This window comes from Amia ocellicauda, chromosome 2 (genome assembly GCF_036373705.1).
Source record: "Amia ocellicauda isolate fAmiCal2 chromosome 2, fAmiCal2.hap1, whole genome shotgun sequence".
Lineage (NCBI taxonomy): Eukaryota > Metazoa > Chordata > Actinopteri > Amiiformes > Amiidae > Amia > Amia ocellicauda.
Window position 1 is genome coordinate 21,515,508 of NC_089851.1, and position 106,545 is coordinate 21,622,052.

At 37.6% G+C, this 106,545-nt stretch overlaps 1 protein-coding gene across 3 annotated transcripts; it reads right to left on the minus strand.

Moving 5' to 3' along the window:
- Positions 1–907: 907 nt before the first annotated feature.
- stau2 (staufen double-stranded RNA binding protein 2) lies at positions 908–101,174 on the minus strand. Of its 3 annotated transcripts, none has more exons than XM_066721086.1 (16): positions 101,036–101,173; positions 96,327–96,534; positions 95,748–95,813; positions 95,175–95,305; positions 93,745–93,889; positions 92,362–92,497; positions 67,486–67,645; positions 62,497–62,604; positions 57,517–57,729; positions 57,113–57,250; positions 54,893–55,024; positions 52,024–52,084; positions 46,932–47,230; positions 33,335–33,448; positions 4,189–4,277; positions 908–2,014 (listed from the first exon to the last, which is right to left on the minus strand). In XM_066721086.1, exons 2-16 carry the CDS (start codon positions 96,523–96,525, stop codon positions 1,921–1,923), a joined length of 2,085 nt encoding a protein of 694 aa, XP_066577183.1. In that variant the 5' UTR covers positions 96,526–96,534; positions 101,036–101,173; the 3' UTR covers positions 908–1,920. The 3 variants fall into 3 exon arrangements, with proteins under 3 accessions (XP_066577183.1, XP_066577178.1, XP_066577188.1); XM_066721081.1 differs by having other exon boundaries at positions 93,745–93,904; XM_066721091.1 differs by lacking the exon at positions 33,335–33,448 and having other exon boundaries at positions 93,745–93,904; positions 101,036–101,174.
- Between the last annotated feature and the right edge of the window lie 5,371 nt (positions 101,175–106,545).

Sequence of the window (106,545 nt, forward strand, 5' to 3'; positions counted from 1 at the left end):
ACAAGTGTCTGCATCCACACAGTTATCTTCTTCGTGCTGACACAAGACAGCCCTCCTTAGTGTTGACTCACCAAGTGGGCAAATTTACGTCCGTCATCATCTTAGTCTTTGCAAAGGGTCTATCTTTCCACAGCATTCTCACATTAAGGTCAGGAAGGGGTGTGTTCGATGTCAATTTCACTCTTCCTACCTGCTGTCCAAGTATTTGTGAAGGAATCTGGTGCAGTTTAGTATAACTTAAATGATGTGCCCGATTCGCACCCTCAAAGTGGCAACCCACACATATATACAGAAGAAGAAGGCTCAATATATGAGATCACATCCTAACAAGAAGACAGACAGTATTTAATGGGTCTTCATAGTGGTGTGTGTCATCTACAGTGTATAAATTGAACACTTACAAGAGACAAGCATGACCCCTGATCTGGAACCAGCAAATTCTTCATGTACATTGTCCTGTACACCCCGTCTCTCACATTTGTTGAGGAATAAAATGAACTGCTGGTCACATTAAACACTGATAGTTGTAGAGTAGATAGTGTTGTGAAAACCAAAGACCAAAACCAGCTTTTAAAAACAGATCTGGCACAAGTAAAAATGATCACCACTTGAACATGTTTGATAAACACTTCTGGACATTTGGATATGCTATATTTTACATATCCTGTTGAACAACCAACTAGACGTTCTTAAATTTTAACGTAATTCAATGTCATCCATATGGAGTACTAGGTGTCAGTGATTTCTGCTTTACATATTTTCTATGAATAAAATATTTAAAAATATGAATTAAAAAAAATAGTGAAATGTATAGCCTACCTGTTAATACACATATTACATCCAGTCTTGGAGGAAGAATATTTTACATCCCTTCCTTCTCACATGAAAAAAAAACACAACACCAGAGTTACACATGAACTGACGTGGTTTTACTGCATTTGGCCATTCAGTGTAACAGACTGTTAGTTTTACATAGTTCACCCAGTCAGCAGATATCCTTTACCAGGTTTTCAGTGAAACTGCACACTCTTCTTTCTTCTCACTCTCCAGATGAATGAAGGCTGTTGTTCCTCTATGTGGTTTCTGCTGCTAGGTCTACAGGTCTCTTCCAGGTCAGAATGCAGTCATTAAAAACACTCAGTTGATGCAAACGGTGGGTCAATACAACACACAAAATGGGTGTAGATGTGTTTCACACAACAGGGAGGAGAAGGGGAGAATATGTTAAGCTGAGGTGGGGCATCTCATCAGTGAGTACAGCTTCATGAAACTCAAATCTCAGAACTGCTGCTCCTGGAGATATCACCTCTACTGATTATTTCTAACATCAGTTCATGTATTTTTTTTTATTTTGTCTTGTCAACATTTTTGCATATGGTATTTGTATTTGCAAGTCATACATATCCATATAGAATGATGAATGCTTAATGTCAGCATAAAATATAAGCTGGGTGACTATATATGAAGACAACAACTACAACTCTCACAGCACTGTCATTGGTTAACTTTTAAATACTCAAGCAATTTTTTCAGTAAAAAAAAAGGAAAAAAAAAGCTGAAATTAAGCTACGCTATTTTCTTGTTTTCCTTTAATTGATTTGTGATTTCCTTCAGTGGCAAGACTTATTTATTCCATGCCACTGGGCAACTAACTTTAAAATGTCTATTCATTCATAAAAAAGGGGAAATTCTATATAGTCTGATCAATTTCCCTTCATTTAAGAGTATCATGCATGAATTAATTAATGATTTTTGTCCCATTGTATTGTTTTGACTAAATTTAATGTGTTAGGATAGTGTTGTCTTCACATAGACTCAAATAATGGTTTTTAGTCATTCATTTTGTCCTACACATCCACCCTATTGCGTGTTGACAGGTTTATAAGGATGCAGTGGCAGCCGTGGGCGCTGGGGGGGCTCCTAGACGACAGCGTTTGAATCCTTGCAGTCCTGAGTGGTGGTGCCTGAGTTAGTCTGTTTATTGTCTGCCTTCTCAGCCAGATGTTTCGCTTGTCTGAAAGATGAATATATGGAGAACAGTGCTAAGTTCCAGGCCAGCACATCTAAAAAGACATGTTTATACGCAAATGCCACCTTGGGATCAAAGGTCATCACCAAAGGTGACTTTTTAAAATGAAACAATATTTACATTGAGATAACACAGGGATGAGATCATGTGGGGATACCCCCCCAAACACCCCTTGTTTTTTATTTTTTAAACCAAAAAATATTGATTAAAAGCACCGTATTTCATAAAAAATGTAATGGGTTTTTCCCCTGTAATGTTTACAAGTGGGATCAATCATAAACCCACGTCATGCAGTTTTTCCTTTCTTTGTTCCACTAAACTCTTCATTAGACTGAGGATGAAATCCATATAAGAAAACATTTCTGTAACCTTTTCCAGGCACACCTACTATGAAAATATTCTTGAATCATTTCAGCTACTTCCTTTTGTCTGCCCATGATTTCCATTCTCATACATCATCCCTCTGTGCCTTTCTCTTCAAGGAAGAGATAGTCAAAAGGTTGAAATGCTGGCATACCGCGGGATAAATTAATCTCTCCTACAGTAGCATTTGATTACGACTGATAGAACTCATGCAAAGCACTAAATCATGCAAACATTTAAATGGGATCCCCTATGTAAATGATGAACATTTAGGTTTCCACTGGAGGATGTACTCACAGATCTCTTGTGAGCAAAGCAGCAATAATGGTGACGGAGACACAGTCATTAAAGGCCGTTATGTACACGGTTAAGCGGCTTAAACACACCTCACGTGTTCTTGTGTAGACATTTGAACACCTTATGAGCAACTTCCATACACACATCTACAGATGCTTCTGATGTATCATTTTAAATGTAGCCAAGATTAGGTAAAGGTGGGATTACCAAAAGAAAAATAGAAAAAAATCCTTAAATGTCAATTTCAGGTTTATAGGTGTTTCTGAGTCACACCTGCTATAAATTGTGTGATTGTAGTCTCTATTGCTCATACAATAGAGAAAACTTCATATGAGTGGGTTAAAGCTGACCAAGCCTAAACAAGGACAAAATGACTGTTTAAGAAGTATGAATAGTATCATTACCTGTAACACTTCATCACTCAAAACAAGTACAAAAATAAGTTTGAATTTCTTATAATAACACATCATATTTGCAGACACTAAACTGTAGACAACTCTGTTAACAGTACTCTAGCACTAGTATTTGTACACTGGCATGAGTTTTTCGATTAGTTACAATTTGTATAATTCAGTTGCAGGCAATGGAAAATTGGTGAATTTACATGTTTTTATTGATCTCAATCCATTCAAGGGAGAGAAAAATAGATTCTTACAAAGCACAGAAGTACAAACATTTGTCTATACTATCTCCCTGTAGAGAAGTTCTGCTAGTCATAACTTTACCGTTTAGTGTCTACTATGTAGTAGTTTGTGCTTTGATATGTAATTCACATACATTTCAGATATTTGTGTTACCTATTTTATTACCTCATTAAGATATAAAAAAATATATAAATATAAAAAAAAAACATGACAAAAAGCTACACTTGACATGCACCTGATGCATGGCTAATTATGTATTTTACATCATTTATACACTTAAATGCAGAATGAAATTGATCTTAATTAATGTCAAATTACATAATCCAGGAACAAGTACAAACATACTGACAGTAGAAATCCCTACTAAACTAGAGATAAGCAAAAAGAGGAGATATCTTCACCCCCCTGAGTTGCCTTAATTAAGAGAGAGGAAAATGTCTGTGCTTGAGCACACAGGTGGAAAACCCGGTGCTGATAAGGAAACCAACTTTCCTATTTGTGATTCATGTTGGTATTCCACAGGTTTTGTGCCTAAGGCTTGAACGCAATGGGAGATTCAATGACTTTGCATTGCTCATTCTGAATACCCTGAGACTGGCACGACTTAAAAAGAATGAAATATGTCCATTCTGATTACAATTCTTAACCCTTACAGTGTCACTGATAAACACGCTAAGTTCAAAGTCTGTGTTTCATTGCAAAATACCTTGTGAAAACAGATACGGAGACCTTTGCATTTGGAATTACTGCACTGCACAAACACATAAACAAACAAACAAACAAATTCTAACTCAATTCCTTTTAAAAAAAAATGCCCTTTCTGCTCTGTATTTAAAATACGTTGAGAGTACCTACTTCTCACGTGATCCGTTTTCTAACTTGATTGCTCCTTCCACAGGATCCAGTCCTTGTTCTGACAGCTGTTTCAAGGCACTTAGAGCAGCCTGTAGAGCAAAACAGATGGCTTGGTAAATGCACTGTATCACCTGCTTTTCCCATAATGTTAACCATCAGAAACGCAATGCCAACTGGATACACTTTACCGTCCGTGTTTATTTTGGCTGTGTGCCTTTAAATATGTTTGTGCATCAGTATTGGGTAAACAGATCCATGATGTGATTTCCTCTATTGCAATGTTCTTCAGGCAACAACTACAGTCTACAGCATGGAGATGAGAGCCAAAGAGTTCAAACATCTCCACGGGGAAGGAAGGTTTCATAACAGTATTTTTACAAGTGATGGTAGTCCATCCTGCTGCAGACATGTACAATCAATCAAGCATGTAGTTAAAAAAAAAAAAAAAAAACTAACGTTTTCTAAAGATCACAGTTTTTTACTTTTCTTTTTTTTTCAGGAATTAACCGGTTTAATTGTTTTTGTAATGGTTAAGGAAATTACAAGGAAACCAATAAAAGTGTTCGTCTAGTGCACAAGAAAACCACTGGGATCGTAAATATCAAGAGAGGGTCAAGGTACAGGAGAATCTACAGTGTAGATCACTTCACAAGTTCTCAGAATGACAGAACCGTTATTAAAATGATGACTAGGTTTCCGGCAATTTAATCTCAGAAACCTCTACCTGCATTCAATGTAATCAATCAATCTCATTTGCTTTTAAAGAGGACTACCTTGTGGTTAGCACCATCTCAGTGCAATTGAAAATGAGTCATGTTTTAAAGGGCATGCACTGGACTTGCAAGCAAACATCTTGTAACATCTTCTCAAACTGAAATAGAGACACTTCATAAAGAAAGAAAACAGAATGCATTCTAACCCCTATTATACAGACATGGCCAAAAGTATTGGTACCATTCGCCCTGAAAAGTGTTGAAATTAAAAGATCTTCTGTTATCCATACATGCATGTCTTTGATACCTCAAGCAGACCAAATCTCTTTTAATTAGTATCACAGGTGTCTTCAATCTCATCATCACTCATTCAGCCAGTTTAAATGGAGAAAAATACTCACTCTGTTTTTTTGCGTCACTGTGTGTATCACACTGAACATGGAAAAGAGAAGTAAAACCAGAGAGTTGTCTGAGGAGGTTAGAAAGAAGGTAATAGCCATGGATGGTCCTACAAGACCATCTCTAAAGAGCTTGATGTTCCTGTGAGCACTGTTGCCAATATTATTAAGACGTTTAAGGCCCATGGGACTGTAGCCAACATCCCTGAACGTGGCCACAAGAGGTAAATTGACCCAAGAATGAAGAGCAGGATTGTTTGAATGATGGAGAAAGAACCAAGGAAAACCTCAAAACAGATCCAACGTTCAAGCTCAAGGTGCAACAGTTTCAAGTCGCACCATCCGTCGCTGTCTGAAAGAAAATGGGCTCCATGGTAGAAGACCTCTCTTTAAGAGAGAAACACAAAAAAGTCCAACTGGAGTTTGCCAAAATGCATGTGGACAAGCCACAGTCCTTCTGGGAGAATGTCCTTTGGACAGACAAAACAAAAGTAGAGCTTTTTGGTAAATCACAACAACTCCATGTTTACAGGGGAAAAAAATGAAGCTTTCAAAGAAAGGAATACCATCCCTACTGTGAAACACGGAGGAGGCTCTGTGATGTTTTGGGGTTGCTTTGCCACCTCTGGCACTGGGTGTCTTGAATCTGTGCAGGGCATGATGAAATCAAAACACTATCAAGGCATTTTGGAGTAAAACGTACAGCCCAGTGTCAGAAAGCCATGTCGCAGGTCATGGGTCCTCCAGCTGGATAATGACCCGAAACATAACTCAAAAAGCACCCAAGAATGGATGAGAAGAAAACATTGGACCAACAGTGGTCTTCTATGAGTCCTGATCTAAATCCCATTGAAAATCTGTGGAAAGAGCTGTAACTCGCAGTTGGGAAAAGGCACCCATCAAACCTGAGAAAACTGGAGTGGTTTGCTCAAGAAGAGTGGGACAAACTACCAGTTGAGAAGTGTAGAAATCTCATTCAGAGCTACAGACCACAATTGACTGCAGCTGTTGTCTCTAAAGGCTGTGCAACAAAATATTAGGTTAAGGGTCCCAATATTTTTATCTGTGCCATTTTAATTTGTTTTACTATTTAAAGTTAATATGTTATGTCATAAATCAAAAGCAAAGTTTCTGTTCTATTGAATGTGAAATACAGAATGGTGGATACCAAATACTTCATTTTCTAGTTAGATCAGAGAAAATTGTGAGTTTTTTATTAAAAGTGGAAGGGTACCAATACTTTCGGCAACGTCTGTAGATACTATACAGAAAGAATACACAGTGTCTTCACAGTCTCATCTCATACAGATGTGCTAAGAGTATTTAATGCATACTTGGCAATAATACTAATGTTTTGTTTTTAGCTGTATAATTATGTTCCCTAAACAGATCCCCAAATGAGGTGTGTATATATATATATATATATATATATATATATATATATATATTTACAAACATCTGTTGACACTACTTCACAGTACAGAATGATTAATAACAAGCAAACAATATGAATAAGAACAAACACAAAATCTGCAAATAGAACTGGGGGAAAATAAGCAAGGTATTATGAGTAAAATATGCCAATATCGTGAGTTTAAAACTTTGAATTCTGTCCCTACATTTTGAGATAACACCCTTAACTTAATAGTCTGATCAGTCTGAACTCCTGGGAAATCGCTTTGAGACTCAAGAATTATTGCAGTGTTGTAACTGTTTATTAGTTCTCATGCATACAGACTGTTTACAAATAGATTGCTTTACTATAACTTAAATCTACCGAGAATGAACACAGTGACTTTTTATATTTTTCAGCAATCAGAAATTATTATTAGGAACAGAAATATAAAGAGTTTAACGTACACTTTGGGCAAAACTTTACTATGATTACTACCAAGAATGATAATTGTTTAGGCTTATGGGTTAAGCTGATATATAAATGCCAAAACTTCACATCAAAATTATTTGTACTCCTCATGGCAGTCCGTCTTAGGTAGACTTACTGAGGGCGAGGACACCTGGTCCTTCACCAGCCATGTCATGGCTGATGGTCCCTGACACACACTCTATAACATCTTGGCAATTGACTCCAGATGTCTGAAGCCGATGGAGTGGTTCTCAGGATGGAAGGAGATGACATAAATCTTGCAGCTGACAGAGATCCCACTGAGCTCACTCTAGGCTGCTCACAGAGGACTTGTTTAGGGCCCGGAGAGCTGTTGGATACGAAGACAGATGTGTGCATTCCTCCCCTAAATTAATCAGGAATTAGCTGCTCCTCAATTACATTTCTGATGGTGTGAACCTCACAGCTGTTGTGAAAATTAGAGTACTTTCCCAGAGTCCACAGTTCCCCGATCTACAGTTACACCCTCATCACCGACAAATGCCCAGAACACCAACCTTATCTTTACACCCCCGCAACAAATACACAAAAATTATAAAAACTGAGACAGGCACTTACTGGGATTTTAATGAAATTACTTTTTTGTCTCAATGAAAAATACATGATCTCCAATTCCACACCTCTAGATTCACTTTTTTCCAGTGATAGTGGCAATGACAAAACATTTTGGCAGTGGAAATTTTAGCACCAGCAGGAGAATCGTTTTCTCATTTCCTCTTAATTTCCCATTGGCTGAAATCAGGAAGGAGGCACTGTAATTGGATAGTGGCTTCAAGCAAGTAAGAACACATGAAGAGCCAGCTGTAGTGTGTGGAGCATTTCCATATACACAAGAGTACAACTCTGTGCAACAATAAAACACCATAGGCTAATAAGTGTGACTTCTTTAAAAGATGTCTGTTTCCAGCCTTTGCACTGATACAACAATAAACAGCATGGGCTTGCAGGAACTGTAAGATACAAATGGAAATTTAATCAGCATCACAGTTACAAACTATTAATGATATTTACCATCGGCTGAAGCTTATTTTACTACAATGTATATAAATAATGATGGATTTAAAAACATATATGAATGTAAATTTGTTCTCATCCTTCCAATGCAGGAAGACACAGTTAGTGGATGTTAATACAGCCCCTAGTCCCTCTAGACTGGTGTCTGTAAATAACTGAAATGGTTGAGAGAAATTGGCATAAAAGGTACAGCAAATATTAACCAATTAGATCCACCATTATTCTAAGTTGAATTGGTTTAAAATTAAGAAAAATCTATATTAAATAGCTGGCATCAGCTTCTCTTGATTTTGATTGCCACTGTGCAAGACAAGTAAATCTAAACATCAAAGGACAAAATCTTCATCACAAAGTCAATTACCGGTTTAGTGTAAATTATATAATTTCTTACAGTCTCAAGAAACACAAATACATCTGCTGCCTACAGAGATAAACATTATAAATCAGTAAAGACAGGCTCTTGATAAAGCTCTGGCAACACATCACTACATGGGCAAGCCAAAGATAAATACATTTGTATCTATCCTAACATCAGGCAATTACATCATTATTTTTCTAATGAGATAAAGTGGTCATTGAAGTGGGATTGTCTAAGATATCAACACGGTGAAATATGTTTAGTCTATGCAACACAGACCTGGAAATCTTCCATCTCTGTCCCTGAAACAATAAAATCTTGTGGTGATGGACACTAGATCAATTATTAACTTGCCTTAATGAACTCAAAGATTAGTTTCTGCCACTACATTTCCAATTGAGAGTCTTAGGTAAAACAAGCCAGTACTCTCAAACAATAAACGTCTCACTTTAAATGTTAAAATGTACACCCTTTCATATTTTAATGAATGTCTTTCAACTCTAGTCAAAAACAGAAAAGACATGTTTTACTTTAAAATCTTTATGTTTTTCAAATGTATTCAAGTGAAAGGGGGGGGATCTGAGAAACACAAATGAAAAAAAACAACTTGTGAATCGTTATACCCGTGCTGGTTGTTTTTAATTTCCTTGACTGCGTTGGCAGAGCAATCGCATTTCCCCCTAGAAATGTGCTCTTCTCATGGTGCTAGTGCTGCTCACTGTTGGGGATGCTGGTGATTAGTTAAACTGCTCTATTGAATATCGTGGGGGCAGAAAGTGACATACTGAGAGTATTAGAAAGTGCTATTTATCACAGAGAGATATCCACAGAGGATATGAGAGATGTCACGAACATTAACACTGAATAATCCATCGTTTCCTCTGGACAGACAACTCCAGCTGACTCAAGTTGGATTCTCCTGGAACCTCAGCTGACAGACACCTCAAGTTGATTTAAAAAGAAACATATCCATGATACTATGAGCTACTTAAAGGAGAACAAGGGCAATTTCTAAAATTAGAGTTGTATGCATCTTTACATTATGCTGTTTATTTGATTTCATACTAATTTCAAAAATAAGGCAGCATTTTATCTATAGGTGATTTGTATACGTAGTGCTTATATATAGATATAACCATACTGTCCACAGAATATATTCATAGAACTATATAGAAATCAATGCAATTGCAGACTGGCATCTGGCACCTATCTTAACTCAGCTCATTCAGCTGGAAATGCAGTTGCAGTATTACAAAATTAATTAGAAACCTTTTACTTAAACTGTATCCACAACCAATCACTGAAATTTCCTGATTACTTTAGATCATCATGTCACTGTGATCTTGTTTCTTACAGGGAAAAGGCCTGGATAATTCACCTTAACTTTGTATTCTACTGTGTTTATACAGTGAAGATTATATGGCGTACTCTTGATCTTTGCAATGCCAAGAAATCAGCTGCTATTTTAAATACCATCAAGACCACTGAACTACTAAACACAAAAATGAAACAAAAAACATTTAGATAACATTTAAACACCAAATAATGTATCAACAGGATGAAAATACCAGAGATTCACAGTGAAGAGATGTGTGAAGATATAATCGACTGTGGTCACAGGAGCTGGATAAGTGGAAGTCCTTGATTTCAAATATGATTTGAGCACAGCTGGTCAACACTACTACAAATACTGACCTGTAAGAGAGGATTTGAAGCCAAATTGATATGTTGGGATAGGCTCCAAGTCTGCAGCAGTGAATGATCTTTACATTGTATTCTTGCATGCTCTCCTGGCATCTTGGCTACTAACAGAAACTTGCAGCCAGTCTAATATAGATATTTTTACTTCCCTCAGCTGCATTCATACCACAGTTTCACACCTGGCAAAGATCATTTTCTGTTGTTTTCATTTATTTTCTTTACAAGCATGTAGTTACTATGGAGATGCCAATGTAGACAGGAAATGCAATGGAGTAAGCACTCGTTCATTTACTTGAAAAACAATAACAGTGAAAAACAAGCACTGGGAAATGTGCTCTGTAGTGAAACCAGTGTTGAGCTAATGGAAAGCTTCTATGCAAACTGAAAAACATGAATCTTTCTTTTTCCATATTGCACATCTTGAACTTCTAGTACACTACATTTTATATTGTACTTCCTTCTGTGATGACAATACTTCAATAGCCTACTGTTTGTAATTACTGCTTGGCAATTTCCTTTTTTCTTCTCAAAAAAACATTAATTTGATTAAAAGTTAGCAGTGATTTATTTGGATCATGATTGTGGTTTTCTTATTTCAGACTTGAAAGCTCTGGCTTTGCTCCATTTAAATAAACTAACAGTAATTTTAATGCCCATTTGTTCAGCTGCATATACTTAGCTTTAATGCAGTCACATTAGTAGGTGGTTAACACAGCTTTATGGTGATCATATTGATAAACTACGCTGACAATACCATTATTCGAGTTTTAAAAATTGTCATGAGTAGTAAATCAAAAAGTACTTAGTATGTTTACTTTATTTATTTATTTACTTTGAAATACAATTCTCAGGCCACACAAATACACACAAATCCCACTATCCAAAAAGCATAACAAAACTAAAAATTCAAATTAATTTGTTTTCTATTTTCTAACTTCAATCTGAACCCATCAGATACTGCTTCTCTAAACCTAAATCTCTGAACTGTCGGAAATATCTAAATATCTCAATATCTCTTATTCCAGTCCAGTCATGCTGCCATTTTTCTCACTACTGTAATAATAATTAAAAAAAGGCTCTAATTATTTTGCAAGAGAACCAGCCGATGTTACAACTAAATGGTTGGTTTTGACTTGACTGAGTTTACAGTTCTGTTCAGACTGAAAGGATGTCGGCTCTGGGTGAGGTTATTGTTTTGTGCGGGTCTGTTCCATTTTCCAAAGGACGTATAAAAAGGGGCCGTCGGAGCTCTCTCTTATATGGCAGTAATACGAGATTATAGTGGAAAGAGAATCCCATAAAGCCCACGATTCTTTCCAGATCAAAGCTCTGTAGAAGACTGATAATAACATTCCTCTGTCTCTGCCGGGACATTACAGCACCTTGCTGCGCATCGCTAACAGTAAACACTGTTCCTTATTTTTACCCATACTTTCCATCCACAAAGAATGATAATCAAGGAGGAAGAGCTGCTTAATTAGCATTAGAGATCCCGGTGATACTGCCAAAGAGCAGAAAAGAGGACATTCCACAGCTCTCGACTCAATGAGCTGTGAAATTGAGGAAAAGCAAGAACCCAACAGGAGGGAGATGTAGAGTTTCAGCACAGTGTCTGATCCAGTTCAGCCTTCTCCAGTGACTACTCCGTTTATATGTGCAGTCAGAAAAACACTCTGTGAATTTCCGGAATAACTGTTGCAATAAAGCAATGTAATTACTGAGCACTGTTTCACCTAGAGGAATAAAGTGGCTGCCAGACTACTCAAACACTTACATTTTCTGCAGTTGTGTTTATTACTTAAGAGACTCACCATATACAAAAGTCTGCAGTTTGTGTAAATGTATGGTGTAAATCCTATAGATTGCACCAATAAGAGGTCATTGTTAAGCTATGAGGTCACTTCAACTTCATAGACCTGCCAGTTCTCACAGGGTTTATCCAATCTGTCCAATTAAAGGATGAACCATTCCACTCACTACCATCATTTCCACTCTCTTCTTCCATATCTATCTTAAAAGTCCTGGTGACCCTACATTGCTTTATCCCTCAGAACACGGTATACATAAACTAAAAGACTAAATGTTATTTTGCATATTTTTACTGGCTTGAAATATGTGCCTTGGCATTAGAACTAAGTTTGTTAAAACAGATTATTTTAATGACCAGGTAGAAGAAATCTGGACATGTTAAATACACTTTTGAAGTGTTTAAATACATAGTTTTTCTCCAACAGCTACCTTGACAACTCCCAGCTGGTAACCAATTAATGTGCAGGAGATTCAGGTGAGAAATTGCTTTAATAATACTTGTGTGAAAAGACTGCTGGCAAACAGCTGTTCAATTAATATATCTCAACAATGGTTACAGCTGAAACCCGGGACTTGTTGCCAGGGCACCGATAATTTCTCAGGTCAAATGTAAAGCAAAGGTACGCATTTCTATTCTCTCTGCTCAAGTCACGCTAATTTTTCAAATTTCATCTTTTCTTCCAGCACATTCTTGCACCTCATTTTGCTAAGCCTAAGCTTGCACAAATGCAAAAACACAACAAGCTCCAGCAATCAGTCTTTGCATTTTAATCAACTTGAAAATGGAACTGCTTCTGGTAGTTTCTTGTAATGTAGTGGTCAAGAATAATAAGAGTATTAGGTTGTATAATATGTTTATATATACACACATATCTATAGTCATCTCAAATTATTGACACCCTTGATAAAGACGAGTAGAAAGGCTGTATAAAATAAGCAAAACAGGAAACGAGCTACATTATAATTTTCCAACATGTGAAATATATTGTACTTGTGTAACCTCTAAGTCGCCCAGCCCATTTTCAAATTTTCACTCTTTCTACGATGTTACATATCTTGGTTGGGTTCACGGATCCATTCATTTATTTTTCAATCTCTTGTTGTCATTCCAAGCAGAATATATATATATATATATATATATATATATATATATATATATATATATATATATATATATATATATATATATGAGAGAGAGAGAGAGAGAGAGAGAGAGTTTACAGTCCTTTTTCAAACTGTGACTTACATGTTTCTTATTCTTCAAATATTGAGCCTCAAAATGCAATATATTAAACAACCTTTATTAAATGTCAAAGTGACAGAGCCCAGGGTTGGGAATCACACCTCTCACCAAGGGACATCCTTTGAGAGTGGAGTGGAGAGCTTCATCTTGCTCGTAAGCTTAACTGGCGTCAGTTACAGAACTGAGTCTATGGTAAAAGCTTTGTTTTTCCATCTGAACATAGGAAGACATAAAGTCAATAAACCGATTAAACTGACACAGCATACATCATAGACACAATAGTAGGAAAATTGTCCTCTTTTCCTTTGCATATATATTGGTTGACACCTCTGGAGCTACAAATAGATATGACAAGGGACATTTGTTTACACCTGCACTCTTGACTGTCAGACTGACATTGCAGTTACTTGCAGGATAACGATAATATATATTTTAAAAATCAAGGGACTTTAAAAGAAATGTACATAATAGCATATAGGGTTACATTTACTTTGCAGGACAGGACGGAGGCACGCATTGAAGTTATTATTATTATTATTAGTTAAATGAAATGTGGAAAAGGAAATGGAAAATCCAATAGGAAAGAAATGTTGTTGATATGTACTAAGGCAGCAGTTCCCAAACCTGTCCTGGAGTACTCCCTGCCCAGCTGGCTTTCAGTTAAATTGAGCTCCTACTTACTTAATTGAACCGTATATTGAATTGTTAGTTCAATTAAGGATTCACTTAAGCAATGAAAAGCTCAGCTAAAACAAACACCAGCATGACAGGGGGTACTGGAGGACAGGTTTGCAACCTCCGTTCTAAGGTCTGCACAATAAAATTAAATGCTTACTGGAGGGGGATCTAGTTGGCGCCAGGAAGTGAATCCAAAAGTAATTTCCGACACCCCAAGCCTCACTCAACACTGCTTTACCAAAAGGTTTAGACCTGTGTTCCTTGGACCCACTTCCAAGGCCATGCACGCTATTCTACTCAAGATGATTTGTGAGGTAAAAGATGAGGTTTTCATTTACCTGAGTTTACAATTGAATACTAAGGCAGACTATACAAACCGCCTTTCGGCTAATCTTCAGTTTATTGTTACATTCCAAGGTTTTAGTGCAAGAGAAAAAAAATAATAGCATCAAAGCCAAGATATGTATGACATATTCAACAAAATATGCATCACTACTGCCTCAAGTGATATTCAGACTGGCAGCCGACAGCTGCTTAACCTTACCCAAAATTTGACTGACTGACTGACTGACATTCAATCTGATCACCCAGTAGGTATAACAGATAATCAAGGTATCTCTGTAGATTACCTCTAAAATGTCATATCCTTATACTGTCTGCACCTCAAACTGTGTGGGCAGTAAATGTATTATCACATAGAGTAATGCATTTGCAAGCTGAAAAGAAGATTCCCTTTCTCTATCTAAACACTGGCATTTATTAAAACCATATGAAAGTTTAAAAGGAAAAACCAACCAAAAAACATCTTGAGATCTACTGTAACACTATAGTTAAAATCAGACTGTATAGCCATACTTTCTTCTTTAGTAACTTCACTGTTATTGCCTTTTGACTAGTATCCTTTTTAATAAAATGCCTGTAAGTGTCTTTCATTACAGGGATTTATGATGTCTCTTGGCAGAGTAGGGCTTGTTGGACAAATCAGCGCCCACATATCAGAGGCTTCACTTCAGGTTTCATCAGAGGTAAAGACTGAGGAAGAGGAAAGCAATCTCCATCTCCTTCAGCTCCATCGTGCTGTGCAGCCCACTCCCTGTCATCACACTGAGATAACCAAATCAGGACGGAAAACGTCAGGAACTGAGTGTAAATTGATCATCCACAATAATCAGACCACTGACCTGCAAGAAGTTCTGCTTTCAGTTTAATGGTAGCGTGACTTTTCAACATTACACAACTGGTAAAACAAAAAGCCCCCCCCCCCACAAAAAATAACAAAACAAGAAAAATGTTTGGTACAGAAACGTTTTGCAATCAGAATATTAATAAATCTGAATTAACTGTGTTGTTATTTTTGAAAAAGGCAAAGACCTCTACGAACTTCATGAGAAAACAGAAGAATTTCAGTGTGCTGAACTATAAACAAAACCGTAAGAGCAAACCGAGGACCTTGACGACTATATGAAAGGAAAAATTATAGTATTTATCCTCAAAACACTGCATACATTTTATTCTTGGTTTTCCACTGTTATTGCCCAGCATATGACAGTTATTTTTGCTCATAAATGTATATCAGACGTAACCTTCACAGTCTTTGTTTTCTATAAATTGTGATTCCCTGACAGTACAACAGGGTTTCATGGACACATGATTTAGCAACATCCCAGAGAGACATATTCAAAATTAAAGTGTTTTAAAAATACAACAGTGAGAAAAACTATGTAAGAAAGCCTCAGAGTGAGAATACAACTCAAAACTACAGTCCACAAGAATTTCACACCTGAGCAGTAATATTGAAAACATTGCACATAAGAAATTGATCAGCATAATTCCTCTGCATACTAACATGAAAGAATTTTGTAAGAGTTGCAATCCAGCAGATGAGCAGAGGCCTGAATTATAAGAGCAATATATTCTTATACCTCCGCACCCTTCACAAGATTTAGTATCTTGAGATTTGAAATAATCTTAGATCTAGATTAAGGGAGACATGTAACCTGAAAAAAACAACAGGGAGAGAGAGAGAGGAGGAAGGGAGACTGTAAGAGGTTATATATGAAATAATAAATTACAATTAATGAAGAAAGGTTCACTGTCTAGACTAATGGGCTCTTTTTATGAAGAGTTAGCAGCTGTGGTAAGGGGAAAAAAGGAGAGCTTGGGAAAAAAAAAAGATTGGATTTCCACTGTAGCTGACCATTTAACAACCAGTGCTATTCATTTGGGACGAATAATGTGTATCCCTTAACAGCTAACAACGTTAATCCATGAGGGAAATGTTTAATGATCTGAGATAATGTTAGCTGTATAAAATATGCATTGGTAAAATTTAACATTTTAATTTGGCCCCACAATGCAGCTTGTTTATGTATAAAATGTCCAATACTATACTATATATTTTATTATTAGGAAAAAAGTCAAATTAAGCTTTAAAGATGTGTGTCTTTAAAGTGACATCCTATGAGAGTGTAGCGGAGAGCTTCATCTTGCTCCGAAGCTTAACTGGAGTCAGTCACAGAACTCAAACGGTCCAGCTGAACTCAAAATAGGAAGACATAAACTCAATACATTGATTAAAAGGAGACATTAATCATAGAGACCACAGTGGGTAAATTGTCCTCAATTCCTTTGAACATACTGGATGACACCTCTGGAGCTAAAAATTGATATCACAAGGGACATTTGTTTACTGCAATGTTGACTGCCAGACCAATAGTGTAGTTACTTGCACAATCTGAAATAATGTGCCCCGCGACCCTCGCCAGGATGAGCGGTTTTGAAAATGCATGGATGGATGGATGGAAATAATGTCCACTATTATAAGAAAACATAAAACTATTTGCTACCCCCAATATTCAACTACCTAATATCTGGAAAATGTATAGCTACTATGCGTTACATAATTCAAGAACACGCTTAACGAAACTGTTGATTGTAATGATTGTTTTACAGACATCGTAGATTAAACTATGGATATCTGACCAAATCAGAAGAGCTATTCATAATTGTTTCCTACAAGACATTCAATCAAGTATTTAATGGACTGCTGCTGCTGCTGAGGCCTTATTGAATGTATATAATGTCAGGCATTTAAAGGGAATAGACATGGAGGTGAAGATTCTCTTTAAGCTTGACAAGGCAAATAAGATGGACGTCAGTGAAGACATCTTCTGCGGTTAAGAAGGGCGATCCTGTAGTGTGTCTGAGCACCTGTATGTGCCTCATGGGAGAAGTTGCGAGATAAAATGTAGGCTATAAATGCCACCGGCTGAATATTTTTGTAAAACGTTGTTTTGTAAAAAAGTTTGCACAATCTTTCCGCCTCAATTGTCATAAAAGTTTTCAAAGATATCGAAGACATTTGGCTGAAACATAATATATGTCGTTGTAATCTAATCCATTTTCAGGAATTGGAGGAAGCAGACACCATTTTACAATGATTGGCTTAAGTAACCTTACAGCTTGAAGACAATAGAGATTTTAAACACTTCAGTTACACACTGGAATTGCCAATAAAATTGTAAAATGTACTATGTAATGTAGTGTTCCTGAATAATCTCAGTTGTGATGGTATGTATGAGTTGAATGATCAACTACGTGTTCATTCAGACATCAAACACATTTTAGTACACAGAGAGACAAAGACTGAAACACATGAACATGATTAGATTTTAAGTTAAAACAGTGTACATTAATTGTATGCCTTTAGTCAATAGTCTTAAATACTGCAAATCAATAAAGGCCATAGGTTATCCAAAATATGAAAACTGGACCACACAGTGAGTGAAAAAATGACAGACACGCAGCTCTAGGCACAGAATAAGCAAAATCTTTCCAAATCTGTGTCTCCTTACTTTTGTTAATGAGAAGCTTCTCAAAGTCTCTGCAAGTCTTTCCATAGGCCATTCAATTCAAAGTGTGATTCAGACTAAGCTAATAGCAAACAAGGGGGGAAAAAGTACACTTTTCCTGAAAACCCCCCAAAACCAACAGCAAATAGAAATGAGGGTGGCTTAAACACGTGAGAATGGTGGGTAATGAATTAAGCAGTTGTACGAGTACATCTTTTTATAGGTAAAATGGAGACGGCAGACTTCAGAAAACAGATCTAAGCCCTTCATGTACAGAGGCTGCCTGGACATTCAGAGGTCAGAGTACTAATGGAGGACCTTCTGCCCTCGCTCAGCTTTAAAAACATTCTCTCTCCTTGCCTTCTTATAAATCAATTTCGCTGTTTCAATGTGTAGAATTTCCCTGTGATGTCCACAGCACATCTCATTTCAAAGTCTTCTCCCGCTTTGCCTCGGACTGCTCACACGGTTACACATTTACATTCTGGCTACACTGTTACACTAAAAAAAATACAGACATGACTGATACAGGAACAAACAAACAGGACTGAAAAAACTTCAAATGGGTTTCCTTTAAGCCCCTTAATGGCAGTCTCATTTGCTGACTTCCAATTGAAGAAAAATAACAGAGGGAAAACGTTTAGCGGATTCTGTTATCGTTCAGAGAATTTAATCATCACTGAGAGTTTAAAGGACTAATCTTACATCTGTCTTGAGCACAGATTAAACAATATATCTTGTAAGGAAGTTCAAACATCCAGATTAATTTAAAAGTTTAAAAAAGCAATCAATTTTTCAATTATCTGCTTTTATATTACCTGTCAATAGGAACCTTTTAAGTACCAGTTTCCATTTCATCACAAAATATGAAAAGTAACCCTTGAATTATGCTCTTTCAAAGCTCTGTTATTATGCCTGTTATTAAACCTGATGACTGATTTAGATTTAATTGAATTTTCACAATAAATATTATGTCTCTCTGTAGTTACTAATTGATTGCAGCCAGATCCTGCAGTATCCCACTAAATTGTCAGAAGATTTTTTTTTTCTCCAAAATGACAGTATCAGTTTTCTTATATTTGAAATGAATTTCCTGTTTTTTTTTATAACCGTGCTGCATTTAACAATGATAAAAGCTTACGTCAGTATTCCCAGGGTGACTGGTTGTTCCAAGTTACATATGTTTAGTTCTTACATATCACTGTTAGTCATTGCATTAATTAGATTGTTTTTGGTTCATTACTATTATTGACTGCTCCCCAGCATTTTAATGTAACACATACCTTTATAATAAGTGTATTCAGCACTTTGAAAACAATGCAAAAAGTCCCAAGTTTGCAAACATGGGAACTGTCAGCATAGTACCCAAATATTTACATTTTGTTTTTATTGGCTAAGAGACAAAAGAAGCCGCCCCAATGAGCTATGTTCTGGTGGAGTCAGAAGAACATTACTACATCAATGACAATCCACTGTACTGTGCCTGTATTCAACACATGCTTAAGATGGTTTAAGGATGACCATTTCTTTCCAAGCAAAGCTACAGGTTGCGGGCTGCAGCCAGTTCAGCTGAGGCTAACAGTGACCCAGTCTTCATTGCAGGACTCCAATTCTCTGAAATAGGAGGAAGAGTGGTAATGCTCTGACAAAGATTTCTAACAGCATGTATTAAACGTGTTTTTGGATTCTCAAAGATAGGTTCACCCTTAAAGGGCCCACTGTTCTCCAGTTCAACACAGAAAATAAAACAATCGGGAAAGAATAAGAATGTCAATTGTAACTGAAAGGTTATACAAAAAAATAGTAAGCCTGCCAGAAAACACAATAATTATGGTTTCTTATTTTTCTGTAGTGGGTATTTGGCTGCAGTATACGGAAATACACACAGTGTTGTCACTACAGTTTAAAGAACACACATTTTTGAACATGCTACATCCAAAGTATTAAGCAGTTCCCACAACAAACCAGATGTGTTTTTGATCACTGCATACAGTGTGATTTGTGCTTAACTTAGTGTATTATTGTCTGCTTGGGAAAGTTTTCCTTTCTACTGGTACAGGTTGGACAGATCCAACTTTGAGTTTGACACGCTATGAAGTAAGAGGAATAATGAATAGTGGAGTGGTACAAATGTAAGAAACCGGAGCTGTGGTTTAATTAAATTGAATAAGAGAGAGAGGGCCATAGCATATTCTATTGTTGAGATGGTTGGTTTAGATTGTGAGTCACTGTTAAATGTCTTATGTTTGTTGCCATCTTAAGCAGTCCAGCAGTGACTCAAAAATAATTAAAAAGCTGATTTATTGATAATAAAATAAATGTCTTGTTTTCACAGACTATAACCACTTAACCTCCTCTAACTACTCAGAAATTACACACATGTACCCTACCCAATACATTTATATAATAAAGTTTAGAAGTTGCTGGCAGGTTAGGGTTTTGATTTGGTCTAGGTCTCAGACTCCTTTAGAATCACACCCAGAGTAAGCAAATTCATCTCTACAGTAAACACCTTTTCAGTGGCATCACGAAGTAATTGAACACAAAAGAGAGTAATCTCAGGTAACCTCCCAAAACCTCTTTTCTAGTCATTTATAACTTCAAACTCTGAATCATAAATGTAGCAGAATACTAAAAATAATTGACAAAGAACAACACAGATTAAAGAGTTACAACCCTTCCCTTTAGAAGTTAGTATCAATAGCAGAAAAACACTGTACAATCCCTGTTTGTCATGTATTCCCTTAATCATTCCCAATGTGGGGATTACCACATTGCAGTGTTTACCTCAGATCAACTATAAAACACTGATTGTCAGACTCTGGAAATTCAATCAACGTGTCCGGTTGAGATGTGATTGTCGAAGCAATGGTTGCGACTGTTCTTTGACTATCAACTTGAAGGAAATGTCAAACAATGGCATGTAATATTAGAGGAAAGCAAGTGTTTTAGTGATACAAATGGAATGGTACCTGATTTTCCAAAGGGATTCTCACCCTTCCACGTGGATTTATCTTTAATTTAGCAAGAACCTGCTGGGATACGGCATACATACTAAAGCAACCTCTGTTTGATTTAGCAGCAGGAGAAAGTAGCACGTTTGCTGTAATCCGCATTGAATCCAATGTAAACCCTTCAAAGCAGTCTGCTACATGATGTCTGGGACATTGACATGCAAACGCTTCAGATTACAGTAGGGGGAGAGGGTTTGTGATAGGATTACATTTAAAACAAAGCTAGGTCTCTCATTTCCATAAAATAACACAGAATTAAAGTGTTACCACCACGGCTTTTAATAGCCACTCAAGGATTTTACAACAAAGTGTCATTTTCATCTTTTGTTTTTCTTCCAGGGAGAGGAAAATTACACAAAATAAGACATTTGTAATGAACACGTCCTATCTAGTTTAAAGTAATTTGTCAATTGTTTTGTACTGCATGATTAGATTTTTGCTTCTATAAATTGAAATTGCTCTTTATAGCACAAGTCATGAATTAATTAGTGATCCTAGGGGAACAGAAAATCTTAATAAGCAACATCATCATCATTAAAAATCTGATTTCCAAGAAGGATTTTATATTCTCAAAGTATGAAACAGTATCTAAGATAAGTTAATTTCTATAAACAATAAGATTCATTGTCTTCTGTAGATTAAGTATTCTGGACTTCAACTTATGGTTTACTAGATAATTACGTGATGATTAATGTTTAAAAGTTTCAACCACAAGAAATTCAGACAGAAAGTCAGCATGCAAGGTATCAAGTTATGCACTAATTCAAAATCTAATTGTTTCTGTCAATGTTGCTGAAAACTAATATCGGGATTATGAAACACAGACAATAGGAGATGACTGATTTTAACAGCTCCCACTTGGCTTTTCTCACAACAGACCACAATGTCTTATGTTTGCATTTTAAAATCATACTGTATGCTTAGAGTACGATCTATGATTATTCCATATCTTCATTTCTGCAGCTAGGGTTTAGAAAATCTGTTCTTTAAAATTATTATAGTTAAACAAAACATTAATAAAGGGTTAGGATCAATACTTCCACCAAGAAAGAGCTGAAAATCTCACCAGCCTTAAGCAATGCTGTCATTAATGTCCTTAATGGACTTAATGGAAATTTCTCTGAGATAACCTGAACTTAAATTACTGTACCAAGATAAGCCTGTCTCTTAATGAAATTGGTGAATGAGAGGTCTTATCTTCGTAATAGAACTAATTAACCAAATTAACTAGGCAATTCTAACGTTTATTTGGAAATATACTGTAAATATATTAATATCCTCAACAATTAACTCCAATGGTGGCATTCTTTGTGCTTTTTCTTTGGTATTTCCCTTTGGCTCAGGCTATATCAGCTGATCACAAATTACATTTCAGACTCTCAGTGGTTAATTGAAAGCGGATGTTCCCTTCTACCTAAACCTGTCTTCGAGTAATGCGTTTTGTTTCCCATTCGTGATTAGCATTTGAGTTAATGTTTTGATTTGGTCCAGGACTTAATTTTTAAGATTCAGCTCCATCAAAGTCCAGCCTTGGCTGAAAGATCGTTTCACTGGCACATGATAAATGAGCTGAGGTGAATACGGCATGGCCAGTGTAGCACAATAAAGTAAATCAAATCTTAAACAACCTGTAAATTCAAACACCTCATTTAATTCCACTAATTAACATCTTCTAATTAAATGCCAAAACCCGTTAACAGATGGCAAATCATTTTACAGTGATTTGTGGACAGGTAATGGTGTTTGGGAATCGCTAAAAGACTTTAAGAGGTTTCTGAGCAGTAGTAATAGACATAATGGTGTAATCTACACTTTCTCAATATTTAATTTGTTGTTCGATATTTTATCACATGTGTTCTTTGTGATTCTCTATTGTAGTTTCTGTTAGATGTTAATTACTATTCTGTGTGCTGCTGCTGGGTAAAAAAAAGCTTCTGAACAGATTTATTGAAGCCACATGAGAGGGCGTGGTTTTTGGCACCATATTTGTTTGGCACACATTTGACTGCATAATGGGACTGTGTTTCAATTTAAATCCTGCTGCTTTTTTGTAACGCATTCCCTTGTCTTTCCCTTGACGTGAAGAAAAACCATTTGTTGAAAACATGCTTCTTTCAAAATGCATTTTGCATCAAAACAGTTCCAGTCTGACTGAAAGAGTTGAATCCAGCATGTCTTGGGAAGAGTCGCTCCATAAGCACTGCTTAATCCATAACTGTATAATTTGAATTTGTACTCATATTGAATATAGGAGTTAATGGGGGTACATACAAGGCATTTAAAACAGCTCGTGTGTACCCCAAATCATTTGGTCATATACCACTGTGGATGTATTATTATGCTACATGAAATGCAGGGTGTGGTTTGAAATTGTTTCATAATTTGGTTTGTATAATTATTAATTTTATTTCCTTGTGCACTGGAAACAATTCCAAAGAGCATTCAGAGCCTATTGTTTTTATGAATTATCTGAGTGAAGACAGATAATATAATAGGGTAAACAAGGAAAATTGAGATGGCGTGCACTATTTATTTAAATATCCCCATAGTTCAAACTACTCCTAGTACCATAATCTTATCACTACAACCCTTTCATGTCCTTGGGAATAGACATTTTGCACACATAGATAAAAAGTTGTATTCATGCTGGAACTGTGCAGTAAGTCAAAATGTTGTTAATATGCAATTTATTAATTGTTATTAATTTGTTAATTGTTATTAATAAAAAAATACTGCATTAAAAAAACTATGGCCGGCACAATGGAGTATAGTGTCTGTGTGATGGAATTGAGCATCAGAACTAATTAACACAAAGGAACAATTTGCAGAAATGAATGCAACATTGAAACTGCAATGATATGCAGCACTGTTAATAAAGTCAGATTTGTGTGCCACTGAGCCCATTTCATTCACGGAAGAAGGGGGGGGTTGGTGATTTAGAACAAAAGGTAACTGTGACAGGAATACAAATGGATATATTATCTAAAGACATTGGCTGCCATGGAAATTAATACACATTTGCAATTCCAAGGTTTTCTACAATCTAAATTTAGTTCTTGTACTTTTTCTATCTTCTACATGACCATGATGGCACAACGTACATTGTGGGATCAATGGTATTAGTACAGTAAATATATTAACTGATTTGTAAAACCTAAGCTTAGAAAATGTCTCTAAATTAAAATTGTACTTTTTGGTTTTTGTTGCCAATTTCAGAAATCATAGAACTGTCAGAGGTATGACTGGAATTCTGAACTGGCTTATTTAATAAACCCCTATGCCTCCCAGTAAACACAAGGCTTGTATAGGTTGATTTCACCAGTTTGGATTTCTGAGTTGTGACATTAGAATACAGAATCAGGCTTTGCATTTAAGTTCCAAGTCTATGAGGTAAACAGCCAGGAATGTAATGAACTATTAGTGTCTGTACATTTTAAAATGAGATAAGAAACTTATTTTGAAAATATAATAACTATAATGCATGAAGATGGTGTTCAGTTCCCCTTCTAATGATTGTGAGCCTGCAAAATATATTTGTACAAATTCTTATGAAATAATTTAGAGAAATGCACTGCCAAAAGAAATTCAAAAAGACTCTCAAATTAGTCTATCCATTACTTAATTAAGTGTAAAGAATACTCAGACAATATATTCTATGTGCCTCCTTATTCTGTGTGTAAAAAAAAACTATCAATGCAAAAATGTCAGTAGTTTCAGATCATTTCAAATTCAGGGCCACCACCTCATGAATTTTCAACGAAAGCATTGCGGCTTCTGCTTCATATCAATTTAAATGTTAATTTGCACACTTTGAGCAAACACTGAATCAAATCTATACATTTCACAATCACAACACTATTGGAAAAAAACTACTTTTAAGCAGCAGAGGAATTTTTCAAAAAAACATGCAGTTCTTTCTTAAGCACTTTGTAAATAAATAACACTATTATGTGAGACTAACTTATGTGTACAAAGCAAACACAGTTTGGAAGTGTTTTATTAAAACACAAAAGAAACACCAAATATTTACTCAAATGCTGAAACTTTCTAATCAAATTTAACCAACAATAATGAAATCAGACCATTCCCACACAAAACCTGGCAGTTAGGATTTACCAATTTGCTACATTGCTTAGATTAGTTTTGCTTTTAACATATCTCTAATCAGAGCAATAGTCATGTATGATTCTATGCATATATTTAACAACACTGCTCTATATGGGAATAATGTATTGTGTTTCAATACTGCATATGATACTATCAAAGCTTCACATTTACTTTTTGCTTTTTGTTTCTGTTGGGAAAAAAGGGGCTTTTGCAATCAACACGGTCAGTTAACCTTGTGTCATCTTTGTCTTTCAAAGACGGGCAAGTTGGTAATGTTTCCTTTTATCAACTGTTTTCCTTTCAAGAGCCCACTTAAACTATCAACAAGTTCCCTAATGTGCAAGTTCACGTTTGTATTACTATCCTGACAATCACTTCCTTTGGCTGCCCGTTTCAAAACAGCCCCCAAAGTCTGATGAGTACTGCCTCCTAGACATTTCAATGGTCCTTTTTAATTCTCTGGATTGTAATCTCCTGGATTGCAAGTCGTTTCCAAAGAAAAACAGATGACAGACATCTTGAGTGAGTGATTATGTTGTGGTATCACTTTGCTTTGCCATGAGGCCTGGAGTTGAGAAGACGGCTGTTAGTGTAAATGACAGTGAGGAGAGCCTTGCCTTGGCTATCAGTGCTGTTCAAAGACGTGCTAACATAACCACACTGCAAGCACAGCCGATTTGACAAATGGGTGCTGTGCAACCCTGTACCTCCTGCTGAAACAGGAGCCTCTGATTTATACAAGAGCCTCTGGAGAACTAAAGAACCTGGAATTCCAGTGTGAAATGGTTAAATAAAAAAGTGTAGTGCAGCTGCTGTTAAACAATTTGATCATCACTCCCATATACAGTATGGTGAATGCTGATAAGATATGAATAATTGCCCCATAAGGAACAGTGCCAGATACTGTATTGAACTAAAAATGGAACTCAGGGAAGAGGTCCAAAAACTGCCTCTAAGAACACATATGGGGGGAAAAATGTTTATTATACAATACTGGCAAAGTTGTATATATAGGACATAATTTGTTCCTTTCTTTAAGACACTTATGTTTATCACTATTTCAAACTGAAAAATGTACAATAAGCTGCGGCAGCAGTTTTGCTACATATTTCACAGCGATGGTTAAAGCTTGCTTGGGACTCTTCTGTACTCTCCTTGGTTTGCTTTGAAATATAAAAAAGAGGGAATGATGAGAGGACAAATCCACATTGAGCACACGTGGAATGCAATTCTTTAGCAAAAGACAATTCAATAACCTAATACAAAAAATGATAGCAAGTAAAACCATTCAGAAATCAAATCAAAAGGTTCACAAAACAGCTTGGTGTATATACTGTCCTGCATGTTCAGAATTAGATATTTTTCTCTGTATGGATGCAGCAGTTTTCTGAGGTCACAGAATGACAGACATACCAATAATAATGAGACTTTTGTTAGCAATGGCCAGTGGAGCAAATCAAAACACAGCCCTTTGAATTTGCATGTGTGAGCAGGTCTGCCTGTCTATGGGTGCCAGGATTTATGACTTTAATGAGAGTCTGGGGTATCAGCAAAAAATGTCCCACAAAAATGGTTCTAGCAGGGTTCAGCGTAATGAAAATAAAACTTGCCCTGAAACCATGTGAGCTTTTGGGATACAACACAACTGTAGGCATGCACACTGAAGACAGGGCTGCTCTTATCTGCATTTAGTACAGACATCAAATTGCTAATACTGAAGAGCAATTATATATATATATATACACTAAATAAACATGATATTTTATCACAATTCAGATCATAAATGGTTTACTAGGCAGTATGAATAGTGATCAGACAGAAATCTCTGGCGTTAAAACAACATTTTTAACAGCATATGGCTTGAATCTGAGCTGAAGATCATACAGCCTCATACACAAATCTACAAACAGAGCAGTCTTTTATGTTACCATCTCTGTTGGGAGACATGTTTTGTTGATAAATAAAACCACAATTCATCCCTGAGAATACAGTACTGCCCCTGGAGTACTAGAGTGATGCACCTCTGCTGGGTCTTAATAGAACGAGCGGACAAAGTATTACTTCCCTGCATTCCCTGCATTTTCATACTGGAAACAAATATTTTATGTTGTATTCTTTGTGCTATTTGTTTCATCCCAGCATTCTCACTGCAATTTAACTCTTAAAGTCACAGCCTAATAATAGGGGGGAAGAAAGCAAAATATCTCAGCTTCTGCATACACTTCCAGTTAAAGGTATTCACAACCTTCATTTGAAACAATGATAGTCTGGTTGGTTGTTCATTTGGTTTATTAATTACTGTTACGCAGTGGTTTTTTTTTTCTTTCTAACAATAACATCTTTAAGAGACTGTTGAACAGTGATTTAGTCGTAGGAAAACAGTTCATTTAACTTGGTGTCTAAACTTCGGACTGCTACTCCATAGAAATAAATGAGTGACAGATTATACTTTGAAAGTCACATTTGGTTATTAAGGGACAGGGCACACAGAAGAAATGCAATCGTATTTGTTCTCCATGTGTTGATTTATTTGTGTTGAAGAATAAGCACACCTGAATTGTCTTTATGAAATTAACTTTTAGTTAAGACTAAAAAACTACAAATTCACATAGAAAAAACAACTGCAGGCTTTCATCCAGCAGGGGATACAATAAGGCTTTGATAGACAAGGTGAACCAGGTAAGCCATGTGATTCTAGCCATAATACTTTGTCACCCGAATTCAAGCTTACAGAAATATCAGACAGATCTGCTTGCCTCTATAGATGACTGTCAGAAACAAGTATCAAAACTATTATCTTGAAGAGAAAGAACAGGCCTTTAAAAGGAATTGTGATTAAATGTACTGAACATGTGAAGTCAAATATTTATATGATTAATAAGACATAATCAGTGATTCAATAATTGTAATTGGTGTATATTGTTGCTAACTTATTTTTGTGGTTTGTCTTAACCCAGGATTATTTATTGCTTTATGTTCTTTAAGTCCATCTGAATGATGTCTTCTTCTAAGCATTCAATTTGTCAAGGTAGTTCCATGTGTTTCTTGAAATGCCATAGAGTGCTGTGCATAGGATTCTTTGTATTGGTCTATTACCCCGAAAAATGTAAAATGCCTGCTGTCACAGATTGCTGAGAGTCTTTTTTGAACGCTCTAAGACATCTACTTGTACACTCAAAATGTATTTAGGGAAATCTGGACTGCACATCTGGAATGCTTAATCCCTTTTGAAATTGCAACCTGGGAGGCCTTCTTAGAAGAGAAAAGCTATATCTGAGCTCTTTCTTCTTTGGATAATTCTCTTATTTCAAGCATTTTTATATAAATAAGCAATACATGTTTATCTAAAACAAATATATATACATCAACGATTCACAATTTATCAAGGGTAAAAATTGAAAATACAGCTTCATATACTCAGTTATTGGATATTATAGTCTTAGCAGTAAATAGTGTCCCACAAAATGTTATATATTTGAATGTAAAGAACCTTAGTAATGTATCCATATGCCACACTTCAGTGGTTTTCTAATTTGTACAGATTTTTTTTAATATATATTATAGCTTTAACTGTATCCCTTAGAAGGAAGAATGGGGAACTTTGGAGGACAAAAACTGAGGAAACAGGAAAATATACGTATTGCCTCTCAAGGGGGAAATATCTAGTATTGGAGCAGCTAGTTGACCTGCTATTGACAACTGACCTTTGGCCATTTTCCTTTCTTGACCAACAGCTGGGAAACATTTTCATTCAGCCATCATCCAGGCAGCCAGATATCTGTGCATATTCTGTAGGTCTTAAAGATTTACATAAAAACAACCAGATAATGTATTTGTGCCAAAACAAAAGCTGGATCACTACATTCTGAAATGAAGTAATATGCACAGACATGCTATACAAAAAGCAGCAACCAAATATCCCTGACATAACACCAAACATAAAATGGAGTCAAAACAATGAGCATCTCTACTTTGTGCATTACAATGAGCCTGATGGTGTTGCACACTAAGACCATGAAGACTTATTGGAAAACTGGAAACAGAAGACAGGATTTACCTTCAGTGTTTTATGTTGATAATTTAATGCTGCAATTCTATTCTATTAAGCATGATGGAAGCATGTATGTTTTTATTTAACAAACTATAAAAAGCATATATAATTAAAAAAAGTTTTCCTTTTTATATATAGGGAGCACTAGATCAAGTACAGCTCCTACAGCAATTCAATAAAATGTGTTTTGATGTTAGTGGACGACAGGCCATACAGGTACTGTAAAAATGAAGGAGTTATGGAAGCATTATGTGACACAATGAAAAGATTTCAACAGCTGCCGGTTAGGTAACACTAAGACCCCTGACAGTGGCAACCTGCTGAAGTAACGTCTTTAAATATGCTAAAGTGAAGACTTCAAACAGCCTGGGGTCTAAAGGGGGCTACCAGGCTCACTGCAGGGATCTTGTGAAGACCAGCAGAGCAGTCACTCAGTCATGAATCAGGACTGTCAATAGCTGCCCATTTTCTCAACAGGTGTCTTGATCATCAACACAATCAATTTCTCCCTCCATGTCATAATGAAAGGTTTTTCTTCCGACAGCAGGAATGCATGCACTAAAAACTGGTTTCCTAGCTGGCAGAAGTCTACAACAGAGGAAACCAAGGTCAAACAGCCAATTAATTTTCTGGAGCAAATTATATTTCAGTTCTTGGGAGTGCATATGTAATTTTATTTATGGGTGTATATCTGAGCAACCAGATACCCAGAGGCCTATCCAATTTCCAGCAGCATTTCCAGAGGCAGCATAAAAAAAGAGGAGCAAAAATAGATACTGATAAAGGGTCCAATTTAATTAAAATTTCATCTGAGTCGAAAAATGTTGACACGTTATTCAAGCAATAAAGCATAATTTGTAACTGAAAAGATGAAGGCTAAAGAGAGATGAAATAATGTTTACCTACAAGAGCTTTGACTTGGAACTGAACCTTATTTGTGCATTTTGTCTGCAAGTATAAAAATCTATTTTATTTCTTTAATAATTCACAGCTAATAAGGAAGGACTAGGAATGCTGTCCAGAACCATGACTGAGTCCACAAATATAAAATATGTAATGTGAAATAGAATACAATATAAAGATTAAGGCAAATCTGAAGCCCCACCCCACATAAAATATATATTATGAATGCAGTGAGTGGAATTGTAATCCTCAATCTGACAAGTAGATTTAATTATTTTAAGAGTCCTTCTTAAAAATGTGCCTGATGCAAAGTCTTTCTGTACCATTAATGTTTTTCTCGAGCAAACGTCAACCAGTCATTATCAGCTCTTTTTTTATCCCAGACAGCAGACATATTGAATACATTTGAACTTCCTTTTCATAAATGTATGGTTTCCGTCTTCAGGAAAATCTCCATGTTTCTGTTCTCTGTAAAGATGATCTTAAATTGCACATTAATGTCTGAGGTGTTTTGCCTGAGGAATTCATCATACTAAAGACAAATACAGTGATAAAACAATATTTTAAGTAATTACATTTCTACAGTGCTTGGTAAATTATATGAACAATATATTTAAATTAATTAAGGCTGTTTAAAAAGGGATGACATATTATTATAGGAAAAAAACATGAAAAGGATTGAATCACCTTTTACTAAGCCTCAGCTTGCACATTTTATACCAAACAATAGAGACAGAAGCCAGGCAGTTGTGAATCAGAAGTACTGGAGCTGTGTTTGCAGGCATGCCAAATTCTCCCCGTCACCTCCGATTTAAAAGCATACATGTTAGAAGTGCAACACCTTACTCTCCCATCTGCAGGCTCTGCCAGCAATGTGGTTAAACAGATTTACTGGTGCTTATGCTGCTGATAAAATGTAAAACTTTTTGTTTGAAAAAAGAAAAAGAGGATTTTCTAAAAATACTAAATCATTAAGACTTTGTAACCATCATGGCTTTCATTCAAAATATTTTCCAAGGAGAAAGAGTTCAGTAACACACGGTGTGACTATACCTAATTGACCCAGATGATAAAAATAATAAATTTGTTGTATGCATCAACAGGTATTCTTCTGGAGACTTGAATCATTTATAAAAATACATAGATCCTATGTGTTTGCACATGATCAGTACCACATACGTCTTCCACAAGACACAGTTGCACTTGGACACAGCTTGTACAATCCACTTATCAGAAAGATTTATGTAGCTTGTCCCAGGCATGGTAGGGGGCATAGAGGAATCATAAACCTTTGGGAGGATCGCCCTGTCCAAACTGAGCCATACTTGCATCGTTTCATGAGTGCTCCATCACTTTCACATGGGATCTTCAAAACTGAAAAAGGATTACAGTTTCTACACAGTAATCAGAAGACTAGATAAGTCTTTATTTGAGCACCTCAAACACCTTGATACAACCACAAATGTGAGGTGGGTTAGAGATCTTGTCAAGTGGAGTATCAATGACTGGACAGCAGTCCTGCCCAATTGACTAATTAATCCACATACTGAGCTTGATTAGACCAGGACAGCTCCCTCATCGATTCTGTGGACTAACAGAAGACCTTTCATCTGATACAGTGAAATCTCATGTCGATACAGTCTCCACATTTAGTAATGTCTGAAGCATGAAGCAATCGAGGACATGGACTGGTAAAGGGGACCACCTGCCCTGAACCCTTGTCAATGTGCCTAGGACTGTCTGATAGCAGTTCTTCCAGAGCATCCTGGGACTCTGCAGAAGCACCCTTCACAAAGTATTGGTTCATCTCCCATAACAATGTGTGTACAAAGTGTTCTGTAATGCAGTTATTTGACTTAATATTCCTATTATGAACAGAATAAATTAGTCTTACTTCATTTTCTGATTAAACTATAGAATTAAGACTATTAACAATTAACTATACAGTTAACACAATTAGGTATTATTGAAAGGAGTTACTACTTATTTTTTCATTAACAATATTTTATATATGTAACTGATAAGTAAAACACAGACATATATATGAGTGTTTGTGTGTGTAATTGAGTGTGTGTGTATATGTGAGTGGCGAATGTGTGTGAGTCATATTTGATTCATTGTCCATTTTGTTCTGCAAGACATTCTGTACTGTGCACAGGAATTCAAAAAAGAAAGAATCCTAACAGTTGGTTATGCACCACTGATCTTGGTAACAACAAGGCTGTGCCCTATATTGCATTAATTTCCATTTTGATGCACTGTCCTCACAACAGAATACCCTATTACCGGTTATAGAAAGCTTGATTAGAGAGCGAGCTTTGAAAACCAGAACAAAAGATCCTCCTATGTTTAGATTAGATAATGTAAACAACTTGTTTTATGCTTCGATAACAACACACAATGAGGAAACTCCTGAATAAATGCCTGGATAAAAACGATGAGATCTGCTGGATATTTCACTATAATTAATTCAGGATTAAAAAAAAAAATAATAATAATAATCAGCCTCCTTGGTCTAGGGCTCACTATTCCCTGATCATGGAAAAATGGCATGACACGTTTTGATTTCTTGGATGACATGCACTGTCCAATTTTAATTTTAACTGCTGATTTGCAAAAGATTGCAAGGTAAAGTATGATTTAAATTAACAATGATTCATTTAAATTGGGCAATTGACTCAACTGGTTTAATAGGTTAAAGATATATGTAGCATAAGAATCTGGGGTAACTGGTAAATAAACCAAGTACATCATAATAACAAAAAAGAAAGATGGAGCTCTTAGGCAAACTTTGCCAAACCAGTTTTCTTTGACAGTCCAACAGATTCTATAACATCCCTTGAGGAGATTATTTAAAAAATAATAATAATTTTAATACAGTGTTAATTGACAGTTTTGTGTGAAAAAGACTGAATCTTTCATCTTCCGGAAATGTGACTTGTTCCAAGATAATGTAGTTGAGCATATCACTACAAGATATAGGTTATGTCAGTAGAAATATTAAAATCAAATGTCATTCTGATCATAGAGATATTCCAGGACAATGAAAGAGAGTATTGGTTTTCCTTTCTTTCTTTTTCTTGTACATAATAGAAAAAAAACACTGGATGTCTTATGAAGAATTTACAGATTTACAGAAAGTTTGGCACTACATATGCATGAGGCAGCCTTCAAGATTACTAACAAATAGAGACATTTCCGTTATAGTTTTTGTAGTCTGTTCTGTCTGCTAGAACTTGCAATAATACCTACGGGTATAAACTCAAGTAAACATGTTATGTTAAGGCTTTTGCCAGAGGGACCGGGTTTTCCCTCCATATGTTTGCCAACTCAGAATGAAAACCACCAAAGGCAATGAACATGTTTAAAGCCCCCCAGTGAATCTGTTTAGTGGGCACTGTACCTGGTCATGGCTAGCTTCAATGCAGCTCCCAATACCATGGAATGTCATCTGCACAGGTGAAAGAGTTAGGTAGGTCATGCACTCTTTGCCATTTTGCCCATCATTATACTGCACCTGTATAAGAAAAATATTGGCAAGTCTAATATGCTAATTGGTAAACAATGCTCTCGTTTTATTAGAAGACATGGCAAAAAACAGCCTTCCATCAAGCAATAAATGTATAGGTAATAGATACTAAAACTCTACATCATTAGGTATATGATGAAATCTCCAAGGTCTTATACACTAGTTTCTAGGCTGCGTGAAAGTCGAACTCTTTCTGTAAGAAACTCATTATTTAATTTGAAGGGTTAAATCGAATATCCTGGAAAACAAATCCTGCAACATGTGCCTATTTTCTTCCAACGCACCGTTTGCAACACTTCTGCTTGTTCAGCTGTGTTCAAAGGATTCCACTGTAGGCTGCAGTGTGTTACAACATACTACATAAACAGAAATGTATTTTATATGAAAACTTAAAAAAAAGGATAAAATGCTCTTTAAATCTGACAATTTGAGGTTTATCTTGCACACATTATATATCAAAACAAAATAAGAGAAAGTGATTTAAGGCATAATCTCCCAGTGTTTATCGTCACTTGAAAACTAATGAAGATCCATATAATGTGTGACTGAAAGGAGGAAAAGAAAAGAGTGAAAGCCATGTGAATGATGTTCATATTTAAAGAAACAGCAGGGGACAGAGACAGCCAGACAGATGTAAACTGGGTAATAAAGTGGTAGTCAGACCAGTAGCACATAATACTGTGCAGCTTGGGAAAGACCCAAACTTGTTGACCCTATAAACAGCAACAATTTTAAATATACCATATGTAACCTGGGGAGACTATAACTATACTAACTCTCAAGTATTTTTTGTTTTGTATTTATACAACACAAATATAAACCAATGACGTTCCCTACTTTTCAAAAGATATATTCAACTTAATACAAATATATAGATATAGATATAAGACTGTATAGTGATGTTATATTTACTTTTTTATTTTTTTTACTTTGCAGCTTATCATTTACAAAAAAATCTGTATATATGTTTTTTTTTTCCTAGACAATAAGTGCTGTTGGGAAAACACAGTGAGAGCCTTGGAACACAACAAAAATCCTCTTACGACATGGAGCTTTCTGGAAAATTACAAAAATGAGAAGAAAAAACAATGAAGAATTATGAATTAAATATTTAACTTAAAATCTACATAAAACATTTTATACTCTGTATACACTGTTTCATATAACAGAAGAAAAAGAACAGAACAGAAAATAGTTATTCCTTAATTTTGATGTATTATCTAAAGTCACGGTAGTGTTTTCAGCCAAGTTAGAAGAAAGACAGGACTAACACTACTGTGAGTCTATATACAGGAACCGACTTTTTCCTTTTATGTTACTGAACAGTTCCGGACACTCACAAAATCAACTTATTGTATTACAGATTAACAGAAATAAAGAGTGAAAAACAATTGTTTCAACACTGTAAAATGTCTTCAAAAGTCTCTATTTGTTAATATACATACTTTTTTAATACTATATTGCTTCTCACAACCACTATATATATATAGTATATATCATAATACATTTTACAGCTACAACTGTGAGCAGTGGGTTTGCCCTATGAGAAATGTCACTGAGTACTGGCTCACACTTTGCTTTAGCTGCTTTTAAAATGAAATAGGAAACACCCAAAAAAGTATCATATCATGTTGTTATGGGGTATTTATGGATGAAAATAAACAAAGATATCAGTGAAAAAATTTGAGATAGTAAAACACAGCTAAGTCACTGACTACACTAGTCGCTTCTTAATTATTTGAAGTGGGGACAAAATTATTTGAATTTGATATGTTTTATATTTGTTATATAAGACTGACCTTTTAGCTTATTTACTATTTTATTTTATTATATTGGACCTTCTGTCTATGGTGTTTTGTAATTTCACTGTTTGCCGTCACAGAAAAAAAATGATTTGTTTAGATATATAATAAAACACAAAATTAATTAAAATACAGTGTTACATTTAATGTAATTTTAGATCAAATGTATCTATAGTATATTTTATGATCTAGAATGAGGCATTAAATATAATCGGTTTGAGAAATAACATAAAACAAAAGATTATCCTTAAAGGTTTTAAAAAGGTTCGCAGGAAGTTAATAATTGCAAGGAGGGACAGTAACACCCAGAGAAACGTGTACTCAGCGCTCTAGCGCCAAACCGTGCCCATACTCAGTCTCACTAACACATACATTCTCCAGAAAACGTCACTTTCAGCTATTTCCTGCAAAGTTGGAGTTCCTTGAACTGCGTGGGATTAAGAAACATCGTATTTTACTAATCTCAGCTGGAGGGAAACCACCTGCCTGTTTATCAGACGGGTCCAATGGCACCCCCCTGCTGTCAGGCTACAAGGAGAGCATGGAAATCACCCAGAATGTGAAAAGACTGCTTGCTAGGTCATTAAGGAAGGATAAAGGCCCATACATTTTCACGTGATGTATTGCACAACCATTGTGTCAAGAAAACATATGCTTGATTACTACGCCTCAGGTTCATTAATCGCTCTGTCTAACACCCAGCAGTAGGTAAAGTCTTTTTTCTAACTACTAAGTGTCAATGTAAACAGCTACCAACCAAGGGAATGGGACTTCCAGCCTGGGCAACATATCATGGGAAAAGAGAGGGGGTTGGGAGGGAACCTTGGACAAATCTTTAAAGTCTTATAAGGAAGGACACAGTCTGTTCTCTATGGTGAAGGTTAAGTAATGAAAGAAATTCAGATTAACCTATTCATGTCATAACTTATTAATGTATCCTTCAAGGCATAGATATACTTAAAACATATTAATTTTGCATTATAAAGAATCTTCAGATAAATACTTTCTCTCAGTATATTTTGTTTCAAAGACTGAAAGGTGGGAGGAGAATAGCATTTAAATTGTTTTAGATATTAAATAAGATAAGAAAAATGCACTTAAGACACAAAGGTGAAATTGACTGACTTCAACTTGTTGGCTGTCTGGCACTCCAACAATTGCAGCAAATCACAAATCACTGTTAATCGGTCATACCGAAATGTATTTTGAAAAGGAGTCTTTATTCAGGCCAGCAGTGCTAGTCCTCTTCTCACTTTGATTAAAAAGTAAGAAAAATCACACTATCCCTGTGGCTTCATTGATTCAATTCACAAATTCAGTGTGACTGCACAGACTACAACACTCCCAGACCTAGGGGTTAGGGTTACATTTCCCAGTTAGCTTTTGCTTACGTTACACTGGGTTGAGTTGTGGATTAGCTAAAGCTCCAAAGTTTGGTATTGTATGAACTTCTGGGTAGGGTTAATAATGGGTTGTTTATATTAACCCTCAAATCAAAGACAAACATACTGGATTCACATGACAAAATATGACACTAAAACAACCCCAAATTACTGCTAACAGAAATTCGATCTTTAATTGTCAACCCGATCAAACAACTGCAATCACTGATTCTAGCACCAACTATTAACATCACTCCTAAGCCAAACTGATATCATGCAAAGACCCCCCAGCTGAATTCTCACAATTGTCTTAAATGAGCAAGTGTTTACAAGAAACGTAGCTCTACAGCAGTCCTTTTCCTTATGTTCATTGAGAGGCTCAGATTAGTTCTCCTGTTTGGACTCAATTTAAGGTTTGGCAATGGTTGGGTTTAATGAGAGAAATAAGTTATGGTAGGAAGTTACATTCTTAAAGTGCTGATAGTGCATTGTTGATGTGCAGGGGAATTTATTTGTGATATGATTAAGTTATATATATATATATATATATATATATAAAATAATTGAAGATTTTCCTTTCATGATATGATATTACGTAGCTATCACATTAGTAGTGAGTATTTTTTTTTGTTTATCGGCATGTAAAGTAATGCAACAAGGCCTTGTTCAGAATGAGAAGAATGTTGGGTTGCGGATGCAACCTTAGTTATCTGAAAGAGAAAACTATTCACAAGAAAGGGATTATGTGTATTACCTTTCACCAGGAAGCGATTGAAACCTTATAACAAAGCTACTGATGTGCTGTGATCACTTGGCCTGTCCCCTGTTACAGTCCAGCTTCACTGGACACAGGCTGCACTTCCTCTATTTGCTTTTCACAGCACAGGAGAAACCTTACCTCTATGAGTATCCATGTGAGATGCACTGAGGTGATTATAGCATATTTTACTACATCCGTGATAAACCCCACTGCCCCTTTCAGGGTGCTTTTGTGTGGATATTTCTGCTTTTTCTCCGTTCTGGTCTTCTGCATGGAGAGAATCTGCTGATGCGGTGAGTTTTTCCAGGTCTGGACTCCCTGTTTTCTTCACCTCTTCCTTGCTTTCACTGGAATGGTGAGTGCCTCCTTGTGTATGCGCCTCCAACAATTTTCTTGCAGGGAAGCGAGAGGCGGGTTAGGCCTTCAGAAGTGTTGCCCAGGTGTCTTCCACCCAACAACACTCCAATTTCAGCCAGCGGTTGTGGTTCTTGAGTTTGAGTGGTTTGTTGTCGTAAGATTCTGGCAGGGCAACCAGTCTCCAGTTGGCCTCCACATCTCTGTTATTCGTTTAGCCTTGAGCGTGGTCTCCTGTAGGGTTCACAACTGCCCCAACTGTGGTTGATGCTCGTCCTTATATGTATTGCAGGTTAGGCCTTTGGAGTCACCAAGCTCGGTATCTTGTATAGCCATGGCCTGCGTGCCTAACACCTAACAACACTCCAACTGCAGTAGTCTGCCCTTCGGGGTGGGAATCGAGCCATACATGTGTTCTGTGGGGCAGGCATGCGTTGGAGTGTTGTCAGGTGGAAGACACGTTGGCCACAGCAACACAAAATCGTGCACGGCGCTTCCAAAGGCCTAACCTGAGTCTCGCTTCCCTGCAAGAAAACCAGCGGAGACACATACACAAGGAGGCACTCACCATTCTGGTGCAAGAAAGGAAGCAGTGAAGAAGATGGGCAGTCCAGAGTCCTGGAAAAACTCACCGCATCTGCAGATTCTCTCCATGCAGACCGGAGCCCTGGACTCTGGAACGAAGAGAGAAAAAGCAGAAATATCCACACAAAAGCACCTTGAAAGGGGCGGTCGCCAGCTTTCAGTCACAAGGACAGTGGAGTTTTATCACAGATGTAGTAAAATATGCTATAACCTCAGATGGGCCAAGTGGTCAGAGCACACAGGAGCCTATCGGTAGCTTTGCTAGAAGGTTCCAACTGCTTCCTGGTGAAAAGCAATACCAATGTTTTTTTTTTTTTTTTTCTGAATTGAAAGATTTTAGGTGGTGGCTACAATGTCCTGGCGTGTGCTGGCCAGTGGCGTAACTTTCGTTTCAGAAGGAGGGGGGCGGGACATTGAGTGTGAGTCCAATAGTGGGGGTGAGTCTGAGCTGTTGAGCAGGGGGTCAGGTTTTCTGTGGATTTGTTTAGTGGGGGAAGGTGCTACTGATTTGTTGAGTAGGGAGACGATATCACCAGTACACCTCAAAAATAACATCTACGGATGATCGTATATTTCTTAAACCGGGGGGATGCCTAAGATTGAGGGCGACAAATTCATACTCTCTCAATATTAGGGGAATATTAGTACCCCCCTCCTCCCCTAAACCTACGCCTATGGTGCAAACCAGATGTACTAGTAGTGTAGTACAAGAATCCACAGTTTGGAATGCTAAAAGGACAAACTTCAAATCATCAATGGAAATTGATATTTTGGAATGACTAAATGAGTTTTAAACACTACATAGACTGCTATGGCTGCAACACTGCTTTGCTTATTCAATTGGAATATAATTATTGGCATTCCTGTAAATCTTGAATTGTCAGCTTTCATGCCAAAACACACTGGTATTTCAGAATAGTTGGGATTTATTTCTCAACTTCAGTTTATGTACCTAATAAAATCTTGACTTATGAAGCATATATGTACATACGGGGGAGGGATATGCAGACCACTGTTATCTGTTTATTGCTGAAAGCCCTAATGTTAAATATCTAGGTTCATTATGTTAGCATTTAAAGAGCAGCCAACCCATCCAAATGCACTTAGCATTGTGGCAAATTTCCCCTCAAAACATATAAATCACAACATAAATCATAAATGTTTTAATGGTATGTTAGTGATTTGTCTTAAGCAAAGCATCCCCAAATTATTTGGTAAGGTTGATCGTCTGCTGTTTCAAAAGTAATATATTACTCCTTAAAATGTTATTTCTATGCAGGGAAGTAATTATTTCTCTCCTCAAAAGTAATGATGACTTGTGAAAGTCATCTCAGTGGACTTGGAAGGCCCAGTGTGGAAGAGTGAGAAAGCAGTTACGCAGAGCCCATTTGTTGAAAGTGCCCACAATGGTGCCAGAAGTTGCTGATTAATCAAAGGTAGTAGTACAGTACACAACAGGGAATTTATGGAACTGGCTCCCAACCATGTACTTAGAAGAATTTGTTTCCAAGGGTACTACAGCATATGATTAGTGTTGCCTTCTTAATAGACCATTGCATAAAACAGTATGAAAATGAATAAGGCCTTTAGAAATCGCATAAAGCAATTTTAACAAGGGTCCCATTGAGAGTGGAGGCTAACGCAATACTCAGCACCAACTTCAGATAAACAGGTTTTAACATCATTATACAGCACTGTTTCTACTACTCGGAAGTTTGTGAAACAATACAAGTTAGTCTGTGGGGAAGGAATAGAAAAGTGGAAACCAGACACCAGAAAAAGGGATTAACAAGAGTATGCATGAAAAGAGTAAAGGATTTTAAAAAACAATACACGGTGAAGGTGACCACATATTCAATTTGATACTTTAGCACGATACTTTAATAAAATGATTGTGCTGGTTTGTTTTATATTTGTTTATGTAATTTATTCTCAAATCCCACTTCCACCCTTGCCCCCACAAATATTAGTAAATTAGTAGAGGCCCCTTGCTCTCTTTGAGCCTTGCCTTGCTGTGTACATGCTGATCCAGCATAGCATTACACAAGACAAAAGAGCTTGATTCACAGGATGAAAACTCGGAATACACATGGCAGGATTCGGTGATCAGGGACTTGGCAATTTGAGCTGATTCTCTGGGTGTATTTAGAAAAATTATTTAACTGAACAGGTAGAGTCAGAGTAATCTGAGCCACCAACCAACCACCTGTTCACTGAACTCTGAACTGCCTGTTCATAAATGAATCACTTCTACTTTTGCTTTGACAATTCCCACCAGGTAACAAGTGGCCAGTGAGAGGGGACGTTAATTAATTCTTCTGTGACAGATGAATTCTGGCATATGGTCATAAAAGTAATATTACTCACATCTCATTTATATATTGACTCATGAGCAAAATACTAATTCTGTCATTTAAAACTATGAAAAATAAATACAAACTAAGAAATAAATGAAGAATACAGATCAAAAACAAAGTAACTGATTTATTTTATTACAAATGCATCTCTGAGATGAATCTCTATTTGAGAAAAGGACAAAAAGACCACAATATACCTTTTATATACTTCTAAATCTAAATCTTGCACATCTCCAGAATGCATTCAAATGGCTTAACAATGTTGTTCTAGTCTGTAAATGATTTAGATCACATGGCATACAAAACTCAATTAACAGATCGCTTAGAGGATGTATCCCGGTAAATGAAAATATCAAAAAATGTATCCAAAGCCTGTCATGTGCCGAACAAAGAGCTCTGGCAATCAGTATAATGATGCATTCATTCTGAAGACTGAGATCCACCAACGGTCCCCAATAGGTCTGGAAGAAGGGAAAGGTTGGGCGGATCAAAAACAAATTCTTACATAAACGCTACCTGGAAAAAGGTACTTGCCTGAGAGGAAGCACAAAGAGCTCTTTAGACGGGCCCTATGATATGCACCTGACATACTGATGAGTGTTCCCACAGATCTCCCCTCACTGCTCCACCTCTCTCCAGTGATCTAACCTTGGCAGGGCTCTCCAGCAGCATCAGGAGGCTGTCCACCATGACTGTTTCATAACCAATACATCAAGATGCACAGACTGTCTCACTTGATCCACACCAGGCGGGAGCCAGGAGGGGGGAAGGGGCCGGAGCACTCTGCAGTGAGAGAAAACAGTCTTCCTGACCGTATAGCAGCTACGTACGATATGACGGCCATGACACGGGCCTTCTGGATCATTACACCCGAAAGAGTGCAGATGTTGCCTATTATTCCACTTTATTCCCTGATTTCTGCCCTACTCCCATTAGATGTGGACAAACGCCAGTGCAGCACAGTAAAACTAATTGCAAACACACAAACTGGGTGAGCTTCCCGCCAACACTCATTTCCCAAAAGCATATGTACAGATGCCTGCTGGAACACACAGCCTCTGGCAGAAGATTTTAGACAGGTCTTTGCTCCACTCAAATATAAATAATTCAGGAAATAAATAAATAAATAAATAGGGTAAACAAATAAATCATAAATAAGTAAATCTCTGAAAACCTGCATACCTGCCCAATGAAAACGAATACTTTTAAATCAACGTGGCACAGTTACAATGCTGTCCCTTAGCCAAGGTTTTATGTTTGAAATATGCTGGGAACTAGCTTGACAAATGCATGGATTTGTGGGAGGCTTTTATAATGTCCAAATCCATAAACACTCCACTCAATTCTTATACAGTATTTCTAAACCTTCTTTGTCTTACCTGATACGGAAATGTAACTGACCGTGAGCACTTCCAGTCACAAAGTTTCGAACTGCACAACTGTACATAGAAACCAGTGGTAAATCACTGCGATATTCTGAACTGTACAGTGAGACTCCGACAGCTGTAGTATCACTTGAAACTGCATGTTTCACACTGTGCTTCAATACGACCAGGTGTTTCAGTTCTGGACAGACAATCACAGGGTGCGGTTTGTTGCATTTGATCGCTATGCAATTTTTTATAATGTTGCTGACTTTTCCTCCTCGCAGTGTTTTCCCATTCTATTATACCTATGTCAAAGGAGAAGTGCCAGGGATCTCACTTTGGATTTACAAAAATAAATAAAAAATGACAGTACACAGTACGACACAGGTATTTGCATAGGTTATTTATGTCAAATGATGGTTTCCAATTCATTGATACAGCTTATAATAACTGTGTATTATACAGTATTCCTTATTTAAGGGTTATAATAGTCTTGTAAAGGTCTTTGATGACCGTCTGTACATATTAGGGTGACCAGATATGACTGATATGAAATTCACACGTTTAGAGATTCTCAAGAGTTTCAAACAGCCCGACCGCCCAATTAGTTCCACTGATCGTGACCACCCTGTAAATATCATTTTAAAATGGTAACCATTCTAAATATAGTCTATAAATACCCTCAGGCAAGAGGAAAGTTCTCTAGTAGAACATGTATGAAGTCTATTCTATTAAAGAAAATAAAGATTCCACAAAGAAAGTGAAAAACTGTCACCAAATTCAGCAAGATAAAATTGTTGCTGTGATGTCTGCTATTGAACATGTTAAAGCTAATTCATGTTTTACAGCCCTCTTCTTAACCAAAGCCTCATGTGTCTTATGTTTATACTTGGCTGTCCTATATTGCTTCATCAGGTTTCAGAACACAGGAAGGCTCAGAGCAACAACAACAGATTTTCAAAGGAAACCTCAGTTGGTTAAAAGAGAAAATGTTTAACTGTAGATTATAAAAAGCATCTGGCACTAAATTAATAGATCCAACTAAGACGGGGTGACATATGCACTACATATTCCATATCTCTTGCATTGTTTTAACCATATAGTTTATTTGTACGAAATACCAATATTATAATTTAGTTTTCTTCTTTTAACACATATACCTTAAACATTTAGGCAATAATGTGTTTTAATTTAACACAATTAAAAAAGCAAAACTTGTCAGAAAACTGGTATAGGAAGCTTATTTAAACCCAAGATCAACAACTGGGGAGCTTCAGGACACTCTGGCATCACTGGGATACATTATCAAGATTACCATTCAATTTCAGCTGCATGAATCTGGTGAACAAGACAGAGCTCCACAGAAACAGCCCCTCCAGAAAGGGCAACACAACAATATGAATACTGAATGACACAAGTCAGTTGGGACCATAATCTATGTTTTGTGGCTGACAAATGAAGGTTATTGGACATGTTTACCATGATTGCTGCAGAAAATGTGAAGCTCACACTGAGCGTTTTTAGCTTACATCCTGCAGTCCTGATGTCTTAAAATTGAAGGATAGATGATTTCCAGAATACACCAGGATTGTTTCAACAAAAAACTTGGTGCCTTCTGTCAAGAAGTTCAAGTTTGGTGAGAACTTTCCAGAAGCACATATCCAAGTTTAAACAAAATGTGTAAGGGAGCTGAATTTACAATTGCATTTTCTTTGCTAAACTGACTTATAGTAACACCATGTCAAGGCCATGCATACATTTGGAGGGAAATGTATACATATAACTATCACGCAAGCACTAAATGTTTGCACATGTTTATATACTTGTATTCAGCTCAAGTCTGAAACAGAATGTCATAGCATAAACCATTCCTACATCAGCTACAGCTGTTTAAACATCATACCTGTCATTGTTACTTCCATAGTTAAGATCCTAATAACTTTTTACACTAAGATTACATATTTCTCGCCTTTTTTAAGATGTCTTGTTATGCACTGTGTTATCGGTATGGGGAAAGGGGGGTGGGTGGGTGGGTATGGTGTTTCGGTTTTGGTATTCGGTATTTTGGGTCACGATTGCTTTGTTACAAGTTCAAGGATGTGGGCAATAATAATAAACCAAAGCACTTGTTATAACTTCTGGAAGCGATCAAAGAAGGCACCATGAGAACAAACCAAGCATCACTACACCAAAGAAAATTGGAAACAGAATAAGATGGTAAGGTGGCGAGAATATTTAATATGGTCAAGTACCCCACTAATTTCTCTTCAAAGCAGAGTTCAGGGTTGTGTTGAATGTTTTGTATAGCTAAAAAAGAAAATATTTTTCACACACTATCTGGTAGCATTTGATGTCAAAACATAATATTTCAGCTTTCCATCTGCCTTAGTAAATTGCTTAATTTCCTTAAGTTCCCTACCTATATTTAAAGAATACTTTTGCTCCTGATATTTTGACTTAAAACTGCCCACTGAAGTTCAACCAGTTTAGGCCAGGAGATTGGTACAGCTATTTAAAATGGTTAATCTGGTTTCTTGGAAACAACTTCTTGAAATGTTTTGAGCTTCATGCAGAACAGGTGCCAGTCATAACACCCTGAAATCACCCTGAGCTGTATGCCTCTTTTGCTAATCTAATTTTGGCTTCGGTCTTAGGCAGGTCAGGCTAATGTTTTGCATTGCATGCTTTAAGTCCACCTTCATTTAGTCATCATCCTATTGTTTGAATTGCTTAGGCAGTGCCAGATGCTTCCTGCAGTCGACGAGTGGTCTACAGATGGATGTTTTCCCCAGCCTCTTGCAGAGAAGAGTTTAAAATGTTTATCTTGCGAGACTTGTTTTTTTTTTTCTTCAACCACAGCAATGACTGCGTGTCTGTTTAAATTACATGTTTTAAACATAACTGCTTTTGTCTGAGGAGCCTGTTTAGGACCACTGAATCTCCTACACCCCTCCCCGAGAGGAGAGAAGCTGTACATGAGATCTTTCCCATTTAGGTAACTCCTACATTTTGTATTTAAAACACATGGAAGTCATACAAAAAATGTAATTATTGTTTTTATATGTAATTACAGCATCCCTCGCAACATTCCCATCAATTGCTATGTCTAACAATAACCAGTATGACACATGCATGTACAGTACTGTGCAAAAGTTTTAGGCAGGTGTGAAAAGATACTGTAAAGTAAGAATGCTTTTCAAATTAAGATTATATCATATATATAATATTATATCAATTAACTAAATGCAAAGTGAGTGAACAGAAGAAAAATCTAAATCAAATCAATATTTGGTGTGACCACCCTTTGCCTTCAAAACAGCATCAATTCTTCTAGGTACACTTGCACACAGGTTTTGAAGGAACTCGGCAGGTAGGTTGGCCCAAACATCTTGGAGAACTAACCACAGTTCTATGGATTTAGGCAGCTTCAGTTGCTTCTCTCTCTTCATGTAATCCCAGACAAACGATGATGTTGAGATCAGGGCTCTGTGGGGGCCATACCATCACTTCCAGGACTCCTTGTTCTTCTTCACGCTGAAGATAGTTCTTGATGACTGTCGCTGTATGTTTGGGGTCGTTGTCATGCTGCAGAATAAATTTGGGGCCAATCAGATGCCTCCCTGATGGTATTACATGATGGATAAGTATCTGCCTGTACTTCTCAGCATTGAGGAGACCATTCATTCTGACCCAATCCCCAACTCCATTTGCAGAAATGCAGCCCCAAATTTGCAAGGAACCTCCACCATGCTTCACTGTTGCCTGCAGACACTCATTCGTGTACCGCTCTCCAGCCCTTCAGAGAACAAACTGCCTTCTGCTACAGCCAAATATTTCACATTTTGACTCATCAGTCCAGAGCACCTGCTGCCATTTTTCTGCACCCCAGTTCCTGTGTTTTCGTGCATAGTTGAGTCTCTTGGCCTTGTTTCCACATCAGAGGTATGGCTTTTTGTCCGCAAGTCTTCCGTGAAGCCACTTCTGACCAGACTTCTCCGGACAGTAGATGGGTGTACCAGGGTCCCACTGTTTTCTGCCAGTTTTGAGATGATGGCACTGCTGGACGTCTTCCGATTGCGAAGGGTAGTAAGCATGATGTGTCTCACCTGCTGCAGTAAGTTTCCTTGGCCATCCACTGAGTCTACGGTCCTCAATGTTGCCCGTTTCTTTGTGCTTCTTCAAAAGAGCTTGGACAGCACATCTGGAAACCCCTGTCTGCATTGAAGAGAGACCTTGCTGATGCAGTATAACTACCTTGTGTCTTGTTACTGTGCTCGGCCTTGCCATGGTGTATGACATTTGACAGTAAACTGTCTTCAGCAGCCTCACCTTGTTAGCTGAGATTGGCTGATCCTCACCCAGTTTTATTCCTCCAACACAGCTGTTTCTGTTTCAGTTAATATTGAATTGATGATCATTAGCACCTGTTTGGTATAATTGTTTAATCATACACCTGACTATATACCTACAAAATCCCTAACTTTGTGCAAGTGTACCTAGAAGAACTGATGCTGTTTTGAAGGCAAAGGAAGGTCACAACAAATATGTATTTGATTTAGATTTGTCTTCTGTTCAATCACTTTACATTTAGTTCATTTATAAATATAATCTATAACGTCTATTTTTAAAGCATTCTGACTTTACAGCATTTTTTCACACCTGCCTAAAACTTTTGCACAGTACTGTAATTCTTTGAAGAATAAGTAAGGGAACCAATGAAAAAAGCAAATTCCTTCAGCACTTCATATCTAGGCCACGAAGACTTACACAAAGAGGTAAATGATGAATGGTACAGTCTGAAATCTGACTGGCTCACTCATGGCAGTGCTGAGAGTTCTGCTAAACAGCTTCATTTTTTTCATACCTGAAAGCCTTGAATCCTGGCCAAGTACTCCAGCTGCTGCGAAGGCTGCACAGAGGCACAGGGCGAAGCAGGTGCTTTTCCTTTCAGGCCGATGGCTTCTGCAGTGGGAGAAGATCCATTGAGCATAAGCTCCCTGGCAATGGCCGCCGTGTTGCTGGTGGAGGTAAAGAAAGAGCTGGAGCCCTGGCCAATGTCTTTGGGAGTCAGGTAGTTTGATGTAGCTCCAGGGCCAGTCTTGTTCCTGCTTGCTTCCATCTCCTGGTAAACATCAGGGGAGAGATGGAGTATTCCCTTTTGAGCTGAGGGATGGAAGTAGAATAAGAGGCAGGCTATCACTGTTCCTATCATTACCAAACACAATGGTTTACACATACACTTTACTGTCATTAAGTGTGACAAGAGGCATCTTAGATTGAGCTTTTGTTCATGCTCCCAGTGTGGGACACAACCTCACTGTTGAATAAGAGATTATTCATAGATAAAGCTGATTTAATATGGGCAGCCAACATCTACCCTTTAACGGCTTACATGTTCAATGATTTGCGACAAGTGTATAGGATTTTGAAGGGCTTTGACATACAGGAGAATTGTTCCCTAATTTCACTAGGAAATAACTGAATGAGAAAACAAATCCCATACCCTTAGGATAGGATGTTAAAATATAATGTAGAGGAAATCAGAAAGGTCACCTGCTCTGGCTGGTTAGAACAGCAACTGCAATTAAAGTGTCTTAGCAGTTGCTGTTTGAGAGAGACTTTTCATTGACATAAACAAAACAGCCCTGCCAGTGCAGTGATTGAATTCCAGCTGCTGGAATAATTGATTAACATTTTTCTAATACATTTATTCCAGGTGAGATAAATATCCAAAAAGTAGACTGACATTTCCAAAAATAACAGATATCAGACCAATTCTTAATGCCTATATGACATTATATGATATAGTGCAGCATAACATTTTGAACTGCATAACTACACAAAGATATAGAACATACTTTAGAGCCTATACACATACCATTGTGAAGATTATGGTATATTGTAGGCACACAACTTTTCCTATACATGAGTATATGTTTTGTATATCACTGGCCCATGTTATGAAGCAGGTTTTCAAACTTCGTTTTGAAGCAAGTTGAAAAAATCCTACTCATGTCCAAGTTATTTTATTTAACATTGCGGTGTACTCCCATAGGGTTTCCCTTTCCTCTTTTATGGAGCGAACAAAATAAATGATTTTCCTTCCCTTCTTCACCAGAGCACAAACCGTGCTGCAGCATTCATCTATTCCATATTGCCTTCAAAGAACAGGGAGGAGACTCCAGTGTTTTGTCGTCCAAAACCTATCAATTTTTTACCACTGAACTTGCGAATGAATTCTACTACAAAAACAATATTTATGTAGTGTCTCTTCAGTCAAGATCACATACATCTTTATGTATGTACAGATAAAGACCAGGTAATGTGACAATGAAGTGACCCTCTCCTCTTGTAAAGTTGGCTTGTGTTTACACTGCCATTACACTGCACTGTAAAAAGATCTAAGCTGGCTTAAAGCCATATGAAAAACTGCCAGTGTTAATTGGTAATTTGTAACACAATTTGACTGGTGCATCTCAAGTGTTGGGAAACCCCAGGAGATCCAGAGATTTTACAGGAAACACTGTTATTTATTTATTTATTTATTAGCAGGCACCCTTATCCAGGGTGACTTAGAAAATATAAGCGCAATACAAAGTGCAAAAATAGAGTGCCGTTCAAGGCATGAAACATTACAAATTCCAATTTACAAATACAGTGCAATTCAAAGCATAATACATGTTATCCATTTAAATTGAAAGAATCACTCTTGTAAAGGTGAAGTTTACATCTGCCACTGTCACAGTGGGATTGTCTAAAGAAAAATGATACAATTGTAAACCTGTAAAATAACAAATAGAGACAGGGTGAAAACAATCTTAATTTATGTATTTTTTTTTTTTAAGAAAAGTGTGTTTGTGTACTTTCACTGGGTGGAACATTAACACGGGCTGCTGTGCATTGTGAGCTAGGCTTTTTCTCCTAGGTAAGTATGATAGCAAACTAAATGAAAGATGACAATCTCTTAGTTCCTGTGGTTCACAAGGCTTTCATTGTCTGAGCAGTGGCCACGGGACATAAGACCCATAAAAAAGTATACCAATACATATTTAAATTCAGGTTACAGAAATTAGGTCTAAAATGAAAATCAAAAGTTCACTAAGCCACAAAAGAGAAATGTATCTCTCCTAATTCAATATCAGCAGTGCCATACAAACTATATTATAAATCCTATGCTTTCCTCAGCTCTTTTCCAGTGTTTTGAAAGCCCCTCCCAACATAATGGGCTTCTTCTTGGAACAGTATACTGGACGAGATCCAAATCAAGGACCTGCTCTTAATTTAAAGCATATAATGATTAAAATCATAACTGTAAATCAAGACTATGAAATAAGACATTAGGATACTAAAAAAGAAGGGGGAGGAAAAAGGCGTCAGGAAATGAAATGCTGCAGCAAAACTGACAAAACCCTGGTGCAATACACTTGGGAGAAAATAGTCAATATTTTTCGGCGACACAATGAAAACTTCTGCACGCTCCTAAATAGCTAGGTTAAGTTTCAGCCAGGAATTAAACTCAATTATAAACTACATTGCCTTTCCAGAACATAATGTATTCCCAGCCTCTAACATATCAGCTCATTTGACAGCCTATTATAGTATTATAAGCTAATTACTTGTAAAACATGTAATGTTACTAAAGTGCATCAGTGAGATCATTATTTTGTTTGTCCTTATTTTAAAGTAAAATTGTATCTTTATCTGAAGTATTCCCCCTGACCTAAAATACCCAGTGTGGTAGGCAGGAATCCTGGTGCTCAATGAGCATCCTCTTAGATACCAAAACAACAGTGTAGTGATTGTGGTAGCTTACAAAACCAAATTCAACAAAGGTGATGCTGATGATGCAAACATGGCCGTTTTTAAAGTGTTGAAGCACACATTTATGTAATTCCCAGGGCCTTCTGTTTGTACCGCAGCAACAATGTAACTCTAAAGTGAGCCTGGGGATGTGAAGGTTAAATGCTGTCCTGTGATCCCATGTACCTGTTACCTGTATGTGTTTTACTATGCCTTACATAGTGCTACTAAACTTTAAATGATGCATGACAGTATTTAATCTCGTCAAGGTCTCTCTAGCAAAACCTAAAGCTTGACGATGACAGGATTAAAAGCATCCGCATCTGTTATGACTGAACAGTGGCTCAGGGGGGCGTTTCCCTATAATGATAGTACTTGCAGTTTCAAGATCATTCTCAGAAGTAACCGCAGCCAACTTCGATTATAATAGATTACAAATTAAATTAATCATCCTATAAATCTCTGACACCATATTTCCTGATAATTGTTTTATTGTCACCCCGACATGCTTATAAATTACGCAATCTATCCTATGCATTACATTAGGTTTAGTAATAAATATTGGAAGGCAATAGCTCTCATTTAATGATGGAGAAGCACACCAAAACAAAATATGAATCGTATCAGAGGTGGAAATATTTGTCAAAGTAGACAAGGAGATTTCCGTGCAAAGCATTTATATACTTGCCCCAGACCACTCATAAACTCACAATGCTATTCACAAAAATCTTAACTAACAGCAGTGTTTGGGTGACGCATTAACGCTGAAATGTTGCACTTACGATGATCTAACGATTCTTGTTTGACTCACGTTGCTTTTGGGAAACAACCAAGTTCAGTTGCTTGAAGCTTAGTTTATGACTTTAATTTATTTATCTTCTTTTATATTCATTACTTGTTTTAGCTGAAATGGAAGAACTAGATTATATTTTACTATGACAGGTAAATACTCTTTTGTTTTTACCCTGGTGTTGGGTGTTTAAGGAGTTAATGAAGACATATTTAGGCTCAGAGATTCGGAGTAAAATGATGCATTGACAATGAGAAAATAAATAGATTAATTAAGAGATGACTGATGATGATGATGGCTGAAGTTAAAGGACACTTTGGTTGCATCATAAAATATTTTCTGCCAATATAAGTATCTATTACATGGACTGTTGTGATAATAGCTATTTTTGTGACACTCAAATTACCATAACAATATTTACTGTTATTGGGACCACTGTCATTTTGTAAGGAAGGTTGTGCCTAAGGGATCTACCGAAATCTGTCATTGTTAAAAACACTTTGTCTGGGATTAAATCAAAACTTGGACCCTCCTGCTAATAGAAAACTACAGAACTGAACTCAATTGCGGTTTCATTTTTAGTAAGATGCCACTTTCTTCTAATCATAAATGTAACCACTATGATGTAGAGGTTTGTAGTTTTCTATTAGTGGGTGTGTCAAAGTTTTAATTTAGTCCAGCCCTTTCTTTATGAATTGCATCAGAGAGTGAAAATGTTGTTGCATGTGTTATTGAACTACCAATATTTTGTTCTATTTATTGTTTGATAAAAATATAGTACAGGAGGCATCTTAATTGGATAGCAGAAATATAATGTAGCAAATACAAATTTAAAGATCTTTATGAATATTTAACAATGCATAATAATTATTCATATCATATGATACTATATCTATCTTTGTATTATATAAAAATGGTTAACTTATTTATCTGATCTTGATGATAGTGTTATTTGTGAAAAGCACCTTGTTGCAATGCTGGAGTTTTTAGTATGAAATACTTTATAATAAAAATATCACACACTGGCTTTGGTGAACACATCCCAAATGCACTGGAAACTCCAGTATTTCAACTCTCCTTAATTCAATCAGCGTGTTATAATCCAGAGTGACAGAAAACCATGCAAAGGAAAGCTAAGGATCAGCGTGATGGCGACTCTCAAACCCCCCAGGACAGGACTTAAGTACCAGTGTGCGTCATATAAATCCCACTGAATGAGGCGAAATTTGCAGGCACTCCACACTAACACGCCTACAATACAGCTGACAGTCAGACTCCTATTTAAGAGTCAGACAAATTAAACGCACAGATTTGATCCTGGAAATGCCACACGATGAAAATAGAGAGGGAAAGGAAAAGCACTTACTGTTACTTGTTGCTTCGGGAAAAGCTGCCTTTTGTCCATTCCAGCCTTTGTTCTCGATAGGCTGCAAAATTAAAAGTAGAAAACGTCAGAGATGCAACATTAGAGAAGGGCTAGATGCGGTTCATGGGCCCCTCTTTTTCATTCTCATCCAAAGAGCTGCATCCTACTGACCTTGTTACGAGCACTGAGCACTGAGCACTCCATCCAAACTGTGAGAAAAACGAGTCCTGTTGGGCCTTCTGGCATTATAGGCTGAAGTAACATGTACAGCAATGCAATTCAATATTGCATTAAACTAATACTTAGAGACAGTGCTTTTGTAAGTAAGAACAAACAGGCATTCTGCAGGGGAGGCGAGAGGCTCTTCATACAGGAAGAGAGAGAATGGTGATGATCCATCAGACTCAATGAAGGCATTCAAGACCCAGTATGGTTCTGGACTATAATCAGATAGCTTCTAGAAGTAAGAATAATGGTTTTTTTTTTTTTTTTTTTAACATAGCAGGCTATGGAAAGGCATTGTGCAATTATGAGGACCACAAATTACATGTCTACTTTGACTTACGAGGATTAAGAGAATAATCTGCATTTAAACGTATGTAATCATTGGTATTCCTTCTGTTATGCTTTTCTCATGTTACAGACTTGTTTTTAGTAGTGAGGGACATAGTTCATCCCATAATATGCAAGTGAAAGGTAATTTTATTATACAGACCAATACGGAAACTATAGTCCACTGTAATATAATTTAATATTGTCTGAAAATCATAGATGGAAAAGCATTTCAGAAGTTGAACACACAATTAAAGCCATAAAATAAACTACAGGTGAGTCTTTAAATTCAACCAATAATCATATGAAATGAAGATTTCTGATGCTGTATGTTCTGATCTAAGACCATGTAAGATCAAATCAGTCACATATAATTCACATCACTGTAGAGAATAACCCAGGACAGATTCAAGGTTAGGTATTTAATATTATCAAGCTTGATGAAGATTGAAACGTTACCTGAAACATTGTAAAAGATTTGAAAGCAATTGTGCTGGCCAATACATTATAAAACACACTCATTTCTATGCAGAGAAGCACTGTCAGTTTTCATACTGGGCACAGGGATGAAGAATAATCGCACTGCTCAATGGCATTCATCTGACTTTCCTACCTTGAAAACAACATTTTTGTGATTCAAAGAGCAGTTCCTCTTCAAGGCTAAAACTAAATAATGTGCTATACACTCACCTAAAGGATTATTAGGAACACCATACTAATACTGTGTTTGACCCCCTTTCGCCTTCAGAACTGCCTTAATTCTACGTGGCATTGATTCATCAAGGTGCTGAAAGCATTCTTTAGAAATGTTGGCCCATATTGATAGGATAGCATCTTGCAGTTGATGGAGATTTGTGGGATGCACATCCAGGGCACGAAGCTCCCGTTCCACCACATCCCAAAGATGCTCTATTGGGTTGAGATCTGGTGACTGTGGGGGCCAGTTTAGTACAGTGAACTCATTGTCATGTTCAAGAAACCAATTTGAAATGATTCGACCTTTGTGACATGGTGCATTATCCTGCTGGAAGTAGCCATCAGAGGATGGGTACATGGTGGTCATAAAGGGATGGACATGGTCAGAAACAATGCTCAGGTAGGCCGTGGCATTTAAACGATGCCCAATTGGCACTAAGGGGCCTAAAGTGTGCCAAGAAAACATCCCCCACACCATTACACCACCACCACCAGCCTGCAGAGTGGTAACAAGGCATGATGGATCCATGTTCTCATTCTGTTTACGCCAAATTCTGACTCTACCATCTGAATGTCTCAACAGAAATCGAGACTCATCAGACCAGGCAACATTTTTCCAGTCTTCAACTGTCCAATTTTGGTGAGCTTGTGCAAATTGTAGCCTCTTTTTCCTATTTGTAGTGGAGATGAGTGGTACCCGGTGGGGTCTTCTGCTGTTGTAGCCCATCCGCCTCAAGGTTGTACGTGTTGTGGCTTCACAAATGCTTTGCTGCATACCTCGGTTGTAACGAGTGGTTATTTCAGTCAAAGTTGCTCTTCTATCAGCTTGAATCAGTCGGCCCATTCTCCTCTGACCTCTAGCATCAACAAGGCATTTTCGCCCACAGGACTGCCGCATACTGGATGTTTTTCCCTTTTCACACCATTCTTTGTAAACCCTAGAAATGGTTGTGCGTGAAAATCCCAGTAACTGAGCAGATTGTGAAATACTCAGACCGGCCCGTCTGGCACCAACAACCATGCCACGCTCAAAATTGCTTAAATCACCTTTCTTTCCCATTCAGACATTCAGTTTGGAGTTCAGGAGATTGTCTTGACCAGGACCACACCCCTAAATGCATTGAAGCAACTGCCATGTGATTGGTTGGTTAGATAATTGCATTAATGAGAAATTGAACAGGTGTTCCTAATAATCCTTTAGGTGAGTGTATATCAACTTTGTCTTTGTAAAATGCTCTTTGCATGTAACCCACTCTGTCCAGCAAAAGAGTGGCACCCTCCATAATTACACACCTACAATCAGTGGCATAGGTTTGGTTTCAGAATTGGGGGGAACGGGCCCCTATGCCTACAAAGCCAGGCATACATTATTTGGGGGGGACAATGTATCATTCTCTCAACATTGGGGGGGACGTGTGTTGCATGTGATGACAATATCCAAGTGGGAAGCTTATTCTGTGTTTCAGGCAATGCATAGTACCTATAATTTGAATAAACTGAATGTAATGTCTAACTGTAAAACAAGAAAACTGAAATGATATCTACACAATTTACAACTGAGCCGATAGAAAGACTTTCGCCTGCTTACCTTCAAAAGGAAGACAGTAGTACTAAGACTCACCTTCTCTGGCTGGTTTTGTGCTGGAGTAGAGGCCTTATATCCAAGCTGAAGCAACATTGTTTCTGCTGCATTCCTCTTGGACACTTTTTTATTGGGACCTGTTCCTGTGGCTACCTCATTACCCACTTTAACCTGGAGGGTAAGAACAAACGAATATATTGAATTTGCCATTCATTTCAGAGGAAGCCAGGGTCAGTTTGTTTCAGCTGCTACAGATCACATGCACGTCTTGGCAAGGAGAAATAACTTCACTAGCCGGTAATATGAATTTGTACCAGTGCATGTTTAGTTTATTTAATTAACATAAATCCAAGAAAAAGATGAAAAGGTAAACCTGAATTTTCAGAACTCCAACAGGAAAAAAACTAAAGTGCTAGGTTGTTGTTTTTTATAGTTATACTTTAAATAATGCATTATTTTTGATTGCCTTATTGTGCACGTTTGGTCTGTTTCCAAGTAAATAAAACAGTCAGCAACACTAGAACATTATGAAATTGCAAATTACTTTTGTAAAAACAAACAAAACAGTATAAGTGAAATATATGCTGAGAAAGTGGTCCAACCAAACCACAGCAAGAACAAAGCAAAGAGACATGGTCAAGAAATGCAAGTGGCTTCTGTTACAGAGTAATAAATAAAGAACAAGAAACAGACCGCTCACTGTTAATAATAAATAAAATATCCTCAGTGGTTTATTAGCATTTAACCAAAGGTATTGATTTATAGTGAGCACTGCATTAAATAAGCCTTAGAACAGAAACTCATTTATACACACAGCTCAAGCAGGAACAATGTGGAAATTTTAGAAGCAACCAGGTTTTACAAAAGAAACACACACAAAAACAGCGCCTAATGCCTCTCTCTGAATGAAGCATGAGAAATCAGTTTTAACTGGTATTGCTTCAACCTCAGAAATGTACTGTGCCAGTGAAAAGGAAGGATTACTGGGCAGGAGACAAGGAAGTAAACCTTAGATAAAGGGGATGCCGTGTAGAAACAAAATGCTTTTCAGCATCATTTGCCAGGCAATAGTCTGGAGAAACATCAGAATCCACTTCATCAAATTATGTTTCACTAGCACTTCAACCGAGATGAAAAGGAACACTTTGTCAGGGAGGTTCATTTTCATTTTAATTATGTGCAACAAACACACTGCTTCAGTTGGAAACATTACTAATCCAACCTACTTGGTGGAAATTAAATGTGCATGCTGTAAAATATTTACATTACATTTAACTTGCAAGTGACAGTGCCTTGTCACTGCATTTTAAAAAGTCAACAGCGTAATAAAGGATGACCACATGAATCCCATTTCAGATTGTGTGGTCCAGCAAAGTGCCATATTCAAAGAGTTATGGACATAAAGACTTCAACATGTTTAGGTCAAGATCTTGGGAGGTAACTGGCAACTTAGACTTGTTACTAAAAGGGTTTTAGCAGCAGTCAGCCAGATATAATGTAATGTTTTGGCCACAGAACAACAGCACAGCCAAATAACTGACCCCCAGGCTCCAATGTAAGTGCTTTTTCTCCACCTCAAATGGTCTAGGAAAAGAGAGGACACTTACATCTTCATTGTAACATGCCTCTCTCCCTCTGCAAACTCAAATGACCCCGTTTCGTGCAAAGGGCTTCATGTTTCTTTAAGTATTTGAAAGATCGATCTAAAATGTATCTGCAAACTGAACCAGACACAGACATGGCTCTTTCTGTTCCTTAATGTTGTCTTGGTAGAAATTAGACTCTGGATGCAACAAAATTCCTTTGCAGCCGCATTGTTACCACACAGAGGCAATGTTACTTGGCTCTCCGAAGCAGTTCCTGTTCCTATTTCATTCGCACAATATTGCTCATTTACAGTCCTTCCTCTCTCTCAATGTCTCAGCTTGATGAAATCTAAATACTGTCATCACACAAGTTTTTTCTTGGGGATCTTTAGGCCTGTTTTATTTAATTATGTTTGTCAACAGTCATAAGAAGAAGTCAAGAAGTTTATCAGATAATTCTCAAAGCTAAGATAAACACAGGCCACTAGGTAATATATCACTCCATCCTTTGAGTACAATAACAGCATTCTTGTGGTTGTTGTAGATGTTCTACTTAAGCAAGTAAGCAGAAGCCGCAACTGAGTTAATTAAGATGCAGAGCCCCGTGGCATTATCAGGGCCTGGACAACTGTCTTGCTGTTTCAATGTGCCTGCATTTAAACTGATCAATTACCTGCATGATAAACTCCCTGCGCCGGGGCATCCCTCTCTCAGACAGCAGAACGTATTCCGGCTCCTTCTCCTTCTTGGCCTGTTGAATCTGTGCCAAGCGACTGATGGGGTTCATTCCCTGGCCATACTCTGGGCCAGTCTGACAAGACAGGGAGAACACATGGTCAGTTTGGCAGAATTCAATCTGTGGATTGTGCAGAACATGATGTAATCAAAGCTGAATTACAATGATACAATCACCTTTTTTCCTATGTTTCAGAGAAAGTGAATTGATTAATTATCTGCTTGGCCTTCAGTCTTCAAATCCTTCAGTCCCATAACTGCCTCATAACACCCTCATTTGCCACACTACTCTCCAGCTGTACCTATACTCAGCCTGTGCATTAACCCCCTGGGATCTCTTACCTTTAATATGGTTTTGGGACGTTTCTTATAATGTAGTTTAGGTTTTTCAACTACTGGAAGGAAAGGCAGTTTCTTTAGCTCTTGCAAAACTGAGAGGGCCGCCCGCTTCTTGGAGAGTTTCTTACTGTTTCCCTCTCCCTCGGCTGTGTATTCGCCCACTGTCACCCGCGTGAGAAAGCTCTTCATGTGTGGGGGGCCGCTTTCCTTAATGACCTGCAGAGAAACACTGGGGTTGTTATGTGAAAGAGTCTCCATTCATACATGAACACAGTCAGGTTTGTCAGTCTCTCAATGGGTAGAACACAAGTTTTCGATTTTTCTTTTTGTCATGGGTTGGGAGGCAAAAAAAAAAAAAAAGAAGTAACAGGCTTTCATTTCTTTTAAATTGAATGTGCTTACACTTAAGGGAACACGAATTCTTAATTAAAATGAAGAAATGTCACTTAAAGCCTGATTACCTTGGAGTGGGTCATTAAAAAATAATAAACAAGAAGCATTTCCAGGAGCTGAAGATGGGAGAATGGCTGAGTGTGTGTTGGCGAGTCTGTGAGAGACAAGTGGAGCTATGCCCTGTGAGGTTTAGTAATAACGAAACATCCATTACAGGATTGTTTTTCAATGAAACAGAATGACTGGAAAGGGGGGGAAAATAACCATGAAGAACATTTTAGTTTCCACTTGTGTCAAAACATTTTGAAATTTTACTGAACAAGCAGGCAGGAGGTTATTAAAACCCTTTAGCCACAAATACTTCATATGAAACTGCAAATTCCATACACTAGTGATATGTACATTTAAACATCAATTCAAATTTTAAGACCTGTATCATGTTGCATAAAAAAAACGTATATACAGTTGAGTGGATTTTATATACAGACAATAAAAACTTGATACAGCTTTCCTGTTCGGATATTAATTTCCCGGACCACACAGAACTGTCTAAAAATATAAAAAAAAGTGTAAGTTATCTGCTATCAAGAGCATTAGATCTAGTTTTGTTTTTACGAAAGAGTGATTTGTTAATATAAACAGGCCTAGTAACTGTGTAAAGGACATAATTCAAGCACATGCAGATTCTGAACCACTCATTCAGAGAGTCAGCTGAGGAGACTGAAGGGGAATTTCCTTGAAGAGGATATTATGTATTTTCTTCTCCTTATCTTAGGATAAAACATTTCTTCATACAAATAGCTTCTGGAATGTTGTGCTATCATACATTAAAATGCATGTTTGTTTATTTTAAACATGAATGAACTGAGCAGACATGTTAAGTACATTATATGAGTGATGTACAAAATAAATTACACTGTTTTAGCTACAGTTGTGTTTTTAGAGGTCCTCCCATTTGCTAAATCATTTAACTAGGGAAGCAACCATACACCTAAAAGCAGTATATATACATAACTCCAAGACTGTTCACGGAACCTCTTTAAGATGTGTTTAAGACTTTGGATTGGGAAACAAAAGGAATCAAATTAAACGGAGCTTATTTGAACAACTAAGTGAAGAACTCAAGAACTCTCAGAAGCAAGCAAGAACATTGGACTTAAAATGATCTTGAGTAAAACCAAAGTCATGTTCAACAGTTCTGTTTAAGAAAAAATAAGTAGATCAACAGATACTTGAAGAAGTCAGAAGTTATGTCTACCTTAGACAACAAATTATCGTAGATGTATATATTATGGAAAAATGGGATGTGGTGCATTTGGAAGAAACAGCATGTTGTTGAAAAGAAATCTATGTGTTTTCCTCAGGAGAAAAATAGTTGATCAATGCATACTACCAGTGCTAACTAATGGCTGTGACACCTGGTCATTTAAAACAATTTATTTTAACCAAAACTGCAGACGACACAAAGGAGCATGGAACTATGCATGCTTAGAATAAGAAAAAGAGATATAAAAAGAAATGAATTCATCTGAGAGCAAACAAAAATATGTGAAAAGAGCAAAATATGCAAGTGAAAGGTAACAGGAACATGCAGTAGCCTGCTTATCTAGATAGGTGTTTTTCCTGCTGCAAACTGTCCATGCATCTCATAAACAGAAACAGTGACAGAAAGAGTTTACATTGATATCAGAATGCAGTAATCAACTCCTCAACAAAATCAAGTGATTTACAGGGAGAGAAAATAAAATATACTTTGCTTAAAATAAATCTTTCAATTTAAACGACCACAGCATTTCTGTACGAGAAAAAAATAGCAAAAGGCAAATAAAGGACAATGGCTATTTGAAAAAATACAGTAGCTTACATTCCTCTTTATTAGCAATGGTATGCCATGCCCTGGAAACATATTATTATTCAAATGTATGACACAATTTATGTTTTTATTTTTCCCAAGAAAGATTAGTGTATATCTCCTAAGAAAACACTAGTCTTCTAATGGATATTTGAAAACAAAACGACCTTTGTGAAACCATTCAAACATTAATAGAACTGGGAAATGGGAATCCACAGCATTTACCAAACCTTAATGATGTCAGCTCTGAAATTACTTTATGAATGAATAATTCATGCTGCCTGCAGTAAAGGATGCAAAATGGCCTTGACATATACTTCCCAATGGAATGTGTGAATATCCTTAATAAAAGCCTTATTAAAAGAAAAAAAAAAAAAATCACCTGTATGAATTTCATTTAAATATAAATTAAAACAAGGCATAAAAGAATACAATGTATTAAAGGAGAACAGGCATTCTAGAATGCACACAGTAAATACAGTACCAATATCCTCTGTAAAAGCATGAAGTTTTACAATTCACTTTACGGGCCTGAATTTGTACTCTTTGAGTCTCTCTCTAGGAAATAGCAAAAGGAAACTGTACTGAGGGCTGCACCCTGTCTGTCCAACACAATACCTGAAGCCTGCTGAAAGAGAAAGGGCCTTCCAGCATTGGAGTTTAATGCTTGGCAACGGCAGCATCAACGCAGGAGGCACCCACAGACAACAAGGAAAACTGCCTCCAGCCATGGGGTTTCAGACTGATCTATTTTTAATGTACCTGTCTAACACAAGCCAGTGTATCATATCTGTGATCTTGTCTAATGTCGCAGACTACATGGATCATGTTTTAAAAAGGAAATGTAGTGTAATCCGATGTTGATCTGTAATCTTTACACTTATGAAAAGATAAACTTTGAAGAAGAAAAAATGAATGAGAAAGGACTGAGCCTCTGCCTCTGCTTCCAAAAACTCTGGCTTGGTGAGCACTGAGGATATCTGACCACGGGACTGCAGTGTGGGGGGGCTTTTGTGCTGAAGAAAAGATCTTTTGTACTGTTTGTCAATGTAGTTAGCCTAAAGCACAATATTTAATATTTAAGCACATTATGCTATATTCTTTGATATGTTTTCTTCAACTTCAATCTCCTGAGAGAACGTGTTCTTTATTTCTCCAGCATTCCAGAGATGAGGACTTCATGTCTCCTAAGCCATCCATTTATTTTTTCGTGCAGCAACCTCACCTGCAGAGGCCTTGGCCTGTTATGACTCCAAACACTTGCTTTTATAATATAAATCAACTTGTCACAAGAGTTCTGAATTGATATGTATACACATTTATTGTGCTTGAACTATACAGTAAAAGACTGATTTCAACAAATTCACCCTGTGGCATAGAGGATGCATAATGAAGAAAATGCAAAATAGTAAGGGGTCAAATGCACTTTCTTATTACATTTTAGTCAAAATATGTGCATATTTCAATACAACTGTGTGGTATTATTTATATACAAATCTGTAAGAAACCAAGATACTAAGCAATGACAGGAGTATCCAAACATTTACATGGTGGGCCACAACAAAATATTGGATGAGAACCGTTCATTCACTCAGCATCAAGATGTAAATGGTTTTTCTCGGTTTAAAATTCTGATGAGGTTTATTCCCGCCTAATTCAAATGTCTTCCAACATTGCACACTTTTAATTACAGTTCATGTTCTAAATGAGCCAGAATTATAAAGGTAAGTAGCTACTGCGACAATCTTATTATGGTATCGGAAATGACAAAGACTTCATACAAAGAGATCTGCGCTGGTCAGAAGAGAGACATCCAGAAACTACTGTCTGCTTTGCATTTGATCGTTGCTAATTAAGATTTTGAAAATGTTGAAATTGCTTGTTCAAAATACACAATAATAAAACAAGTCTCTGTACGTATGTGCGTGATTACGCATGTCACATGCAAAGGTAATTAGTGATGAAAGGATCTGATTACGTTATGAATTTACAACTCCCCTTTTCAAAATTGTATTTTGTAGAACGCTTACAATAGGAGGGACAAAAAGCAAGTTACGGATATAATCATTCAATAATTGTCTTTCATCCTTTTCACGTGAGAGTCTTACATTGTATTCAGGGTTCAACACAGGCTTGCACACAATGTCCAGTTCCTCCCTGAAATCCTGTCTACTTCTCAAGCGTGCTACCTTTCATTTTCATAATAGAACTGGTGGCTAAATAAAACAAAATCATAACAAAAATGATCTTTCAGTATCAATGAGAGACTTACACATACAGTTTCTGTTATACACATCACTTCCATCACTGGCACCTGCACTCCTAAAGCCAGTTAAGCCTACAACCTCCATCATATGGTGTGGATAAAGCATAGGATATAACAAGCCAGCAGTTTGGGATTAGGATTCACCTCTGCTCACTCTAACCTCACAAAGGGAGTAGAAACTGACCAAAAAAGGTACAGGAATTGATTTTAGAGAGGAAATAAGCTGTACAACAGTGTTTAAACGCAATTAAAGTTATATTCTATTATGCTGAGATTAAAGTCTACACACAACAGTGCAAAAACCACCTCGCTTAAGATCTCCTGCTCCGAATATTAAAACAGCAAAGAATAAACAATTGTAATTTTATTTTTGGCATGGTCACACAGAGACTTGTATTGTTTTAGCGTTAATGTATTATTTACTGAGATGTAAATGTGACTATATTTCTTTCAATTCCAAAATTCTGTTTACCTCAAAACTGACAGGAAAGTTCCTCTTGAGCGCTATTTCGTACACCAGGCTGATCTCAGACTTGCTGGCATCACTATTCTCCTCGGACTCGTTCTTCTCTTCTGGGCTCTGAAACAGTTTAAAATTGAAAAGACTAATAATAAGACTATGAATAATAATAATTATAAGGCTGAGAATAATAAATAATACAAACAAATAAATAAATAAAAGCATTTCCAGTTACAATAAACATGTTCCTGAAGCATGAAATACACATCAAAAATCAGCATTTTATTTCCTTCTGGTAGTGATAGTTTAAATTTTACTTTTCCTCTGTAAACTTAAACAACATTCTTTATAATTAAATTTGTGGGACCTTTGTTTGATAATACATTTCCCTAAAACCAATACTAGAAACCTAATCAAACATGACTGCATTTCAGAGTGAAAACATTTTATTGATGTGATTTTTAACAGCCTTGAACTAGATGCAGTAATATCTGTTAGTCCTGGACAGTTAATAATAAGTGTTAAAAACATCATAAGTGTCATATCACAGCCATTTTGTGATATGGAAAATAAAAGTATAATATTGCATACATTTATATATTGGCTCATTAAAAACATCTGGTTTCTAAATACTTGGAATTTGATTATGCGAACATTAGACAAATTAATCATTGTTTTTTGTTTGTGTTGGGCTCAGTTATTTTAAGTAAATGAGATTCCTAGGGTGAATGGACTGACGTTATCCCAGTATATTCAAACATTTTTAACAGCTCACAATTATTTTAAATTAGTTACACTAAGATTTTTTTTTTTTCCTCAAATGATTTGTTTTTATTGTTCCTTAACATGGGCCAAGCTCTTTAACCACAATGGCTTTTCTAATGTAGACTTCAGCTGTGATGGAGTGGGCAATTTTGTAACATGGCAGGTTCTTTAAAGTCTTGATGATCTTGATGATCTGTGTCTGTGACACATACCAGACACACAACTCCACATCCCTAAAGGTGAAAGGCCAAGACACTAGTGTATGCCACCTAGCTCCCCTTAAAATATGCAATAAAAAAACTTAGAAGAATGTATTTATACCCTCATAAACCTCTGATATATTTAAGAGCTGCATACACTCAATATTTTTACTATTATTGAAAGCAGAGGAATTGTCTATACCAGCAGCGGCAATAAAATCAGCCAGAGCCATGGCAACAGTGAAACATAATGCTTACAACTTCATTAAAAAGCAGATAGTTATCTCCTCAGCAGGCCCCAAAGTCAATCAAATGCAAGAGGAGCTGTCAAAGTGTGGTGATGTATCTTATTAAAATATATAATTTGCTGAGATATGGATCTGTAGACTTTGAGATTTGTCTGCGAGGAGAGTATTGCTCTGTTTGTGGCAAGAGTACATTTGTTTTCCACTCCTTTTTAACTCTAGGATGAAGATATAATACAAACTTCAACATAAGTATAGTGAGACATCTCCAAATGTGAATGTTTGTTAAAAGGGAAAAATAAATGTTGCTTTTGATTTGTGAACCCCTAACCACGTTATCTCCACAGAAAACCTAGGCATTTTGTGTCTATACGGTCATGTCATGTACATGTTTCTTGTATAAAAGAAACATTTTAAATCACCCTGAGCAAATTATAAGCAAACTCACAGTGTTGTACAATCATAACAACTATACAAACAATTATGATAACAATTCTACTTTTTTGTTTGTTTGTTTTATCCATTTATTTTTGACAAATTTTGAAGTTCAGAAGTGATCCCATGTTAATATTCAAATTAGGGGGCTTGGGGGCGGAGCATGAGCAAGTGCACTTGTGTTTCCAAAACTCTTTATTTTAAATTGATTTGCTATTCATGTATTTGTTTGGCGGTGTGGCAACAACTCTTGGCCTGAATATAGCTGCGGGAAATACTGTAATAGATAAGATAAATAAGACAGCAATAGATACTGTCACTGTACGTCATCTGTCATTAATTCCCAGATTAAGAAGCAGATGCAGATTATCTGTAAATATTTTGTATAGTGCTAGCAAATGGTTCATTATGGCAAAGAGCCTGCTGAAATTATTGCCCACAAGAAGGAAAAAAAAAAGAAAAAAAAATAAAGAAAATTAAACTTGAATCTTTAAAATATCAGGTTTCTTTCTTGTTGTTCTTTAAAACTCTGTAGTTCTCCTTGGATCTGACCCACAAGAACAGCAGAGGCCACAACAATGTCTCATACCCTGTATAGAATATCCTGCTGTGTTCTGAAAGATAAAGACCATGGAATCCCTGTAGTCCACCACTGCTTTTTAATCTAAGCTCTCAGCTACACATAGAAAACAATTTATTATAAGAAGACTGCATCCCCATGATGAGCAAAAATCTAAAAACTGTTTCGATTACAGCGTATATTGCTTATATCTTTTCAAAGTAACTGACAAGAGAATTACTAGAGACACTTGAAATGTTGCAGGGAACTATGTCCATTAGTTATTATATTTAATGATTTGAGTGTCTGAAGATATGGATGTGATGTCATTATTTGAGTCATCTAGTTTCCAGTTCCAGTACTTTCACCCGTATGTGCCTTGCAAACACATAAAGCACCCTCTCTTGTTATTAATTCAATCAAATACAATCCAGCTGGTGCAAAGGATGTCAACGCCAATAAAGACATTTTAACCCAATGTTATATTTTACAACAAGTCCCAGCTGAATACAGTGAGGGAAAAAAGTATTTGATCCCCTGCTGATTTTGTACGTTTGCCCACTGACAAAGAAATGATCAGTCTATAATTTTAATGGTAGGTGTATTTTAACAGTGAGAGACAGAATAACAACAAAAAAATCCAGAAAAACGCATTTCAAAAAAGTTATAAATTGATTTGCATGTTAATGAGGGAAATAAGTATTTGACCCCTTCGACTTAGTACTTGGTGGCAAAACCCTTGTTGGCAACCACAGAGGTCAGACGTTTCTTGTAGTTGGTCACCAGGTTTGCACACATCTCAGGAGGGATTTTGTCCCACTCCTCTTTGCAGATCCTCTCCAAGTCATTAAGGTTTCGAGGCTGACGTTTGGCAAATCGAACCTTCTGCTCCCTCCACAGATTTTCTATGGGATTAAGGTCTGGAGACTGGCTAGGCACTCCAGGACCTTAATGTGCTTCTTCTTGAGCCACTCCTTTGTTGCCTTGGCTGTGTGTTTTGGGTCATTGTCATGCTGGAATACCCATCCACGACCCATTTTCAATGCCCTGGCTGAGGGAAGGAGGTTCTCACCCAAGATTTGATGGTACATGGCCCCGTACATCGTCCCTTTGATGCGGTGCAGTTGTCCTGTCCCCTTAGCAGAAACCCCCCCCCAAACTTGGCAAACTTCAGACGGGCCTGTACATGTGCTTTCTTGAGCAGGGGGACCTTGCGGGCGCTGCAGGATTTCAGTCCTTCACGGCGTAGTGTGTTACCAATTGTTTTCTTGGTGACTATGGTCCCAGCTGCCTTGAGATCATTTACAAGATCCTCCCTTGTAGTTCTGGGCTGAAACTCCACGAGGTGAGATCTTGCATGGAGCCCCAGACCGAGGGAGACTGACAGTTATTTTGTGTTTCTTCCATTTGCGAATAATCGCACCAACTGTTGTCACCTTCTCACCAAGCTGCTTGGCGATGGTCTTGTAGCCCATTCCAGCCTTGTGTAGGTCTACAATCTTGTCCCTGACATCCTTGGACAGCTCTTTGGTCTTGGCCATGGTGGAGAGTTTGGAATCTGATTGATTGATTGCTTCTGTGGACAGGTGTCTTTTATACAGGTAACGAGCCGGGATTAGGAGCTCTCCCTTTAAGAGAGTGCTCCTAATCTCAGCTCGTTACCTGTATAAAAGACACCTGGGAGCCAGAAATCTTGCTGATTGATAGGGGATCAAATACTTATTTCCCTCATTAACATGCAAATCAATTTATAACTTTTTTGAAATGCATTTTTCTGGATTTTTTTGTTGTTATTCTGTCTCTCACTGTTAAAATACACCTACCATTAAAATTATAGACTGATCATTTCTTTGTCAGTGGGCAAATGTACAAAATCAGCAGGGGATCAAATACTTTTTTCCCTCACTGTATATGTTTCTAATAAGTAGAATTATTATTGAATTGTGACTGCAAGTGACAGCCAGGTGTTGGTTGGTGTTGATAGATGTGTCAGAGTGTTCTATACCACTTCATTAGTTTTTCTGTGAGACATTTTCATATTAAAATCGGTGCTAGAAGCCATAACAAATTTTACTGGGTAACACTGATCTGACACATTGAAAATAGTATCAATCTATATTCACATACTTTTAAACTTTATATTCCACTCCGATAAATCTACAATGGTGTGCAATATATTTTTAACAAAGTTTAATTCAATTACATTTTTTTAATCAGACTTTCTGCTTCTACTTGGATTGGAAACGTGATCCAAAATACATGTTATAATGTATTTGGTGTTTCCTTACTTCCATCTCATTCCAATTTTGGCTCAAAAACAGAACAATTTGAAAGGAAACTGTAGATTACACATCACTGAGCATACAAAAAAACAGTACCAAACCCCTACAGCAATATGGATAAATATGATATCAAGCTAATATGACTTCCACCAAAGATATTTACAGTATACGTGTCCTTCAATTTGTAAAGCAATACGCTCAAGCAATAAATTACAAAGAATACATTATGGAGACAAGAGTGCGAGACAGAACAAGAATACTGCCAAGATGTCTTAAATAACCATCGCTGACGCCAAGCATTTTAGGTATACTGTAATTTGATTTCCGGCAAAAGATGATTAAAATAATCATGGCCATGTTGAATAGTCTAATATACTGAGAATTTGCATCGCATTATAAAGTTTGTTTTGAATCAGGAATCATCAAATGCATAATTCGTCAGCAGTCATTGTTTATTAACAGATTAAAAAAGATCATATTGTACCTCAGCGTTTGGATATACGGGACATAGTTACCTGAGGTGGTTTTTCAGGAATGGGCTCATTACGTAGAACTTGAAGAGCTTTCATCGCGGCATTGTGTCTAGCAGCCTGGCGTGTCCGTCCTTCTCCTATAAACTCACTGTTCCCCACTGTCAGCTGGACATAAAATATCTTAGGCACTGGGTAATGGTACCTAGGTTGGAAACAAGCCAAAAGAGAAAAAAAAAGGAAACAGGAATTTGATTTATAAAAGTATTAAGTTATCGAAACTTGGCAGTTTTATTGCCACACACAAACCAGACACCAGACATGAGAGAATATAAATAACAATGCACACTACCCGGGCTCACTCATGCACGCACACACCTGGTCACTGAACACAGAAATGTTACAGAAACTGCGAAAGACAGGAAGAAACGTGGAAAGATGTATGCTTGAAATAACAAGAAGCGATAGAAAAAGAAATGAATGCATCCAAGAATAAACAAAAACGTGACATCATTGATAAAGCGAAAATGTTCAAATGGAACGGGCTGGTCATATAGCAGGAAGAACAGATCAAAGATGGACAAAGGAAGCTATCAAATGGATCACAAGAGATGAAAAAAGACCTAGAAGACGACCACATAAAAGATGGGAAGTTGAAATAACAAACTTTGCAGGCGTGACCTGGAAAAGAGATGCCTTCACAGTATCACATCATACACACATACAAAGATACATTCATACATACATATAAATACAATGAGTAACACTTTTTACAGCTATTCTAGAGAATAATGAAGACAGATTAAAAAACAATTAACTTTGTGAACTCTGTAAATCACCACATATACTTGTAAACTAGGTATACATTGATCACAATGCCCAGGCTAATTTTATTTTAATTTATTAAGAACCATAATATGTATATAATAAATCCACCTTACATTGGGAGCTATATTTTGTCGGCCATGGATTAAGTTTCTGAAGCCTCATAAATTAACCCAAAGCAGGTACCCAAAAACTTATCTTATATATATATATAAATCTTTTTTTATAGGACTTTTTTCAAGACAATATGTGACTGTCAGGTGTAAGTTGACACCAAATTACCTAAATACATATTATAGAAGTTTCATGAAAGTGAAACTATACTGTCACCAAATCTCATCAACTAAATGACAATAACATATATCTTCCATGAAAAACTATTTCATAGCATCTCTTTGTCTCACCTATCACACCCAGTACATGTTCTGGGAGCTGGGCAATAGTACATACATTTTGTACCAGAATCACACAGTCTTGAGATTTGTAAATCGTTGAGAGTAAATATTGTTAGTTGAGCTGTTACTGTACTTTAAAAAATGACTTTCTTTTAATTTAAAGAATTAGGTAATGGCATATTGACTAGTTAATTACTGTAACAGGTGTGTTGCTCTGTATCACCTGATCAGAGTTTAAAATGTATTTTTAATGGAAAGCACTTATGAATACATACATGATTAATCTTCAGGTGTCATCGAGTTCTGAGAAAATTTAATGGATTAAGAACACTACCTACAGCTTTAAAGGAAGATAGGGACGGCCAAAACTGTGGAAAGTAAACTGTGCTATTTCTCAATTTAATGTTTAAACCAGAAATAAATAGGGAAACTTAAATATTGTTCACCATGAGGAAAGCAGGAGTTGGTTCTTTAAAACAAAATGGGACTTATACCTGGTTTTGTATACATTTATTTGTTACATTATATTTCCAAAAGCTATATAACCGAATATTTCCCACTGTGGTGGTAAGTGTCTATAGTTACAATAGTGGAGTCTAACAAACCTGGGAACAACTGAGAAATTTATGTCGCAGAAGGCAGAAGCATATTACTGGGGTTATTAATGTTTGAAAGGAGGACAAAATAACAGACCTTAAGTACCAAGAGGCCAATTAAATAACAATTGCTGTTTGCTGGCACTATGAAATTTTGACTCTCTGTTGGCGCTGACTTAAGAAACAGAAAACAAAGAACTTGAACACGTATTTCTTACTCTTTAGTCTGTCTTTGGCTCAGCCATGCAGAGCTGTCAAAGGGCTGTTCATTTTGCAGATTTAGAGGGCTGCTAGTACTCTGAGACTGTAACATTTAACAAGAATAAGAACCACAGCACCCTGTTACCCAGTTTTATCTTTTATGACGGATTAGTTTGAAATAATGGCTGGATTTGTGAGACAAATGCGCTGCAGATAAAGACCTTTCGCATTCCTGGAAGGCTGTGTGTTTACTTCAAAAGCACATACAATGTGTAGCCATGTGAAGAACAGGTTTTTCAAATTTAGGAACTAATATGGAAAAGTTTTGAAGCTGATTCCAGGAAGAATATCTGGTTTATAAATCAAATACGTGCAATATAATCTTACTTACACAAGCAAGACATAAACCAAATCTTTTCTTAGCGGTTCCTGGTTGAAATAGATCATGCTGTCTATTTGCAGAAATTTTAACTTACTGATGAAACAAAAAATATAAGCTTCTTTAAGACACCATACTAAGGTGTTGTTTAGCTATAGTTTGTGCTGGAATCCCTGATTATTGAAGCTAAACTAGCCAAAACTAAAATGTATGACTGAAGAAGAATGGAAGAACATAGAAAAAAGAGGAACTACACCAAGATAATTGAGAAATTAAATCAAGTTGAATAATAATAAAAAAATCTAATGGTTACCTGACAGAGTACTGCTGGGAGAAGGGGAGTAAAAGCTGACTGATGAAAACAATTTGATTCATATGGTTCTCAGGGGCCTGCGGGTTAAACCTTTTAAATCTGCATCAAATCCACTGATTATTGGGATAGGTGCACTGTAGGTATTCTGGACTTGTAGCCCTAAAAACATATAGCTTTGACAACTGTGGGTCAGAGGGTATGTACTTTGTCTTATTCCTCCCGAAGAAGTACATAAATCTTAGTGAGCCAAGTCCATTCATTGCCAAATCCAAACTGGGACTAAAAACAGGTAAAAGGTAACAGGTAATTATGATTACTATAATCAACTTTCAATTTAAAGTAATAAGAGTGGTATTTCTCTAGTGTTTTTGATGAAACAGTAAACACATTTCACAAGCAATACATTTTTGAAACTTAAAAAATGTTATCTGTACATCAAAATAATTTTGAAAGCCTGTATTAAAAACTTCTACATACTTCAAAATCCACACTGGCAAAATACAAGGGCAACTGAGCAAACTCTGTCAGCGTGGTATGAAATTCAACCCCCCATTTTATTATAAAACTCTAAAAATCCCAGACGAGTGGGAGTTCAAAAATAAAAGTATATTTCCACTACACCAGTAAAAGTGTCCGTTCTTCTGCAATTACATTCCAGACCAGGATGTTACATATCTGAACTGTTTGCTGTGAGTCAGCGTTTATTTACCAAGTCTCCGCTGGGAGCTCAGCAGCAGCAGCATTCAGCCTGAACAGTCCAAGGGTGGGACTGCCCTTGCATGTCAAGCATAACCTGCATCTCAAAGGAAATGCCAAATGCAACATCAGATCCAGCCAGAATAGGCGAGCTCTAATCGGCACCACACATTCTGGTTACAGGTGCAGGGAACTCTGCCATCCAAGAGCTTGCTGGAGGCCCTTTGTGTAACGTGGGAAAATAGCTGCTGACACACTGCAGCACATTAAACCCAATAAACACTGAAAAGCACAACCAAGCCACGTCTGGTCCGAATTATGAGGAATACAATCCAGACTGGGAACACCTAGGGGGTGGGTGGGAAGAAAAGCCCACCACACTGAAAATGATTGCATTCTTGTGATCTGTGCGAGTGTGATGCAATGGTTTGATTAGACAATTACTCACACATGCAAAAAAAAGGGTTTATTTTTTCTTTATTTTATTGAAATGTCACCATTTTCATCCAAGCTGCAACTGTATGATTAAGTCATACTACTGAATTCTGTGTTCACAATATAAATGATCATCAGATTCCTATACTGTAGCAGCTTCACTCACACAATCTATAATTTGCTACACTTGTGTGGTCTTCCGAAGGTGAAGCCATTTCGAAATGTGAAATTAATTTCCCACTCTGTAAAACAACTAATCCTGGTCAGCCCATTTAGAAAGCTGCTTAATTGATAATCCTTGCATCCTGTTACATAAATTGATTCTGAAGTGTACTGCAGTTGTGCACTTTGATTTTCAAAGTAGAAAGAGAAACTGTTTAATTAAAAATAAATGGTATCATTCTGCTATTCAGACCATACAGATAAAATGTGGTTCGGTTTTAGTACTTTCATCAAACTGTAGACTGTTCAAAATACAAAATAGAGGCTGATCTTTAGTTTCCATTGACTGGAATTACAGGATTTGCTGCAAGAAAGTATTTTAAGAGAGCCATTGAAATTACAAGGCATGAAGGTGACAGGTTCAAAATAATATTAAAAGATTTACTCTGTGGGTTGGGTTGTTATATGCTCAGATATAAACAATAATTATAGTGATTATGCTGCACATGTACATTTCTGTACTTTTAAACTGGCGCTCCCCATTAAAAACAACATTTTGGCACAGGGATTTCCCTGTGGCAGAGATTGATGAGACCTATAAAAAAGTAACAAAATAACAAAATAACAAAATATAAGCAAAACCTTGCAGCAAAATCCAAATGTGTTCTCCACTAAAATTGGGTTTGTTTTTTTGTTTTGTTTTTTGGGATCACCGTTTTCCCAAAATTGCAATGTCATGAAGGCCCTCGGTTTATTTACTTCTGACTATGCAAGTGCAATGTTGATGGGTGAAAAATGTATCAGCCACAAACAAAATAAAGCATCTTTACTACCTGTATTCTCTAGTATTGCATAAGTTGTATTTTTTTATTTGGACAACTTGTTTTATTAACAAGTTACAGAGAACACAGTTGTACCAACATAACTTTGCTAATTATGTGTAGAAATGCGTATTTCATTAAAAAGTGTACCTCCTTCAGAGCTCGGCAGTACATGTGTTGTGCATGACAGTCTGGAATCAGAATATAATGAATAAATTAACATGGAATGAATCTTTAGATTAACATGAAAGGAATTCTAATACAATTCGATATTGCACACAAATACATGTACACGAAAACCACTGCATGGTAAAACAACTGATATTGTGTTGCTGTATGATGCTTTCAGCAATACTACTATCCTCAACTATTTGGTTGCTCATGTCTTTTGGGTCTTACAGTCTTAGGTATGACAATTACAGAAGATGTTTCTTGGTACTTATAGTTGTTATAATAGTAGATGACACTAGTGGAGGCTTTGAGGAAAAAATCTTCATGTTCATAATTGTAATTCAATCAGAAAAAAAAGTTAATATTTTGTGCGTAACTAGATTAAACTCACTTTTGTCAGACACTTCTGAGAAGTTGGTGCACCAAAGAGCTTATTTAGTTGTAAATGCAGCCAGAATGTATCGCCTGTCCCGAAGCTGGTAGACAAATGTTGAGTTGATCTGTTACCTGGACAGGCCTTTTGAAACTGGACCAGGCAGCATGCCAAAGTTTTTTTCCAATCACTGGAAGAGAGATCTCTGCAATCACACACAATTATCACACAGGCCTGCTCCTTCATTGTCTCATCATTGTATCTCAACACCAGTGTCCATAAATCTCCCATGTGATGCTGATGACTGCCATCAATCTGTGGTCTTTATTACTGTTACCAAGGGGGGCTGCCACTTGTTAAATATAACAGAGTATAAATGGGACTCCAAGCACCACCACTTTTCCCACATCCCAAAAAAACCCTGAACAAAATAATGAAAAATGTCTTAGAGCTGACTAAGCAGGTAATGTTGTCTTACGTGTGTAACCATGGTTCTCAAGGGGATAAGAACATAGGCTGATTAAATGCGTAGTGAAGGAGTGTCAAACCCGGGTAAATTAGGCCAAAGCCATGAGAGCAGACCGAAAGCCAGGTAAAGTTCTTTTGCCATTAACAGATTAATTTAATGTTCCATAAAATAGAACTGCTGCAGAAATAAGCAAGGTATAAACAGTGAAACTAAGAAAAAAAATGAAATTTCCTTTAAGCATTCCAGTGTATACATTTATTCCCAGTGAGAGGGAACAGTAGCCAGCTGTTACAGCATTTACATTGTTTCTGAGCTGTGACCTCGGTCAGATATCCCAGTATATCTGAATCTCATTAATTAGTAAACACTTAATAGCTCTTCAAATACTTTACATATCTGACAAAAGAGACATAAATGTTGAATGGAATAAAGAAAAACACCTGTGCAGAGAAATGCTGAAAACTCCGTACTGCAGAATTCAGCTTTAAGCCCAAGCTTCTCTGTGCTGAAGACCTACTCTTCTCAGCTCTGTTCTGCCCACCAGTTACACACCAGTAAGGACTCACAATTCCTGCCATTCCCTGTCTCGTCCCTTAAGAGCAGCTTCCGTCAGACATGCTGTGCAGCAGCCACCAAGAGATGTTTTTTGTAATGACATAACCCAATGCAGCTGTAATTCCTAGGGAATAAAGAAGTGCTTTAAGTGACTGTTGGTGGGATTAATCAGGAGGAAATGCTTCTAATGTACAGCAGGTAATGGCATTGGGATATATAACATGATTGATCCTTTCACTGATATTGCCAGCTCCTACTGTGACCACTTCATTCTTGTCACCTTGATTAACCCTTGGTGGATACACAATTTGATTGGAACTAAAACCCTACTGGTTTTGTGGAGCCACAGTTGCTGGGAAAACATGAGAAGAAACTTGGAACCATTTACACTTCCCCAGCTGCGGTTCCTATCCTGTTACCAGGGTCTTGTTTTTTTTATTGTTTTTTTTCTTAGTGTTTTTCCCAAATGTAAATTTAGAAAACATACTGTGACAAAATGAGATCATGTAACCTACCCAGGGGGCACAAAAGGCCACTTGTCAAAGGGAACAAGTCACTTCCAGGAGGTGGTACCACATGTCATGTACATAGTGCTTGTATTTAGAGAGGAAACTGAAGAATTTCAGAGGGGTTAAGGTCGAGGGTTTCTCAAACATTCCCTGGTTAGGAAGGTGTGTAAGCATTTCCAAACCACTGATAAAGAGAAACAGAAAAATAAATAGGTTGTTCTTTTTGAATGTTTTGAAGGAAAAAAAACTAATTTAACCTAAAGTGTCTTCATTATTAATATTAATATTAATAAAGGTATAACAGAAATGTCCAGGACCTCTGTACATAAGGACATATTGTCATATCTTAGTAGAAACAAAGTACCAGTCATTTTATCCCACGGCACCATTGGTCCTTCATGAATGCGCCAGAAGCCAGACAGCAACATCTTGTAGGTAGGATCTACATTAATTAAAAGAATCAAACTGTTGTGACTATGTTCAAAGTATTTTTTTTTATTGCTGTGTATCCTTTGACAAGTGTACTTTTGATGCCAAAAAACACCCACTTAAACACACAGGGGAAAAAATCTGAATATACTTTATCTGTTCAAACATTCATAAGATGAGATTGTTAAACATGTCCATTGTTTCTTCTTATTTACCATTCAACATTTCAGAACTCTTCAGTACACAGATTAATCTAAAATACTCCCATTATGGTTGTATAATTGTCCTGTATCAAGGTCTTCCCTACAGTTAGGGAGTATTTACTTGTTCTGTTTTTTGTCTCACAGCTGATAATTTTAATTTGATGATTTTAATATCTGTCATCTCACATTAAATAAAAATCCCATGCTTATGCCTTGCACTTCAAAGACAACAAAACAAAGCTGATAAAGAAAATAGCGCTTCATTAATTGAAAAGGCTTTACAAAAAAACAGGCTTCTGCAGCTCAATCCATTTGTGGCCCACAAAGTAACTTGGCAACAGTCTGCCACACTGTTGAATAGACCAGCTGTAGTGCATTCTTTCCACAATATGGACATTATTGTTTTACTACATTTTTTCATTCAACAAAATTATGTTTGTATCTTTATTAAAACATACATAATAAAAAGCTAGAGCTAGTCCATAAGGAAAGTTTTCTGTGTAAAATGTTTCCTTTTAATCTCTGCAGAGATTTGTTTACTCCCTTGCGCGTGACCTGCTGCTAAACAGTTTTAAACAGTTTTATGTCTGTTACAAACATTTTTATTTTCTGTGCCAAGTTCTTCCTACAGAGAAGTACGGCATGGAGACCTTCAAATCATGACAGTCTCATTGTTTAATTGAAGCAAATTTCAAAAACCCTTCTGAGTCTGTCTTGTAAATGATGGTTATGATTCAGATATTCCCTTTCTCTGGGGTAAACTGATTGCCTCTTGCATCGCATATGTCTATCAGAGTCCACTACTGAAACAAAAACACCCACCCGCCCATTTTCTGAGAAACCGTTACGTAGAGAGCTCCGCAGCTGTCCGAGGAAAAGACCCCGTCCAAGAGAAACTGTGGGAAGGATGAGTACAGCCTTACAGTAAACTATGATATTCGAAAGCTTACTATTCTCCCACACTGACCGTAAGTGCAGCTGTTTGAAAGAACTCTGCCCCACTTAAGAATGTTAGATTAGTATTTTAATAAAGAGGCCCATCTATGAACACAGTTTAAAATCTGGGTTATTTGAGGCTGCTTGCCAGCTTTCACTCTAAATACAAACTGGTTCTGGTTCAATTAGCACTAACAAACCACACACAGTAAGCTTGATATTATTCCACTATGTCTGCAGCCAAAAGTACAGCTGACCTTCAGAAATCCTGAAATGACTTTATGTCCTTAGTGAACAAAAACTGAAGCAATTACTGCCTGACAGATTGGAAGGCCAAGCAGGATTTCAGCAGCATTGCCGTCACAAAATGTGGAATCTTTCAATTAACTTCTCGTTCTGCACGTTTACGAAACACTGCGTTTATCTGACAGTGATTTATTAATTAACAGAGGTACGCAATTTCATGTAAGACCCTACCAGTTTCACACAGCCAGCCTTCATAAGTGCTGTAAAATAAACAAGTAAATACAATTCCCAACCCGATCCTATATTGTTTTTGTTTAATCCCCATTACAGCCCTAGTTTCTCACTGTACTATATTTATTTATATCAGATTTACAACAGAACAGAGATCAAAGTAACTCATTATCAATCAAACGATTCTTTAAATGGAAAAGTAAATTCAATAATGGCATTTGTCCACAATATTTTGTCTGATTCCAATACAAAATGACTTCCCTAGCAATATATTTGGTAATTCAATAAAAATGTTTTTATATTGGTGCCAATTTATTACAAATACATAGTAAAGGCATTTATTTAGCATTAATTCTAAGTTTCAAGTAGGCAATGTTTGGGGGTGGTTTATTAGCCTACATCTTTTAACATGAAGTATCGTCAAGCCCAAGCAATTCAGCTGTAATACCAATGTGGTAAAAATAAATGAAAATCCATTGAGCAACCAACATTGAGTTAATCTCGTGTGTGATCCTCTAGTTTTTAAGTGAGACTAAATCTTCATCATCTCAGTGTCATTCTTCTTCCATGAATGAGAAACGCAACCCACTAACATCTGCATATATCTCATGAGTTATTTTCCGTAACTTTCTTTTTATCAATATAAAAACTGCAGATTAAATTTTACTGACTACAAATTAGGGAAGTATAGTTAAGGAGAATATGTCATATGCCTCCAGTATTTATAGTTTTTGAAATATTGGTGCACTGAACTTGTTTCCAATTAGTTAGTCTGTTTCTCCTGCTCTATAATTCAAGCATCCACTTACTGTTTAATTCATAACTTATTCTGAAGAACTAAAGGAGTGAAGAAATAAACAAACCAAAACAAAACCTTAATAGCCTATATATGTAATAGTATAGAGCTATGTCAAATATTGAATTCTGTGATAAGTAAAGTCAAATGTTTAATCTGTTTCTCCGAGTCTCTTAGCAGCAGTAATATACTGGAAACTTCCCACATAGTGATTTAACGGACTCTCAATCAATCAGGAAAGCAACCAGTTTATTTGGACAGTGGAACTGTGTTTTTGTATATAAGGAGCACAAAGGCATTCTGTAAGAAAAGCCCTGTATTTTTTTTTTTTTGTACTGTTTAAAATTAACCAAACACATTGTTACAATACTGAGCCAACCAGAATTATTATTATTATTATTATTATCATCATCTAAAAGGGAACATCATATAATAGCAGTCTGTATAATAGTAGCAGTGAAGTCCTTTTTTTCTCTCAGCTAATTCAAAGTCTTTGAGTCCCGGGTTGTCTGTCTGTTGCCGTTTATAGTTAATGGCTATAATATAACATATCCAATGCAAAGTTTTCACACAATATATTGACAAGCTTAATGTGCCCTTTCTGTCTGGTTGAAGAAAAGTAATACTGTAACTATAATGAGAATACAGAGTTTCTTTTTCAAAGCACCATCAATGGGATGTCATATGAGCTTAATGAAAAAACATTACCCTCTTATCTACATGGGAATTGAAACTGAGAGTTAATATATGGTTACAGACAGTTTATTGGTTTTGTCATTTCAGTGATTCATTGATTAACGAACTATAGATATGTACATATACATATAGCTTTTATCAATTCACTGCTGGATGAAGGCCCCCCAAGTTGTTTACACTTGTTTTGATGTACAGCCTCTCTTTTCCAGGTCAAGCCTGCAAAGTTTATTATTTAATCTTCCCATCTTTTACATGGTCTTCTTTTAGGTATCCATCTCTTGGGATCCATTCTGTTATTTCTTTGTCCATCTTTGGTCTGTTCTTCTTGCAATGTGTCCGGCCCACTGCCATAATGTTTTATTTTCACTATTTCAATTACAATTTTTTTTTTGTTATTCCAAGCATGTGTCTTTCCATTCTTCTGTGTGTTGTTTCCAGTTTCTGTATATTTTGTGTGTTTAGTGACCAGGTTTCACAGCATTAAGTGAGCACTGGTAGTATGCATTGATCAAATATTTTTCTCTTGAAGCAGACGGGTAGATTTCCTTTCAATAGCGTGCTGTTTCTTCCAAATGCACTCCATCCCAATTTCATTCTTTTGATTTCTTCCATAAGATCTCCATCTGCGTTGATTTGCCATCCAAGGTAAACATAACTTTTGACTTGTTCAAGTATCTTTTGATCTACTTCAATTTTCTTGGTTTTAACAATGTTGTTGATCATGAGTTTGGTCTTACTCAAGTTCATTTGAGTGAATTTTTCTTCCAATGTTTGTCTGAATTTGAAGCTGAAGGTCTTTGGGTGTTCCTGCGTTCTTGTGATAAGTATGTCATCAGCAAATCGTAGGTTGTTCAAATAAGCTCCATTTATCACGATTGATTTTTCTTCCCAGTCTTCTCTTGAAAACTTCTTCAACTGTTGCTGTCAAGAGTTTTAGAACATAAGAACATAAGAAAGTTTACAAACGAGAGGAGGCCATTCGACCCATCATGCTCGTTTGGTGTTCATTAATATCTAATAGATCCAAGGATCCTATCCAGACTATTTTTAAATGTTCCCAAACTTTCAGCTTCTACCACATCACTGGGTAGTTTATTCCAGATTGTGACAACTCTCTGTGTAAAGAAGTGTCTCCTGTTTTCCGTTTTGAACGCCTTGAAGCCCAATTTCCATCTGTGTCCCCGGGTGCGTGTGTCCCTGCTGATCTGGAAAAGCTCCTCTGGTTTGATGTGGTCGATGCCTTTCATGATTTTGAAGACTTGGATCAAGTCCCCATGTAGTCTCCTCTGTTCCAGGGTGAAAATGTTCAGTCTCTCAGTAGGACATTCCCTTCAGACCTGGAATAAGTCTGGTTGCTCTCCTCTGAACTGCCTCTAGAGCAGTGATATCTTTCTTGAAGTGTGGAGCCCAGAACTGTCCACAGTATCCAGATGAGCTCTAACTAGTGCATTGTACAGTCTGAACATTACTGCCCTTGTTCTCAATTCTACACTTTTGACAATATACCCTAACATTTTGGTTGCCTTTTTAATTGCTTCCCCACATTGTCTGGATTGGGAAAGTGAGGAGTCCACATAGACTCCTAGGTCTTTCTCATGCATTACTTCTTCTTGTTCTATTCCTCCTATAGTGTAATTATAGTGGACATTTTTGTTACCTGCATGTAATACCTTGTCCACATTGAATTTCATCTGCCAGGTGTCGGCCCACAACTGAATATTCTATATGTCCCTTTAATAACCTGAGCTGCCGAGATTGTATCTGCTGAGCCACCTATTTTAGTATCATCTGCAAATTTGACAAGTTTGCTAACTATCCCAGAGTCCAGATCATTAATATAGATTAGAAAAAGCAAAGGCCCTAGTACTGATCCCTGTGGAACTCCACTAACAACCTCACTCAGTTAGAAGCGACTCCTCTAATCGACACCCTCTGTTTCCTATACATCAACCAGTTCATAATCCATCTACTTACATTACCCTGAATGCCTACAGCTTCCAATTTGAGGATCAGTCTTTGGTGTGGAACCTTATCAAAAGCTTTTTGAAAATCTAAGTATATCATATCATATGCTTTCACATGATCTACAGCTGCAGTTGCATGTTCAAAAAATTCTAATAAATTAGTAAGACATGATCTGCCTCGTCTAAACCCATGTTGACTATCTCCAAGAATATGGTTTTCATTAAGATGCTGCTCTATTTTCTGTCTAATCATTTTTTCCAACATTTTACAGGTGATGCAGGTGAGACTGATTGGTCTGTAATTTCCTGGCTCAGTTTTGTCCCCTTTCTTGTGGATTGATATGACATTTGCTGTCTTCCAGTCAGTTGGCATATCCCCTGTTCTAAGTGTCATTTGGAATAATTGACTTAGCGACCTATAAATAATTTCCCTAATTTCTTTAAGTACTGTTGGAAATATCTGGCCCAAGTGATTTGTTTGTTTTTAATTCTGCTAGTCCCTTTAGTACCTCCTCCTCATTTATCCTGATCTCTCTTAGGGTTTGACTGGACTGGTTATCAACTTGTGGCATGTCATCTGTTTTTTCTTTTATAAAAACCTCTGTGAAATACTAATTTAGAACATTTGCCACATCTTGTTCGTTTTCCAAGATACCTCCATTTTTGCCCTTTATCTGTTTCACTTCCTCCTTTATTGACTGCTTGCTGTTGTAATATTGAAAAAGGCTCTTTGCATTGGTTTTAGCTCCAAGAGCTAAGTTTCTTTCTATTTCCCTCTTTGCTTTCCTGATCCCTTTCTTAAGATCTCTTTGCAGCTCAACATATTCTATGTATTTTGTTTCGTCACCATCCCTTTTGTATGTGCTATACAACATTTTCTTTCTCTTTATATTTTTTTGCATACCTCTATTAAACCATTTTGGCCAGTGTTTTTTGGTCCTCAATTTGTTAAGTTTTGGTAAAAATTGCTCCTGAGCCTCAAGTAGTATATTCTTAAAATATACCCATCCATTTTCAACTGAATCTGTATCCAGTGTGCTCCAGTCTACCTCTTCTAAGTGCCGCCTCATACCTTCAAGGTTTGCTTTTCTAAAATTGTAGACCATTGTTTTAGACTTGGACCTTGTTTTTTGAAAGAATGCCTCAAAGCTAAACATATTGTGATCACAATTTGCCATTGGTTCTCTAACTACAGTCCCCCTGACTCTATCTTGGTCATTTGAAAAGATCAAGTCAATACATGCGCTCTCTCTTGTTTGTTCCCTGACAAATTGAGTTAGAAAGCAGTCAGTCATTTACCATCTCAACCATTTCTATTTCTGCTTCTGTAGTCCCCACTGGGCTTTCCCAGTCTACGTTTGGGAAATTGAAATCCCCCATTATAACAGCCTCATCCTTGCTACATGCAGTCCTGATTACACTATACAATGCAGCATATTTCTGAATATCTGAGTTTGGTGGCCTGTAACACACTCCTACCACTAATCCTCCAGATCTCTTGTTCAAAAGTTTCACCCACAAATTCTGTTCCGTTACTGGGATCTAATACAAGTTCTTCTGCCTCAATGTCATTTTTCACATATAATGCTACCCCACCCCCTCTTCGATTTTGCCTGTTTCTCCTAAACTGTGTGTATCCTTTCAACTTGTATTCATCCCCATCATTTTCTGTAAGCCATGTTTCTGTCACTCCTACAACATCATAGTCACAGGCCAGCACTGTGGCTTCCAAGTCTAACATCTTGTTCCTTATAATCCTGGCATTGAGGTACAAACATTTCAGGACTTTCCTACTAGCAGTTTCCCTTGGTTTTCTTTCCTTAGTGGAACATCTCCCATTGTCAGAGCTCCCTGCCCCCCTGGTTCCTAGTTTAAATGAGATTTTGTAGAGATTGCGTCTTCTTGACAAACTCCCTTGCAGATCTTGATCTTGTCAGTGTCTTGGTGGAGTCGGACTGTTATGTGGCATCGCAGTGGATATATTTAATACGATTTATGTACGTTTCCTCAATGTTTTGATTTCTTAGAGTCCTGTTGACTGAGTTTGTATATATTAAGTCAAAAGCTTTCTCGTAGAAGATAAAACCCAGGCACAACGGAAGCTCATATTCTATACATCTTTCTAATATTTCTTGGACAACTTGAATATGATCCATCCGGGCAAAGTCCAGGGTGTCTTGAAGATGATGTGTTAGTAGCTTTGTAAATATTTGTATACAATGCGAAGTAGACTTATGAGCCTGTAGTTCTTCAGATCTTCTTTGCCTCCTTTCTTGTGAAGGAGGATGACAGTTGCATTGTTCCTTTTAGAAGGAGAAGCTGAGATACTTTTGAGCTGGACAGAAGCCTTCATTGTTATCAATCAAACCATTAGTGGAGAAACTAAGTTAATTATTTTTTAAATATTATTGTTTATTAGTGTCACTAAGCTAATATCAATTGAAGTTAACGTGTTATTTTAAAGGATTCAGATGAGGTGCACACATGGCTTATCCATAGCACACATTGAAGGACTATTCTGGTGGCTTTAATGTGGAGTTTCGGTTAAATAATAATAAGAAAGTTAGAGGAAAGTCAAAAGAGTGCATGAAAGGCCTCGGTTACATTCTTTGACCTCTATCTTCATGTTGTATTTTCCAGAAACACTAAGAATTACATTGGACTTCTGTTTATGTAAGAACAGGAACAAATCCACACAACTGACGCACGAACATAAAGAACAGCCTTTTCACAACAAAATCATCAATACAAAAATATGTCTGTGCTAGACAGAATGATCGTTACAGGTTTTCCTTGCAACTTCACACTATTTCCACAGTTAAGAGTTTGACTGCACCCTGAATTCTGGGAACTACTACATTCTATTTTTACATCACATCTTGCTGATGAATGGGAAATCTTAAAAAAATGCTTCCTCCTTATTGAAATGAGGGGAGATTAATTCCAGTTATTACTAGATAATATCAATGTACGCATTTCTACATACATTCCATGCTCCATCGCTGGCATGAAGACTGCTTTTACATCACAGGGGAATCTGTGAATCACTGGTTTACTATGAAAGTCTACACATTAACTATAGTATGTGACATCACTGCAGGAATGCTGATTGGATGACATCCTGCAGTGATGATGCAGTTTGGCACACCTATGGCATGAAAATGAACTATCTTTTGTCCTTATTCTGAGTGATGTGAATTTGTCAAATTAACATGAGGAAACGTTTATGTAATTTTAAATGTACGGCATTCTTGTCCTTGATGTTTCACTTGCTACTCATTGTTTTATATTTATATTTGCAAAAGGTTATACAAACGTTTGTCCATGGCAGCTGGATGGAAGTACGATGGCTAAAGCCATTTGGGAAAAATGTGAGGTATTTAAAAATTATTTTAGATTATGAAATTCATTATTTGTTTTGTAGTAATGCACATTACTTTTTTGTACTTTGAAAAAGGAGAACCTCATACCTTAGCTTTACATCATACTTAATAATAATACAGTTTTCTAGTGAAAACATTTAGTCTACATGCTTATTAATTTCTTGTGCCTCTCTATTACCATTCTCCTTTAGACGTACAGGAAAAGGATACAAGATTCAACCCCCATCAGAATGCAACAAATGGAAATGTGCTTATGAAACACATGTAATAACATTAGTGAGAGAACAATGACAAGCTCTTGGTCTCAAAAATATTAGATATAAGGTAGTTGTATTAACAGAAGAAAGACAAAGAGAAATATTCATAGATTGAGAGGATTTAGTCCCACGTCAACATTTGCTAGTAAAATAGTACTTCAATTAATCACTAATGGTTTTACAGTGACATGGCCATCCACAACGATTTCCCAAACTTGATCTCTTGCAGGGGATAGCCGGAAAGATGCATGTGCAATAGCAGTGCGAAAACCACTATGGTGACCTGCAGTTCAGTGTTATTTGTTAAGATCATACAGGATGATGATTCGTTATTTCTCCATAAAGTGTGTGCTCTATTTTACACTATGATAACTATACCCATACTTATCTTTTACATCAGACACTAAAGGAGGCATCTCTTTATTACTATCCACAAAGTACATCATTCACAGATTTCAGTAGATATATGTTGCCCTATTTAAGACGCTTAAATAGGGCAACAGAGGTGGCCGAGCCATGATTTGCTTTCAATGCTGCGATTCTTGTAGGGATTTTAAACACCAGCTTCAGGGGAACTCAAGCATCCCCAGAGTATGCCGCTCTTTATTATATTTAATATTCTGGCACAACACCTTGCTAAGTATATTCCTCCTCAGGCTTTCTCTGTACTGAACAGATACAATCAGATTAAGAAAAGTACAAAAGCTGGTCTTTGTCTCAATGCTCCGAGGGATCATATCCCAGACAGTCTGGCTTGACTCTTTGGCAATACACGTTCATTCTACAGGGACTGTCAATTGCTTTCAGTTATTTTTATCTGACACATCACACAAAGAAACATCATAGTATTAAAGGTTTACAGTACCATAGTCTTAGGTCTGATATGCATCTGCTAAATGAATCTACAAAAACATTCTGAAAAATCCAGGGAAGTAAATGTCCAAATATCCACAAACCAAAACAGACTTGAATAACAGAGAAAATGGACATGAACAGCAATGTTTAGAACACCAAGATTAACTTAAATGTTTAAAACAAACCACTACTGCCCTCCAGGGGTGAAAGATGGAACTGTAGTGTGTGGCTGAATTTCCGCAGGCTGAGTTTACGCATTTCATCACAAACTTACAAACTTAAACAGAAGATGAAAAGAATCTAACCAAATATCATGTTATATCATATTCAACTTCACAACTGTTTGTGCAAAGGTGCTCTGTGTTCTTTCCTGTTGTATTAAACAGTAGGGTATGAATTAGCTTTGATTGCTAACATAAGCCTTACTCCTCAATTTGCAGGAAAATTGTGGGAAGTGAAAATGCACATTTGGAAAGAGAAAGCTAAAGTGCATGAAATAAAATGAACTTCTTGTAACTTTCTTGGCCACTTAAACTATTTATTTATTTGAGTTTATCTGTAGTTAGAAAGAGTGAAGCACATGTTGTAAGTCTGTTTTAATGTTAAATGTCACATTGCTGTATTATTGCTTGTGTGCTATGTAAATAAAAAAAAAACTGGTACATTATATTCTAGTTGTTACTATTCTCCCGCACTAAATTATGACTGTAACTGGCTGTGACAACAAGCTGGACAAAATGAAATCTAACCTGGGGTCAAAGTCATCAAAATGAAAAAGTTCCAATACATTCACTTTCATTTCTACTATACAAATTTTATTCACGTTTTTCAGTCATTTTTTTAATTGAGAAAAAGTAAAATAAATGCCTGTAGAGTCTTTCACTGCAAAGTAAACATTTTATATTATTAAATATAATCCGCACAACCTAAGAAAAAGATGAAAGATTATCTGCCTTGTTTTTGTAATCAGGTTTTGAGCTTGCACTGAAAGTGTTGAAAAATGTCACTTATATAACACTTCATATTTCTGATGCATCTGGGGATGTGGAAATCTGCTATTGTTGGGTGTTTAAAGATTTGGATTGTTAACATTTTTATAAAATAAATCAGAAATAATATAATATAGATAATATAGTTACTCGCCATGACAGAATAACTAAACTCTGGCTTCAAAAACTGAGATGTTATTTCACCCTTAAACAGCCTACGGTCACACACATCTGCATCCTAATGAATGCCCTGGCACTGTCTTATGGAACTCAGGTTGTGACAATGAATTAATTTGTTAAATAAGAATACATCATCATTTTAACATCAGCTGCAGATGAGTGGCAATCTACTGCTATCGTAATACTAAGGTCCCCAAAAAATGACAAGACATGAGCTCATGAAGAGGCAAGGGCAAAGGAAGTTTTAATTAGTGAAGCACTCTGGGAACAATCAGGTGGATGAGTCCTTTCAATTAACTAATCCTGTGTAAAATAGTGATCACGGTATTGTCACACACCATGAGGCACGGAACAGGGGAACCCAGTTGCAGTGCTGAGTGGGATGGTCAGACAGGCGTGGGTCGGGTACCGGCAGGACAGGGCAATCAAGGCAAGGCAAAGATGTAGTCATGGTCACAAGCAAGGGTTAGGCCATCAGGCAAACAGAGCAATGAGGAAAATCTAAAGATGTAGTCGGTAGGTCAGGCAAGGAATCCAGGGAACAAGGTAATAAGACACAGGGAGTAAAGCTCGGAGATGTAGTGGTAAAACTGACAAAACTTTGCGAGGAAAGAGGGTTAGTGAGGGGTTTATATGTGGAACAGAAAACCAAGTTGGGGGGTGCAGGGCGAATGGGAGCAGAGGGTGATTGAACAAGTGCACATGGGTTTCAGAAATGTTAACTTAATGATAGGACAAAAGGATCTGGAAGAAGTCACTGATAAGGAAGGGTGATGGAAACATCTAGTGGGGAACTAGGGATGTGTTGTGAACTGTGACATCACCCCCCCTCCACGATCGGCCGCAGCCAAACCAGACCGGACACGGTGGGGACGGCCATGGGGCCAAGGAGCAGGTACAGAAGGATGGGCCAGGTGAAAGTCCATGATTAAAGACCGATCAAGCACATCGGAGGCTGAAACCCAGCATTGCTCCTCCAGATCGAATCCCTCCCAGTCCACCAGATACTGCAGTGGTCCCCGGATACAATGGGAGCAGATCAGGGAGCGCACCGCATAAGCAGGACCATCATCCAGATCCAGGGGATGAGGAGGAAGAGCAGCGACAGGCAGAGCAGGAGAAGAAGAAGGCAAGGGATCCGACACCATGAGTTTTAAGAGGGAGACGTGGAAAGATGGAGCGATCCGGTAGTGTGGGGGCAACTGCAGGCGGTAGGTGACCGGACTGACCTGGTGCAGAATCCGGAAGGGACCTATACCCGGGGCTGAGTTTTTTGGAAGGGAGCTTCATTCTTATGTCTCGGGTGGACAGCCAAACCTCTTGTCCCAGTAGATATTGAGGCGCTGGACAGCCATGACGGTCTGCTCTGGTCTTCTGGCGACGGATCACGCGTTTCAGACGGGTATGCACCACTTGCCAGACTGCAGCACTACGGCGAAACCAGTCATCCAGCGCCAGGACATCCGTGGATTCCTCATCCCAGGGGAACAGGGCAGGCTGGTAACCGAGTGTACACTGGAAGGGGGTGTGAGGCCGGAGTAAGAGCTGGTGAGGGAGTTCTGCACGTACTCTGCCCAGGGTAGATAGCGACTCCAGTCCGTCTGAGATGAGTTGCAATAGGAGTGCAGAAACCTGCCGATCTCCTGGTTTAGGCGCTCGGTCTGTCCATTTGACTGGGGGTGATAGCCAGACGTGAGACTGACATTCAAGTTTGAAAAATGCAGACCAGACACAGGAGGTGAACTGGGGACCCCAGTCAGAGACTATGTCCTCAGGCAACCCGTAGATGCGGAAGACATGAGTGAACAGCATCTCCGCAGTCTCTAGTGCAGTGGTCGCACTGCTGACGGGACATAAGCCAGGCTGACTGGACAGGCGGAAGGAGCCACGTTGGATCTGGTCCCAGATGCTACACTGAATGGAAGCCAGAATACAGGAGGGAGACAGGATGGATTCCGCGGACTGAGGGGCAGGAGAGGAGTCGAACTGGCGAGAGAGGGAGTCCAACTTGGTGTTCTTAGATCCCGCATGATAGGTCAATGTGAAGTGGAACCGGGTGAAGAAGAGTGCCCAGCGCACCTGGCGGGTGTTGAGGTGCTTCGCTGACTGGATGTGCTCCAGGTTCCGGTGGTCAGTCAGAACCAGAAAGGGATGCACGGCGCCCTCCAGCCAGTGTCTCCACTCCTCGAAAGCCAGCTTCAGAGTTCACGGTTGCCAATGTCATAATTGCGTTCCGTCGGTGACAACTTCCGAGAGAAGAAAATTCAGGGGAGCTGCTTGGGTGGCTGTCCGTGGCGCTGGGAAAGCACAGCCCCCACTCCGGACTCAGAGGCATCCATCTCCACAATGAAAGGGAGAGAGGGGTCAAGGTGCCTGAGGATGGTGGCTGTCGTGAACAGGGTCTTGAGGCAGGCGAATGCGGTAATGGCAGTGTAAGTCCAGGTGAATGTCCGGGCGGATTCCTTCAACAGAGAGGTTAGGGGAGAGGCAACAGAACTGCAGTTGCGGATACACCACCGATAAAATTTGGCAAAGCCCAGGAAGCGCTGCAGCTCCTTCACAGTGCGGGGCCAAGGCCAGTCCATGACAGCACGCACCTTCTCTACGTCCATGTGCACACCACTGGCATCAATGATGTAGCCCAGGTAGCCCACACGCTGGCAGTGGAACTCGCACTTCTCAGCCTTTACATAAAGTCCATTGCGCAGCAGAAACTGGAGCACCTGGCGCACCTGGGAGACGTGCTTGGAGAGGGAGGAGGAGTAGATCAAGATGTCGACAATGTAGACGATGGTGAAGTGATGGAGGAATGATCTCAGCGCCTGGCGAGACCAAACGGCATGACCAGATACTCATAATGGCCGGTGTGTGTAATGAATGCCGTCTTCCATTCATCCCCCTCTCTAATCTGGATGAGGTTGTAGGTGCTGCACAGGTCCAGTTTGGTGAAGTAGTAGTCTCCTCTCAGTTGCTCCAGAGCGGCAGGCACTAAGGGCAGCAGGTACCGGTACTTCACCATCACTGCATTGAGTCCCGTCTAGTCAATGCAGGGCCAAAGACCCCCGTCCTTCTTTGAGACGAAAAAGAAGCTGGTGGCATGGACGAACGGATGATTCCCAGTTCCAGAGCCTCCCTGATGTACTCCAGCTTGGGTCTAGGGAAGAGATAGAGGGTAAATGCGCCCTCTGGGAGGAGAGGTGCCTGAGAGGAGGTCTACGGCACAGTCCCTGGCTCGGTGCGGTGGCAAACGGGAAGGCTGGGTTTTGCTGAACACCGTCGCCTGTGTATTCAGGGGGGATCCGTGTCGGAGCAGAGAGAAGAGGGCTCTCTGTGTGTGTCATCCGTCAGGGGTGAGACGGGCACCGGGAGAAACAGCTCTGCCCCCAGGAGATTATGTCCCCATCAGTCCAGGAGATGACCGGGTTGTGGTGAGCTACCCACGGCAGACCTAGGATGATGTCCACGCCAGGCAAGTCAATGACAAGAAAAGGCAGTTTTTCTGAATGAAGCAGACCAATGGACATGGTGATGGGACTCGTCTTTTGGGACACCAAGCCGGAACCAATGGGCTGGTTGTTGACAGCCCAGACGCGGAGAGGAGGCACACACTGTGAGAGAGGGATGTGGTGCTTTATCGCTCTGTTAATGAAATTCCCCATAGACCCGGAATCCAGCAGCGCATTAACAAAGACATGTTTATCCCCGATCTAGATCCGAGCGTAGGAGCCACGACAAGTCGGACACGTGACCTGGAAATACCCCGACTGACTGCACTGTTGAACTCTCCATTGTCGATCACTGGAGGACAGGCGTGTTCTAGCCCAGCGGCATGGAATGCTTTTCACACACAGAGCTGGGTAAAGGGCTGAGGCTGGCAGACTGATGAGACACAGGAGGAGTGGACCAGGTTCCTCTCATCTTTATCAGATTGTCCAGCCTTGCGGTCAACTGGATGAGTTGCTCCAGGGAAAGCGTCTCGTCTAGGCACACAAGCTCGGCTTGCAGGTCCTGGTCCAGTCCCCGGTGGAACACAGCGAGCAGAGCCTGATCTCCCCATGCACTATTAGCAGCCAGGGTCCGGAACCTCGGGGCGTAATCCGCGGCAGATGAGGAGCCCTGGCGCAGCGAGGATCTGTTCCCCAGCGTCTCTCCCCTCCGCTGGGTGATGGAAGGCAAGGCACTAAGGGACTGTCCCAGTCAGGAGGGTGACGATGAAGGTGATCTGAGCCGCCTCAGTGGGGAAGGACATGGGCAGGTGAGCAAAGTACAGCTGGCACTGTAGTACAAAGCCCTTGCAGTGGTCGGGGGAGCCGTCATAATTCCCCGGGACAGCCAGCCGAACCGGCTTGACAGGAGCTGCAGAGGCGACAGCAGGAGCCGGAACAGCCATCCTGGAGCAGGTTGTTGTTCGGGTAGGTGCTTGAGAAGCTGGTCCAGAGCGGTCTCAATCCGCCAGAGCGTCCGCTCATGCTCCCCAAGCATGGCCCTCTGGGTGGCGAGGGTGGTCAGCACCGCTGGGTCCATTTGGTGGCACCATGGGGCACCATGGGGCACGGGAACAGGGGAACCCAGTTGCAGTGCTGAGTGGGATGGTCAGACAGGCGTGGGTCGGGTACCGGCAGGACAGGGAAACCAAGGCAAGGCAAAAACATGGTCGTGGTCACAAGCAAGGGTCAGGCCTTCAGGCAAACAGAGCAATGAGGAAAGTCCAAAGACATAGTCGGTAGGTCAGGCAAGGAATCCAGGGAACAAGGTAATAAGACACGGGGAGTAAAGCTCGGAGATGTAGTGGTAAAACTGACAAAACTTTGCGAGGAAAGAGGGTTAGTGAGGGGTTTATATGTGGAACAGAAAACCAAGTTGGGAGGTGCAGGGCGAATGGGAGCAGAGGGGGATTGAACAAGTGCACATGGGTTTCAGAAATGTTAATTGAATGATAGGATGAAAGGAGCTGGCAGAAGTGACTGATAAGGAAGGGTGATGGCGACATCTAGAGGGGAACCGGGATGTGTTGTGACCTGTGACAGGTATCAATATGTACAGCTCTGTGAAAAATTAAGAGACCACTGCAAAATTATCAGTTTCTCTGGTTTTACTATTTATAGGTATGTGTTTGGGTAAAATGAACATTTTTGTTTTATTCTATAAACTACTGACAACATTTCTCCGAAATTCCAAATAAAAATATTGTCATTTAGAGCATTTATTTGCAGAAAATGACAACTTTCCAAAATTACAAAAAAGATGCAGTGTTGTCAGACCTCGAGTAATGCAAAGAAAATAAGTTTATATTGGTTTTAAAACACAATACTAATGTTTTAACTTAGAGAGTTCAGAAATCAATATTTGGTGGAATAACCCTGATTTTCAATCACAGCTATCATGTGTCTTGGCATGCTCTCCACCAGTCTTTCACATTGATGTTGGGTGACTTCATGCCACTCCTGGCACAAAAATTCAAGCAGCTCGGCTTTGTTTGATGGCTTGTGACCATCCAACTTCCTCTTGATCACATTCCAGAGGTTTGGGCTGGAGATTGGGCTGGCCATGACAGGGTCTTGATCTGGTGGTCCTCCATCCACACCTTGATTGACCTGGCTGTGTGATATTAAGCACTGTCCTGCTGGAAAAAACTATCCTCAGAGTTGAATACTGTCAAAGCAGAAGGAAGCAAGTTTTCTTCCAGGACAACCTTGTACGTGGCTTGATTCATGCGTCCTTCACAAAGACAAATCTGCCTGATTCCAGCCTTGCTGAAGCACCCCCAGATCATCAACGATCCTCCACCAAATTTCACAGTGGGTGCGAGACACTGTGGCTTGTAGGCCTCCCCAGGTCTCCGTCTAACCATTAGACGACCAGGTGTTGGGCAAAGCTTTGCACGACTTCAGCCCTGCCCCTAGGAGCCTGTTTCGAACCGCCCTCGCCGTGCATTTCAACCCAGCTGCCGTTTGCTATTCTTTTTGTAGGTCACTTGATGTCATCCTACGGTTGTTGAGTGACATTCGAATGAGTTGGTGGTCATCCCGGTCAGTGGAGTGTCCTTTTTGCCCTCTGCCGGTCTGTAGCCTTGTTGTCCCCAATGTCTGCTGCTTGACCTTCTTCTTATGAACCAAAGTCTTTGAAATTTTAAGGATGGAATCGAACCCTTCTTTTCCTCACTCAAAACTTTCCTTTTCAACTCTTTTAGCATGGTCAATAGTTATTTTTTGATTCCAATTAATTTGATTCCAGTTTTTGCCATCCAGCTGGTCCTATTGCAAGAGGATAGTGATGACCACATGCAGTGTTTTTTTAAATAAGATTTGGTTGAGGTGATGACCTAATCAGTAGCTCATTCAGTAGAAGGAGCTGTGCCTGTGTTGGAATTCAACAGACACTGGAATGGAATGGCTGCCATACATGTAGAGATTCTGATTTAAGAAAAAATTGCAAATGGTCTCTTAATCTTTTCCAGAGCTGTATATTGCTTAACACAACCATCTCCCGTTTTCAATCCATTTAACTTGCATTTGATGTAAAACCTAAGAAGCAACTTGAGTTGAGTTTATGGTTATAACCAAGTCATGGCAATTGTATCACATTTTATATATGGCATTCCAGTACCACTGCTGTTCCAGACTCCCTAGATGTAAAAACACATATGCATATATGCCCCTCAGCACTAATCCTGTTTCAGATAGATTTATCAAAACTATCATTAACAGCACAAAATACTTTTACCCACAGGTTGTGAGAAGGTAAAATAAGAAAGGAACATTATGGTCACCACATAATGGTCATATACTTGCATAGCAAAGTTATTCAATACATGACTACATTAAGCGAACACTTAATATCAATGAAGTAATCATACCTCTGATTAAACATTCCTCTGAAGTTGTAGTTGGCTCTGTAATTGGGCATGGGCTTGGGATCCAGAGGTCTGTATATCGCGGGTTCTCCTCTTTTCATCGCCAGGCCGTTCAGCTCTACTGTGGGGGTTATACTGCCTGTCAGAAAGAAAAAGAAAAAAGATAAATGTTACTGAAGTCCAAAACCATTTTACCACAATTTATAACATTTTGCCATTCTTATTTTACCCTGTCCCATTTAAGAATGGTTCTTAAATGACACACACTCATACAGAATATATATAATCACTATCAGGTGAGATAAGTATGAATGTCATATAAAAAAAACATTGTACCTTCTTAACTAAGCCTGATTTGTACCAGCCAGTGTCCTATCTTATCATGTTCAGTTCAGATACATGGTTAGTTACAATCTCAGAATGCTATATTTTATGTGCATTTGCAATACATATTGTCTAGTAAAGTATGCTTGCTGTAGAAGAGACACGTGATAACAAATAGATTAAATAAATAAGACCCCAGTGTTCTAAAACTGAATTGTCAGAGAAAAGTGCTCTCAGAAAGAAATATTGCAATCAGGAGCACAACACTAACTAAGAAAGCTAATCAGAACAAGGCTTTCTGTAGGTTTGAGTGATGTAAAGGTTTGTAATGGGAGAGTTTGTATCCTGTGCAGCATTTCCACAATTAAAGATAGCATCTAACCCTCCTGTATTGAAGATAATGAAGTCAAATTATAACACTCATCTAAGATCAAGACCACAGATCAAGCCTGCTACAATACTGTCAAGCTTGGATATAAGCTTGCAGTCATAAAATAATTCCCAATAGTTTCTGTGACACTTTAAGAGAAGTTTAGCTTCAACATGAGGGAAAACTTTGTTTAACAATATTGAAAACCAATGAGGTTTGGCGAGCATAACATTAAGTATCCACCTTTCCACCCACAAGCACTGGAATGCATTTTGCGAAATGTAAATCTTTAAAATCCATGCTCTCCTTAATCCCACTATAAGACCCAGGTATGTACAGATTGTGTTCAATATAGGATTGGATAGGATAAAATATTTAAACAGAATAATGCGTACAAAAGTAGTCGACCTGTACTTCATTGATATCAGGGCTGTCATTTTCTCAGTTCATTTCAATACATCAATATTAACAATGCTCAATCCCACTAGCAGCCAAGCTCTCTGGCCTTGCAGCTGAAGCCTAGAAGTGCCAGCAGCTACTCAGGAACTCTCTGAGCCTCAGTTAATTAAGCTATGCAAATAGGTCTGCGATTTAATTGCTTTGTCTGCAGAAACACTGCTCTAGATTGCTGAGGTACATTGACTGTGGCATTTCCCTTCTGGTACTGTGGAACACCTGCCTGACTGCTCTACCTGGGTTGCTGTTGATGTCCACCTTGGGGGGGCGGGGAGAAGGCCTGGGGAGGTTGCTTTCTATCAGGGCCTTGGATGCTGTTGAGTGTTGTGCCTTTTTTATGCTGGTTCCCTCTGCTTCCCACGTCTGCTCCCCAAGAGCCAGCTGCACAGTGAAGATCTGTGAGCACAGGGCAGCAGCGGCCAATTCACAGAACAAAAGTAAAACATGAATAAATGATGGATTGGGTCGATTCATGATCAAATTGGATATATAGGCTGTTATTTATTTTCAGAGTCATTTATGCATTTTAGATTTAGACCCAAATAGTACTTCTGAACAAATCATGATAACAAATAAATCTATCTATTTTGCTAGACCTTGAAGTAAAAAGTTAATTGTTCATATTGTGCACCTGGTAAACCTGAACGAAATGGGGGAAATAATAATGAAAACATATCAAATAATAATAATACTGGTAAGAAATTAGTGTAGATTTCCAACACTGTGCCCTAGTTACATAATATTAAGATTGGGGAAAAACAGCAGCAATTAAAACCATGAAATGTAAACTGGCTGGTTAGTTTTGCTAGAGGGTTCTCGTACATCATGCAATGTGGTTGGTTTATTTTGAAGAAAAGACTTTTCCTTTCTTAATAACAAACTGCCAAACATTCCTTTTATGAAGTATGCGGAATAAAAACAATCAAAACTAGTGTCCCTGGGTTTGTGTGGTAACTTACATACATTGTTGAAGACAAGTGTTAGAATAAGTGAATTCAGACTGATATTATAATCACAAAAGAAGTGTATATTCTGTGTTTATTGGGGATTTATAACCTTACACCTTCAAATGTTGCTGATCATTTTTTATAGTAAAATATCAGAACTGAAAATTCAGTACAGCAGAAGCCCAGCTGAGACAGGTTATTAAGCAATACACCATATCTGATAAGTAATAAAGTGAAAATGTGTCATACAATATCCACATATCCTGTCAAGAAAGCTTTTCAATAACTTAAATGATTGATGTAGGACATAAACTGCTTAAGAATGAACTTAAAGTATGTTTTTTTATACATTGAGCTAGCTGTCATTTCATATATAGTCAAAATGATTAATAATATGTCTGGACTTGTTTTCAAAATCACCCTGTGATTATAGAGTCCTTAACTGTACTGCTTAACAAAATAAAATAAAAGTAGTGTAAAAACTTAAGAAAATAAACTTTTATTTTCAGGTTTGGATTAACACATTTAGCACTTTTTAAATTTGGGCCTTGTGCTTTTCCCTTTCGACAATTCACTGTTTATTTTATTAAAAGTTCACCCGAATAGTCTTGCAGTGGCGATCTCTTCACACCTCAGCAGATAGTTTCATAATGAGCAGAGCACACTTAAGATGTCAGCAAATTAGTGTTAGACAGGAAACATTTTCAGCCAAGTCTCACCTTTGCATGGGCCGGCCCCCGTTCATTCAGGAGTTTATACTGTGGCTGGATTCTGTTGAAACGGGCTAACTCATTTACCAGACACATTGGAGTTTTCTCTTTGGGGTTTGCCATGTTTTCCTGGGGAGAAGCTGTAAATCGAGAAAAGTATTAAGTTGAGTTGCAGGCTGGGCAAAGAAAAGAAAGTGTGTAAATGACTGAGTGAAAGCCATGACACACAACAAAAGAAAAAAACACTACACAGTTGGTAAAGCACGGAGAAAGGTGCATCACTGATGGTCAAATTTCACATTTAAAGCCCACTGTCCTTCTACATGTCTCCTTAGCTTAGTAAATCAGCAGCACTCTTCCTGTACTAGCAAGCCAACAGTGAAACCTTCTTCAGCTGGGCTACCATTAATTTAGATTGGGGTCATAATAAAATAATAATTAAAAGAATAGGACATCCAGTACTCTGCACTATCTCTTACTCATTCTTCAATTTCACCTTTTACATTTAATGGAAAATTGTGTAATTTATCTACAAATGGGAGACTTAGCATATGTCATAAATGTCTGTATTTAAAAACTCACCCAGACTGGAATCCACAAGGCAGGGAAAAACTGTTTTAGTATTCTCTGCCCAGCAGTCTCCTTCTCCTATTGGAAGCAATGGAAACTATTTTTTCCCTTTTTATTCAGACATTACATTTTGAAAGAATATGGCACCAATTTAACTTCTGGTTAAACTGCCCACTGAACAGTACATGCATTAGAAAATTCATCAGTTTATGAGAAAATCAGTAAAGACAGAAGGTAAATCATTTCAATATATTTGTATCATGCTTAGGAACAAATTAAACATTATTCACAAGTCATATATTATTCATAGATGAGAAGCTTCCTATGTATTTCCAAAAATAATCTGAAATTAGAACAGAAATTTACCAGGCTTTGAGTGTGAGTGTTAGTTTGATTTGTAAAGTAGAGAATGGAAGATGAAAAAAAATTGGCTCCTGAACGCGTGGACTGTCAGACTGAACTATTTAACACCATAAGTCACAGATGAATAGGTGCACAAATCCAAGGAGGAGAGGCATACCTCATTGCTAACTCACACAGCTAGCCCATGCATGCCTGTCAGTATTTTATTGTCAGAGAGATGGCAGCTACCTTGGGAGTTTGCAGGTGCAGTAGCATCCACAAGGCCAGCTGCAGGACTGGGGCAGCTGATCTGTGGGACTGGAGCTGCTCCGTTGATAGAGGGCTGCAGACCAAGAGGACCAGCGCTGGGCATCACGGCAGGCGGCACAACCGCGGACATAGCAGGTCCCGGCATGCTGGCTGCTGTCTGCACTTTCACTTGTGCCATCCTCTATGCCTACACCCAAAGATAAGGAGACACTGCTAAAACACCCTTTTAGAAAGCATCATGATATTCCATTTAAGCCCTATATGAAGAACATGATCTGCTTATAAATGTCTTTTCGAATAATCATTAGGTGAATTGACAAACTTTATTTATTTTCTGCTTTCAAGCTCCAAAAGAACTCAGTGACTTTACATTAATAAAATATCAGAAGGCTAAATTTTATATTTTAAGATTTAATAAGGAGGCAGCTGGGGACTATACATCATAAGAAAAGTAACCAATTGAAGTGTCACCTTTAAAAAACAAACACGGCCTATTATTTCTTGCATACACTAACAATGGAAGGTGACTCTTGGGGAATTCACTCTTAGTCACAATTCTCTACAGTAAAGTACTTATAATAATAGTAATATAGTAATATAAACAATAGTGAACTGTGAAGGTATATGAAGCCATTGCCTTTATCTGTAAGGTTATTAATACACTGCTTCTTCTTAAAACTCTTTACTTGATTGTATGTTATGGACAAAAAGAAGAAAAAAAAAAAAATGACCAGCTGATTAAGTCACTTCATACGTCAAGATGTATTAACACACATATGTATAAACAAAAATGAAATCATTATAAATTGATTGATTTTATTGATGACTTCAACACCAGCAATTATTGGCAAAATTGTCTGAGAAAGTGCACATGTGAATTTTAAAAACATAGAACCACTGTCATTAGTCTAAGCTGCTACATCTGGGAATTTCATATTCCAAGAAAATAATGATTGCAAAAACACTTCAAAGAAATGTCAAACTGTCATTAATGTAATCTAAGATGGGATTTGAATAAAATGAATGCATGAATAATAATTTATGAAGCAGCTGAATAATGTTCTGTTTGCACAGCTCAACACATGTCTAGGCTGTAATAATAATACACACTTCTCCACAACAAACAAACAAAGAGGCTAATGGCCAAGAGGACAATGCCCCACAAACTCTCTCTAAATTCAGATCCTATGCTTAGGTATGGAATTCAACTCTTACAGGCCATTAGTGTTATGAAATCAAACTGAACATATCCCAGTGCCAGATCGTTTACATGCCGATTCTCTGTAACAATGCATCTTTATGTTGGGGAGATTTGCTCATTGTGGAGAAGCTGAATGTCAAATAACAGAACCTCTGTACACGGCACTGCCAGAAAGAAACAGGCTTTCAATACAGGCTGTCCACAGGCACACCGCTCCAACTCAGCCCACACAACAGTAAGGAGCTCTTCTCAAGGGCAACACAAACCACCCAGGACTATAAAAGTTAATTCGAAGAAGGGTTTTAAATCACAGCAGGAGAATTGGCCAGCACTGCAATGTGAGCTCCCCCTTCCTTAAACTCAATTGTGAGTCTGGTCAAGAATAAGGAGACCATTAAGGATGATTTAAAGATACTAATGCCTGGTTTCATCCTGTAAAAGCTGCCATTTCCCAATGCATCTAGTGTAGTGCACAGGTAAAAATCAATGATCAGAGGATGTTTCTCAGTTTATTTCCTTTGACATCAATTATCCTATGTATTCAATCATGAGAAAAAGGTGAGTGGTTTTGTATGGGGGGGGGATTAGGCTACAGACACAACTTTCTGTCTAACCCAAGAGTAACTTAAGTATATGACACTGTTGCCTGATAGGGTCAGTATAAATCCAAGGCATCTTACCTTGGGTACACAACTAGCTTGACACCTGATTTAGAGTTACACTGAAGTAACCACTAGGGAATGTTGGCATTCACTTTTTCACTATGGATGTTTTGTATAGTTTCATGTATTTTTCCACACTATGCTAAGAAGTTTTCCTGCTTACAATCAGGTTACTGCAACACTTGCTCCAAAATTGTTGTAGTTACAGAAAACATCAACGGGCTGAATTGTGATTCCTGACAAGGCCACTAGAGATGCTGGGGGTGCAATGAATGAAAATAAAAAGTTTATGGTAAGGCATGATGGAATAACAGTAAGTGGATGCAATGGCAGATGCTGTTTATACTGTAGGAGTTCAATAATGTATATTAGCTCATTAATTGGGTACACATTGGGCATACAGGAGAAAACACTGGGGGCAGCTTCATGATTGACAATTTAAGCTACTCTCTGTTCAGAGCTGTCAACTTAAAAGGCAGGGCTTCCCAATCCACCACAAAACTACTGTCTTCTACATTCAATCCAGCAGCAATGCACTTATTTTCTTGTACCCTTAACCAAACTAGTAATATGTTTAATTATTAAATGTTTTAGGTTCTACCATTCTGTTTCGAGCTCAATACAATTAAATAAGATAGTTAACTTGATATTTTGAATGATGAACAAATGTATGAACAAATAAAGTAAATTCTTATTCCAAGATTCATATGAGCAATGGAGAGCAATATATCACAAGCATTATTCTCTATATCACTTATGAATTTAGTTCAAAACAATATAGCAGTGTATACGGGTTGTATCACATGCATTATAGATTTAACAGTACATCTGGGGTAAAACCTCTAAATGTACTGAAAAACACAATTTGCTACATTCTGAAATTCTGATAGACATTTCTGAAAAAAAAAGTTTAAAAAATATATACCTTTAAGGAAATCATGGAATTCTTTTAACCTAATGTAGCATAATAATGTAAATTAAAGTTGTTTTCCACCCTTGTAGCCTGGACTGTTTGTGTGTTGACCGTCTCAGTCTTTCATTAACTCCGCAAACCACACAGCAACTGAGTGTCGGGAAACCGCTGATATCCTAACAAGAATGGCCGATTGATTATCAAGTTTTTCCGGGACTCTTCTAACGTATGTTAGGCTTCCTGAAAATAATATGACAATCCTTCTGGGGTGTCTTTGCTCTGTGGTGGAGTCAAAAGTTAAAAAGATACATTCACTGCAGGCAGGTCTATAACTTAAACACATGGGAACATGGGTATTACCACGGGTAATAGCTTAGCTATCCTCCACTGATACAAAGCAGGCCACTGGCTCCCCTACAGTATCCCTGTGTATAATAAAACAATAGCCTGGCTTTTGCCACACATAGTGGGCAGTAGTAATCATATCCTAATTATACATATATACACAAACAATTCACCCATCTGTAAACTGGCCTGATGGCACTCAAGGCTTTGTCCTGTTTGACATCACATACCATACCAAATAAACCCCTATCACAATTTAATTTTAAAGTAGAATAAATGTAAGTAACTCCTGGTGAGTTTTCACTGAATAATAAGACATAATTACACTTATTTAGCTAGTCATGCACCCCTACATTTACAATATAAACAACATAAATAATCTCAGACAGTAATTCTGTAATATTTATTTTATTTTTTAATTAGCCTATAGATCTGTACATTCATTTTTTGAAGTTTTCCTGTAAAGCTGTGAGCCACTGAAGCATTTATTTTTTGTTTGTTTGTTTGTAGTGTCCACAAAAGCATACAGATTACATGATTTTGATTTTGAAACAAGGAACATAATGCTTTATATCTAGGACTTCTGATTAAATGCATTATATCAATTCAACTCTTAAGTGTAAATAGCAAATTCAAGTACACAGAGGGCCAAATTAGATAAATGATTTGCTGATCATTCTCATTTTCCAGGATGGACAGAAGAAAGGCTCCTGCTGGGTGAATGTATCTGAAATGCATTAGTCTTGAATCAAGGCAACGAAGAGGGAAAACGTGAGCTCATGTTGATGTAAGCTCCTGAATCAAAGTAGATGAATCTATCACTTATTGATTAGCGATGATCACAATCTGTTCACGTAACTCTCAACAATTGGACGACCAAATGTAGTCCACATTACGTTTACGTCCCAAATCAGTATTTATTTCCATTTGCCATTTAATAATAACTGATTTAAATGTGATTTGAATACAGCACATTTTCCAGAGTGCATTTGTAAATCCAATCTGTGACACTGACATTGCATGGCACCAGCTATCCAGTATTTCGACAACTCGGCCTTGTGCATTACATGACATACAAACACGAGATGAATCTAGACAATTTCAGATAAACACACCAGAACCATTCACTTCACTATTAAATCACAATGCAATTGCAAATAGTAGATTCAGTGCACCGGGAATCGTGATCAACACACCGGCTCGACCCTGATACGACAGACACTGGTGACAACAGTGACAGTGATGTTACAACCTTTGCGCTCAATTGCGTTACATTGACTCGTCCCTGCCCGAGTTGTTACATTGTCTCGGCGTTATATTAACAACATAGTATCCAACTACTGTGTCAGACTGTGATCTTCAATCCAGTATTGTTACACAGAACAGACATCATGGCTGAAAACAAGCAAACACCCCCAACTCCGCATCCCAATCCACTGGCTTCATCCTCTCCGTGTCAGCAACAGATCCGAGCAGATGACCAAAACAACAACGCGCATCCGCTCACAAGCAGCCCGACACAATCTGATGCGGCTTCAATTTAGATTTAATTAGAGATATGTTTTACCTTTTTCCAGGGACAGACCCCAGTTACACCTCCAACATTGGCAAACACTAAAGAGAACTGACGGGGCTCGGAGCAAACCACTATGTATGTCACTTTATTTGTAGAATGGAGGGGTTTGTGCATGAGAAATACCGATACAACTACGTTTATTTTCTTTTATAAAAAGTTATATGTTTTTCTCTTTAACTTAAAATTAGTAACGCCAAGCGAAAAGTGAGTGACCACCCCCCGAGCACTGCAAGTGGTAGAGTCTGGCTTCCTGATAGTGAAATCCGACAGCCCACGGAGCTGGTCTTCCTGTGAGCGCGTCACTGCTAATGAGAGCCGCTGCAGGAATGGGGCACAGCCTGCAAAAAGCAGCAAACTGTACCATACTACTGTCACACTTCACATTTTGACAACACTATATACTATATGCTTGTCTTGAATTTGACACACGTGAGTTTGCGAGGTTTGAGTTGCAGTTTTATTAGATAATGTGCAGATTGATTGTTACTAGCTGAATTGAATAAGCATCTAAGTTGATCTTACTACTACTAGCATCATTACCATTATTATTATTTGTTGTGGTTATGAAATCATATATTGTGTATTAGGGGACAAAATAGCTCCATGACAGAGCAGAGAGCTGATTTTCACAAAGTCCATAAAAGATTGCATTTAAACGGAAGCATGTTCCGTTTTTTTATACTTCACATAATGTTGTTTATACAACTTATGCATCTCCACCCCTCTACCTCAATCATGAAATTCAAAATAATGGAAGACAAATGCAGTTATTAAAAAATAATAAATAAATAAATATAAAAGAATGCTAACTTAAAAATAAAGTATATATTTGTGTTGTATTAGAACATTAAAATGTTGCACAGGTGAAAGATATAACCCTGATATATGAATTCTATCAAAGGAAGGGAAAGTGCATGAAGGAGTTTAATCTACTCTGATTCAAACAACTCAAGATTGTAAAATCTATCTTTAAACAACCTATCAGCCAAAAGAAAGACTGGAAGATCAAGGTTCAAAATGTCCACACTGATTGTAGCCTGTAGCCTCAAAGAATCAGGACTTATAATTGTCTTGACAACAGTGAAATGCATTGAAGGAGGTTCACCTTCTGAATATTAAGAATAGGCATAAGCAAAGTAAATTAGACTTAATTACATAAGGTACCTGGACAGACTATCAAAAATCAGGATCCAGGAACCTGAGTGACTGACAACCTAAAGATGCATGAGCCCCAGATCTCTACCTTGACCTTTGACATCCGGTACCCTACAGCCCTAAATAAACAAACCCTCTCCTAGTGCTGTGTTTTAGAAATCCCCTCACTCAGGTATCATGTTTCAATGACCAGGTGTCTGGGAAGCTGTGATACTAATGTGTGTCAGTAACATATTAAGACACATGTAGCCATCTGTATAAAAGTAAGTTTATTAACCTCATTAAGGACTAAGGACAGATGCAAATTGGAAAACAATCAATTCATGGTAAAATAAACCTATGTAAATGTTCTATATGTGAAGTGAATGCATCTAAAGTTCATATAAGTCGTTTATTTTCTCCCCAGCAGATGGCACTGTCAAGTTTGTATAGTTTTTATGGGATTCATAAAGTGTTAATTAAAAATATTAAAACACTTGTAAACCTAACTGAAATCCTACTTTTTTTTCTGAAAGAAAGTGAAACGGATGATTTGCTTTACTGATTGACTCGGAAATATGATTCTGGTTGTTTTAAACTGGAAGCCTGTCAGATTTAAGAAAAGTAGGGTGCAGTAAACAGGTTATCATGACTCTGAGGAAGGAAATAAAATGAAATAATGTTTCCATAATGTCCTTTGAGAAGGACTGCAAGGTAAGTGAATGCTTAGCATGACAAAAGTACAGGGCAGACCCTAAATAAAACAGTACTCACACCATCAAAAGTGGTTGAGAATAAAAGTAAAAACACTTAAGAAAATTAACATTGGATATCTAAACAATCAGTTATTTCTTAATCTGCACTCACCGTACTCACCACATCAAAGGAAACTACACAGAAACATTTTTGAGAAGTTTATGATGAGAACAAAACCATTCATGATTTTTTAATTAAACTTACATCATGATACTTTGTAAATTAGTAAAAGTATATATATCAGAAGCAGAAGTATATAGGTTCCTAGTCTGTGTGTACCAGCTTCTGTTTCAGACCTTTGAGGATGGCTCGCTTGTGGAGCAGCACTGAGATCTCTGCTCAGAGTGACACTGTTACATGTCCTTCACTTGCATCCAAGTCACACCTGAAAGCAGTGTATTGTATTTAATAGTACAACCAAAAATAGATTTAGATGATCTGTGGGCCAATCCTTAAAGCCGTTATGTTATGCCTGCATGAGCTGGCTATCCTGCATAACACAACGTGCACAACCAATATGTCAAATGAAAGATCAACCATGACATCATACCTGTAGAAGCATATCCTGTCGATCATCATCATCATCATCATCATCATCATGTTTCTTCTTTGATGCGAAGGTTGGATGTAATTTCGTGCCACTCATCCTGATTGTAAGATTTATAGGTACATCCTGTCGATAGTGGAATAAAATTCCTCCGGCCTTCAATTCCTTCCTGCATTGAGGAGACACTGTTCGGTATGCAATAATGCTTGTAGGTGCTGCTCCAACATCTGATTTCTGAAAATGACCTTCTGTGCCTTTGAGACTTTCAAGAGTTTACACTAATGACCGGTCACTGCTGACCAACATGCTTTGTTGTGACATGCTAATAGCATGTAGTTGAAGGTTCATTATTGTAAAACTAGTTCATGCTATTTGTAAAATAATATATTTTTTTATGAAATGGCACAATGAGGAGCATCAGAAAAGGGAACACAGGAAACTGCAAACAATAAAATAAACTGAGATTATGTATCTCATGCCTCACATACTTGACCTTAGAATTACTACTGTCAGTTATAGCCTTCTCAAATAATATATTGCAGTGAAATTCCAGTCAGCAATGTTTAGGTATTAGCATAGTCTGGACTACCCTATTGCTTGATTACAAATTCTATTTAAACATTATTATTATTATTATTATTATTATTATTATTATTAATAATAATAATAATAATAATAATAATAATAATAATATATGCAGGGCCCTTCAGATTTATTCATACCCTTGAATACATAGGCACAAAAACTAAGGTTTTGTAAGGCTGTGTCCTGCTGGAATGTTTTTATAACATAATCTGATCAGCATTGCACAGCGTAAAATCATATTTGTCATAAATTATTTGACTGCACAGAACAGGAGGATCACGTGTATTCACACCTCTATGTATTAATTTAAATAAAATTAAATAAACAAATCTACAACAACATTCTGCTGTTCGGAATTTCAATGGAAGCTTCTGGAACTACTTAGAGGCCTGCAAAGGTTTCCTATTTCCCTGGGGTATAAAAGGAGGTAACACACATAGAAGACATTCAGTAGTAACATGCATCATCATGGTTAAGGTCAGGCAGATGGCCACTGAATATCACAAGTTGGGGTATAGCTGTAAAAGAATCCACAAAAAGATTAATCTACCACTGTAGTGTCCATTATTAGGGAATATTAAGCTACTAGTACAGTGACATCACTGGCAGGAAGAGAACACATGTATCTTGCCACCATGGGCTGTGAGACAAGTACTTCTGGAGAGAAATATCAATAGAGCCAAAAGCCAATAGTTGGAAATCTCCATGTCAAACTGGCATCTTCAAGAGACAAAGTATGCTTGAATGTGGTATTCATGGCCAAGTTGCAAGGAATAAGTCTCTTCTGAGTGAACAATACAACCATGACAATTAGAACCATGTTTTATGGTCAGATGGAAGCAAACTTTATCTTTAGTTTAGACATGCTCACCTGCGTTATGCTTGACATAAAAAAGGTGAAGCTGATGTTAAGAAAACAGTAATGTCCACAGTGAAATACGGCTGGGGATCTATAATGTTTTGGTTGATTTATATCTACTGGTAATTGTTCTTTATACCAAGAAGCTCAAGACTGGCTGAAAATAGACTTTCCAGCATGACAATGATCCAAAGCATACCTCCAAATCTGCAAAGCAGTGGTTAACTGCACACAAAATACATGTTCTCAACTGGCCATCGATCTACAGACCTCAATCCAATAGAACATTTATGGTTGAAACTCAAGTAGGCAATTCACAAACGAAGACCAAAGGGTCTGAAAGGCTTCCTTCTGCCTGAAGGAACTGTCAAAACTCTCCCCTCAGAAGTGCCAGAACCTCATAGAGCTCTACAGGAGGTGTCTTGTCAGTGTAATCCATGCCAGAATAGGATTGACAAAGTACAAGTACAAGGGTATGAATTTGTGTGACCCTCCTGTTTTCTGGAATTAATTGTTTATGATAAATATGACTTTGCTCTGTGCAGTGTTCATAACATTACAGTGGACCATGTTTAGACTTTTTCAATAGGACAAATTATCCAATTCATAAATCTTTCCTTTTTCAATGTATTTTGTTCCTATTTACTCAGGGGTATGAATAAATCTGTATACATCTATATATACTTAAACACTATTCTTAACAAATATTAACAAAATGAAACAAAAATGAACTATTAAATTCATTAAAGCCTTGTTGTCACTTTGTTAGTGTTACATAAAGGAATAAGCAACTGATTCCTTTACATAATATTCATCAGCCAGTAACATAAATCATGGCCAAATCAGATTATTATAATTTTTTTTTTTTAAAGAAAAATAAAAATGTACTTTAGCCTTTAAAATGTGCTAGTCTTAGCAATTCCTTTTCATTATGACTATCATATTCAGCATTATACTTTAGTTATAAATTTGACATTTTATATAAAAGATTCTAAAAGGCACCACCATGCATTTCAAAACACGTCACAGTCTGTTTCTCTTTATGTTTGTAAATTTTTAAGCCTCATTTCAATTTTGCAGTATTTGGTGTATTATTAGTGTGTTAATTCCATATCACAAACTGTTGTGATGCACAAGAGTAAGAACAATGTGAGGTTGAGGATCACTTTTGTATGCTGCATGAAATGTGTTGCAGATCAACTTCATTAAACACCCAGATGTGGTTAGATTTCAATATCTGATGATTAATTTGAAAACATATTTTACAAATCCTTTGGAGAGTTATGTGTATGATTCAAGTGCATGAGATTTACTGTGTTTGTTTAACTAGTATGTGAGGATTCACCCATTTATGAACTTAGGCAAACAAACAACACAGCATTCACATTCCAGGTCATTTTCGGTCTTTCGATTTATATTAAAAGTTCTGAAATTAACACTAAATAAAATTGGAAAATTGATTTCCCCCCATAAAACCTGATCACAGAACACTTTTGTTTAGGAAATTTCATCAGTTGTATGAAATCATTGTAAAGATTTTTTGGTTTGCCTAAGCCTTTTCATAATGATGGGTTTTAATACCAAATAAAGAATTTATTTTGCATTTTTTGGATCCATACA

Excerpts from the sequence above, each read along its gene's own strand:
- stau2 (XM_066721081.1), bottom strand. The coding sequence starts at position 96,525 with ATGGCACAAGTGAAAGTGCAGACAGCAGCCAGCATGCCGGGACCTGCT. Across the intron at positions 57,730-62,496 it reads ACTTTCCTGTCAGTTTTGAG|GTCATTAAGGAAAGCGGCCC; the intron begins GTAAACAGAATT and ends GTTTCTCTGCAG. Across the intron at positions 33,449-46,931 it reads CCAGGATTCAAGGCTTTCAG|GTGCAGTATAATGATGGGCA; the intron begins GTATGAAAAAAA and ends TTTCTTATACAG.